Genomic DNA, 131917 nt, shown 5'->3' with positions numbered 1-131917 from the left:
ATGGAAAAACACACAGATAGAAGGAGAAAAAGTTGACCAAGTAAGACATACAACAAAGCAGGACAGGGAGATCAATGAAAAGACAGAGACAAGGGACTCCCCTGGTGGTCCAGTGGTTAAGATTCCGTGCTTCCAATGCAGGAGGTACGGGTTTGATCCCTGGTCAGGGAACTGAAATCCCACATGCTGTGAAGCATGGCCAAAAAATAAAAAAAGAAAGCCACATTTACAAATATGAGATAGCAAGTGGTAGAATATTATTGCTGGTCATGTAATGTCCCAGTTCCATGACGGAGGATATCAGGGATGAAGATGAAGGTCTTTATGTAACTGACTCTAGCTATCAAACAGAGACCACAGTAGGATGATTCCTTGTTACACATAAGGACTGTGGACTTAAGCCTTCCATGTGATTGGCTTTGACCCCTAATAAGGTAACCATTCTTGCTCCCACATGCTTGCCCCCCATAACCAAAGGGAAGAGACCCTGCTGGTTACCAAGAACGTGAAGTTCTAGGTCCAGAAGGCCCACAAGATCCAAGGTGACCCTGCTATCTTTGGGTTTTACTTCCTCTATTATATTTTCACATTCAAAAATAAAATATGGATAAACAGTGCTTAGGAAAAAATTTTTAAAGACAGAAAGAAGGAAAAAAGGAGTCTGATCCACACAGAACTCATAAAAAATTACAAAACAAGTATTTACTGACGCAAAGATTAATAAATGAAAATTGGATTAATAAAGACCTCTTTCATTTTATATTTGAAGTGGAAAAATGTTAAGCACTTAATTGCATTTTCCCCCTTGAGGCAATGCAAGGTGGACCCTGCTGTCTTTGGACTGAAGAATTTATCAGCTATGAGATAGTTTGGTCTAAATATTACTTACAAAAATGAAATCACCCCAAACAATAAAATATCCAATATTGGAGGGACAACTTACAAGATGTTATATTTTTACACTTTAGATCTTAAACTTCCCAACAAAACAGCAAGATTGATATTTGCATCACCATCTTAGAAATGACAAAACTAAGGCTCAAAGAGGTAAGGTGATTCTCCCAAAGACATTTAAATTTACTTCCCAAGTCAAGTACTTATTTCCTTATATCATGCTGCAAGAGACGTAAGGCACGCTGTTCGGACCTCCTCTTCTGGGAGTGTGTGTTTTTGTTCCTCGAGCTGATTTAAACTCAGCAGGAATGTCTTAATTATTACAAACCAGGGAAGCAAGAAATTGCCAGGTTCTAAAGCTTCACCAGCCAGCGAGAAGCATTTCAAACAGGCGAGGGGGCAGCTACTTAGAAAACCACTGAGCTGCTGACACTGTCAGAATTTCCAGGCCTGTGAGTTACAGAGGAAAAGAGCACAAATCTATTGGCAATCAGCCAATGGTTCTATCTGCCCTCCTAGCGCTAGATTTGCAGAACTCCGTGCCCTTGACTGATGGAAGCCCTGCAGAATACCTTCTACGTATCATTATTTTGGAACTTGAGAGGACTACAGAAAGAGTCAGAGGGTTCTTTCTCAAGCGAAGTTTCCAGATACCACAGAAAACAAACGCCCAGATGCGGGGATTTCCTATTTAAAAAGTGTAGTGTGTAGCCTAGCTGAGGCTCAGTGGAATAGACTTGTTTTCACAAGTTTGCTTTGAAATCAGCCTCGCATGAATGGAAACCAAGATGAGAGAGCCTACAGAAGACCTGGTCATTATCCTTCTGTGTTTCTGCAGCAAAGGCTGCACTCTTCTGCAAACCACGTGAGCAGGCCTTTGAAGGAGAGCCCTCACTTTGCAGAAGATGAAAAAAAAAATCAGCCGTCCTTTGCCAAGTTATCTGCATTATCAGTGATAAGCCAGAAATGAAGATTTCACAGCTTTATTTCATCACAATTCTAAAAATAAGTCACAGTGAAATGTAAGCTCTGAAAAATACATTATGAGGCCACCCTCTCACAGCCATGTGCTTTTAACCTGGAGACAAGGGAGGGAAACGGAAGGCCAAGATGTCCAGGATCTTGGAGCAGGAAAGGACCCAAAGATGATTGGCCCCCATTTCCTCATTTATTGAGACCTGGGCATAAAGATGCAGGTGACTTTCTGGTGTTAGAACTCAAATTCCGAAATTCCAGTTCTGAGTTCCATCCACTTTGCCAGGTTCTCTCTTTCTTTGTGGGGGGCTTTGTAGCAGAGGGACTCCCTGTGGATCCACAGGACTGGACAACTGACTCTGCATCTGCTCAGGGCAAGCCCTCCACGAATCCCGGGTTTTATCAGGTGGGTGAGGTAGGGATGGGGTGGTGACAAGTCTCAGAGAGACATCCAACACAGAAACGTTTTCTGAAGACCATGACCTTCCACGCAATCTTGCACAAGGTGGTAAATAGAAAAGGCCGTAAAAACAAGTCTTTATTTGTTACAGTAGTGCTTCTGTTTTATGTTTTGGTTTTTTGGGCCACAAAGCATGTGGGATATAAGCTCCCCAACCATTGAAACAGCACCCCCTGCATTGGAAGGCAAAGTCTTAACCAGTGGACCGCCAGAGAAGTCCAAGAAAGGCCCTTCTGAAGTAGCATTTTGGCTGTAAGGACCTTGATCTGTGGGCACAAGAAAACACTTCCTTGCAGCGTTATTACACACTCCTTTCCGGAGTCTTAGATCTCTAACCCTCACTGTCCCATGTGGAAGGTATGCCTGTGCCCTGGGGTCTGAGTGACTCCCTCTCCACGCAGGTGGATGGCAAAAGGGGCGTTTTGCAAAACAGCCAGCCCTGAGGACCCTCCTCCCGGCTACACCCCTCTCCTCATAGCCTTCACTATGACCCCACCCTGCAGCTGCAATAGTGAAGTGCTTTGGGACCATCTGGGGTCCCCTTATAAGCCCTCCTGTCTGTAGGCACCTCCAGCAACCTTGACGTGTAAATGCAGAGTTCTGGTTTATCTTCCTTGGGAGGCCTGGTACTTTAAACCCAAATTCAGAAAATCGGTCTGTGAGTTTATTCTGAGTCCCAACTCAGACTTGGCTGTTGGCAACCATGTTCCCAAGTTGTAGGAGCTCTTGGTCAGATTTGCTTTAGGATTAGGGTGACAGTTGCGTGACAGCAGGATGGGCAGTGTTGGGGTGCTATTTCGCAAGTTTCCCTTGGTTCAAAGGATAAAGAACCTGTGGATGGTGAGAAAATGCTTGGACTTGCAGGATTCCATCAAAAGAAAGGGTTAAACCAAAAGCCTCCCTTCATCAAGTATTCTGAGTCCCTCACTTGGTTTGTGATGTGAATGAAGAAACGGATGCTTGGAAAGTTTACTACAAAAAACCACAGACTCACAATCTCTGGGTCAGTCCATGATTTCCTCTTGAGAGAGGAGAGCTTTCCAGTTCGACCAGGATGAATAGATCTGATTACACTTGTTGTTGCAAGTGTTCACGTCTCTTGTTCTTAGTCCTGTGATTTTCTAGGTCAATAATATGACATCCCAAACTGTGAATAAAAGCCAGCTTTTAAAAAATGGGATTGAATGCCTATGGCTTAATATACCCTATTCTACTGAATTATGGCTATTGAGTTCCATCTGAGAGAATGAGAAAAGTCAGAAGTGATTTTTGTTCTTTGCAGGCTGAATACATGGCAAATTATTGACCAGATCTCAGTCACGACTTTGCAAGATTAACTTGGTCTTAAGGTCTGAAATGGAAGGAAATGGTCCAATGATTAGAAGTTAACTCTGTCCTGTTATTTCTTCGGGGTGGGGGAGAGAAAGCTAGACTCCAGGGCCCCAGTAATGAGGCAAAAGCAAGAGGCTATAAATACTTGGGCTGACAGAGCAGCAGATGGTTGGGTTGGATGGGGATGGTGGGGAGGGAAATGTGCTAAGTAGGATTGGCATATGTTTCCTCAAGTCTTTGACCTGCTTGTTACTCTAAAGACGTTATTAAAGTCTTGAAATATAGATGGAAAGTTGTGACAGCGAAGGAAAGTTGGAAAAGAAAAGGGGGGGAGAAAAGAAAGATTCCCCGAGGCATGAGATTCTCTCTCCCCTAAGTGATTGATTTGTATTATAAGTAATTGTTTTATCCATCTTGAAAGATGTCAAAGCACCACCCCCCAGTTTCCCCTCCCCCTCCCCGGGTCATCATCCCAGTGGCACTAGATTGCAAAGCAGAAAATCGGGAGAGCAGTTGGGCTGTAGACCTGCCTGAGGGCTGGTGCACAGCTGGTTTGCGCCCATAGGAATTTCCTGTTGACTGTTGCCTTGGGACCCTCCACGGGGTATCGTTAAGCAGCTCTGCCCTGTGGGTGAGAATGGCCCTTTAGTTCTGAGCCCTTTATTCAGTGAAGTAATTCAGTTCCAAAGTGTGATACCAGTTCTGCTCATGTTAGACCAAGACTTGGGTTTCTGTTTGTCTCAAGTCAGTGTTTCCTTTGACTGAGACGTTACCAATTGACCTTTTTTGTTTGTTTTTATTTTATATGGAAGCATAGCTGATGAACAATATTGTGTTAGTTTCCATAACAATGTTGTGCTATGACTTATTCTTTTTTAAGAGTTTTTTTCATGTGGACCATTTTTAAAGTCTTACTGAATTTGTTACAATGTTTCTTCTGTTTTATGTTTTGGTGTTCTGGCCATAAAGCATGTGGGATCTTGGCTCTCTGACCAGGGATCAAACCCACCTCCCCTGCTTTGTAAGGCAATGTTTTAACCCCTGGACTGCCAGGGAAGTCCCCTATAATTTATCCTTGGTTCATTACATTGTCAAGTCTCTGAGGGCAGGACCTCCTCTTCCCTGCATGGAGCATCAGGCTTCTGGCTCAGGGCAGAAGATGCTCCTTCATCGTCCAACCACATTGTTTGTAAAAGTCTCACTAGATGACACATTCTCTGATGGCACAAGTCACGTCTTCTCTTGTAAGGCTCCAGGGCAGCTGGCAAGGCTCGCTGTGCTCACATCCCACTAAATGTGGAATCGGATCATCTGTGGGGCATGAGGCATTCCCTGCTCTCCACCAGGGAAGAGAGGATGGAAGATGGGCAGTGCTGGATTCACCTGTACCTGCCCAGTATACCAGGCCCAGGGTGCAGAGGGTCAGACTGTGAAGCCCGTGTCCATCTCTCTGTAAGGCGCAGGTGGAGGAACCCTAACACCTGTACTCATGAGCCCGAGGCTGTGTGGAAATAAGAAGCCCACATCTCCTGAGCAGAGTCTCGGGGCCTGTGGGGCAGGTCAGGGTCCTCGGAGTCCGCAGGGTGCCAAAGACAGGAGTGAGGCAGTATAGGGACCCCGAGGAGTGATGAGATCCCCGTCTTCCTTCTCCAGGCCACTTGCCCCCACCCTGGAGGTTTGGTCCTACCTAGAAGAGCTGAGCTTTGGACCGGCTGCAGGATAAGAGAGCAACAGAGGATGAGACGGTTGGATAGCATCACCAACTCAGTGGACACGAATCTGAGCAAACTCTGGGAGATAATGAAGGACAGGGAAGCCTGGCGTGCTGCAGTCCATGGGGTTGCAGTCGGAAGCAACTTAGCAACTGAACAACTGGAGTGTTGCTTTCGATATAAAGTGGGCATCTGAAGCCCCACTAGCAACACCCCAGGCCTCCTGTTGGTAGCCTTTGGGTGCTGAAGATCTGTGTCTTCCTTTCGTGTTTGTTTGTCATAGCCTTAGATTTCGTGGTGGTGTAAGGATCTCAGAGAAGGTCAACCAGTAAAATCTGGCAATAAGAGAAGTTTGAGCTGCAAAATAGAAAATATAAGTACAAAAATATCTTGAAACAAAAATAAAAACATACACTGAAATTTACCATACTGAGTGAATTTAAAGCAATTTTGTGCTAAGTCACTCAGTTGTGTCCGACATTTTATGACCCATTGGGCTGTAGCCCACCAGGCTTCTCTGTCCATGGGGATTCTCAAGGCAAGAATACTGGAGTGGGTGGTCATTTCCTCCTCCAGAGAATCTTCTCTACCCAGGAATCAAACCGTATCTCCTGCGTCTCCTGCATTACAGGCAGATTCTTTACCTGCTGAGCCATCAGGGAAGTCTTGTGTGTATATTTACGTATGTATATATATGTGTATGTGTATATATACCAGGAAATTAACTCTTGCATTTCTTCATGTTTTTCTATTCTGCAGTAATGACATAAATTAGCACAATTATCATAGTATGTTAACATTTAAGTTTTCTCTTATTAGATGCCATTCATTTATTTATGAATTTTTAATAAGTTTGGTAGAGAATAGTGAACAAGACTGAGCTGGACTCCATTCTCAAAACCTGCTTAAAGGATGCTGCTAATATAAAAACGTATTTGAAATGGTTATCTCTTCAGACACCATGTCCAACAATTAAAAGCAAATGGTTTTCCCTCCTCTCCATTGTTGGCTGGGTGTTCAGCATGTCCCCAGACTGTTCAATACAATGTCTTGTTTCTTACTGCTGATAAATACACCTCTTTTTAAATATCATGTTGTTAGAACCTTAGAGATCTCCACCATCAACAATGTAACTTGTTTTTTTCCCCCACTAGCCAGGGCCCAGATCAATAAAGTAAAAGCATAATGACTTTCCCTGCTTTATTTTAGTAGGTTATCTGATACTATTTGCTTTCTTAGTCTTAGTCAATATTGTTGTCTCCTGGGAGGCAGAGATGCTATCTGTTCACTCCACCCATTTTTCCACCATCCTAATAAGAAGCCAGACAGGACAATGGATACAGAATCGTGCTGGTAATTTTTTAAGTGATTCTCAAGCAAATGAGAGCTCAGCCTACTTTCTATCCTTTTCGTTTCCTTTGCTAAGACTGTGAGCCATGGTGGCCACGCCTTTCACCTTGAGTCCCTTTAAAGATCAAGGTTCAGGACTCTGTTTTGCAATAGGGCAGCGCGGCCACACGGCTCAGCGGAGGCGCTGTGCACATCACTGACCTCTCAGCAGCTCATTTCAGAGCTCAGGCACGACTGTGCTGCCTTACCCAACAGGAGGGAAGAAAGTCATCTCCTGCCCACAGTCCTGTTTTCTCAGGCTGTAGGGAGTTTAGAACACTGTGGGGGCACCTCTCCTCTCCTTTCTTTTCTTAAAGTGTTTATTTATTTGGCTGTGCTGAGCCTTAGTTGAGGCATGTGAGATCTAGTTCCCTGATCAGGAATCGAACCCAGGCCCCCTGCATTGGGAGCTGGGAATCTTAGCCTCTGGCCACCAGGTAAGTCCTTCCCTCCTTGTTTCTTTTTTTTTTTTAGTTCCTATTTTTTTGTAATTCTATTTTATTTAACTTTACAATATTGTATTGGTTTTGCCATATATCAAAATGAATCTGCCACAGGTATACATGTGTTCCCCATCCTGAACCCTCCTCCCTCCTCCCTCCCCATACCATCCCTCTGGGTCGTCCCAGTGCACCAGCCCCAAGCATCCAGTATCGTGCATCGAACCTGGACTGGCGACTCGTTTCATATATGATATTATACATATTTCAATGCCATTCTCCCAAATCATCCCACCCTCTCCCTCTCCCACAGAGTCCAAAATACTGTTCTATACATTCTTCTCCTCCCTTCTGAGTGCTTTTATGGTTCCTTTCAAATGATTAACACCCTCAAAGACAAGATTTGGAGATGCCTGTTATGATTAAGAAAATGAGATTCTACACAGAATAATTATCTTCAGAGCCTCGGGCTTTTAAGCTTAATTCTGCCTCAAAGGAGCCACATTTGTGGGGCTATTTCTCCTTCCAAACTGAACTTTCATATCAATTGTGACCATGGTACCCAAGAGAACTGGTCAATAATTCCTCATCTAAAACGTGAAAAATTACTCGCCAAGAAGCATCAGAGTATTTTTGTATACATTCACCTCATGCTGTAACTGTAGTACTTGTCTGGGCTCTCATTTTGTCTATGGGTAAAGTATGTTCAAGCTGGATTTGGAAAAGGGAGAGGAACCAGAGATCAAAATGCCAACATCCACTGGATCATCGAAAAAGCAAAAGAGTTCCAGGAAAACATCTACTTCTGCTTTATTGACTACACCAAAGCCTTTGACTGTGTGGATCACAACAAACTAGGAAATTCTTCAAGAGATGGGAATACCAGACCACCTGACCTGCCTCTTGAGAGACCTGTATGCAGGTCAAGAAGCAACAGTTAGAACTCGATTAGTTCCAAAATGGGAAAGGAGTACGTCAAGGCTGTATATTGTCACTGTGCTTATTTAATTTATATCCAGAGTACATCATGAGAAACACTGGGCTGGGTGAAGCACAAGCTGGAATCAAGATTGCCAGGAGAAACATCAATAACCTCAGATATACAGATGACACCACCCTTATGGCAGAAAGCGAAGAAGAACTAAAGAGCCTCTTGATGAAAGTGAAGAGGAGAGTGAAAAAGTTGGATTAAAACTCAACATTCAGAAAACTAAGATCACGGCATCTGGTCCCATCACTTCATGGCAAATAGATGGGGAAACAGTGGAAACAGTGAGAGACTTAATTTTGGGGGGCTCCAAAATTCCTGTAGATGATGACTGTAGCCATGAAATTAAAAGACGCTTGGTCCTAGGAAGAAAAGCTATGACCAACCTAGAAAGCATATTTAAAAGCAGAGACATTACTTTGCCAACAAAGGTCCGTTTAGTCAAAGCTATGGTTTTTCCAGTAGTCAGATATGGATATGAGAGTTGGACCATAAAGAAAGCTGAACGCCAAAGAATTGATGCTTTTGAACTGTGGTGTTGGAAAAGACTCTTGAGAGTCCCTTGGACTGCAAGGAGATCCAACCTGTCAATCCTAAAGGAAATCAGTCCTGAATGTTCATTGGAAGGACTGATGCTGAAGCTGAAATTCCAATACTTTGGCCACCTGATGGGAAGAACTGACTCATTGGAAAAGACCCTAATGCTGGGAAAGATTGAAGGCAGGAGGAGAAGGGGACGACAGAGGATAAGATGGTTGGATGGCATCACCAACTCTATGGACATGAGTTTGAGTAAGCCCCGGAAGTTGGTAATGGGCAGGGAAGCCTACAGTCCATGGGGTCACAAAGAGTTGGACATAACTGAGCTACTGAACTGAGCTTAGGCACAAAGCAATGAAGGGTTTTTTCAACTTTTATTGAAGTATAGTTTCTTTTCCATTATATAACATGTTATTACAAGCTATTGAGTATAGTTCCCTGTGCTACACAGTAGGACCTTGTTGGTTATCTATTTTAAATATAGTAGTCTGTATCTATTAATCCCAAACTCCTAATTTGTCCCTCCCCCCATCTTTTCCCCTTTGGTAACTGTAAGTTTGTTTTCTATATCTGTGAGTCTATTTCTGTTTAGTAAGTTATTTGCATCATATTTTTGATTCCACATATATGTTATATCATATGTTGTTCGCCTTTCTGTTTCTGACTTACTTAGTCTGACCATCTCTGGGTGGATCCATGTTGCTGCAAATGGCATTATTTCATTCTTTTTTTATAGCTGAGCAGTATTCCTCTGTACCATCCGTAGGCTCACAAAGAGTCGGAGATGGCCGAAGCTACATTGAGATGGCTGAAGCTACATTGTAATTTGTAACAGGGGAAAATATATAGGCTGAGGAGATTTGTAAGGAAAAAAGTGGGAGTCACCAGTAAACTGTAGCTCTTCAAACTTTATATTTCATGCCTTTCCTACGTGGGGAGTGTTACCCCTTGATTTGTCTCATATAAGGGATGAAGAGGGTCATTTTCTGAAGTTCCATTTTTTTTTTAAGCAATAGTGGTTCCAAATTTTCAAGCTGATTTTTCTAAAACATTGAGCATAAAGTGTTAAATTCAAAGCTGCTTGGTTTTCTCTTCAATGTTTATGAGATACATACTCCATTCATTTGTTCTGCTTCAAACATCAAATTATTTTATCCACTCAAAGATGAAAATTTTGCACACAAGTCCTAGAATAAATATATTGCATTAAATGCATTTTGCTTTGCATGAAACCTTACCACTCTTTATTTGTAATCAACTCCTGATATATTTTAAACAACAGAATGAAATATGAATTCCTTTGCTGTCTTCTTTCTGGATATTTCTAGATGAGCATTTTGTAACCTGGAGAGAATGGACTCCACTTAAGGAGCTTTCCCTTCATATATATATATATATATATATACACATATATATACATACATAGTATATATAATATATATAGTATAATATTATATATATATATTCCCTTCATATATATATAACATATATAGTATATATAATATATATAGTATAATATAATATATATATACTATTATATATAGTATATATAATAGTATAAAATGGTTCTAAATCCTCTGAATAGTGTTAAAAAGACTCCGTGTGTCTGTCTATGAAACTGAAAAAGTGAAAGTGTTAGTCACTCTTTGTGACCTCATGGACTGTATCCCCCAGGCTCTTCTATCTATGGAATTCTCCAGGCGAGAATACCGGAGTGGGCAGTCTTTCCCTTCTCCAGGGGATCTTCCCAACCCAGGAATCGAATCCAGGTCTCCTGCATTGCAGGCAGATTCTTTACTGTCTGAGCCATGTCTGTCTATACTTGTAACTTTTGTTAACCTGTGGGAAAATATCAGAGTTTTCATCTCATTATTAAAAGGAAGCCAGAATTCCAAAAGGATAAGAGTCACTGCGCTAAATATTAATTTAAAAGATTTGACTTGTTGACAATATAAGAGTTTGTTTGTTTTTCCACTTTCTTAGCTGATAGTAGCTAGATGACTTGAATTAAACTAAGGCCTTCATTTGAAATAGTGAGCACCCAGGTTTTTAAAATACTCAAATTTCTGAACTGTCACCTTTGTAGATCAAAACCTCTACCAGTCTGATGTACACACTGCTATATTTTAAATGGACAATCACCTACTATATAGCACAGGGGACTCTGCTCAATGTTATGTGGCAGCCTGGATGGGAGGGGAGTTTGGGGGAGAATGGATATGTGTATATGTATGTACGGCTGAGTCCCTTTGCTGTCCACCTGAAACTATCACATTTTTTGTTATTTGGCTATACCCCAGTATAAAATAAAAAGTTAAAAAAATTTTTTCTACCAGTCTGGGGAGATGGAGACATCAACCTACCTGCTCTCCTCCTGAACATCTCTTTGTGACTCCTTCGGTACAGAATTAACATGCTACATTTATTGGTCTTAAGAAAATCCTTTTGTGAAATGAATTTACACATAATCATGAATATCCTGGGGCCTGCAATCTTTTAAAAATTGCTTCTCTTTGGGGAAGGTGATTATAGGTCTCTTTTTTCTCTCTTTACCGAGCAAATAAAAGATGTTATAAACCCTCTTTTTTGCTCTACAGTTAAGCTACCAAATCAGGTGGACCTGGTGCCACTTTACACCACCTTTTCCTCCCCTTTTCCTCCTTTTTCCCTTTCTGTTCACCAGTTTTGAATCTTGACTGAGATTAAGTGTATAAAATGTCTCCAGGAAAAATACTGGCAGAAATTGAATAAATACAGAGATTGAGTACATCTGACCTGTAGAAAATAAGGCAAATTATAGTATATGCTGAAAAGTTTCCTTTTGTCTCCCCCATCTGCAAAATGAATCACATTACTATAGCTGCAGTAGTCACTGAATCATACCCAATTAAATGGACTCCAGCTGCGCACGGCAATCTAAAGTAACAAATCCACAGGAAAAAAATCAAGGTCTTCTTGTAGTGGTAGAAACTTCAATCCTGTTTAATTAATGTATTTACTGGTCACCTCCTGAATGACCAATACTGGGGGAACATTTTGGCCAATCCTACAGTTTGGTGGTTCCTCAAAATATCAAAAATAGAACTACCACATGACCCTGCAAACCTATTTCCAGATATAGAGCCAAAAGAATTGAAAGCAATGTCTTCTTTTTCCTGATTCTCTTGCTAATTTTTTTTGATTGAAGTAGAGCTGATGTACAATGTTCTGTTCATTTCTGCTGTACAGCAAAGTAATTCATTTATGAATATATTTTCATTTATGAATTTATAAATTCATTTATGAATATATATTCTTTTTAATATTCTTTTCGATAAGGCTTATCACAGGATATTGAGTATGAAAACACAGTCTTGAACAGATATTTGTACACATTATCCAGGCAATAGATGGAAGCAACCCAGATGTCTGTCAACAGATAAATGGGTGGACAAAACGTGGTTTATCCATACCATGGAATATGATTCAGTCTTAGAAAGGAAAGAAGATCTGATACCTCTTACAACACAGATGAATCTTGAAATAAGTGAAATAAGACAGTGACAAGAACACAAAAACAAATGCTGCATGCTTCCGTTCACATGCAGTTCCTAGCGCATCACCAATTCAATGGACATGAACTTGGCAAACTCCGGGAGATAGCGAAGGACAGGGAAGCCTGATCTGCTGCAGTCCATGGGGTCACAAAGAGTCAGACATGACTTGGTGATTGAAAACAACAACAGCAGAGTCAGCTTCAGAGACTGAAAGTACCATGGTGGTGGCCAGGGGCTGGGGAGGAGGATGAGGAGTTGTGTTTCAACGGGGAAGAGTTTCAGTTTTGCAAGGTGATAGCCTTCTTGAGAAGGATGGTGGTGATGACTGTACAACATGATGAATGTACTTATTGCCGCTGAAGTGTACACTCAAAAAAGGTTAAGATGGCAAATTTCCCGTTATGTCCATTTTACCACCATAAAAAACAACTGAAAGGAAAAAAAAAGGTCTGGCCTAAAATGACTAATGTTGCCTGAAGCCCCACCGAGCAGAAGCACCCCCTTCCCGCCCCCCCGCCCCGCCCCTCCCCCCCCCTCCCCCGTGCAGTCTCTCGGAGTCTGATTCCTGGACCAAGTAGCTCATCAGATGCCCTGGGAAGCAGTTAATTATTTCCCTTTGATACTGGCTTTTTCATCTTAATACAGCAGTTTTACGGTCTCTGATAATTACTGTGTCTTGATAACTCTTTTTAATCTAATGAGGTGTGGCCAGCTCTGCTTCACAAGGCGATGCGTCATTACCTTCTGTGTCATGCTGTGCCCTCCATCACTGCATCGCCAGTCAGGTGCTAACCGGCCACTTGCCATTGGCAGATCACTCAGCACTGGTGCTTAATCGCCTTCCAGGACCACTTACAAACCTGTATTTTATCCCACCCACAAACCAGGTTGAGGGAACCTCTCAGACAAATCCTTTTTCCACTAACCAGACAATAAGATCTTTAGGGGAGCTCCTGGGCTTCCCTGGTGGCTCAGACAGTAAAGAATCTGCCTGCAGTGCAGGAGACCCAGGTTCAATCCCTAGGTTGGGAAGATCCCCTGGAGAAGGGATTGGCTACCCACTCCAGTATTCTTGCCTGGAATATCCCATGGACGGAGGAGCCTGGTAGGCTGCAGTCCATGGGGTTTCGAAGAGTCGGACACGACTGAGCGACTTCCCTTTCACTTTTCACTTTCATGCATTGGAGAAGGAAATGGAAACCCACTCCAGTGTTCTTGCCTGGAAAGTTTCATGGACAGAGGAGCCTGGCGGGCTATAGTCCATTGGATCGAAAAGAGTCGGACATGACTGAGTGACTAACACTTTCAACTTTATCATGCTCTGCTCCCAGGAAGTATAATGTTTTATCTCAAAAGCCTCCGAAGGGTATTCCCTGGCAGTCAAGTGGTTAGGATTCTGTGCTCTCACTGCTGAGGGTGAGGAGCTCAGTGCCTGGACTAGGAACTAAGATCCCACTAGCTCTGAGGCGTGGCCAAAAAAAAGAAAAGCCCCTGAAAGTAACAGGGAGAAGTCTTGCTGAGCTGGTGCCGAGTGACTTCAGGCAAACCCTTTAACCTCTCTAATTCCTTATCCCGAACAACATACTGCTGTGGGTTGTCTCCAAAACTACATGAGTTCATTGGTACACATGTTGCCAAGCCACATCAGCCTGGAAGAAAAAAGTAAGATAGCTCCCTTCAGTCTACTTTTGAAATGAGTCAGGGCATAAATTCATAGAGTCGAGGTGCTATCAAAATCTACTTCTTTAGGTTGCCTTTCAGCCCCAGACCAAGCTTCCACTGTTATCACTGTCAAATCATCTGGGGGTGAGAAAGTGGGCCTTGGGGCTCTGTTTATTTTATTCTCTTTGGAGCTCATTCCGAGTCTGCTTCTATAAATGAACTTCAGAGGCAACATCTCAGGCAAGACTTTCCATCTTGTCAGGGTTATTTCTGTGATTTGGAAATGAATCTCAGACACACACCTTGAATAGAAGGTCGATTTTCATCCGGGCACATGGATTTCTCTTATTTTCGGGAAGACACAAAAATCAAGTCATTGGTCACAGGTATTTTCCAAGTTATGGTCTTAGGAATTTGATCAGTTTATAATGTCAATAAAAACATGATGAACTCTGCTTCTGTGCTTCCAAGTCTGTAAAGACCACTGCACTGTTACTTTCAAAAATCCTTTCTTAGACCAAAGGAGAGACCACAGGGTCTGTGTCAGGAGCGTGGACCCTTTCTCTGCTCTCCAGCCTCCCACGTCCCCCGTGGTAATGATGGAGAAGGTTAGAATTGGCTGTTTCCTAGTTTTGTAACAAGTGGATTAAAGTCTACTGGAGCTATTCACGTCACCTTACTGAGACAACGGGCTGTACTGTGAGTCCTCGTCTTTTATGGAGAGAAGTTGTACCTATAAATGATCTGAAGAATATAACTGTACCTCAGAGAAATGAAATGGGAAATCTATTCACAGTGAAAAAAATACAGCCATGAGTGTCATCTTCTGCCACGAGAGAAAATACATCATCCTTTCTTCCTCTTTGTTGGTTGTAGTTCAGTCGCTAAGCCGCATCCGACTTGTTTCGAACCCATGGACGGCAGCACTCCAGGCTTCCCTGTCCTTCACCATCTCCCAGAGCCTGCTCAAATTCATATCCATTGAGTTAGTGATGCCATCCAACCATCTCATCCTCTGTCACCCCTTTCTTCTCCTGCCTTCAATCTTTCCCAGCTTCAGGGTCTTTTCCAATGAGTTGGCTCTTTGCATCAGGTGGCTAAAGGAGTACAGCTTCAACTTCAGCATCATTCCTTCCAATAAATATTCAGGGTTCATTTATTTTTGGATTGACTGGTTTGATCTCCTTGCAGTCCAAGTAACTCTCAAGAATCTTCTCCAACACCACAGTTCAAAAGTATCAGTTCTTTGGTGCTCAACCTTCTTTATGATCCAACTCGCACATCCATACACGACTGCTGGAAAAACCATAGCTTTGACTATATGGACCTTTGTTGGCAAAGTGATGTCTCTGCTTTTTAATACACTGTCTAGGTTTGTCATAAATTTTCTTCTAAGGAGCAAGCATCTTTTAATTTCATGGCTGCGGTCACCATCAGCAGTGATCTTGGAGCCAAAGAAAATAGTCTGTCGCTACTTCCTCCTCTTATACTACATTTTTCCTTGGAGTCAGGGAGCCTCATGACAATCATCCACTAGATGGCCCCATCCGTCTGTTTATCCAACAGCCTGCAGCCCTTCCAGGGGTTGAATCCAGTTTTGAGACTAGAAAGCTAGAGGGCAAGATTTCCTTAGAAACACTGTATTTATTAAAAAGTAAATTAAATAAAGATCACTTTGACTATAAAGTGCCTATGAAGGTCCCAGTCTCCTAGTTGCAAGGCTCAGTGTGCTAAGCAACCGATGTGAGGGGATTTTGTAACAAAGCCCAGACAATGCAAATGGACAGAAGGCACCAAGGAGGGGAAAGTGCGTGGGACATGGGACACTCTCTCTCATATTCAATAAATACTGCAGTTGCCTGGAAAGCGCGGCCTAGTGTTTACTTCCCCTGACTGCCCACGAGGCCTGCAGGGTTGGGTTCCCATGCTGGGTGAGAGCAGTGACTCCTCCTGTGAGCCTGTCCTCATCTGGAAGTCATCAAGCCACGTTGAGAAACATTTTATGTCTTGCCTGTGAACGGCGCTCACGTTTCCAGGTCTTTCGCTGGGTTTGAGCTCCGAGGGCACGTTGGCATGTGGAACAGACATTTCCATGCAGGGGTGTCTTGGCAGCTCCAACAGCAGGCTGAGCTGGGCCTTCTGTCCGGTCCCTGCCTTGACCTTGGGTGCCCGGCTCTTGCCTCGAGTCTCTTTTGCTTCCTTCTGTCCCCTTCTCTAATTAGGCTCTGGTTTTTCTGTGACCAAGGACCAGAACAGTCTGCTACTTAATTTCTCTTTTTTTTCTTTTCAAAGTTTCATCTCACAGTTTTTTTAAAAATTTATTTTTAATTGAAGGATAATTGCTTTACAATGTGGGTTTGATTTCTGCCTAAAAGTTTGTTATTAAAATAATGATCTGATTATTCCAGATTCACAAAGAACCAGACTTGTCCTTGGCGGGCTGTGATTACCTCTGAGCTCAGGACCACCTCTCCACCTGGAGGTGGGGGCGGGGGTCCCCAAGGTGGGGAGGGGGGCTCCCTGCTACTGGACCACCGGGCTGATGAGATGCGGGGCGACAGCTCTGCCCAGACCACCCTGTGGTGCGTCCACTTGCATTAACATCAACATTACGACCCGTCACCTCTTAGCTTCTCAGGAAGGCTCCTGGGACACGTTTGGGGAAGAATTCGGACAAACAGGCCGCTGCCCCCGTCCTGTTCAGACTCACAGCGTTAGTCTGCTGCCTGGGGCTCCCTTCTCTGCTCCCCACCTTCCTCCATCCGAGGTGCCTTTACCGTATTTGTTATTTGTTGGGCAGACTTGGTCCAAGCTGTCTAAACGCACTCATCCAGGGTGCTTTCCAAAACTGATTTAATTTTTGAAGTTGAAGGAGGAGGAAGGGTGTGGGGAGGTGGGGTGAGATTTCTACCCTCTGTGGCATCATTGGAAGAGTTGACAGTGTCCATTTTATTTAACCAAAGAGGTGAAAAAGAGACAGGGAGAGAGAGAGATGATTGATATTAATAGATCAGGGAGGATCCCTGCAGGAGGGCATGGCACCCCACCGAAGTATTCTTGCCTGGAGAATCCCACGGACAGGAGAGCCTGAGGGGCTACAATCCACAGGGTCGAAAAAGAGTAGGAAACAAGTGAGCACACAAACACAGCAGATTAGATGGATGGATGGACGGACTATGGACACAGAGATCAGTAGAGAGATGATAGATACGACTGGTGGGTGGATAGATAAGCGGAAGACGGTTGCTGCTGCTAAGCTGCTAATTCGCCTTAGTCGTGTCCAACTCTGTGCGATCCCATAGACGGCAGCCCACCAGGCTCCTCCGTCCCTGGGATTCTCCAGGCAAGAACACTTGAGTGGGTTGCCATCTCCTTCTCCAATGCATGAAAGTGAAAGGTGAAAGTGAAGTCACTCAGTCGTGTCCGATTCTTAGCGACCCCATGGACTGCAGCCTACCAGGCTCCTCCGTCCATGGGATTTTCCAAGCAAGAGTACTGGAGTCGGGTGCCATTGCCTTCTCCGGGAAGACGGTTCGACAGATTTTATACTTCAGTTTACTTTACCTTATTACAAAGGTAATCCAAAGGAAAGGCACATGTAATTTTTTAATTGACATCATAGAGAAATCCTATTTGCATATTTTTGGTGAAGTGAGATGTGGATCCTCCTCTGGTTTGGGATGCCCTGGCTGGATACTGCAGGAACACGTCAGAGTTGGGACAGCTGTGAGCTCCGTCCACAGAGAAGGTGGGCAGCGTTGGGGGAGCAGGAGGGCCTTTCTCTGCAGCAACAAAGCCGAGTAAGAATTCAGAAGCACAAGAATAAACACAGCGCTTATCCTGCCTGGAAATGGCTGAGATCTTGGGGCACTTCCTCGGGGTGCGGAGCTGGTGTGGTCCTGTGAGCACTGTTCTCTGACCCAAGCATGCTCTGCAGGGTGAACTCTTGGAGGAAGACAGGCTACTTTGATGGGAGGGCATAACTGATCGTGTTTTGGCCCTTCCATCCATAAATTAAAATATTCAACTTGAGGTCACAGTAGAAAATGCTCTTGTCTTCTCTAGAGGTCTTAGATATATAGTCAGTGACTTATGCAACCCTCAAGTCTGCCTAAGTGCCCTGAAGAAGCCACTTTAAAAATGAGAATGATTAATTAAGACCAGGTCCATCTAGCGCTTCTGCTTTTAAAAAAGATTCCACCAAACAACAGCTTTGTTGTTTTATGGACCGCTGTACATACAATGGGCTCGCTTGATTACAATGCCACATGCTTCAAATATTTTTGCTGAAACTGATCAGGCCCCAGGGGGACCCTCAGTGCCCGGGGAGGTTTATGCAAATGCCCCTCGGGGGAGATGTGGAGATGGCTTCAAAGGTTTAGGTCTCGTGATTGATAGCAATAAGAAAAAAGACTTCATACAGTTACAGGGTAGGCTCAGGTCTCTCTTTTTCATATCCTTGTTTACAACTTTTCCCATGTTATGAATCTGAAAATATTGTGGTGGAATTCTGATTTTTCTTCTGCCTTCACTTCTAGTGGAACACTTTAAGGAACCAAAGGATGAAAGACACTCTTGGAGATTCTGGTCTGATCTGACCACTTTTAATGTCTATCTAAAGAACGTGGAAGCTCCCAGTGCCCAGAGAGTTTTCCCTAGTGTTAACTTGTCATCATGCTGCTTTTTTCTCCTGGATATTCCAAACAGGACCCATTTGGGGGTATTTTTTCTCAGTTTATATAATAACCTCCTGCACAAAATATGTTGTTATTCCTTTTACCTACCACACATGAGAGTCAAATGAGATAAACCTAAACATTTACCCAAAAAGCATAAAATGACTTCAGAAATACATTTGACTTTCTTTAACTTCAGCTTATTTCAAAAACGCCATGGGTTTGGGTATATGGATGTTTTCTGGATTTCTTGTTTATCCAACTGATTAGTCTGAGGATGTTTCTTAAAGTCTCCATAATTTCCTCCTTATGAAAAAATCAAGTGGATGACTTATGGTCAGAGTTATTGTGAACATAAATAAAATATTAATGCTGTCACTTAATTCTTTCATTGAAGTAATTGGGGCAAACATTATAATGTATAAAGAACTGTAAATATTTGTATTTCATGTCCATCTCATTCATTTCTAAAATTCACCCACGTGAATAGCGTAGAAGTAAATACATTTGCAAAGTACAGAGAAACAGTACAGAGTAGACTATAATCATACAATAAATGGTAATGCATAAAGAAACCTGTTCCTCTGTTCTGTGAAACATGAAAACAAATAATAGGAGCCTTTTTCATGTACCTCACCAACATCTCCCTGTGACATCTTGTAGAACAAGACCCTAATCTCTGTGCCCATACAGGGTGCTCTAAAATGTGCCATTGTCTTTGCAACCGTAATTAACTGGATTTTGTCTACAAATAAATATGCATAACGCACGTAATCATCACAAATTGCTGCACACCTGAAATGGGCTCTGGTTGGCAATGAGCCATGCTGAGTGACTCTAGGATGGACATTCAGTTTTTCTGAGCCAATCAGGGCACTTTTTCAGCAGGAAAACCTGATGTCATGGTGATGAGCGTCTCCTTTTCTTCCATCCTCGTTTCTTCTACTGATAGCATTTCATATTCAATGAACACGTCTTTGGGAAAACAGCTCAATTCATTTTTACTGGATAGGCTGCATCGCATTTTGCCTCTGATCTACGACAGTGGGTTGGTCAGTTTCTTTGAAAACTGTTGGAGAGACGGTGGTTGTCAGAAATGAGACAGGGTAGCACAGCAGCCCTTGATTGGACTGATCACTGCCTGGTGTCTATCACTGCCCACGAGACCCTGTGCTGGGGCCGGAGCCGAACAGACGTTCTTTAGTCTCTGCCCTTGGCTGACGGATTTCTGAGAAACACAGACAGCTGGATCTCCTGCCGTGTTGGACGCAAGCTCCCCTCCTTTTCTGTTTGTCCCTAAGCGTATCACTGGCTTGGCCCTCTCTCTTTTTAAGTGCATTCATTCATTCGCTTGTTTCTTTCGACACATCTCTGCCTAGTCTCTACCACGTGCAGGCACTGCGCCGGGGCCTGGGAATAGAAAAGAAAGAAAGAAAGTGAAGTCACTCAGTCGTGGCCGACTCTTTGCGACCCCATGGACAGTAGCCTGCACCAGGCTCCTCTGTCCGCAGGATTTTCTAGGCAAGAGCACTGGAGTGGGTTGCCATAGAACAAGCTGCAATGCCCTCTCTGATTCCTGTTGGTGGAGCTCACACCTCATCAGGGAAGAACAATGTCCAGCAAAGAATCATCCACAAGGGCAGAGACCAAGCTTCTGTCCCCTGGAAAGGGTGGTGTTTGTGTTTTTTAGCCAAAGAACTGTGGGAAAAAACAGGATCATTTCAATAAAATGGGATTGCCATAGCAGAACTGGCCGTGGATATAAAGCCTTGGATTTTTTTTTTAGGCCAGTGAAAGGAAAGCCGTGTTTCCCACCTATGGGCCTTTCGTGATGGTCAGCGCCTACAGAGTGGGCTTTAGCACCTCCTGTTTCCTTTCCTTTCCTCTTTGCTTAATTACCCAGTAAATTTTGTCTTAGGGGCCACTGTGGGAATGCAACTCATAGGGGCTAGAGTGAAATTAGTGTCCTGGCTAGTGGGATATCAGGATTATTCCTACTGACGTTTGGAGAACACAATGAGAAACAGAAGAAATCCAGCTCAGGAGGGTTTAGTCCCTGCAACAGAGAAAGAGACACTGGGGTCAGCTTGCTCTTTGCTCAGAGCTTCTTTTCTCTCCTACTGTGGGTCTTCACAGAAAGTTCTCTGTGGGATCCCTGAGACTCCAGTGTCCCATTAACAGCAGGAGTTTGGAGAGTTTCCACATTGGACAGGGTTCCCTGGCAAAGAACAAAGTATGCTCTGGTGAGTTTAAGCAGAGGATTTATCACTAGGTTACATGACTCCCAGCATCCTCAATGGGACTGAAGAAATTGAAGAAGTTCTAGGCTGAACTGACATTGAAGAAACTCCAGGAACTTCTCCCAAAGTCACAGTGCAGAAATGACCACCGAGGCACTGCAGGGCTGTCATCATCAGAAAGCCACCTGCCATCTCGGCGGGGAGTCCGCGAGTTCAGCTCTGTCCACCATAGCACGAGGCGTGTGTTGCACCCTGCTCTCCCCCTACGTCAGCCTGGTCCTTCTTTGTGATAAGATTTGCACTAAAAGAGACGAATCTACTTTTAATTTTACTCCGTATGACGGGAGCACTTTTTAGACAGCATTTCCAGCTTTATCCCTGACCGGAGCTTGGCTAATTTGTGGTCGTCTCCCTGAGCTCAATGGATACCCACTCAGACTTTGTCACACTGGTTCAACTGGCTGTGAAAGTGGCCTTCTAGAAAGTTATAAAGACTTGGGAAAATGCCACACCACCTCCCCTGCCTTTCTGAAAGCTTGTGTACCCTCTCAATCACCGACAGACCCCTGCACAGACTTGCTTCGTGATAAGCTGATGCCCCCGTGTGTGCATGTACCTCTCAGCTACATGCACGCACTGTGGCACCTCTTACACTGAGGAACACAGAGCGGGCATGCAACAACTGGTCCTTGGCTAGATTATACATTTATTAGCTCACTCCAAAGTTGGTCTCCATGGGCTACACACGACATGGAAGAAAACCGCAGCCCCATGACCTATTGAAAAATGTGACATCTCGTCTGAGTGCTGGGTTGTTCTTCAAAGAAAGAAAACAAATGTCAAATTTGTCTTCTAGCTTCTCTGATTTTCGTGTTGTCCTGGCTTTGTACTTTGGGGGCTGGGAAGTCTGATGTTTCACGACTGCTTAGAATTAAGCATGAAAAGCGCTAGGCGTGTAATTCTGGGGGTGGTAGAAAGAAGCTGGGAGGGGTCAGAATTAATGGAATCTGGGGGCGGGTTGAGGGGGGCAGCGCTCCTCACTGACTCCCTTTGTGCAGGAGGAGACCAGATGGCGAGAGGGTGGAAGAAATGACTACTTCAAGTTGCTCCCAAAACTGGGAGTGGGTGGGATTCGAGTCACTGTCAGGTCACGTGCACGCTGGTTGGACTTGGGGAAGTCAGTGACGGTGAGCCTCGGCATTCTAAAGAGCCTTCTCCTTAGAAGTTTAAAATTCTTCCAGCAACATCCTCCAGCTCCACCTGAGGCCAAGCCTATGAACTTTCACAAGTAATTTCCAAGGACTTATTGAGGCTTAGTTTTTTCTACCAATGGGAGGCTATGCATCATTCTTAATCTGAAAGCCCAAGGGGAGAGAATTTATGTTTGTTCTCCTCCCATCTCTTTGCTTAATAACCCTGCTCCCAGCTGTCTTCAGTAACATTCTTGGCAGAGGGGCAGGCAGGACCGCCCTCCTTGGGACCCGGAGGGTGTGTCCTGGTTAGAAGTGAGATGTGTCTGTTTCTCCCATGATAGGCACCCTGGAGGCAAGAAGTTGGGGGTGGGGCGCGTCTCAAATGAGTTGTATAGCAATGGAGTGATCACGCTACTTACCCAACAGTGGATCGTCCACAATTCAGCTCTTTCTGGCTTGGAATATCCTGCGTTGCTTTTGTGTTGGTCGGTTCACTGTCCCGATCACTTGTTTAATCAGGACAAGTATTTGTCTAATTCCACAATGTCTCTGTATTGCCTGAAGCACATGCCAGTTTGCAGCAGGGAAATTTGTCCTGGAAGCACATTAGGTTCACAGATGATGCAAGTTTATACCAACTATCTATTCATGGATAGCATTTTTTTTTTTTTTTTTTTTGCATCCTTAGTTGACAATTATCAGCTATGTGATTGATTAAACAGTGAGAAACTGTTTATGCTAGTAGGCTAGACAACCATTTCACTCCCTCTATATTTTTTAAAGCAAATATTGAAGTTCACTTTTGAGGATAACACCTGAGTGCTGAGACAGTTGCTCTCTTGGGAGAGACCCACATGGCGTGTCCTACGACCCTGTGCAAATAGTGTGTGCGTGGGTAGCTGGTGGTGAGCACTCAATAAGACCATATAGAAAGAACAGGATGAAAGTCTGACATAAATTCTCCCCCTTGTGTAAGGATAAAACTGTATATTATATTCAGATGCAGGCTGAACTGAATCAAGTCTTATTTCTTTGTGGCCCATGATTATCTCTGTAGATACGGCCCTTGGGGTTGCAGTTGTTCATCATCCAAAGGCCATGGAGACTTAATTCCTCCCTAAAATAAGATTGATTCTGAATATGGCTGGTCCTCTGCCCTCCTGTCTTAGACACACATCCTGCCGGCCACGGAGGCAGGCGTGGAGGATGCTGTCCATTCCGTTACCATGACACCAGGCAGTGTTTCCATAACACAGTCTTCCTGCTTTCTGGGCAAGCCGATTTGGATGGTTTTCCCTGCATGATGCTAGTCAGGCTGGAGATGGCTCAAGGGCCCTTGGGGATTGCTATGCTGAGCTTTGTGTGTGAAAGTTTAACTCCGGCTCAAGCCAGGCTTGTACAGAAGCACAGGCTCAAGATCGAAAGGAGACGATCATGGAGAAAGACATGGGGTTGAACGGAAGGTATTGAATGCATTGACTCTCTCCCTTCTTTCCTTTTCTTTGTGGGGAGGGCTGAGTGTCTCAGCTGCAGGGGTTGCATGTCCATGAGATCCAGGCAGCTGCAGAGAGCAGGGTGAGAAAACAAAAGATGAGAAGCAGGCAGGGAGCTGATGACTAGACGGCAGGCAATGGCTAACTTCCACAGCTCAAGGTTTGAGGCTTTTCTACCAAAGAACAAAAAAGATTTCAGGAACATAATTTGTTCTTTAATTTTATTACTGTTTCTATTCATTTAATTGGGGGATAATTGCTTTACAGTGTTGTGTTAACGCCTGCTGTACAGCCACAGGAATCAGCTATATGTATACATATATCCCCTCCGGCTTGAGCCTCCCTCCCACCCACCCTGATCTCACTTCTCTAGGTCATCACAGGGCACCAAGCTGTCCCACTAGCTATGTTTTACACAGGGAGGTATAAGGGGACGTAATCCAAACTCAAGTTTAAGGAGAGCTTTCTGTTTCTTGGCAATGGCAAAACACCGCCATCTGAGGCTTGTCTATGTCACTGAAAAGAGGATTCCTCCTGTCGTAATTGGAGCATGGCGAGGCAGCTTGGAATCTGCATGTGGGCTCCGACCTTACTTAAATCACCAGTTTTATCAGAGTAGCAAGTATCCAGGCAACAAAACTCACTAACTGCATTTACTCAGAACCAGAAACAACATTGCCTTGGGCTGAGAGGGGTCTTCCTGCTGGTGACTCAGCAGACCAAGGGGCATCTGTGAAGACAGGTCACCCCGCGGCCACTTCCACCGCTGCTCTCACGGGCTGTGCTTAGTCGCTCAGCCTGTCCGCCAGGCTCCTCTGTCCATGGGATTCTCCAGGCCAGAATACTGAGTGGGTTGCCATGCCCTCCTCCAGGGGATCTTCCCGACCCAGGGATCAAACCCAGGTCTCCCGCATTGCAGGTGGATTCTTTACCACCTGAGCCACCAGGGACAGGCACCCCCTTCTCAGGCTGTTTTTGAGGAGCCTCCATACTGTTTTTCGTAGAGGCTATACCATATTGCCACACAACTCTGGGAGTTGGTGATGGACAGGGAGGCCTGGCGTGCTGCGATTCATGGGGTCGCAAAGAGTCGGACACGACTGAGCGACTGATCTGATCTGATACCATATTGCGTTCCCACTGTGTGTGAGCGTCCAAATCCTCCGCACCCCTGCCAACACTTGCTTTTTGTTGTGGTGGGGGTTGTTGTTTTGATAATAGCCATCCCAGTAGGTGTGAGACAGTCTCTCACTGTGGTTCTGTTTAAGATACTTTTTTAATTTGGATCCTTTTCTAAAGTCTTTAATGAATTTGTTGCGATACTGCTTCTGTTTTATGTTTTGGTTTTTTGGCTGTGAGGCTTTTGGGATCTTATAGCTCCCTGACCAGGGAACAAACCCACACCCCCTGCATCGGAAGGCAAAGTCTTAACCACGGGACCGCCAGGAAGTCCCTGGATTTGCAACCATGTATGATGGACATGTTTTTGTCCTTTTGACATGGTGGCTTATTCCTGTGCCTTCACGATATGTTTTGATAACCTGCAAATCCAATTCAGAAGAAATAGATTGTGAACATTCCCATTTTTCACAATAGTTTTTGAGATAAAATTCAATATCTTGATACCAAAGGGCCAAGTCAGTAACTATTATCAGCAGTAAGTATTCTCCTACTTTCCTGAAAGTCTGAGCCCTCTGTCACCCCACTGCTCACTTCAGGGCCTTCAACGCTGAGATCCTACAAATAAAGAGTTTTGCATTTCAGTCGCCATGTCGCCTTTTATTGATTGAGGAAGGTTTATAAAGCTTAAAGGAAATCAGCCCTGAATATTCACTGGAAGGCCTGATGCTGAAGCTGAAGCTCCAATACTTTGACCATCTGATGAGAAGAGCCAGCCCTTTGGAAAAGACCCTGATGCCAGGAAAAGTTGAAGGCAAGAGGAGAAGGGGGCGACAGACAATGAGATGGTTGGATGGCATCACTGATTCAATGGACACGAGTTTGAGCAAGCTCTGGGAGATGGTGAAGGATAGGAAAGCCTGGTGTGCTGCAGTCCATGGGGTTGCAAAGAGTCGGTCTTAACTTAGTAACTGAGCAACAACAAGAATAAAGCTTAGCGGAGTGCTGTTGGTAATTCATAAAGTCCACCCACTCATTGCACTAAAGACTTCATTTGTGCAAAATAAGTCTTTCTTCCTTGGTTTAGCATGATCTCAATTGCTTTTTAAGGATTGTTGGTGAAACTGGAGAGAAAGTTCCAGTGCCAGATTCCATTTCACTTAAGCAAAGAAAATCAGATTAAAATAATGAATGACACTCCAGGAACTGTGAGGCTTCCTGGGGCAGCGAGTGACTGTCCATAGGGTCTTAGCCTGAGACCCCCTCTGTGGCATAAATAGGGATGCATTTCATCTCAGCTAAGCGTCAGGAAATATGCTTTTAATTATCACTTAAGATGTAACCTGTCAGAGGTCTTAGTATCACTTGTTTTTAATGAGAATTGATTTTCAGATTGCATTACCCCGAAAGCCAAGGATAATGGAAACCCCTGGTTCTTTCCTGAGACCTTTAGTCACCACATGTTCCTCTGTCGATCTCGCCGGCATCGCCAGCCCCTAGACATCTGATCTGCCCACACGGGGCCCGGGCAGAGGGGCCAGCTTGTTAGCCTTAAAGTGATTCTGATGAATGAGATTCTACAAAGCTGAGCCTGGCTCACGAGTCTTGCTGCAAAGTGAGTGAGCCCCAGGGAAAACTAAAGAGGGGTTGAATTTTTCACTGTGGTCCACAGGCTGGCCTCGCTGATGCAAGATGCTGGGCAGAAATCATGTATTGATGGGGAACTTGTTCGTCTGAGTGAGGCCCACCTCTGCATAGACCTTCCCACTGGTATCCTAACCTTTTCTGAAATGGCTGAGCAAGCCCTGAAAGGCACACCAGGAGGATGTGCAGAAAGGCAGCAAGAGGAAGGACGAGATACCTGGTTATCTGGTTCCCAAACCTAAGTCATGCCCATACCATCTACCACCGTCCTGTTTTTCTTGCCATAAACTGGTACTGTCTTAACAATGATTTATTTAATGTTTTCCCTTAAGTTGACTCAGAAAACTTTATGGACTTAATTTGCGAAGAACATCAACATTGAAAACAGATTAGTCTTCCGCGTTTGGCAATAGAACTTTTTCAGCTACAAAAGGATATTATTGCCTGCTGTTGGTTTTCCTTGTGATGGTTGCTTGTGATTTCTTTGTTAACATGGATATTTGAGAGGTGTTAATGGCAGCGTAATGTGATCTAGTTCCTTCTCTTTTTCATTGTCAGAATCAAAAAGATTGGAAGAGAATCGGATGGGGAGTAACTTTCTCACCCTTCAACACTGCATTATTGCTTTATGTGTATAAGACCTAAAAGAATGGCGGCATGTGTCCGTCTGTTTGGGAAATGATGGTAGAATGCATTCATGATTATGTGCAGATCAGGTGGGAAGATGATGCGGAGGGAAACTGGAGGAAGGGCGGAAGAAAGGAGACAAAAAAAAAGCAAAAGCAAGCAGGCTCTGGCTTCTTTCCACTAATGGAGAAACATAGTAATGAAAAGAAAAATGATCAGATTTAACATCAGTCTTACCCACAGTCTCTCTGTGTTCTTTCACTCAATCCATGTGTATTAATCACCTCCCACATACCGTAAGTCACCGTGCCGTGTACTCTGGAGCCATGAGGACAAAACCCGGTGTCATGCGGGATTCAGTTCCACAGAAAACAGGTGCGTGCAGAGCTGTGGCAGCTACTAGGAAGCCACCTGCCTCAGATTCTGGGGACCAGCAACAGCAACGGGGAGAAGGAGGTCCCTGGCATGTCGCCCTGATGGAGTATTCTAACATCGAGGGGAAGAGAAAGTAATCCCAGCCAAACCAGAGCATTTGGGAAAATAGAACGCAATGCCACGGCCGCTTAGGCCTCCTGACTTTCTGGGTCAGTGGGAAGGTATTGTTCCTGCTGCGCTGTGGTTTGCTGACTGTAGAAGGGGGAATATCGGTGTTGAACACCAGGTGGCACTGGCCATTAAATTTCCAAAGCTCAGAAGCAGTGATGGCTCAGTCATCTGCAGAGACGTTAGATGGACTTAGAAACTGTCATACAGAATGAAATAAGAAGACAAAAACAAATTCGTATATTAGCACATAGAGTCGGACACGACTGAGCGACTGAACTGAACTGAATGGAAACTAAAAAAATGGCATAGATGAACCTATTTGCAAAGCAGAAATAGAGACACAGAGAACAAACGAATGGACAACAACAGGGGAGGGGTGGGATGAACTGGGAGACTGGGATGACACATATTGGTTATTGTTCAGTAGCTCAGTCGTGTCCGACTCTTTGCGAACCCATGAACAGCATCACACCAGGCCTCCCTGTCCATCACCAACTCCTGGAGTTCACTCAAACTCACGTCCCTTGAGTCGGTGATGCCATCCATCCATCTCATCCTCTGTCATCCCCTTCTCCTCCTGCCTTCAATCTTTTCCAGCATCAGGTTCTTGTCCAATGAGTCAACTCTTTGCATCAGGTGGCCAAAGTATTGGAGGTTCAGCTTCAGCATCAGTCCTTCCAATGAACACCCAGGACTGATCTCCTTCAGAATGGACTGGTTGGATCTCCTTGCAGTCCAAGGGACTCTCAAGAGTCTTCTCCAACACCACAACTCAAAAGCTCAATTCTTCAGCGTTCAGTCTTTTGACAACATGTGGTCCACTGGAGAAGGGAATGCCAAACCACTTCAGTATTCTTGCCTTGCGAACGCCATGAACAGTATGAAAAGGCAAAAAGGTATGACGCTACAGACACTATATATAAAATAGATAACTAATGAGAACATAGTGTATAACACAGGGAACTCTATTCGACACTTCGTGGTGATCTACATGGGAAGGACACCCAGAAAAGAGGGAATGTATAGGGCATATATGTGCACATATATTAATAGCTAATTCACGTCACTGAACAGCAGGAACTAACACAGTATTGTAAAGCAACTGTACTCCAATTTAAAACAGAAAAAGTTGAACTTAGGACTCACCAAAAGTTTTGCTGAACAGCCTGCCCAGTGTGATTCCCGCGGATGTCTCCTGGGTGGGTATTAGTGGCTCCCGTTGGGCTCATCCTGTCCTTCAGGTGACTCTCTCTGAGCCAGGCTTGCTGACCGTGGTGTCTGAGCAGGTGGCCACCAGCCTGGTTCTACTCTTCCTGGGCTGGACCAAGGTAAGAATTCGGGGGACATTCCTGGCAGTTCTGTGGGGGTGCTGTTCACAGGAGTGGCGAGGTCAGGAGCCAGGGTCAGGTTTCGGTCTGGCCAACTCTAGGCTGTTCAAGAACTGATGATAGTTGTCCAACCTGCCTCTCACACCTGAGCCATTTCTCTGGTCCTCCAGGGGAACAGAACCTGGCCCTCTGCTTGCATCTTAAAACAGCTTTGGCCAAACACTTATTGGGCAGAAAATAAACCTCAGCAGAGTCCCCTTGAGGCTGGGAGGATTTTACAGATTCATGACTTAGCTCTGTGATCTCCACTTGAAAAATTGAGAGTTGATTTCAAGCAACTGTCCCCAAAGTGTCCCTCCTCCCTTGGCCATATATAATTGTGTGTATGTGCTCAGTCATGTCCAATTATTTGCGACCCCATGAACTGTAGCCTGTAGCCAGGCTCCTCTGTCCATGGGGATTCTCCAGGCAAGGACACTGGAGTGGGTTGCCATGCCCTCCTCCAGGGGATCTTCCCAACCCAGGAATCAAACCGGAGTCTCCTGCATTCCAGGCTGACTCTTTACCATCTGAGCTACCAGGGAAGCCCATATAATTGTCAACCATATGCTAATAATGATTTTTCCATCATGTTTCCTAATAGTGAGGAAACACAAGTGGGTCTCCAGTGTTCAGGAGCTGCCCAAACTAAGTTCACAGCTCTGCGGGAAAAGCCAGGTCACCTTGATGCTCATTTCCTGGCTCTTGACCAAGGCTTGCTTAGAGTTCTGACCACTTCATAAGGTACTCCCCCAGGTGACTCAGTACTAGAGTCCAGTGCAAGAAACGAAGAAGATGAGGGTTTGATCCCTGGGGTGGGAAGATCCCTGGAGGAGGAAATGGCAACCCACTCCAATATTCTTACTTGGGAAATTCCACGGACAAAGGAGACTGGCGGGCTACAGTCCATGGGGTTGTAGAGTCAGATATGACTGAGCATGTACGCATCCCTCTTAACAAACAGGGTCAAACCTTAACAGTGTTGTCAGCTTGTAGAACTCTTAAAACATTAATTGCTGCACTAGTGGTATCCATCCAAGGTTAAGGAAATCTAGCGGACCCTGTGTCTAAGACCTGCCTAAAGGTTTTCTAGTTTTTGTGGACAAGACAGGAACCCAAGCTTCCTCATTCTTTCCTGAAGACTTTCTTCCCATGGTTAGTTGCCTAGAATGTGGTCTGATTACCTTTTCATTAATGGCATGGATCTAGGAATGTAGACACTAAGTTATAACAACATGCAATAGACTCAATTGTGTCTGCACAGATTTCCAGTGCTGAAGCCCTCACCTCCAGCCTCTGAAGTAAAAAAGGATTTCATGTCATGAGGCTGGAGCCTTGATTTAATTGGATTAATGCCCTAAAAAGGGTGACACCAGAGAGCTCTCTCTCGCTCTCTGTCCTTCATATGAAGACATAGCAAGGAGGTTGCAGTCTGCAAGCCAGGAAGTGGGTGTTCACTAGGGTCCAAATTGGCCAGCATCTAGATCTGGGAGCCCCAGCCTCCAGAACTGTGAGAAATAAGTGCCTGCTGGTTAAGCCCCTTAGTCTACTGTAGTTTGTAATGATGGCCAGAGCTGTCAAAGACACCATACAACAAAATCAGGAAGTCTCAGGGCTGCATATGAGAAATAAGCAGGGGTTTTGTGGAGGCATTACAACTATAAGAACAGGGACTTCCCTGGTGGCTCAGGGGTAAAGAATCCCACTCCAATATTCTTACCTGGGAAATCTCATGGACAGAGGAGCCTGGCAGGCTACAGTTCATGGGGTCTCAAAAGAATTGGACACAACTCAGCGACTAAATCACCAGCACCATAAGAACAAAACCGAGACAGATGTTCAGTGTCGTTGCTTATATGATAGAAAGGGTGAGGTCAGTGGCAAGTTCAGCGCAGGTAGCAGGGGTCCTATCCATTCCACTCTTGTCAGTTACAGCGTCAGAGGGGATTGGTTTCAGCCGCCGATTAGCAGACAAAGGGTCAGCTCAGTCCTGTTAACCGCACTCTTGTTTTCTCCGGCTGGCAGGAGTCGCCTTTTGAACAATGTGTGGGGATAAAGTGTCTGCCCTAGAATTCAGGGCAGGAGTGCAGTATTCACTCTCATCCTTGGAGAGGCGCCTTCTAACTCTCTGGCATATAGTCCAGGGCATTGCACACTTTTTACTCCCAGCAGAGCAGAAAGATAGAAACATGATGAGATTTCCCACATACCCTGCAAAGCCCAAGAGTCTCATGGCAACCAGGCAGGCTCATGGCATCAGAAGCCAAGTAAACAGGAAAAAAAAGATCACTTAGGAGACAGCTGGCCACTCCCTGTGTGTGTGTTAGTCCCTCAGTCATGTCCAACTCTTTGCGACCCCATGAACTGTAGCCTGCCAGGCTCCTCTGTCCATGGGATTCTCCAGTCAAGAACACTGGAGTGGATTGCCATTCCCTTCTCCAGAGGATCTTCCCAACCTAGGGATTGAACCCTGGTCTCCTGAATCACAGGCAGATTTTTTACCATTTGAGCTACAGAGAAGTCCTAACTGTCCTAAGGCCACTTCTTGGGTAAACCCAAGTCTTTCTTGTCTTATTTATAAAAACTAGTGTCAGAACCAGTATTCTAACTTTGTTGTCATTGTTCAGTCACTAAGTCGTGTCTGACATTTTGCAACCCCATGAACTGCAGCATGCCAGGCTCCCATGTCCTTCATTATCTCCCAGAGTTTGCTCAAATTCATGTTTATTGAGTCAGTGATGATATTCTAACCATTTCATCCTCTGTCGTCCCCTTGTCCTCCCACCCTCAATCTTTCCCAGTATCTGGGTCTTTTCCGATGAGTTGGTGCTTTGCATCAGGTGGCCAAAATATCGGAGCTTCAGCATCATAATTTCAAGGGGGGTTGCTTTGTAGAAAAATCCAGTTTCTTGGCTATTTATTGGATATGTAACTATCTTTTTTGAATATTTAGTATATGCCACCTACAGCCCCAGATTCTCTCTGTGCATCAGCTCCTTGACTCTTCTCAACCACTGGGAGGCAGTCACTAAGATCTCCATTTTACCCAGGAGGAAACTTTAGAGGATCTTTGTGGATCTTCCTGAGGCCACGTGGTCAGTTACAGCCCAGAGGTCTTTTGGTGTGCACTGATTGCTCTTCTCAATTTGTCACCTCGTCTTTCTTGAGGGTCAGAGAGACATTCATAGGAGAGGGACAGGATCCCTCCCACACTTTGTCACAACCAAAAAAATCCAATAATACAGGACTATGGAGACCCAATCCTTTTTCTCAGTTTTGGCTAAAGAGCCTGAATCTTACTTCAGATAATACACTTTCCTGTTGTTTACTGGCATGGCTTACCTAAAGTGTCAGAAGAGGTGTTTTATTCCTTCTAGATAAACTCCTGGGAAAAAATCTCTTTTGAAAGTATTTTCCCCTTAAAGGACCCCAAAAAGATTTTAAAAATCAAAAAGAAATGGATCCTTTGTGGTCTTATTTTCCAAGGTATTCTCTCTTCTTTTCTTTTTTTAACAGTGAATGTGTATTATTTTGCAATCAGATAACAGTTGTGCTTTGTTTGTAATTGAAAATGGAGGACTTCCAGCCCAAAGGCCAACGGGAGCACAGAGGGGCATTTTGCACTATGTCCTCTCAAATCTCTCCCCCATCCCACTCCTCCTCTTGGAGAACCTGTATCATGGCATGTTCCTTTCGATGCTCTTCCAGTGAGGAAGTTAATGCAATGTCTCCCAAAGAACAAAGCACTTTTACACGCATTATCTATTGCCAGCTACCCACAAGTGAAGCAAAGTCCTTCTCAACAGTTGGCAACTTTAATAAAAGACTAGAAAGCTGAATATATTTGCATTTATTTTATTTTGTTTATGGGCCATATCATGCAGCATGTAGGATCTTAGTTCCTTGACTAGGAATCTAACTTGTGCCCTCTGCACTGGAAGCTCGGAGTCTTAACCACTGGACAACCAGGGATGTCCCTTGCAATAATTTTAGAAGTAATTTTGGAGTGTTCTACTACTTATCTTACAAACCCACCTCAACCTAGTAACTTCCTCCTTCTTTGAAAAAAAAAAATGATGTAAAATTGTTGAAGCAATGGTATGAACAGTGGTCCATTTTGATTACTTTGAATTACAATAAATTCTGGTCATTTTAAAAAGGTTTCTGTCTTCAGGGTTTACCTTCTTGCCATGAGAGAGGCCAGTAAGTGTCCTGGGTGTGTAGATGGGAAAAGGAGGTGATGGACACAGCGCCTGCCTTGCATCAACACAGTCCATCCTTCGATCAGTCACATGATCCCTGGAGTGTGTCAACCTGAGCATGTCTTCAGGTAGGAAATTAAATATATGTGTGTATATATTTAATTTATATATATGCTGTATGGCTTATGTATAAACACTTTTGTGACATGAAACATGGGAGCAGATATAAAGGATGCATGTGGTGAATAGCAGGAGGAGAAGAAGAAGAGGTAGAAGAAGGAGGAAGAGGGAAGAAAAAAGGAGGGAAGAGAGAGGAATCAGTTGACCACATCCCACCCTACAGAGAAGCTAGGTATTTCTTTTTATAATTAAAACTAACATATTTTAGGCTCTGTATTCCATTTGTGCTTTTTCTCTTTGCTTCCTTCTTTTCAAGAATCTTTTCGTTGGTACCCAACCCTCTTGTTGGTACCGAAGGCTCCTGTCCTGAGGGACCTGGGCTACCTTTTCACCTGCAGATATTTGCCAGTGATTGGCTGAGCTAAACCCTGAGTCACAGACATCTAGGAGCCTGTGAGTCCCCGGGCCTCACCCCGTCCCCAGCCGGCTGTGCCGCTAACCAGGATCCAGTGCATCCTGGCGCCCGTCTGGGACGTCCCACAGTCGTGGCCTGGCCTTGATGCCCAGCCGGCCTCCCCTCTTTGGAGCCCCACAGGGTTTTGTTCTTCAGGTTGGAAAGTAAACCACTCAAGGCTGGTTTTTTTTTAATTGTGGTAAAGTACAGAGAACGTAACATTTACCATTTGGTTTGTATGTTATTCTTTTAACGTAGTTAGAGTCTCTTAGCCAACATTATTGAAAAGTTTTACATCCATGTCCACAAATGTTTTGTCTACAATTCTCTCACTGGGCAATTTGTCAGGTTTTTCTATCAATGTTGTGCTCACTATTTTTTTTTTAATTGCAGCAAAAACGACGCAGCCCTTTGGGTGACGATATTTGGTGAGGGGTCATCAGTTGTAACAAGTGTCCCGCTCTGGTGGGGGCGCTGATTGTGGGGGAGGCGATGGTATAGGGGGCAGCAAGTCTGTGGGGAATCCCTGAACCTTCTCTCCACTTGGCTGTGAACCTAAAATTGCTCTAAGTCTAGCCTATTAAAAAACACATGACATGAAATTGGCCACCTTAGTCACCTTTAAGTGTGCAGTTCCGCGCCGTTGAATACAGGTCAGTGTTTGATGCCTATCTCCAGGGCTTTCTGTACACACTAGGACACTCTGGACGCATTAAACAGCAGTCCCCGCCCCTCTTCCCCTTTCCCAGACCCCGGTAATCACCAAGCTACTTTCTCTTCCTATGATTTTATTTTCCATACGTCATATAAGTGGACTCTACAGTACTTGTCTTCTCGTGGCTGTTTTATTTCACTCGGCCTAAGGTCCTCAATGGCAACCCACTCCAGTACTCTTGCCTGGAAAATGCCATGGACGGAGGAGCTGGGTAGGTTGCAGTCCATGGGGTCGCTAAGAGTCAGATACGACTGAGCGACTTCCCTTTCACTTTTCACTTTCATGCACTGGAGAAGGAAATGGCAGCCCACTCCAGTGTTCTTGCCTGGAGAGTCCCAGGGACGGGGGAGCCTGGAGGGCTGCCGTCTATGGGTCGCACAGAGTCGGACACGACTGAAGCGACTTAGCAGCAGCAGCAGCAGGGTCCTCAAGGTTCATCCCTGTTGCAGCCAGTATCAGGATGTCCTTTTCAAAGGCTGAATCTTATTCTAGGAAATGGGCGGGCCACTCATCCATTCATCCATCAATGAACACTCTGGTGGCTGCCATCTCTGGTTTATTGTAAATAATGCTTTAGAGTACTAATATCTCTTCAAGTCTCTGTTTTGATCACTTTTTAGCACAAATTTTACTTTTCAGCAAATTTCAATTATATGATACAATGTTATCAACTATAGTCACCATTTTACACATTAGATCCTCAGACTTTATTCATCTTATAGCTGAAAATTTGTACCTTTACCCAACTTTCCCAATTTCCTGCCTCCAGCCCCCAGCTACCTCTGTCCCTGGCAACCACTTTTCTACTTTCTGTTTCTATGAAAACTTTTTTTTCAATTCCACATGTAAATAATACCATGCAGTATTTGTCTTTCTTTGCCTGGCTCATTTCACTTAGCTCTCCAGGTTTGACCATGTTGTTGCAAATACAAGATTTCCTTCTTGTTCAGGGCAGAAGAATAATCCTGTGTGTGTGTGTGTGTGTGTGAGTATCACATTTTATTTATCTACTCACAGCTACAAACCCAGAAGTGGGATTTCTGGATAACTTGGTAGGTCTTCTACATTTGCCCATTTTTAAATGTATAATTCAGTGGTATTAGGTACAGTCACCTTGTTGTGCATGGATACTGAAGACTTGGGGATCAAGCACACAAGTACTGGTTTTACCCAGCAGGGCGGCCGCCCCATCTCCAGGCCTAGAAAAAGAACCCTGGGGTGTTTCTTAGGCGGGCTTCTCACTGGCCTCCCTTCCAGCCTCTGGTCACCTACTGTGGTTCCAGCGCAGCCCTTCTGGACTCCGGCCCTTCTGCTCCCCCTCCAGCAGGGTCCTTCCTGGCCATGCGCTCTCCCCACACCCCCACCAGCCCCGCAGACCCCATTTGTCACCAGACCAGCGCTGAGCAGCCTGACCTGAGCACAGTCAGCCTCTCGCTGCCCCTCTGGAAGTGCAGAAAGCCCCTCCCTGGACCCCCAGCAGCCTGCCTCGCCCATCCCTCCGGCTGTCTGCTCTCCCTGTGATGCTAAAGTTTCCGGGCCAGGCGGGGAGCAGGCGGGGGTGGGGAAAGTGCCCGGGGTTTATCAGGGTTCATCTGACTGTCTCACAGCAGGCGCCGCGCTGCCAGCATCCGTGCGACTTGGGTTTCAACCGTTTGCTCCGCTGGACACCTCGCCGCCCCCTCGTCTCCGCGCATAATAAGCCTCATTCTTTCCACAGCAGCGGCCCCCGGGACCTCCCGCGCGGGGACCCCGGCTCTGCGGGACCTGCTCGAGGCTCTTCTCGCCTTTCTGCAGTCAGTTCAGCGGAAACCCGAGCCGTCGGGCAGGGGAGCCCAGCCTGGCTCCTGCTGGGGGTGAGAACGCCGCCGGGCCTCCCAGACTCTGTGGCCAAGGGCGGGTCGGCGGTTCTCAGCTTCCACCGTGACCCCAGAAGCAAGAAAGAACAGGCTCCCCTCTCTTGACCTTGCAGAGAGGGCTTGGGAACCTTTAGTCTAAATGTGAAAGTCCCACGGAGGAAAGGAGTTGCAGAGCTGGTGGGAAAACACAATTCTAAGTATTTTTCTTTGTTTGTTTTTGTTTTTTTTCTTTGATATTTTTATTTATTCAATTTATTTTTAGCCAGTTATGACATTAGCAAGGAGATCAAACCAGTCCGTCCTAAAGGAAATCAACCCTGAATATTCACTGGAAGGACTGATGCTGAAGCTGAAGCTCCAATAGTTGGGCCACCTGATGCGAAGATCCAACTCATTGGAAAAGGCCCTGATGCTGGGAAGGATTGAAGGCAGGAGGAGAAGGGGGCAACAGAGGATGAGATGGTTGGATGGCATCAGTGAGTCAGTGGACATGAGTTTGAGCAAGCTCTGGGAGGTAGTGAAGGACAGGGAAGCTTGGCGTGCTGCAGTTCATGGGGTGGCAGAGTCGGAGATGACTTAGCGACTGAACAACAACTTAACATTGTAGATAAAAGAGAATACAACAAAAGGGTCTGTAAGTACAATTTGACATTCAAAATCCTTAATATCCATTATTTATCAGTCTCTTCAATGCCCCCCCCCCCCCCCCAGCCCACAGCAGGGGTTTGTCATACTGGCGCATCTTGGCTCAATATTAACTCCGACTAATAGTAACTGCTGTTAACCAGAAAAATGAAAGACTTTTCATAATATAAAAATTGGATTTTGTGATTCAAAACTTATATTGTCTCCTTTGAGCATCAGTAGTTATATTTGATACTTTTTTTTCTCTAGAATTAAGCACTGCTCCCTCAAAGGGACCGGCAGTTGGGAGCAGACCAGGGTAGGGAGGGTCATTTAAGGACCCGTCCTGGATGAATCAGGGTGAAATCAGAGCACCAGGCACTCAGGCTTGACTGGAGTTTGACACTTGCACGTGACTGCAAGCGGCCTTCTGCTTTGAAGAGCTTTAGTAAAACATTAACCTAGAAGTGAGCTTCTTTTTTTTTGGAGAGGGGGAGGGAAACAGATTTCATATTTTAGCTTTCCTATTTGATCACGTGCTCAGAAGTGCCCTTGACTCCAAAGATGTTAAACATGAAGGTGTGTGATCTGTAGGCTTATTCTGTACAGGCTATTGATCCACTTGGTTTTTAATTGCATGTATGTTAGACAGATTTCTATGTGAATATACATGACATAATACATCACTCGTTTCATTAATAACAGCTGTAAACTGAGGTATTAATTAATATGCCCTTGGTGGCTGTTTTCTTTTTTTAGGTCTTTTTTTTTTCCCCAATGTGGACCATTTTAAAAGTCTGTATTGAATTTCTTACAGTATTGCTTGTTTTATGTTTTGGTTTTTGGCCTCGAGGCATGTGGGATCTTAGCTTCCCGACCAGGGATTGAACCCGTACCCCCTGCACTGAAAAGCAAAGTCTCAAGCCACTGAAAGTCCTCTGATGGTCCTTTGCTGCTGCTGCTACTGCTAAGTTGCTTCAGTCGTGTCCGACTCTGCGCAACCCATAGATGGCAGCCCACCAGGCTCCCCCGTCCGTGGGACTCTCCAGGCAAGAACACTGGAGTGGGTTGCCATTTCCTTCTCCAATGCATGAAAGTGAAAAGTGAAAGTGAAGTCGCTCAGTAGTGTCCGACTCTTTGCGACCCCATGGACTGAAGCCTACCAGGCTCCTCCGTCCATGATGGTTCTTTAGTAGTATCTAAAGAAAAGATGGCCAGTTCTTAGTATCTATTGTTATTAGTAACAATAGATATTGTTACTAATAATCTATTGTACTATGTATTATCTATTGTTACTAATTATCTATTGTTATTAGTAACAATATATTGTTACTAATTATCTATTGTTTCTTAGTATCTTTATTGTTATTAGAAAGCGGTAACATCCTGTACATGCAACTTCGAATTTCTGTGAATGCTGCTGCTGCTGCTAAGTCGCATTACTCGTGTCCAACTCTGTGCGACCCCATAGATGACAGCCCACCAGGCTCCCCCGTCCCTGGGATTCTCCAGGCAAGAACACTGGAGTGGGTTGCCATTTCCTTAAATTCATAAAAGTAAAATGAAAGAAAAATCTAGCTGTTGTGACCTGTCAAGAGGCTTTTGGTTCTCTAATGAGTGGCAAGTTGCAGCCACACTTCTCCAGCCTTTCCCCACTCGTCCTCTGGACTCTAGGACGGAGGTGCCCGTAGCAGAAACAGCTATGGGTGACGATGGGCACGGGCAAGCGGATCAGGCAGTGGCGATAGGACCTAAATGCCCTCATGGGTCTCAGGCCGTGTGGTGGGGGTGGGGGGGAGTAACCCAGGCAACGGGCAGAGAAGCAAGAGGGGGCGAGGTGGAAAGAGAAGCCAGCGCTTGCCAGCAGGACCTGCGGAGAGCCTCATCCAATTGTTCATGGCCCACGTGATCCGCCTGATGAAGGATGTGCACGTGAGGTTGGGCAGGGACCTGGGAGACTTCCTTCCCAGGTCTTTGACCTCCGGGCCGGGGGAGTACTCCCAGGAGAGCACCTCCCACAGTCCACTTCTCCAGCCACAGACTCTGATCTGAGTCTGTGTCGGCTCTTTGGTTTCTTCCTCTCTGCGTGTCAGCCTTGCTTATCGCCTCTGTGGGCATGCCGCTGAGTGTCTGACAGAGAAAAGGGAGGTTCCCAGTGCTTCCACCGCCTCAGCCTGAGTCTCTCTCCACCAGGCTCATTAATCACGTCAAGGGCTGCATTGTCTGCGCCTCTCCCAAGGAAGACGAGTGACATTTAACAGCCACCAGATGTATACATGAGTCCTGTCTCCATTTCTGTCAATTTAAGTGGCTGGGGGGTGGGGCGGGACCCCCTCTCCAGAGGGCTCTCCTCGCCCCAACTCCCCAGATGTGTGTCTATGACCTTCGCACAGAGGGCAATTTGTTTCAGGGAGCTACTTGACTGCGAGATATTTTCTAAGATGTCGTTTCTAAAGAACAGAGAGAAAGATGAACTTGGAGCAACTCTGTATCTCCAGCCCATATAATTCCCAGCCCACTTCAAGCCCAGACCGGCGGCAAAAGCCGTGAAAAGCCCTTTCCATGAAAGGGACACCGGCTTTTAGAGAGAAAAAGCAATCTTGAAACCAGTGCATTCAGAGACATGTAGAAGAGCCCCCCTTCCCCAGCCTTACTTCTTGCCCTGTGATGCTCAGCCGATACACACAGGTGGGATCCTGCTCCCGTGGTCCAGCGTCCTGGCAGTCTGTGGAAGCTGCTCCCGATTGGTCCAGAGCATCTCAGGATCATGAGAAGAGCAGAGTTCCTGCATCCAGACTAAGCCCAGATATTAGCGCTGTGATGAGGGCTGGTCAGGCCATCTCCCTGAAATTTTAGTTCCTTTACACAATTTATTTCCTTGCCTTTATAATGTTTTTATTATGAATGTTATTGTATAAAATACTCCTAGACGTTTCCCCCTTCTTTCCTCACCTGTTCTGTACAACCCAGATCGAATGCCAGCACCTCTTCTACCCAGGTGTCTTCTTTTTAAAACCCCTTCCCACCCGCATTTTTTCCCTGAATCTTTTAAGGGCAGACTGCTGCCTGTGTTTGTAACTAATTACATACAAAGTTATCTCTAGGGCAGGCTAGGGAGGGCCCTCTGTCCCCTCCATATGGTTAGCGCCCACTTCCATGAGTCCAACGAATGAATAAGTGAATGTACTTGCTTTGAAGCATTTTCTCTTCTGGGAAATTTTCAGGAACAATTTAAAGTGTTATTGTCTTTCAATAATATACACAATTTTATCCTATATTTTCATCACAAGGTCTTAAAGTCTTATTAAATTTTCTAGGCCAGGCCAATGAAGAGATCAAAAGGATAAATAGTTACTTCCAACTTAGGAGAACATTTAGTTTATAGAATATTCCTAGAATCCTGCCTTTTCCAAAAGCAAATACACTAGGTTGGAGCTGAGCCTTCAGACATACTGTTTCTGCTTTCCCCTGGAAAGTTTGTTTCCTTTATAACATTCCGTAACAGGTAGATGGGTTATGTTATCTTCAGGAGGAAGGATCCTAGCGCCTGAGAAGACTTTGGGCAGGAAATGTCCCAGATGGAGCAGTGTGTGTCTACCATACAGACATTTATTCACACTCAAGTTATCTGCAATGCTGTATTTTCTACATCACCCCATACATTTCAAACAAAGTGTATTCATTTCAAAAAATCATACACATTTAGGATGCATTTTGTACTTATACTACAATGAAGTGACTTAATTGATGCATTGATAAACTTAGGACCTGCGATTTTCATCTTTTTATATGTAGACATTCCCAGTGAGCAATCAGGACATGGATTCTTCTCTTACACAAACACAGCTGTTGTTTTGAAAAAATAATATGGTTAACAGAGAATTTTCAGGAAGAACTCTGTGTCAATAAAAATAAATGTTGAATTGGTCTAGGAAATGTACCAAAGACACACACACACACACACACACACACACGCACACATGAACACACATAGACCTTTCCACCTTTATTTGCAACAATCAAAATTTTAAAATATTGTGCCAGAACTTCTTCCCGTCCTTCCAAATCTCAAATCTCTCTAATATATATACAGACACTTTGAATATGGCTTCCTTGATGGCCCAGTTGGTAAAGAATCTGCCTGCAATGCAGATGTGGGTTCAATCTCTGGGTTGGGAAGCTCCCTTGGAGGAGGAAATGGCAACCCACTCAAGTATTCTTGCCTGGGAAATCCCATGGACGGAGGAGCCTGGTGAGCTACAGTCCATCATGTTGAAAAGAGTCAGATAAGACTTAGTGACTAAACCACCAACCACTTTGAACATGGAAAGTTTGTTTTTACTCCTGAATTTGAGCTGATGCCAGAATAACAGAAGGGAAGTGTTCTCAATTTCCACGTCAGGTCAGATGCTGAGACCAAGAAGTGAGACTGTGAACGGGGAGTGGGGACTATAAAGGACCAGTATGGGGACTTGCCTGGTGGTCCTGGGGTTAGGACTCTGCACGTCCACTGCAGGGCCACTGCAAAGGGTCTGATTGCTGGTCAGAGAAAGCCACATGGCTTGGCCAAAAAACAGAAAAAAAAATTAAAAAGGACCAGTATGACCTTGGGGAACATCCACAGGTTGGTAGGAGGAAAGACAAGTAGCAAAGGAGACTAGGAAGAAATTCTAATCAGCTAAGAGAAACAATGGGATCTAACATTTTAAAAAAGAGGAAGAGGTCGACATGGTCACATGGTAGAGTCTGGAGATACCCATCACAGGAACTGGACATCAGAAGCAGTAACGTGACATGTAAGACAAGGTTTAATGAATGTGGTGAAGACAGAAGTTAAATTTGATGACAAGCAACAGACTGCTGCTGCTGCTGCTAAGTCGCTTCAGTCGTGTCCAAATCTGTGCGACCCCAGAGATGGCAGCCCACCAGGCTCCCCCGTCCCTTGGATTCTCCAGGCAAGAACACTGGAGTGGGTTGCCATTTCCTTCTCTGATGCATGAAAGTGAAAAGTGAAAGGGAACTCCAGGAGGTGTAAAAGAGGGTTCAGGACTTCCCAGTGGTCCAGTGGTTAAGACCTCGTCTTCCAACACAGGGGTGCAGGTTGGATCCCTGGTCGGAGGGCTAAGATCCCACATGCCTCGTGGCCAAAAAACCAAAACACAAAACAGAAGTAATATTGTAACAAATTTAAAAAAAATCTTAATAAAAGAGGATTCAAACACTGACCTCTAGCACAAGCTTGACAGTGAAATAAGAGACCAGCAGGAAGCCCCGCGGAGCCCGGCCAGCGACAAGCACTGGAGGAGACTTCTGGAAGGGTGCCCAAGAGGGAAGAGCCTCTGGGAGTAAGAGTCTAGAGATTCTAGAAAGACAAGGAGTCACTGAGACAAGCGCGCGGAGGGAGCGAGAAGAATGGAGCCCAGAAGAAGGCGGACCATTACACGGGGAGATGGAGATGTGATGAGACACAGCAATAACGGAGGGAGCACCCGATACAGTTTCCTTGGCATAAAAGGGGGCAAATTTCTGTGGAGAACTGTGGAGTGAGGAAGTCTAGAAAGCTGAAGCAGAACACAGGCGCCATGGAGGCCGATGCGCTTCAAGGAAAACAGATTAAGTTTTGCTAAAGGCCAGCAGGAACCGGCTGGTTGAAGGGACCTATGGCAGAACTCTGTGATTTCCCGGTGCATCGATACCTGGGGCCACAAGTGAAGGATGCGGGGCTGGAGACAGACCCAGTCGGGTTGCAGGGAGAGAGGAGTCTGCAGGTTCACCCAGCATCATCCACCATGGGGTCTCAGTAACCCCCGAATCTACAGGGCACCGGTCAAAACTGACTGAAACTGAACGGAGTATGAAGATGACTTCAGGTCATAAGCTGTCCCCAGCTGCTTAACATTACAGAAAAGATATTTCCTGTGGGAGCCTCTGAATATGCACTTCTTCCTTGCAGCTGAATACACTCCATCTTTGGAATGTTTTCCCCACCTCCTTCCTCCCTTCACAACTGGGCCTCTGCAGAGTTCTCTGGCAGGATTTCCAAGCCGTCAGAAGATAAAGATTATGGGATCTGAGCATGTTACCTTGTTCAGTCCCTTCATTAGAGACGAAGCCGGAGCCAAAGCCGGGAGAGGTTGATTTCATGCGCTTGAGATAAGGAGTTGGCTGGTTTTCTGTTTAACACAGCCTCCCAGTGATGTCTCACTCCTTCGGTAGGTCTGCTCTGGTTCTGATTCAGAATCTAACATCTAAGCAAGATCTGGCAGGACCTCAGGAACTGGAGGTAGCAATGCCAGAACCACAATCGACAAATGCCCTGAGCCAGTGTTAGAAGTACTGAGCAAGGTGATGGGCAATTTGGGCAGGCGAATGACCCAAGAAGGCGATAAAAGGGTTGGGATGCCCACACCCCTGGAAGGTAAGGGACTGACGCTTAAGGCACTTCTCTATGAATTTGACTGTTTTATAAAAGGTCAGAGATGGCTGATATACATTGGCTGTTCCATATAGCAGGTTGCCCTGTTTCCACATGATTCTTCCAGCGTCAAGTCACTTGCTCGATTTACATATATTTCTATGGAATTCAGAAATTCTTACAAACAGTGTGGTTAGAATCAACAAGTTTTATTCTCTCTAGTCATTTCCCCTCAAAACAAATACACCAGGGTGTTGTTTGTTTTTAGATGTTATAATTTTACAAATTTTTTGTGGAAGGAAAATGCTTCTTGAAGGTGAACTAGCTCGTGCCCTACTTGTTATTTCAAACTGAACAGAATAAATATTTAAAGTCACAATTCTAAGTGTTTGCTTAGCTGTGTTGTTTTATTTGCTGTTTACTTTAGTTGGATCATGCATGAATGGTTCCAAGAGTCCTGTGGATTTAGTAATAACATTGTTTGTATACATTCAGGGCAGCTTGAAAGAAAGAAAAGGAATTCGCATCTTAAATGAGTCAGCGTCTCAGTCAGCTCAGGTTGCTCTATCAAGAACACCATAGGGGCTTCCCTAGTGGTTGAAGATCCACCTGCCAATGCAGGTGACACGGTCCGATCCCCGAGCTGGGAAGATCCCACATGCCTCAGAGCAACGAAGCCCATGCACCGCAACTACTGAGCCTGTGCTCTAGAGCTCCCAAGCTGCAGCTACTGAAGCCCACACGCCCCAGACCCTGTGCTCCGCAACAAGAGAAACTACCACGGTGAGAAGCCCGCACACCACAGTGAAGGGAGACCCCGCTTGCCACAACTAGAGAAAGCCTGCTCGCAGCAATGAAGAACATGCACAGCCAAAAATAAACAAATACATCTTAAAAAAAAAAAGAAAGAATGCCATAGACAATGTGGCTTAGACAACTGACATTTATTTCTCCCAATTTTGGAGGCTGGGAAATCCAAGATCAAGGTGCCAGCTGACTCGGTGTCTGATGAGAGCCCAGTTCTTGATTTTAGAAGGTGTTCCTTCTAGTGCTCACAGGGTGGAGAACAGAAAAATCATCTCATGTCTCACTAATCCCGTCACAAAGGGCTTCCCTGGTGGCTCTGGTAAAAAATCTGTCTTCAATGCAAGAGACTCAGGTTCGATCCCTGGCCCGGGAAGATCCCCTGGAGAAGGAAATGGCAACCCACTCCAGTACCCTTGGCTGGAGAATCCCATGGACAGAGGAGCCTGGTGGGCTACAGTCCATGGGATCACAAGGGTCGGGCGCAACTGAGCGACTAAACCACCAGCCACCAATCCCATCACAAGGGCCCCGTCCTCCCGCCCTCCAGCATCCCCCCTTCCTTCCCCAGCGCCCCACCTCCTAGTGCCATCACCCTGGGGTTTGATTTAGGCTTCAGCATATGAATTTGGAGGGACACAGACTTTCTGCCCATAGCATTCAGCACAGTCAAGATTCAAATGTAAAGAAAATGAAACCTGTCCCTAGTCCACCTGCGGGGACACATGATTCAACTAAGGATCTAATGTTTCATCTGATAGAAACAGAGATGATCTCTCCCATTCCAGAGACCAGCACTAATGCTCCCTAGGGTGATGGAGGTTCAGGAAGGGTTGTCCTCCTGACACATATGCCCTGGATCCTAAACTAGTAAACCAGCGAAAAGGCAAACAGAAGAAAAAGCATCTAATGAGTACAGAACTTCAGTCCGTTTTATTCAGGGAATGTGAAACTACATCTACTACTACTACTAAGTCACTTCAGTCGTGTCCGACTCTGTGCGACCCCAGGGACTGCAGCCTACCAGGCTTCTCCATCCATGAGATTCTCCAGGCAAGAACACTGGAGTGGGTTGCCATTTCCTTCTCCAATGCAAGTGGAAACTGAAAGTGAAGTCACTCAGTCGTGTTCGACTCTTAGCGACCCCATGGACTGCAGCCTACCAGGCTCCTCCGTCCATGGGATTTTGCGGGCAACAGTACTGGAGACCCTTAAAGACAACACATGGAGATGCCTCTCTTTTTCAGATGAGGGTGGGGATTAGGAACCCAGGGGTGGATACTTTCTAGAGAGCCCAGCCTAGCAACAGTTAGGACTCATGGACATTAGTGATGTCGTAACTTGAGGTTTAAACCCTCATTATCACAACAGACTTCTCAAGCTCATTGAACTGCTCATTGAGTATCCCTGACCCCAACTTATTTTTACATGCTCAAGGACAATAAATGATTGTCCAGACAACGATATTGTGTCAAAGCTAATGAATGCATTCTGGAGACTCAGCCTGGTCCTGCTCTAGGTCTTGTATGATGTGGGGGAAACCGCCCACCTGCCTCCATGTCCCCCCCAGAACAGAATCCCTCCTTGCCACTGCATTTACAGTAAGTCCTCTACATACAGACCTGCAAGTTGTGAGCTTGTGTGCCTTCAAAGATTCACACGTGCTTCTGTATGCCAGCTGTACTACTGTGCTTTTCAAGGTACTATTCTGTAAGATTAAAAATGTCTCATTTCTTTAAAAATTAGTTTTAAAATTAATTTTATTGGAGTATAGTTGCTTTATTTTTTGTGTTGGTTTTTTATGTATTATTTGCATGAAAAGCATTATAAATCTATTACAGTACAGTCCTATACAGCCGACTGTGTAGGTTGGGTACCTGGGCTAACTTTGTCGGACTCACCTGGACTGATGAACAAACTGGACTTACAAATGCCCTCTCAGGATGGAACTCGTTTGTACATAGGGGGCTTAAGTTTATTTGAAAAGATCTTGCTCTTCACGACACACCTGACCAACAGAAAATATGACATTTTTTCAATCAAGTTTAAAAGAAAAAAAAACCTGAAGTATGACTTTGGTGTGGAGTTGGGGGCCCATAAATCTCATAGTCTCTGGCTGAAACAGAAAATGTCCTGGTACATACTTTTTGCAAAAAAAAAAAAAAGATATACAATGGAAGAGAAGAAAGAAAAGTGGGATATGTCTAAAGTAAAAATGTTAAAATGAAAGTTTAACCTAATACTTTTACAAAATGGATTTTTTTTTCCCCCTGAATAGGAGAGTAAGGGAGGGGCGTCTCATTGTAGTAGCTAGTCCTGAAGGAATAGCTTCTCGTCTTGTCTGCAGCTGAGGCCACGCCTGGAACACAGAGCCTGGAACACAACCCTGGGGCCACAGGGTCGTCTGCCCAGCTGGGGCTGAGGTCTACAGAACAGGAAGGACCCTGCAGAGCCTGCCCAGGCCCCTGCTGGCCCGCCTCCTGCTCCTTCTCTCCCTCTGAAATATGGAATCAGCTGTCGGCAGCCTGGACTGGTGCGCTCACACCGCGGGCACGACAATAGGCAGCTGAGTTGAGTCAAAAATAACAGCTGCCTGCTCTGGTCTGGTGGGTTCCCAGAGTGGAGAGGCACGGAGACTCTGAGACACAACCGACCACCGCCCCCAGCCCCCAGCCCCCGGCTCAGCCCGGCACTACATTCACCTCCTGCAGTCGCCTGGTCCACAGAAACACGGGCAGGTCAATTTGCTGCTCACATGTTTCCCACGGGAGGGCCAAGATGATAAACAATTTTCTTAACTCTGATTTCTCTCCAAGTGCTTCCGGCTTCCACATGGCACGGAAGTTCTAGAGTCACTCCCTCCTGGACGGGACCTCCATGAAACCAGCACAAAAGCCTTTATTCTATTCAGTCTGCCATTAAGATATTCCATTTCTCTGACCCAAGTCTTTCCTCCCTCGCTGTTGGCTGGCAGGCCCTCTGTGTCCATGTGTGCTCCAACTGCTGTGAGGGTCAGACTTACAGGATGACCTCTGTGGTCCAGAGAAGACCAAGCAGAGCACACGCTGGGGGCAAGAAAAGAGATCCCAAGACCACTACCCACCTCCCAGCCCCTTGATGTCGCAGCAGGCTTCACAGCTCCCCTGAGGAGGGTGACGTCACTGACTTCTGAGATCACCCCCGACCCCTGATTGTAACCTGTCCTGACAGAATCAGATCTGTCCCCAGCCCCTCGCTCATACTGACTTCCAGCCTCTCGGTCTGGGATGTGGGCCCCTTAGATCTGTAAGTCCATCGTCCATACTTCCTGCTGAGAGTTTGATCCCTGTAGGTCGGCTCTGTGCTGATCCAATCCCTCCCCCTCCCAGTTCTGCCGGAGCCTGCCTCATCACCTCCTGGGGACCTCGAGCGAACCAGGCTGGAAGCAGGACCAGGCTGGAAGAGCCAAGTGGAAGATTCATCATGCAGCTGGCCGGCACTCCAGCTCCGAGACGGGCCAGTGAAATACTCCCACGTGGGCCGCGCTGTGTATTATCAGCTTTCCGGAATAAATAGAATCTCACCAGCAAAAGACAAGGGGTTTACAGAGCCTGTTAGAGGAATGTTGGTATCTGGAATGCAGCGTTTCTATTTTGAATTGATTTTTTTTAAATGAAAACAAATTTTCAAGGGCAAGACATCACGGCAGAAGAAAATCCTCTGCTAAAGCCAGGTCAAGTGGTTTACAATGATCCGGTCTGCGTGCTGTGTGCAATACCAGGGGGTGGTGAGGCCAGGGAAAGGCTCCCCTGAGGCAGAGGTTGGCCACATGTCTGGAGGACGCAGCCAGGCTAGGAGGAGAGATCCCTAAGCATTAGTATGAGGCGCAGAGAAGAGTGCCCAAACTTGGCCATTTCCACAAAGAAAACAGACCAGACCTTCCTTCATCAGTCACCTTAGGGTCAGCGGTGAGATGGACAAGCCAGCTGGGACAAGATAGAGACTTGCTTTTAGCTGTGACTGGTCCCTTGGTGCCACCATCTTTCACTACTGGAGATGAGGGAGGGGGAGGAGAGGGGGAAAATCCCATCCTCCCTTCAAGGTCCTGACCCCACTCTCATTTCAAGCAGATGGCAGACCTCCCCGCCACTAGGGCTGAGGTCAGGGTGCTGGCTACCAGCCAAGAACCAGACCACGGGGTCCCCTGCCATGCACTCCTGCGTCACGGCTGCTGCTGTCAGAGTCCCCGGGAGAGGCCCGGGCCGAAGGCGGTCTCGGAGTCGAAAGGATGGGCCGCCAGGTAGCCCTTGTACTCCCCGTCGATCAGGCCGGCAGCGTTGTTCCGGGCAAACCAGCAGTCCACCTGCTCCTCCCCGTTGTAGATCCTCCTCTGCTTCCAGACCACCGGGACCTGGCGACCTTTCACCTCAAGGACGGCCTCAGACCTCTCTCCTGCCTCGGGAACCGGAGGATGGGCAGGGCTCTTGCTGAGCCCTATGAGTCTGGCCTCCTGGTTCAGGAATTGACCTGAGAGGGCACAAAAGACATCAGGTCTAGGTCAAGCGCAAGCAATGCGGTTGAACAACATCTAATTTTGATTTGGGGGCTGGTGACCGACATATGCCCAGGTGTGACCCAGAGGAAGGAGATTATGACATCATTGTCAAGGTGATGCCTGCGATCCTGGGCTGGACCCCCCCAGAGGCACCTGCACCAGTGTCCGGAGGGATGTAGGGAGGAGAGACCTGAGGCTCATCTCAGCCTCCACTTCTGGGAGCCAACACAGGAAAGATGCCCCGCCTGCAAACAGATTCCCGGGGGGCGGGGGGCATCCCTGGTGGTCTAGCAGCTAAGACTCCGCGCTCCCAATGCAGGGAGCCTGGGGTCGATCCCTGGTCAGGGAACTAGATCCCAAATGCTGCCATTAAGACCTGGTGCAGCTAAATAAATATTTAAATAAACAAAACCAGGGGCTTCCCTGGTGGCTCAGTGGTAAAGAATCCGCCTGCCGATGCAGGAGACATTGGTTTAATCCCGGATCCAGGAAGATCCCACATACCTCGGACCAAGTAAGCCTGTGCTCCACAACTATTGAGGCTGTGCTCTAAAGCCCGGGAGCCGCAACTCCCGTAGCCCACTCTCCCTACAGCCTGTGCTCGGCCACAAGGGAAACCATTGCAATCAGAAGCCTGAGCACTGCAACTAGTGAGTAGCCCCTGCTCACTGTAACTAGAGAAAAGCCCAAGCAGCAACGAAGACCCAACGCAGCCAAAAATAAACATTTAAAAATTATAAAATAAAAACACAGATACCCAGTCTCCTACTGAGGCAGGAGGACAAGATGGGGGTGAACAAATAGAGAAGGAGGGTCCAGTCTTCCCCGCCCTCCTCCCGCCTGGGGACCTCGTCTGTGCGTGCACTTAGTGGGTGTGGGAAGCAGTGTCAGAATTCTCCAGGTTAAGCTAGGACATCACAAAGGCCGAGGGACCCGAGCTCTGCGTCCATGAGAGGAGCTCACACTTGGCAGGCAGGCTGCACTGAGACATCCAGCTCGAGCGCCAGGAAATCCTGCTTTCTAAACCCAGCCCTGGCAGCGGCTCCCTCCTTACTTGTGGGCAAAGGGCCCACATGAAATGGCACATGGTGGGAAGCCAGGCAGAGCGGGCCCACCGGGTGCTGGGCCGTGGGCTGCCCTGTGTTTGCATGGTCTCCCGGAGAGTAAAGAACCAGAGAAGGATGAAGAGAAGGATGCCCCATTTCTTTGCTCCTTTTCCCTGAAGGTGCGTAAAAATTAGTAAAGTTCATTCCTACTCTACAAAGTAGTCATGAAGCAAGAAATGCACTTTTCACACTAATTTGAAGAGATACGTGCACCCCAAAGTTCACAGCAGTACTATTTACAACTGCCAAGATAGAGAAGCAACCTGAGTGTCCATCACCTGATGAATGGATAAAGAAGATGTATATATAATAGAATGGGGTGTATATACAATGGAATACTACTCAGCCATGAAAAAGAATGAAATTTTGCCATTTGCGGCAACTCTGTCCATGGAATTCTCCAGGTGAGACTACTGGAGTGGGAAGCCACTGCCTTCTTCAGGGGATCTTCCCAATCCAGGGACTGAACCTGGGTCTCCTGCATTGCAGGCAGATTCTTTACTGTCTGAGCCACCAGGCAAGTCACAAAAAAACTGTTAAAAAAAAAAAAAAAGAGAGAGAAAGAAATAGGCTTTTCATAAGCTACATAAAGACCACATTCCTGGACTTCCCTAGTGCTCCAGCGGTTAAAAATCCTCCTGCCAACGCAGGCGACACGGGTTTGATCCATGGTCTGGGAAGATCCCACACGCCTCGGTGCAACCAAGTCCATGTGCGACAACTACTGAAGCCCACGTGCCCAGGGCCCGTGCTCCACGGCGAGGGAAGTCACCACAGTGAGAAGCCTGAGCAACGCCGCAACTGGAGAGCAGCGTCCGCTTGCCACTAGAGAAAAGCCCAAAGACCCAGCACAGCCAAAATATAAATTTAAAAAGGAGACCACATTTCTGTGGAATTTCTCAGCCAAGTCAAGGCGTGGACAGCATCAGGTTCACCTTGGGAAACCGAACTGTGACGGGCATGGGAATCAGCCACCTACCTAACAGGCCATGGCAGTTGCTGGAGAGGCCTTGGCCGTTGGCGATGTAGAAGCCCAGGTGGTTGCGCTGGTAAGGGGCTGGCTTTTTGTAGAGGTGGAGGAGGACGACAAAGGCCACGGTGCCCTGGATGCTGACGGTGACACTGGCATTGGCAGACACGGACACCTCCAGCCCCCGGCGCCCCACAACCGCGCTCTGGTTGCAGGGGAGGACCAGTCTGTCCCCACCATCCACGATGACCCTGCTGGGTGTGATCTCCAGGTAAGATCTCTCCGGCTTGTTGACGAGGATGGTGATGGTACGGAAGTACGTGCGCTGTTTCTTGTGGCCGTTTGGAGGAGCAGGGGCCCCAATCAACTCTCCGTTCACCGTCACACCTCAAAGGCAGAGGGGAAGAGAGCAGCGGTTAGACAAACTGCCCCCACTGCCACATGAAGGGATCTCGTTAGAATTTCCTTCTCCTGTGTTTCTAGAACCAAGAACTTCTGCTCTCATGCAGGGACCACTCAGTGCGTAGTGAATGAATGAACACATGCATGAAGGTGTAACTGATTTTTGACCAATGTCCTGGGTAGAAGAAGCTGATGTAAAATATACACACTACTATATATAAAACAGATAATCAACAAGGACCTATTGCAGAGCACAGGGACAGGGAACTCTGCTCAATAATCTGTAATGACCTATATGGGAAACAGAAGCCCAAAGTAGGCTAGGCACCAAAGAATTGATGCTTTTGAACTGTGGTGCTGGAGAAGACTCTTGAGAGTCCCTTGGACTGCAAGGAGATCCAACCAGTCAAACAGAAAGCAGATCAACCCTGAATATTCATCAGAAGGACTGCTACTAAAGCTGAAGCTCCAATACTTTGGCCACCTGATGGGAAGAGCTGACTCATTGGAAAAGGCCCTGATGCTGGGAAAGATTGAGGGCAGGAGGAGAAGGGGATGACAGAGGATGAGATGGTTGGATGGCGTTACCAACTCAGTGAATATGAGTTTGAGCAAGCTCTGGGAGATAATGAAGGACAGGCACGACTTAGTGACTGAACAACAACATATGGGAAAAGCATCTAAAAGAGAAAAAGAGTGGATATATGTATATGTAGAACTGATTCATGTTGCTGTACACTTGAAACTAAAACAGCATTGTAAATCAACTATACTCTGATAAAAATTTAAAAGTGAAAAAAAAGTTAAAAAATAGAAAATAAAAGGGGGTTGACATGTTTGTCCGCTTTTGTTCCAAAAACTCTCATGTGGCCCTGACACAGTATTTCTGATCCACTAGTTTCCACTACTCCTGATTTGAAGACCCCGGGACACCATGAGCAGTGGGGTAAAATGCAAAGATTCGGTTCAGTTCAGTCACTCAGTCGTGTCCGACTCTTTGCGACTGCATGGACTGCAGCACGCCAGGCCTCCCTGTCCATCACCAACTCCCAGAGTTTACTCAAACTCATGTTCATTGAGTCAGTGATGCCATCCAACCATCTCATCCTCTGTCGTCCCCTTCTCCTCCTGCCCTCAATCTTTCCCAGCATCAGGGTCTTTTCAAATGAGTCGGCTCTTCCCATCAGGTGGCCAAAGTATTGGAGTTTCAGCTTCAGCATCAGTCCTTCCAATGAATATTCAGGACTCAATTCCTTTAGGATGGACTGGTTTGATCTCCTTGCCGTCCAAGGGACTCTCAAGAGTCTTCTCCAACACCACAGTTCAAAAGCATCAATTCTTTGGTGCTCAGCTTTCTTTATAGTCCAATTCTCGCATCCATACATGGCTACTGGAAAAACCATAGCTTTGACTAGACAGACCTTTGTTGGCAAAATAATGTCTCTGCTTTTTAATATACTGTCTTGGTTGGTCGTAGCTTTTCTTCCAAGGAGCAAGCGTCTTTTAATTTCATGGCCACAGTCACCAGCTGTGGTGATTTGGGAGCCCCCAAACAAAGTTTGTCACTGTTTCCACTGTTTCCCCATGTATTTGCCATGAAGTGATGGGACCAGATGCCATGACACCATGAGGAGTGGGGTAAAATGCAAATATTAGGATTTATTTATTTCTAGTCCACAAACGCAAGATCTTCTACTTTCTAGGCAGAACTCACCAGAGTCCGCATGATCAGAGACCAGCCTCAGGATGTGCCCAGGTTCTCCATCGATGTTGAAACAGACCGTGAGGTTGCTCAAGGGGAAATCCACGACAAAGTGGGGGTCTCCATCCGCTGCCAGGCCAGGGCAAGAACGGGAGAGAAAAAGAAGAGACATTTATTGGGCACCTTCCCTGTGTAAGCACTCTTTTCGTATTTTCTCTTGTGTTGTTGACTTACTCCGTGTCAACACGAGGAAGATGCCTGGGAGATGAAGCGATGCAGCGGTTACACAGGTAGCTTGTGGAAAGTAAATATTTGAATGCAGGTCCCCTAAATTCAAATCCAACGCTCCTGTGATGACACTGCAGTCAACTGAGCTGCAGGGGTAAGCGGGGCCTCAGCCTACACCCCTACGACGACTGAGTCCACATTCTTCAATTCCCTCTGTGGCTGCTCCTAACCCCTTCTGTCACGCTTAGGCCAGCCTAGTTAAGTGATGTGGATAAGAACTTCCTGTCCTGTCTCTGGAGAGCCACGGCCCTAGAGACGTTCCCAGCGCCAGTCGGACACAGCCCTTGCGTGAGTGGCAATGACTGAGACCAGTTTAGAGCTGGAGACAAGTGAAGGACACAGTCAGCAGGAGGCCAGTCAGCAGTGACCATGGCAACTCCTCCTCTGGGTCCCACTGACTTTACTGCTCTCAAAATTCTGTCCGCAGATAAGACCACAAAGCTTGGCTGGCCCCTGCTCCTCGCCTGTTCCCTCATTTTCACCTCTGCTAAAGACGGACGGTCTTGCCTCTCACTGTACAAACTATTTCCCAAGAGTCTACATCAGTTCTCTTTTCCCACAAGAGTGGAGGGTTCGTTTCTCTCTCTACACCAAACACAACATGTTTCCGAATTCCCCTCTACTTCATGTGTACACACGTATGCATGTACAGGACTGAGTTTCCTGTATACGTATATATTCCACCATTCGTATATGGTGAGGGGTGGTGGACCAGGAGTTCAGTGTTTTCAAGCTATGAGCCAGTTAAGGGTCTTGGAGGAGCTGCTGAGAAACCCCTTCTGTTCCCAGCCTGACTTAGAGGGGCCTCTGAAAGAATCTGGTTGATCTCACTGTAAACTGCCTTAAGCATCGAGTGAAGGACAATGTAATAAAGACATACAAGGTACTGGTCTTCTGTAGATGAGAAGATGACAACCAGTGGAGATAAAAGTGCATACTTTTGGTGCTCTGTGGGCACACATATAACTACGTGACGATTCTCTGAGAGTGTCTTGTGCTCATACCACATCATTTGTACTCAAATCTTCCAAATTCCTTTACAAGGGAAGATGTTGCTTGCTCCAAAAGAGGAGAGGAGAGGTCTGGAAGTCATTACTCTGCTCAGTATCCAAGAGGAAAGTTTTCTTGCATTCCATAACGCGTGTGTGCTCAAAGGAATGACACCCTACCCACCGGGGACAATGTGTTTCCTCTACCCAGAGCTAATCTCCAGACTCCCTGGCTCTGCGAACCCGCATGCCCAGTACATCAGCAGCAGGGCAATAAGGAAGGCTTACAAAGGCAGATGTGTACATTTGAAGAATAAAACCCAGCCAGTGGGTCATTATTCCATCCAGATTTTTATTGTAATCCCAGAAAGCTGGCCAAGGGAAATTTTATGGTATCGTTATCTGCTCTTTCCTTCTAAAGCCAAGGATTATGAAAATAATAGAATAATAATGTTTAAAAAGTGTGCACTGTGGCAGATAACTGTAACACCAGAAGCTGGAAGCGAGCATACTTCAGATCTCTAAAAACAAATGTCTTTTCAACTCAGTCATAATGAACGCGTGCCTCTGTCCAATCCATCCTTCTACCAGGGCTCCTGCTAGGGTCCTAAGGACTGTGTTATCTGTGGAGTTTAGGTGATGGTGTAATGACAATCGGGATTTTGAGAACTGCCCCCAGGCTGCAGACTTGACCTATAAATATAGGTCCTCACATCTTGTTCTATGAGGTGATCTAACTGGCTTCAGGGAATTCCTGGTCATCTTAGTCCTAAATATCTCAACTCTCAATCACACACAAGCTTATTCTTTCCTTTACCTGATGTTTTGGAGATTTTAATCCTTGGGTTGTATGGTTTCTTGACAGCAGGTCCTAGAGAGGAGAAAGAAGAGACCCACCATTGTTATTTATTAAAGAGGAGGAAGTGAGAGGTATAGAGAGTTGAGATGAGTCAAATACAGCTTTCACATACATTTGTGACCATTTAAAAACATTGGTTTTACAGGAGGAGCTTGGCCTCCCAACACAGAGGGAAGGTGTAACATAAGGAGGGGAAACTATTTTATTTCTTTATAAATTAAATAATATTCTTCTTGCCTGTGATTTCTGTGCATATGATAGGAAAAAAATGCAGAAAATATTCTATAGTTATGGGGGAAGGGGAAAGTAGAATTGTTTAATGAGGACAGAGTTTTAGATTTGCAAGATGAAAAAGTTCTGGAGATCTGTCTCACAATGATGTGAATATACTGGACACTACTGAGCTGTACACTTAAAAATGGTTACAATGTAGAGGCCAGAATGGGGGGTGCCAAGAGGGAGGGGGTCGGGGGAGGGATGGTGGGAGGTTGTAAAAGCAAATGTAAGCTTTTACAAATAAAATGGAAAAGCAACAAGGCCCTACCGAATAGCACAGAGAACTATATTCAATATCCTATAATAAACCATCACGGAAAAGACTAAAAATAAAGAATGTATATGTGCGACTGAACTGGATTGAACTATGTATAACCGAATCACTTTGCTGTTCAGCAGAAAGCAACCCCACATTGTAAATCAAATACACTTCAATTTAAAAAAAGAATGGAAAAATGGTTATGATGGTAACTTTTATTTAACTTTTTTTTTTTTTTTTATAAAATAGCACTTTACAACAACCAAAAGGATATAAAAATGTAAAAGAAAAAGATATCATGGCAATCCAGGTCTAGAGCCATGAGTGTAAACACAATTCACAAAGCAGCAGCAAAAATAAATATTAAAAAATAACCCAAAAGTAAATTACTTTCTGTCAATAAAATAAAATTAATATCTTGTTTCAAGCTGTCTGTATTAACAAGATTATGCTCCTCTGATGCTTGTGTTTCATTGATCTTTGCACCCAGAAAATGAAGATCACAGTATCTGAATGTTTCTAAGTGCTCCCTTCTCTAACTGACCCCTCATAAGCAGGACATGGGCTGAATCAGGTCAACCACACGGGAGAAATGACATCTCAGTCTGGATGCCTGCTTTGGGAGCCTTAAACTGTCACGGACACTCAAAAAAAATCTTAAAATTAAAAAATCATCAGAGCTTTAAACAAAAGGAGGAAATTGTCTGAGTACTAACTGATGCTTCAGGAAAATTTTACATCTAACGAGCCTTTTGCTCAATCAGTTGGTTATTCCTCATATGTGTTCTTGGCTCTCTGAGTCCTGTGTCGTTTATGAGTTTGCTATCTCCCGAAGCTGCAGAAATTTGAGTTACTAACATCAAATCAAGATGTTACTCAAACCCATTTTCCCTGGATGTGGCACAGATCTTGAGGCATGAACTCACAGCACCATGCAACTTACTTATTCATCCTTTTCACCAGAATGAATATTGTTCTAGGTTTGCCAAGACAAGCTCCACTCTTTCTAAAAACGCAATGTAGCATTTTTCACCTCTACATCAGGCTCTGCACTTTTCGATAAATTTCTAGTTCTGCACTCCTCATGGGAGAGGGTATCTAACATGTGTAGAACACTCATTCTGTACTTAAGATGCTGCACATTAATCCTTGCAACAGCCCTTCAGGAAAGACACCACTATCTACATTTTACAGGTGAGAGAACAGAAGCTCAGAGAAGTTCAGAAGCCTGCCCCAGGCCACAACTGGCAAGGAGGAGCCACGAGCTGAAATGGTCTGGATCCTAAGGTTGTGCTCTCTCCACGACGCCCAGGTGATTCTCAGAGTTTAGAATCTGAGGATCGCGCGAGGCCGGGTTCACGTCAGTTCCCTCACCTCAGGACATGTGAACCTGGCAGGAAGCTAATAAAAACGTCACATATGAAAAGAGTGCTGTTTTCCACAAGCAGATATTACTGAAATATAACCCTTTGCTTTGGTTGAATTACTTTTCCTGCCGTTTTCCCATTCTTTTTTTTTTTGGCTGCACCTCGAGGCATGTTGGAATCTTAGTTTCCTGATCAGGGATTGAACCTGTGCTCTTCGCATGGAAAGCGGATTTTTAATCACTGGAGCACCAGGGAAGTCCCTCTCGTTCTTGTTTCTACTAATTTCCCCTGAAAAATGGCACTGGGACAGATAATAAAAAATTTCTGTTTCAACTCTGGATTCTCTTATACAGAAGAACTTAATTTCTCCTGTATAATTTAAATAATATCTATAATAAAATAAAATTTCATTTATTTCATTGTAAACAAAATCATTAAAATTTTAAAAATACAATTTTAATAAAAACATGAGAAGTAACATTCATAAAATATACAAGACACGGGCTATGATAAACCTAGACAACGTATTAAAAAGCAGACTTCACTTTGTTGAAAAAGGTCTGTATAGTCAAAGCTATTGTTTTTCCAGTAGTCATGTATAGGTGAGAGAGTTGGACCATAAAGAAGGCTGAGCGCCAAAGAATTGATGCTTTCAAATTGTGGTGTTGGAGAAGACTCTTGAGAGTCCCCTGGACAGCAAAGAGATCAAACCAGTCAATCCTAAAGGAAATCAACCCTGAACATTCATTGGAAGGACTGATGCTGAAGCTCCAATACTTTGGCCACCTGATAAGAAGAGCTGACTCATTGGAAAAGACCCTGATGCTGGGAAAGATTGAGGGCAGGAGGAGAAGGGGTGGCAGAGGATGAGATGGTTGGCTGGCATCACCGGCTCAATGAACATGAGTTTGAGCAAACTCTGGAAGATAGTGAAGGACAGGGAAGCCTGGCATGCTGCAGTCTATGGGCTCACAAAGAGCTGGGCACAACTGAGTGACTAAACAATAAAATACAATATATAGTAAAATTTCATTTTATTTTACCTATAAAATTTTATCATATAACTTATTTTTATCTATATAAAATCAAGCATATGCATCAAATTACATAACTGAAGTATTTAAAAATATAGAAAGGTGGGCTTCCCTGGTGGTCCCCTGGATAAAAATTAGACTTGAAATGCAGGGGAAACCGCTTTGAGCCCTGATTGGGAAGGATCCCCCAGGCCGTGGAGCAACTAAGTTCATGTGCTAAACTCCTGAGCCTGTGCTCCAGAGCCCAGGAGCCACAACTACTGAGCCCACGTGTGGCAAGTACTGAAGGCTGTGTGCCCTAGAGCCTGTGCTCCCCAAGAGAAACCACTGCAAACAAGCCTGCACGCTGCAGCTGGAGAGGAGCCCCCACTCTCCCCAACTAGAGAAAACCCACGTGCAGCAATGGTTTTCTGGGAAAACCCAGAAGAAGTTGTGGTGGGAAGACCCACCACAGCCCAAAAAATAAAATAAATAAAATCTTTTAAAAATATATAGAAAGGCACTTAAAAATGAATATTTGTTTACTTGTCTGTTCCTTCCTGTAGGCACTCAATATTGATGATTTATCGATAGACTGACTTTACCTTCTTGAACTCTATAGTGATCCACGGTTTATAACAACACACACACAAGCTAATCCACTGTTGGCTAGGAGCTGCAGGAATAGAACATTGTTTATAAAAATTACGACACAAGAAAATAAAAGAGATGACCTTGGCCTGAAAAAGCAGCCAGAAAGGGCCATGCGGGTCCCCACACTGAGCCCCATATGCGCTCACCTGGCTGCAGGTGTGTGCCCCGCAGGCTCTGCATCACCGTTTCGGGTCCAGTGGCCATGGACGTGCTGGACATGCCGTAAGCGGCCTCTGGGGCCTCTGTCCGCGGTGCTGACTTTAGTGTCATGGATGTGAAAGGGATGAGGAAGTGGTGGTTCACGGCCAGAGCCTGGGCCTCCTGCCTCAGCCGCTCCCTTTCTGGCTCCTCGATGCTCTGCAGCCAGGCACTCAGCAGCTCCTTCAGGGTCAGGTAGCTCCAGAGACGTTCCAGGTGGTTGGGCTCCTCCTGGCCGCGCCCCCTGGGCCTGGGGCTCTGCGGGACGTCGATCCCCACCTTCCGGGGCTCCACGGGCACGTCCTCCTTGAGCACCACAAACTTCTTACTGTTGCTGGCCGTGACCTCCACGTGCAGCCGGTCCATTGCCCTGTCCACCAGCTTCCCTGCGATTACGATCTCTGAGCCGTTGAAATAGTTGGGGAACAGTGTCCTGGTGGCACGCTCCACCAAGCTGGGAGGATAATCCACGCGGATGTCGGAGAGGAGTGGGGTCCTGATCTCATCGTAGAACCTGGAGAGGAGGAATGGAGGGGGAGAATCAGGGACTGCCCAGGCGGCAAGCAGGACAGGGCTTAGAGGAAACCATGGGCTGTTGGGGAGGCAGTTCTGATCTTAGAAGCAGCCAAGTCCAACATTCCACCCAGAACATTTCAGACAGGAGGCCATGCAGCAGAGGCTTGAATACCACTGGTGATGGGGAACTCACTACTCCACAAGCTCCCTCGTCTCTTGTCCACTGCTCTGAGGAGGACCAGGGAGCTTCTGGCAGTAAATCACAATTTTCCTTTCTGCAAGTTCCACCCACTGGTCTCCGTTTTGCTTCTGGAGTAACACAGTGTGAATGAGGGTAATCCACCTTCAGTATTTAGATGCTGGAAGACACTGACCTTCAGACGGGTATAGACACTGCTGCATATTCCGTGAATATGCATACTCCTTACCTAGCCTAATCCATCTTAACAAGTCTCCACAGAATATAATTTTAAGAATCCCTAACAGTCCTGCCAATACGTCACGTGGTTTTTCTCATTAAATTCTATCATCCGGCCAGAATCCTCCTGTCACAGGAGAGAAGGCTGAGGCACAGAGGGTCTTAAGGCCTGAAGTCATGAGGCAGGGCCAGAATGTGAACCCAGATCAGCCTGATTTTAAGACGCATAGATCAGATTTGGGGTCCAGCCTCACGTCCAGGCCTCCCACTGAGCCTACCCCTGCCCTCCCCTCGCCCTGAGGACACAGGCAGACCACGGACCCGATGAGCTGGGCGCGGGCGTCGTGGTCTTCGTGGACTCGCCGCGTGAGCCCGCAGTTCTCCAGGGACAGCTTCTCCAGCAGCTTGAAGTCCACGTCGGCCCCGATGCCCACGGTGAAGATGCAGACCCGGCCCCGGGCGGCCTCCCGGGTATTGTTGAGGATCTTGAGGGTGTGGGTCTCCCCGACGGTGGGCTTCCCGTCCGTCAGGAAGACCACGAGGGACACGCTTCGGTCCTCGATGTCGTTGTGGGCCACGTAGTCGTTGAGCAGCTGGATGCCCCTCTGCAGGGCCCCGTTGATGTCCGTGCCTACGGGACACAGAACACGATGCTGGAGGCTCGCTGCCTCCCTCACCTGGACATATCTTCACACCCCTCCCATGCACCTGCAGGGCTGACAGGTGGGGAGAGCAGCCCCCTGCACTCACTCCAGGCCACACAGGCAGCCTAGAAACTCCGCAGATGCACAGGAAAGGTGCAGAGTTATATAACCTCGTCCTGAAGGTGTCTGATGGGCGTCCCAGGTGGCTCAGTGGGTAAAGAATCCGCCTGCACACTCTTTATAATAGCCGGGACACGGAAGCAACCTAGATGTCCATCAGCAGACAAATGGATAAGAAAGCTGTGGTACATATACACCATGGAATATTACTCAGCCATTAAAAAGAATGCATTTGAATCAGTTCTAATGAGGTGGATGAAACTGGAGCCTATTATACAGAGTGAAGTAAATCAGAAAGAAAAATACCAAGACAGTATATTAACGCATATATATGGAATTTAGAAAGATGGTAACGATGACCCTATACATGAAACAGCAAAAGAGACACAGATGTAAAGAACAGACTTTTGGACTCTGTGGGAGAAAGCGAGGGTGGGATGATTTGAGAGAGTGGCACTGAAACATGTATATTATAATATGTGAAACAGATCGCCAGTCCAGGTTCGATGCATGAGACAGGGTGCTCAGGGCCGGTGCACTGAGATTACCCTGACGGGTGGGACGGGGAGGGAGGTGGGAGGGGGGTTCAGGATGGGGAACACATGTACACCCATGGCTGATTCATGTCGGTGTATGGCAAAACCACTACAATACTGTAGAGTAATTAGCCTCCAATTAAAATTAAAAAAAAAAAAAAGAATCTGCCTGCAATGCAGGAGACATGGGTTTGATCCCTGATTCAGGAAGATCCCCTAAAGGAGGAAACGGCAACCCACTCCAGTATTCTTGCCTGGAGAACTCCATGGAAAGAGGAGCCTGGTGGGCTACAGTCCACGGGGTCACAGAGCAGGACAAAGACTGAGTGACTGAGCACACATGAGGGTCTCTGATGGTGCCTCAGCTTAGGGGTCTCCATTCCCTTAGCATGGCCGACCTGCACCTCTTTCGGAGAATTGCTTTGCAAAGGCAGGAGGGTGTTGGGTGCAGGGACTTGGAGAAAGAATACACCCCAAAGGGAAGCAGGGAGCACCGAGTGTGGAGGTGGGAATGTGGAGACCTTCGTGGGGATGTCACGTATGGCCTGGGGCTGGAGGACGAGGATTAGAGAACTCACTCATTTTTTTCTTATTGCTGGCATCGCCTTTCTGGCTTCCTGCCTCTTCAGGGTCTCCCCTGTCCACAAGGACCCCACCAAGTGAAGGCTGTCCAGTTTATGCCTCCCACCACCGCTGCCATTTCTAATTCAGACATGCTTGTCACTAGCAGCTCTGATTAAAGTCAGGGGACACTGCCTGCAGCGGGTGCTGGACAGGTTTTTTGCTTGGGGTAAGGTGAGATGGATGGCGTGTGGAAGTTAAATCTCCCAGCCAACACGAAGCTCTAGATCCTAAGAGTTTCGTTCAACTCTGTTGCAGCTGCTCTATTATTACCAAGAAAAGTCGAGAGTTCTGATAGCAGACATGAACACCCATTTCTTTTTTCTGACCCCAGGGGTTAGTTTTTTAAGTGGTCTTCTTGACAGACCAAATATTTCACTCATTTTCAGTACACAGTTAATGATTTTTAGTAAATGTATAAAGCTGTGTACCCATTACCACCATCCTGTCACCTGACTGGCGTGCTTTTTAATCTGCCTGCAAAATCTACCGTATTTGATTGAACCAGAAAATTTCCCCCATTGCTTCACATCCTCCAGAATTTCTGGCTGAAAATATAGATGTCTGTGACTGTGCAAATGCATCACTAATTCGTTCTAAGATGCACACATGGTCCACACGTAAGGGAAACTTACAGCTGAGACAGCACGCAGCACTTCTCTGGGTTCGGCCGCTTGCCTCTCTGGATGCCTCACCTAGCTTCATTGCCTCTGAAGGTGTGCACGTGGACCAGAAGGCAGGTGTTTATTTCCTCTTTGATCCAGAACTTAAGCGATGATGCCAAATCTCTCATTGCACTTTAAAGCCAGGGACAGCCCCAGGCAAAGGATGTGCTTAGCTTTTCTCACGCCAGGCACAGCAGGGCTTGGCATCGAATCTCTGTTAAGCTGAGGCATCTCCTGCACACTTAACAGCGGGGGTGGGCAGCAGGGGCTGGGCCTTCCCCGGTGGCCCAGAGGCTAAGACTCCAGCTCCCGAGGCAGGAGGCCCGCTTTAATCTCTGGTTGGTGAACTAGATCCCACGCCAACACCAAGAGTTGGCATACCACAACTAAACGATGCCTCGTGATGCAAGTAAGTCCTGGTGCAGCCAAATAAAAACAAAAAGTGAAAAAACAACAGGAGAGTTCCCATGGAGCCGCCCCAACCATCCCACTGAGAGCTCCCCCAGGGATATTAAAGGGCCACAGTGCACCAGCAAGAGGGACTATTTGGGTAAAAATGGCCATGTGTGTGTGTGCTTAGTCACTCAGTCGTGTCCAGCTCTTTGCAAAACCTGCCAGACTGTCCATGGGGATTCTCCAGGCAGGAATGCTGGAGTGGGCTGCCATGCTCTCCTCGGGGGGATCTTCCCAACCCAGGGATCGAACTCAGGTCTCCCACATTGCAGGTGGATCCTTTACCAGCTGAGCTACCAGGGAAGCCCCAAAATGGCCATATCTGACAGCTAGAGACGACCTCCTGTGTGAGGCCACTGTTGTAAGTACTTTAAATATTTTAACTCATCCTAAAAAAAGTCCATTATCCTCATTTTACAGATGAAGAAAAGGAGGTAGAGAGAGATTAAATGCCTCATAGCTGGTGGGGCTGGATTTAAATCCAGGCAGTCTGGCTTCAGAATCCATGCTCATCTCCTGATGAGGAGAGGACAGTAATTTTCTGTTCATCTGCAGAGGGTTGGGTCAATGAAATGCTGAGACAAAAAAAAAAAAGGAAACCAGTGTGGTTTCTAAGGTTTAGATTCCAAAAGGGCATAACACGCATTACCTGTTTTCTAAAGCTTTATCCTGCTCCCCCCAGCACACAAATAGCATTCTAATAGTAAGCAGCATCTTTAAATAAACTCCTTTTAATGCATATTCTTTAAGTGGGTGCTGTATGTCAGGAGCTATGCCAAGTTGTTGCTCAGTCGCTAAGTCGTGTCCAGCTCCTTGCAATCCCAGGGACTGCAGCATGCCAGGCTTCCCTGTCCTTCACCATCTCCTGGTGACTCCTCAGACTCATGTCCTTTGAGTCAGTGATGCCATGCACCATATGATCCTGTCGTCCCCTTCTCCTCCCGCCTTCAATCTTTCCCAGCATCAGGGTCTTTTCCATTGAGTTGGCTCCAGGAACTACAGGCTAAACAAAGATTAAGGGAAGTCTTTTTCCTCAGAGACTTCCCAACTTCCTTCCAAGGATCATCACTAAAATATTAACTCTAAACTTTCATTTCTCGCTTCAACCAGTAAAACAATTTCTAGATCACACTGTTGTGGAAACTGGTAGGAAATCCCATTGTATCCATAAATCAAAATTCCATTCACACAAGATCAAGTTCCAAACAAAGTTCATTTGGGAAACCAGAGCTTTGCCTTGGAGGGAAAATAACCAACATGAGTGATGAGAAACTCAGACAGAAGAGGATGGACAGAACTGGGTGTTTTCTGTCTCCAGATCTCGAAAGCAGATCACCTGAATCCCCGAGGAGACAGTGTCTCTACGGGCCTCTAGGAAGGATGGTAAAGGTCCAGTCAACATGCCAATACTGAGCTTCGGCCAGGCGCCCACTGTCCTCAGGACGAGTTGACAGTGGGAGTAAGATCTGGGCCCAGGGTTGACGGCACTGACAGCCAGCACAGGTGGTAACACGCTGTCCTGAGTCTCAGATCATCTCAGAGCTCTTTCTGGCCTTTCCCCTCACCTGCGCCCTTACCTTGGCACCGCCCCCAGGCGAGGCTGCAAAGGCTCCACTGCCTTTCCACCTAGAGCATCTCCCAGGTCACCGTAGTCCAGGAGGACCGACAGCTCAGGGGGGCGGCTCCATCTGCTGCCTTAAGGTTCTCACACTCAAGCACACAAAGCACTGAATCAGCCACTTGGCTTTCACTCCTGGCCCCGAAAATCGGTTTACAAAATGAGCTGCATTGTTTGGGATCCGTGAGATAAAACAGGAAAGGCTCCAAAACCTATCAGGTATTTCCCCCGTAACTTATTTGACCATCTTAGTTCGGTGCCCAGAAAAGGAGAAGCAAGCTCCTGGGGAAAGTGCTCACCTGTTATCTCCTTTCCTGTGATCAGCGTCAACTTTCAAATCCCTGTATCATGTCTCAGCAAACAGGCAAAGCAGGACGTACTTACCTCCGCTCGGCGACATGTGGTGGATGTAGACTTTGCCATCTCTGATGCTATTGGGAGTAACTGACACCAAATGGTCCTTCCACACTTTGATCCGGTTGGAAAACCCAACGATATTGAAATGGTCCTGGGGTCGCAGGTCATGCAGAATTGTGAAAAGGGCATCCTTGGTCTAGGCAAACACAAAAGCAAGGCCAGTCATGTCCCATTGCATGAGTCTACACATCCCCTGGCTTGGAAACTGCACGCTGGGGACAATCCCAGGGTTATAATGGAGTGCCTGCTCTGTAAAGGGACTTGGATAAATGTCAAGGAACTTTATCACCTCGGTTCAGTTCAGTTCAGTCCTCAGTCATGTCCGACTCTTTGCGACCCCATGAATCGCAGCACGCCAGGCCTCCCTGTCCATCACCAACTCCCGGAGTTCACTCAGACTCACGTCCATCGAGTCAGTGATGCCATCCAGCCATCTCATCCTCTGTCGTCCCCTTCTCCTCCTGCCCCCAATCCCTCCCAGCATCAGAGTCTTTTCCAGTGAGTCAACTCTTCGCATGAGGTGGCCAAAGTACTGGAGTTTCAGCTTTAGCATCATTCCTTCCAAAGAAATCCCAGGGCTGATGTCCTTCAGAATGGACTGGTTGGATCTCCTTGCAGTCCAGTGGCTCAGTGGGAAAGAATTTGCCTGCAGTGCAGGAGATTTGAGTTTGATCCCTGGATTGGGAAGATCTCCTGGAGGAAGAAATGGCAACCCACTCCAGTATTCTTGCCTCGAGAATCCCATGGACAGAGGAGCCTGGCGGGCTACGATTCATTGGGTCACAAATGAGTCGGCCAAGACTGAGCAACTAAACAACAACGTGTTTTACAACTTTATATAAAACACGAATGTTTTTCATATACGAAATGTCCTGTCTGCTCTGATCCACATACATCAAGCCCTAAGCCTCTGGAACTTCACGACTGCTGTTCTCGAGACCTGGGGTGTTCTTCCCTGCTGCCTTATGCCCCTGTTTCATCTGACAAGTCCTTAGTCATTCTTCAAAACCCAGCTAATGCGCTATATTCTGTTTTGAAACATTTTCTGGCTCCTCTAAAGAGAGTGGACCTTCTGTCCTCTAGGCTAGCAGTGCCCTCAACGTACTTATAGAGTAAGTGCGTCCCCGTTTCGACTATAGTCCACTCCATGTCTCTTTCCCTTCCTCCAGTGAAGGCAGGTTCCATCTATTATTTTTTTTGGTTGTGCTGGGTCTTCGTTGAGGCACTTGGGCTTTCTACAGTTGAGGAGCAAGGACCTGGTTGCCCTGAAGCACGTGGGATCCCAGTTCCCTGAACAGGGATTGAACATGTGCCCCCTGCATTGGCAGGTGGACTCTTACCCACTGGACCACCAGGGACGTCCCTCCATCTAGTTTCTTATCACCCAGGGCAGAGAACTCCTGACACACCCTAGAGAGAAGTTCAGAAGATGAAAGAACACAAGGACGATTCGTGAATGACAGAGGAAGGGTGCGAATCAGAACTACCGCTGGATTTTAAGAGAGAACGAAGCACCGTGGGCTGCAGTGACGTGAGAAGGCGTTTCAGAGAACAGAGGGGATCTGAGGAAGAGGCCCGAAGGACCTGGGTAACTTGAAATACAAGGGAGGACATCCTGGAAAGAAGCCAAGAAGGTCATATGTTACCACATGTAACATAGATCGCCAGTGGGAATTTGTTGTATCCAACACAGGGAACCCAAAGCCAGTCCCCTGGGACAATCAAGAGGGGTGGGATGGGATGGGAGGTGGGCTCTAGAGGGAGGGGACATGCCTCTGGCCTATCCATGTGGATGCACAGCAGAAACCATCACAATATTGCAGTCACCCTCCGATCAAAAACAAAATACAATTTAAATAAATATTTAAAAAACATTACACTGCACACCTTAAACCTACAGTGCTGTATATCAACTGTACCTCAGTACAACTCGGGGGAAAGCAAGTGACAAAAAAAAAGACACAACAGCCCCCTTCTCTGAGATCCTCTTTCACGTGGCACACACACACTTTTCTGGCACTCATGACATGGCAGTGTCGTCATTTCTTCCAGCCCTTGCCCTTGCGAGGACCTCTGCATCTGCCGTTCCCTTGATGGATGCTCTGTCCCACAGTAGGCGTGCCTGCTGCCCCCTCCTCGTCCTTCCGTCCTGGGTTCACTCGCTCCTCTGTCCTTTCAAGCCGGCACCCCGACCCCTGCCTTCCCAGCGTCGATAGAGAGAATGTGATGACATATTTGTGCATTCACTGGACGGTCCAACTCAGCCCCACGTCTCTGAAAAAGCTCTGCAGGAGTTTTTTCTGTTCTGTCACTCTTGGGTCATACCCAGCTAAGCCTGCCCGCGTGGCAGATTCTTGAAACAGGCTTGCAGATAAAAGTGAGTGCTGGGAAGACTGTCCATCTGTGACACCAGACTCCTCAAAACAGCTGCCCCCTTGTTTCCTCCCTGCCCTCCCAACACAACAGTTGGCACATTGTGGGCTGTCAGTAAATAGCTGCTGAATGAGTAATTGAGAGAAAAAGAGGGAGAGAGAGGGGGAGAATTCTACTGAGTGAACACAAAGGGAGGAGGGGAGACACAGCCCCCATCCCTGAGAAGCTAAGACGGAACACTGAGAAGGGTGATGTACAGGAAACACAGCTGAAGGACGGACAGCATTAAAGCAAGAATGAATAGATCAGATCGAGACAATAAACAGATGTAGGTGGAGGGCCCTGAGCGCGTCGCTGACGGAACTCCAGGAAGCTGGCCCCACCTTGACCCCTCACCCTTCCAGCCGCTCAGAGCCAGCACGACCCCAGTGTGAGCAAAGATGGGCTCAGCATCGTTCCCCATCCGAGAGGCTGGACCTCTGGGAAGCCTGAAGGTCCACAGCTGGGTGGTGACAGACAGGACCCGCAAGCCGAGGCAGTCCCTGGGACGGTACAGTTGGGGGCCCGCTGCTAAGGCAGCCACTAGGATATGTTCCCGCTGCTGGGGCTCAGAGCTGGCAGGGCCCCCCAGGGTGCAGGCTGGGGCCTGGGGAATCTCCTCAGAAGGCTGCTGTTTGTTTAGTGGCTGGCATCCCTAGGGATCCTTAAATAGCGAGCTCAAGCCCTCAAGAGGGGCTGGCCTGGCTTCTTGGCTGCTGTTTTCCCGCATCGTAAAGGATTCTCTGCTTTAGGAGCAGTCCTTAAGTCTCTCCACCCTCCTCCCCTGAGCTCAGCAATGAAGGGCTTCTGATGACCTTGTAAGGGCACAGCTCTGACTTGTCCTCAGGAACACTGGGGCAGGCAGACCTGCTGGCTCCCGGGAGTTCCACTTTCAGTTGCCTCGGGACCTTTGCGCTGGTCTCTGCGTCCTTATTCCAAGGGGCGGGGGCGGACACTGCGTGGAGCCACCACCACTCATTAACCCTTCCTGAGCTCCGACCGGCAAGGTCTGGGGTGCTCTGCGTTCTGCAGAAGGCTGAACAGGCAGGAGGAAGGTGGTTGCCCAGATAGAAGAGGGAATGTGAGGTGGCTTCAGCTGGTGTTTCTGCACCCTGTGTTTATATGCTGAAGACAGACAGAAACCTGGGCAGGCTTTTCCCAAGAGTATACCCTAGAGACCAAGGTAAGCATATTCTAGAAAGATCAGAAAGGAAAGGAAAGTGAAGTTGCTCAGTCGTGTCCGACTCTTTGCGACCCCATAGACTGTAGCCTATCAGGCTCCTCCGTCCATGGGATTTTCCAGGCAAGAATGCTGGAGTGGATTGCCATTTCCTTCTCCAGGGGATGTTCCCGATCCAGAAATCGAACCTGGGTCTCCTGCATTGCAGGCAGACGCTTTACCATCTGAGCCACCAGGGAAGCCTCAAGAATGATCAGAGGAAGCCCAGAAAGAATGGATGGTGCAAAGCTGGTTCAAAGGCCTGAGCTACCCTGGAGGCACTGACTGGTCATATCCACTCCTTGGTGACCCCAAAGGGCACTCGGCAAACACCAGCCTCTACACGTCACCAGAAGGGCTCCTTACGATGTTCCAAGTTGTGTCTGAACTGAAGGGAGATACGAAAGGCACACAAATACAATGGAGAGAGGAAAAGGAAATACTTCTCATTATTCAGACAGTAAAGAAGCACCCTGGCCTGCACGAAGCATTCAGACAAGATTCCCTTTAATCTGAGCCTCGTAGAAACAAAGAGAATCGGGATGACTGGCTCCTTGAAACAGCTCGCTAGTGAGGAATCCTTCTGCTTGTAGGTATGTCCCTCGGGTTGAAAGGAGGGGGGAAAGTATTTCCTCTGAAAACAATGTCTTAGAAGTTAATTCCAGCTCTGCCTCTGGTTTATTATTAAGTAAGCCTTTTCATCTCTGTCCACTTAAGTTCTTTTAGGAGCAAGGAGAATGTAAATAAATAAAAAGGAGCTCTCGGTTTCAGATTCTCTGTTCATCCAACTTGGCTGGCGATGGTCCCTCTTGGTCTAGTGGGTCTTCAGGAAAAGGAACTGTGCAACCTTCCCTGGCGGTGTCTGTCAGGAAAGGGGCAGGGCTGGGCCCCGGGATGTGCAGCCCCTTTTACACGCTTACTGTCTCCCTGTTAGGGCTGCTCCCAGGGCGGGGAGTTTCTGGGAACTGCTCTGTCTGGCGGGCTCAGAGCCCCTGTGTTAAGCCAGCCTAGAGACAAGATGGACCTTCCTTTCCCTTCCCTACAAAACTGAGCCCGAGCAGCTGCAGGCTCTTGGCTCAGCCCTCGAGGGGGTGAGTGTTCCAGCTACACACGTTTTGAATCACTCACTCTGAGACGTTCCCCAAGGAGAGAAGACCATTAGGGTGACCCATCAGTGGAGCCCATGGAAAACCCAGCTGCCCACCCACTCCATCGGGGTACCCGCTGACTCTCTTCAAATCTTTCTGTGTCCCTGCCGAACCACCCACACCAGGAACCAAATCTGACACAAAAGGTTTTTGTACCCCAGTCCCTGGGTGGTTACGAGCCCATGACATCATAGAGGAAATCCAAGGTCAAGGGTCTTAGACACCAGATATGCCAAGCTTTCAGCAGAACGGCCCTGCTGTGCTCCGAAGCAGTCCTCTCGCTCACCCCATTCTAAAATGTTTGCTGAGGAGCTGACATTTTCCCTTTCCACACATTCCTTCTGGATGAACCCAAGAGAAAATCCTCTGTGAGTCTTCTCATCAAAAGCAAAAGAAAGCTAAGAACTTCTAAAAGTCTGGCTCGAGCCACGACAGAGAATTGTGCTCAACAGAGAAGTACCCTAGAACCCCCTAAGTTTCTGAGAGGTAATACCGGGAAGGGGAATACACCCATCGGCAACTGGACACAAGTGGGCCTTCTCCCTTCGCAGGTGGGTGGAGATAAGGGACCCAGGTGGGGACCAGAAAGAGATGTGTGACTGTCCTCCTGTGCAGTGCAGTCCCTCTTGTGGCCAGCAGGGGGAGCGCTCCATCCCCCAGGACTGGCAATGGAGTCCCGCTACTGGAAGGACAGACAAGAGTCAGTGATCCCATCAAAGTTTGCAATGTCAGGCCCTCCCTGCAACCTCAAACTACCTGTCTAAGCCGTCACTGAGAAGGATGGAGATGTCCAGCACCTCGGCGTCTCTCTGCACCCTCCACAGACATCCACCCACGTCACCCTGCAGTCACCGTCACGGCTAAAACCAGGGCAGCCATGCTGAGCCAGCCAGTTGCTGCGGGGCCCTGGGCACCGATGACGCTTCAGTGGGAGTATTCCAAGACTGGCATTTCAAGGGCACAAGCATGCATTCCATAAAAGGCAGTGTAACCGTACTTGGACATGCTACAGGCCTTTCAATGGTTTGGAGTTTTTTGAAATCATATCCAGACTGACCCACCAAGTAATTTTTTTTAAATCCCATCTTTACCAGCAAGGCAATAAATTGAGTGAGAAAGACCATTTCTCCATAATATATTCGTGTCCATATCATTATGTGTTCCAGAAAAATCTAGCAACAGATTGGTTTCAGAGAAGAACCTCAAACATTAAAAAACATCACCCTAGTGATGACAAAGTAAGCACAGTCCAAGAGGTTATAAGGACTCATAAAGGAAAACACTGATTACACAAAGCCTGGTGCCCTGCTGTCGCCTGTGTCGTGACTCCCAAAGTGAAACACATTATATAATTTACATTAAAAATAAAAAGTGAAACCTGTAATACAAGAAACATAAAACGTCAAAAGGTGCCTATGTCCAATACAAGGAACTGGTTGAAAAAAACAAAAACTATTGTTCTACTGGCCAAAGTATTCTTTTTAGAGAAAGAGCAGAAATTCAGAAGCTTTCTTTGCATCATTGGAAAATTGGGGCTAGAAGTCATCAGATCTTCCAATATTTTAAAACAGTTTGCATGCACCCTTATGGAAGAAAGCGAAGAACTAAAGAGCCTCTTGATGAAAGTGAAAGAGGAGAGTGAAAAAGCTGACTTAAAACTCAACATTCAAAAAACTAAGATTGTGGTATCCCGTCCCATCACTTCCTGGCAAATTGGGGAAACAATGGAAACCGTAACAGATTTTATTTTGGGGGGCTCCCAAATCACTGTAGATTGTGACTGCAGCCATGAAATTAAAAGACACTTGCTTCATGAAAGAAAAGTTATGACCAACCTAGACAGCATATTAAAAATCAGAGACATTACTTTGCCAACAAAGGTCCATCTAGTCAAAGCTATGGTTTTTCCAGTAGTCATTTATGAACGTGAGAGTTGGACTATAAAGAAAGCTGAGTGCCAAAGAATTGATGCTTTTGAACTGTGGTGTTGAAGACTCTTGAGAGTCCCTTGGACTGCAAGGAGATCAAACCAGTCCATCCTAAAGGAAATCAGTCCTGAATATTCATTGGAAGGACTGATGCTGAAGCTGAAACTTCAATACTTTGGCTACCTGATGCGACAAACTGACTCCTTAGAGAAGACCCTAATGCTGGGAAAGATTGATGATGGGAGGAGAAGGGGAAGACAGAGGATGAGATGATTGGATTGCTGGATGTCCACCGACTCTATGGACATGAGTTTGAACAGGCTCTGGGAGTTGGTGATGGACAGGGAAGCCTGGCATGCAAAGAGTCAGACACAACTGAGCGACTGTGAAATGAACTGGGCATGTGTGTGTGTGCTAAGTTGCTTCAGTTGTGTCCAACTGTTTGTGATCCCATGGACTGTAACCTACCAGGCTCCTCTGTCCATGGGATTCTTCAGGCAAGAACACTGGAGTGTGTTGCCATTTCCTTCTCCAATGCAAGAAAGTGAAAAGTGAAAGTGAAGTCGCTCAGTAGTGTCCGACTCTTAGTGACCCCATGGACTGCTGCCTACCAGGCTCCTCTGTCCATGGGATTTTCCAGGCAAGGGTACTGGAGTGGGGTGCCATTGCCTTCTCCGTTAGGACTGGTTCTAAAAGAGAATAATTTCTAACTAAATTCTGGCTAAATAAAAAAGTCTGAATATATTTAGATGTTACATTATCTTTTGCAATATAAACATAACTATACTTTATTAGTCTGTGTTTGGATTAATGTTATTCTAACTTGAGAAGCAAAGTCTCTCTCATATGAAGGCTCTGGTTATTGTTACAATCCATCACCAAATGTTTTGACTTTGCTCTGACAAATGTACCAAGTATTTACCTAATAATGTCATGGTACATGTTTGTAAAAAGTTCTTTGCCAACAATATTTCTTTGATTCTTTATCATGTATTAAGGACATCGATTTCTCTTGCTTGATGTAGAAATAACTCAAGACTTGAAAGAGATGATATTTTCCACTTCTCTTCACATGGGAGGTTTGCAGTTATCAGGATCTGCTCACAAGGCTGATGCCAAATCTCTTATTCTGGGAAAGAACTTAGTCTCACCACCTGCATCCAGGTGGTCATGGGCTACAGATAGTCATCCCCAGGTGCGGCTTCCTGCGCAGTCAGTGGACAAGAGGATGCTGATCAAGACAAGGTTCCCCCAGGCCACGGACCCTTGCAGCTGGTGTGCTTCGCCCGCGTGCTCACACGCTGCTGCCTGACAGCATGGAGCTTGGTCCCCAGTGCTGTCCAGGGTCTGAAATCTACATCGCCTAACTGCATGCCTGGATTCTGGAGCCCTGCCCGTTTCAGTCTACAGATTTTTGGGGTATCTGACTCTCTTACCGCCCCTCGCCCCATTCAACTTTCCCTTATATGTGAGTTCTCGTGACTCCTGTGTTCCTGGCAGAGGTCCACCTAGGCTACTCATTGCAAACCCCCAGGGATGTGCCTTGACGAACATAAAGGACAAGACACAAAGATTTGGGGAGGCTCTGAACGAGCCACGGTCAGAGTGAAACAATGGAATGGTTACGGAAGAACAACACACGGCACTTCAGCATGGGAGGATCATACATACAGGGAAAGAGAGGGGCTTCCTTGGCAGTCTGGAGGCTAGGGGTCCACCTCTAACCTGCTTATTATAAAAATATTAAAAATATATTCTCCTGCTTTCACTGCAGGAGACACAGGTTCGTTACCTACTAAGATCCCGCATGCTGAAGGGTGGCCAAAACAAGAATGTTCTCGGTCTCCCTTCTTGCCCCATCCATTGAATTAATTTTGGAAAGACTCACTCACTCTCCCCTCCCCTAGGAAGCCCTGGTTGCCCCTGTTCCACCCTGAGAAATCTGACCAGCACCCCGGTTACTCTGTGACCGGATCCTACATTCACATCTATCCCAGGGAGCACCTTGCATACAGTTTTCTCCATGACTTTTTCTTTTTCTCTGGACCGCTTGGGAAAAAAAGGCTCTGTCTTGTTCATCTTTGCATCCCCCCGCCTTGTACCTCTCCCACAGTACATAATCAACGTGATGTTCAACTTTGGAGAATTGAAGTCTGGAGTCAAAGCCAGGATGCCAGCCTGGGGGAGCGTGGGGTCCTAAGCAAGAGAGCGAGGTGGCTGTTACGTCAGGCCCAGGCAGCTCTTAGGAACTGCACCCTCTTTGCAGCTTCCAGCAGCCACCAAACAGATGCAATCCAACAATAACAACACTCGCAGGCACTCTGATAACCACTTCCACATTTCTCATCTCATTCAATCCTCTTTGACCGACAGAGGTTATCTCATTTTGACTTGTAGCATATACTTCTAGCCCTTTACAGAGAAAGTTGGCTGATGGCAATGCCCACTGGAGAAACTTACGGGCAAGGTCAGGACACCAGGAAGGGCAAGTAAGGCTCTTGGTTACGGGATGACCATGCTTCCTGATGCCGTCTGCCAGGCCTGCACTCTGAACAGACAATGCAAGAGAACTCAAAGCTCTGTATTGTTCCTTTTTCCTTCCCACGATAACCACACAGTACCTTCATTTAGAGATCCTCAAAACTTATTTTTATTTTTAATTGCGCTGGGTTCGCTGCTGTGCGTGGGCTTTCTCTAGTTGCAGGCAGAGGGGGCTACTCTCTACTTGAGATGCACAGGCTTCTCACTGCTATGGCTTCTCTTGTTGCAGAGCACAGGCTCTAGAGGTTGGCTCGATAGTTGTGGCTCATGGGCTTAGTTGCTCCACAAATGTGGGTTCTTCCCCAACCAGGGATTGAACCCATGTCCCTTACATTGGCAGGCAGATTCTTTACCACTGAGCCACCAGGGAAGTGCCCCTCAAAAGTTTTTAAACATGACCTAATTTGGCTCAATCTTCACTGTTTCAACATTTTTAAAAAATGTGCTTAGTTGCTCAGTCTTGTCCAACTCTTTGTGATCCATGGACTGTAGCCTACCAGGCTCCTTTATCCATGGGGATTCTCCAAGTCAGAATACTGGAGTGGATAGCTGTTCCCTTCTCCAGGGGATCTTCCCAACCCAGGGATCGAACCCAGGTCTCCCGCATTGCAGGCAGATTCTTTACCAGCTGAGCCACCAGGGAAGCCCAAGAATATAGGAGTGGATAGCTGTTCCCTTCTCCAGGAGATCTTCCCAACCCAGGAATCGAACCAGGGTCTCCTACATTGCAGGTGGATTCTTTACCAGCTACCAGGGAAGCCCTTTTTAAAAATGGGTACCTCCAATTTTTTTTAACATTTTCTTTATGATTTTGTTGAAGAGCAAAATTTTTTTTTGAAACAAGAAGTCCAAGTTTTCATGAGTGGCCCAGGGTAAAAATATTTTGCCCTTTATCCATCATTTATTTTCTCATTTTTCTGAGTTTGAGCCAAAAGACACCAGATTTCCCCGCTGCCTTCTGTCCATGGCCCCAAGGCCCAGACTTCTGTTTTGCAATATATTTCTAAGTCACATGCTTGCTAGAGGTACTGTTTGGACAAGGGCAGCTCAGGGGATGAGAATAAATAGTATTTATAAACTGAAACAGTATTTCTAGCCAGCACCAATTAGCCGTCACTATAGCCAGGAGTCCACCAGCCACGGCCTAGGGGCCAAATCCAGGCTGCTCTCTGTTTTTAATAAGTGTTGTTTTATGGGAACAGGACACACCCATGTCTTTGCACGTTGCAGCAGCTGCCTTTGTGCTACAACAGCAGGGTTGAGTCATCACGACAGGCTGCAAAGCTTAACATTCACTGACCTGTCATTTTTTAGAAAATGTTTGCTGACCCCTGTCCTGGAAAACTGGAAAGAGGGAAGCTCGACACTGTGTTAGGAACTGAAGCTATGCTTTCAGAGGCAGGAGGATCCAAACCTTATATTGTCCATTTTTCATCTGCAAGACAGCCACACAGTGCCTGCTCCTGAGACTCTACAAGTTTCTTAGACGAGATCTCCTCTGGCGCGTGTGCTTGCCTCCCTCCTTTGTGCCGCCCCGCCTGCATTTGTGCAGGGAGTTCTCTCTTCCAACCGTGTCACTGGCGGTGCGCAGCATTCAAGAGATCTCCTCACTTGGCATAAGAACAGGTACTATAGGGACTTCCCTGGTGGTCCAGTGGCTACGACTCTGTGCTCCCAATGCAGGGGGCTCGAGTTTGATCCCTGGTCAGGGAACTAGACCCCACAGGCCTCAACTAAGAGTTCACATACTGCAACTAAAGATCCCATGTGCCACAACTAAGATTCAGCACAGCCAAATCAACAAATAAAAGCAACAGGTTCTATAAATAAAATAATCAATAAGGACAGGGAACTACACTCAGTATTTTGTAATAACCTTAAAGGCAAAAGAATCTGAGGAAAAATAAATATATATGTGTATATGTGTATTTGTACATGCACGTGTGCTCAGTAGCTCAGTCATGTCCAACTCTTTGCAACCCCATGGGTTGTAGTTCACCAGGCTCCTCTGTCCATGGGATTCTCCAGGCAAGAATACTGGAGTGGGTTGCCATTCCCTTCTCCAGTGTATGTGTGGGTGTAACTGAATTACTTTGCTGTACACCTGAAACTAACACAACATTGCAAATGAACTATAATTTATAAAAAGAAGAAAGGAAGAGAACAGGTAAAGCTTAAAAGCTTGAGAGCTGGTCTGAGGTTATATCTGATGATGCAGTGAAGAATGTTTGGTGAAGAGCTTCAGAGTGGGGTGGACTGAGCTCGACTCCAAACTTTTCTACTTGAAACTTGATGTATTTTGGTGCACTATTATCACTGCAGATAGTGACTGCAGCCATGAAATTAAAAGACACTTACTTCTTGGAAGGAAAGTTATGACCAACCTAGACAGCATATTCAAAAGCAGAGACATTACTTTGCTAACAAAGGTCCGTCTAGTCAGGGCTATGGCTTTTCCTGTGGTCATGTATGGATGTGAGAGTTGGACTGTGAAGAAAGCTGAGCGCCGAAGAATTGATGCCTCTGAACTGCGGTGTTGGAGAAGACTCTTGAGAGTCCCTTGGACTGCAAGGAGATCCAACCAGTCCATTCTGAAGGAGATCAGTCCTGGGATTTCTTTGGAGGGAATGATGCTGAAGCTGAAACTCCAGTACTTTGGCCACCTCATGTGAAGAGTTGACTCATTGGAAAAGACTCTGATGCTGGGAGGGATTGGGGGCAGGAGGAGAAGGGGAAGGCAGAGGATGAGATGGCTGGATGGCATCACTGACTCGATGGATGTGAGTCTGAGTGAACTCCAGGAGTTTGTGATGGACAGGAAGGCTTGGAGTGCTGCAATTCATGGGGTCGCAAAGAGTCGGACACGACTGAGTGACTGAACTGAACTGATTATCACCTTCCTGCCCCTCATCATCTCATCTATGAAGCAGGGATAACCATGACTATTCCGCTGGCTGGCAGCTGAAATGAACAGATTTGTATGCAAAATCCTTAGAGTGCTGGGTAAGTGCTGGTCACTCAGGGGCTAAAGCTACGCCTTTAAAAAGTTACAGTTCATAATTTATGGGCTCGTGGGTTTTTCGGCAAAAATCATTACCAGGTACAGTGCTAGGAGCTGGAAATGTGTACTTTAATGATCAAAACCAAGATGGTTCCCAAATTCATGGAGCTCATGGACTACTTGCCTGTAAGGTTACACATAAAATGTTCAAACAGCACTTGGAAGCCCAATTTTGCACAGAGAAGAAGAAAGTGAGGTTTTGGAGGGTGAAGTAAGCCCATGAAGGAAGTGCAAATGAAATTCAGATGCTGGTTCTCCAATCCACTAGCTCACATTTGCCCTCATTTTACTTTGAGAATCACAGATAAGAAACACTGTGCTTGTCCTGGGAGTTCGGGGTTGGTAGATGCAGACTATTACATTGAGAAGGGATAAACAACACGGTCCTACTGTGTAGCACAGGGAGCTATCATCAATATCCTGTGATAAACCATGATGGAAAAGAGTATAAGAAACGTCTACATGTGTATAACTGAGTTGCTTTGCGGTAGAGCAGAGATCGGCACAACATTGTAAACCAACTATGCTTCAATAAAAAAAGAACCCCTATGCTTGTTCTTTACCCTCAAAACTGTTGACTACATTAAGCAGAAAAAGGATGACAAGCTTCCAAAGCCACACTGGAGTCGAGGATTGGCACAGAATGGCACCGATTACGGGAATAAACCTGGGAACAGGTCCGCCGAAAGTTGCATCGTGAAAGACATCTGGAAACTGATCTATTAGCCACTGCTTGTTCACCAAGGCGGGTCCCTTAGCCAACGGCAAATGTGAGGGCAAAAGTGATAGAAATTATACTGAACGTCCCAAGTGCTCAGTTCCGTCCGCCTCTTTGCAACCCTGTGGACTGTAGCCCACCAGGCTCCTCTGTCCATGGGATTTCCCAGGCAAGAATACTGGAGTGGGTTGTCATTTCCTACCCCAGGGGATCTTCCCAATCCAGCGATTGAAGCTGCATCTCTTGTGTCTCCTGTATTACAGGTGGATTCTTTACCTGCTGAGCCAGGTAAAGATTAGGGGAAATTATATAGATTAGGGGAAAGAAAGGAAAGAATGTATAGACCTTGTCAATGGAAACTGTATTTAATAGACATCTATTAGCTGTAAGAAATTTCAATAACCTCAGATATGCAGATGATACCCCCCCTCCTCAATGGCAGAAAACAAAGAAGAAATAAAGTGCCTCTTGATGAATGTGAAAGAGGAGAGTGAAAAAGTTAGCTTAAAACTCAACATTCAAAAAACTAAGGTCATGGCATCCGGTTCCATCACTTCATGGCAAATAGATGGGGAAAAAAAGGAAACAGTGACAGATTTTATTTTCTTGGGCTGATGGTAACTGAAGCCATGAAATTAAAAGACACTTGTTCCTTGGAAGAAAACCTATGACAAACCTGGGCAGCGTATTAAAAAGCAGAGACATCACTTAAAGGTCCATCTAGTCAAAGCTATGGTTTTCCAGTACTCATGTATGGATGTGAGAGTTAGACCATAAAGAAGGCTGAGCGCCAAAAAATTGATGCTTTCAAATTGTAGCACTGGAGAAGACTCTTGAGAGTCCCTTGGACTCAAGATCAAACCAGTCAGTCCTAAAGGAAATCAACCCTGAATATTCATTGGAAGGACTGATTCTGAAGGTGAAGTTTCAATACTTTGGTCACCTGATGCAAAGAACTGAGTCACTGGAAAAGACCCTGATGCTGGGAAAGATTGAAGGCGGGAGGAGAAGGGGATGACAGGATGAGACGGTTGGATGGCATCACCCACTCGATGGACATGAGTTTGAGCAAGCTCTGGGAGTGGGTGATGGACAGGGAGGCCTGGTGTGCTGCAGCCCATGGGGTCACAGAGAGTCAGAAGTGACTGAGAGACTGAACAACGAGCCTTCAAACTCCCAAGCACACGTATGTTTGCTTGTGTCAGTGTCTTTAGCAGGCAACTAGAAAGAATCAAAAAAGATTTACCCTGCTCACCGTTTTTTTGTTTCTCTTCAGACCTCCTGTCTCACTAAGTTTTACAAACTCAAGCTGGGAGGCAGAAACCCTGCCTGACTCAGCAGAAGAGCACGTGGAGAGAACATGGAGCTGACCCCGGCATCGACGGCTGCAGTGTATGCTGAAGCTGCCCCCAGGCTGGTGAAGTCCTGGCTTCTAGGCTCACACTCCTACCAGGATCAGGACAGAACCGGAAGATGCCAAATGCACACAGCTTTGGTTGCTCCAGGTTACTGATAGACCCTTGAGTAAGAACACATTTTCAGGGGACTTCCCAGATAGTCCAGTGGTAAAGAATCTGCCTTCCATTGTAGGGGACGCTGGTTCAATCCCTGTTCGGGGAACTAAGATCCCACATGCCATGGGGCAACTAACCAAGACCTGATGCAACCAAATAAATTTTTTTAAAAATTGAAAAAAAAAAAGAACACATTTTCAACTCAAATGATCCTTACAATTCCTTACAGATCAATTGTTCAAGTACTTAATCAGTAGCAACTATGTGCCTGAGATTGTGATAATTACAGTGAAACATCTCAGGCCCATCAAAGATGAAGGGAGCCAAGAACATTTGGATAAGAATGCAAGAAAGACGCTTCATGGTCTTCACAGCATTCAAGGGACCCATTCCAAATGTCTGGTGTTGCCAAGCCTGTAGACACATCACGAAAGCCCTTTGCTTGGGGCAAATTTTCCTCTTCCAGGGAATGTGATAGTGTGTACAGACTCCACTCAGAGCCAGCTAAGCTGCTCACTCAGGGCTGTGGCCTTAGAGAAGCTGAGAGCTGCTCAAAGACTCAATGGTTTTCAAAACCACTTAAGGTAGCCACAGGCTTTAGAAATTTCCTGGAGGCTTCTGACATGTGTTTGCTGGTCTAGGGTGGTTCTCCCTGGAAAGAGGCCATGCTGTGGTTTAAAAGCCAGCAAGAGTGCAGGCCAGATGCTCAGTGCCTCGCAAGGAATGGAGTTTCCTACCCCAGAATGAAGCCCCACTGCAGTGTTCTTGCCTGGAAAATGCCATGGACAGAGGAGCCTGGTAGGCTACAGTCCCCTGGGTCGCAGAGTCAGACACAGCTTAGTGACTAAACAACGACGAATCCAAGAACGAAGTGGGAGGGGAGGATAACAAACAGGGTGACATCTATCCTTGCTCTGCTCTTGGCAAGGAAATCCCTCCTCCTGAGATGCAGCCTCTGCCATGGAGTCTTGAAACATCAAGGCATTGACCTTGTAGGCACCTGCACGCCGTTGACTGCCCACGAGGATATTGCTTCATCACTGTGTTACTCGCTCTGAGACTCCACAGTATCTTGGTTTGATTCATGGCCTTCAGGGTCAGACCTGGCTTGAAAGCCTGGACCTGCCATGTACTAGCTGTGTTATCTGCCCCTGCAAAGCCCCAGTCTCTCCATCAGTAAAATGGGGATGACAACCAAATTATTATAAAGATAAAACATCCCTTAATTCAACAATCCATGTAATACCCTTAGTGAAATGCCTCAGCATACTGAAGATGCTCTAGGGACTTCCCTGGTGGTTCAGTGGAGAAGCATCTGCCTGCCAGTGCAGGGGACACAGCTGTGGTCCCTGCTCCGGGAAGACAGAACATGCTGCAGAGCAATGAAGACCACGGGCCCCAACTGCTGAGCCTGTGCTCTGTAACAAGAGAAGCTGCTGCAATGAGAAGCCCACACACCACAACAAAGAGCAGCCTCCATCACCGCATCTAGAAAAAACCCGAGCATAGCAACGAAGACCCAGCACAGGCAAAAAAAAAAAAAAAAATAGGAGACGAAGGAGTTGGCAGGCTGACTACAAGAATGCAATGCTGAAGAATGACGAAAATCTGGCTTAGAGAGTATCCTCCACTAATGCCAGTTAGAAATTATACTTATCTATCCTTCAAAAAAAAAAAAAAAAAAAGGGCTAAAGCAAATCCTTGCATCAGATTTTGGAATGTAGTTTTCACTATATTGCTGCTGCTAAGTCATTTCAGTCGTGCCTGACTCTATGCAGCCCCATAGATGGCAGCCCACCAGGCTCCTCCATCCCTGGGATTTTCTAGGCAAGAACACTGGAGTGGGGTGTCATTGCCTTCTTCATTCACTATATTGGGGTGGGGCAAAATCAGACATCATGGAAAAAAGATCAGTATGTTATAGTGGGAATTCCTTGATGGTCCAGTGGTTAAGACTCTGGGCTTCCAATTCAGGGGACCCAGGTTCAATCTGCGTCTGGAGAACTAAGATCTGAACAACCATGCAGCACATTGAAACAAAGTGCATATATATACATATATGAGACGTTAAAAAATGTGTAAACTAAATATTTATATAGAAATGGCCAAAGTAACTACAAACTGATAACTGAGAGAAAATATTTGCAAGGGTTTACGAGCTAAGATCAAGTTCAGTTCTATGTAGAGGGGCACTTAAAGGGGAAAACTGGGGGGACAGAGGGTCTGTAGGAGGTATGAGATGCTGTTTTACTCATCAGACCACATATTTATTGTTAATTGATAAAAACGGATAATGAATTGAGAAAGAAAATCTAAGAGGCCTAATTTTTTGTTGACCATTGAGATATTTGTTGGTATGGCAACCTGCAGTGCTTTCTGTTTTCCACTCTGTAAGTTGGAAATATAAATGCAAATTTATGACATTTCTGATATCAGAGTAAGACAAGGCATAGCCTTTTCCTGTGGTTTGTGAAAAAAAATGTAAATGGCTGCATTCAGGTGATAACTTAATTTTTCAGCATAGACCACATGTCCCCTTAATGTCTCCCATCCCTAGAATGTTAAGATTCTTCCTAAGTACTGTGAGAATATGAGTCCTGAATTGTGCTGTGCTGTACTTAGTCACTCAGTCATGTCCAACTCTTTGTGACCCCATGGACTGTAGCCCGCCAGGCTCCTCTGTCCATGGGGATTCTCCAGGTAAGAATACTGGAGTGGGTTGTCATGCCCTCCTCGAGGGGATCTTCCCAACCCAGGGATCGAACCCAGGTCTTCCACATTGCAGGTGGATTCTTTTACTGTCTGAGCCATCAGGAAAGCCCAAGAATACTGGAGTGGGTATACCGCCTATCCCTTCTCCAAGGGATCTTCCCGACCCAGGAATCAAACCAGGGTCTCCTTCATTGCAGGAGGATTCTTTACCAGCTAAGCTACCAGGGAGTCCTGAATTATTGAGATACAGGTCTTTGGTTCTAATCATAGGCCAAGGGGCTGCCAATGACTTTATTTTGTTATTCTCAATGGACACCATCACTGAACAGAATTATTCCATCCACAATGGTGCTATTCAGTGGCCTCCTCATTGTATTCTTATCTCACTCGCATTATCCCCCAGTTCCCTTTATTTCAAGGTGTTTCTGCAGCCCTCTGCTCTCCTAAAACCCCCGTGCTGAAATGACAGTTCATGTCAGTGGCTTCCCTGAACCTGTTCAGGAATGTTCCCCACAGGCAGGGACAGATGAATGGTAAAGCAGACATTTCGCGTCAGTTGAATCCTGTTCACCGAGAACATCGCTGTCCTGGACGAACGTGAAAGAGGAAAAAGAAGCCTGGACTCACCTGGCGGAGTTTGGTTCCCACCATGGAGGCACTGCTGTCAAGCACAAACACCACGTTCTTAGGTAAAGGCGGAAGGTCTTTGGGGGCAAAATAGTGCACAAAATAGCCGTCTAGAACCTGGTGGAGGGAAGAGAAAGCAAAACGGATAGTGCCCAGGTTAGGTAGCAAAACAAACCAAAATGGAGATTCCACGGAACGTCTAAAAGTCAAAGACAGCATGAAACAGAGTCTCGGGCCAGACGCCAGAGCAAAAGCATCCATGGTCCTGATTCCTCCAACTACTTGCTAATTTAATTTGGATAAGGGTAAAATCATTCCTTAAAAATATATCGATTACACTGACTCAACTTAAATCATTCATCTCTTCTCGACCCTTGTCACTCAAGAATCCTGCTTCCTGCATGATCTGTTTTTTTCCTAAGCATCTTTCATGTTCCGACATAAAGATTGCCTGCATGCTGGATGCACGTTAATACATTTTGATAATCCTACCCTGTCTCTGGACAAATATGACTTACAGGAAACTGAGTCATGGGCCAGTTTCTCTAAATTAAAAAGACAGACTAAGTTCTAATTTCATCTAAAGCACCTCAGGGAAAATTAGGTTATAGGTTTCATTTGCCTCCAGATTACTGAAGCAGGAAATAGATATCCCCAGCCTCTAGCAAGAGAACATCCCTGGTGGACTCGGAGACACATTTGGTGTTAAAACAGATTTCCTAAGACTCGGTAGTTCTCACTCTCTCAGGTGAGTACTGAAATCCCTCATTCTGGGTCTAACTAAAAGTGTCATGGAACTAATGAGAAACAGCAACAACAAACCCATTACCTGGATGTCCCCAATGCTCTGTTCCCTATTGACATCATATCTAACGATGAAATCTCCCAAAATGCCATTCTGGGCGATCTTGGCTTGCTGGACCACACTAGGCTTAAAAACAACTTTGGCAAAAGTTTCATTTTGGTTGATAACAGTAGAAGGAGGTGGCCCAGAATCATCTGTAGGCAAGATAGAAACATAATGAATAACTGAACCTATAACTTTTTCTGAAAAGAAACAAGATCTATTTTGCATGGACACAGAAAGTTAGCCTTTATTTCAGGTCTGCATTTCAGATGAACTCCCAAAACTTTGTACTGATAATATATCTCAATGCATGAGATATGTTAACTTGCATTTCATCTCTATGTCTTCTTCTAAATCCTTTCTTACAAGAGTTTTAAAAACACACAAAAGGAGAGAAAATAGTAAAGTGAACTCTCATGGAACCATCATCCGACCCAACAATTATCAACATTTCACCAGTTTTATTTTATCTGTTTTTATGGATCCTCTCACCATTTGTTTTTAATCCTTTGGATGTACCACATGGCATGTGGGATCTTAGTTCCCTGACCAGGGATGGAACCTGCGCCCCCTGTATTGGCAACACAGAGTCTTAAGTCAGTGGACTACCAGGGAAATCTCCCTCTCACCATTTTTTTGCTAGAATTTTAAAACAAATATGAGGCATCATGCTTCAGCCATAAATGCTTCTTTGTGCGTGAGTGCATTTGTGAAGCACAAAAATACTTCAGCCGTGTCTGACTCTTTGTGACCCAATGGACTATAGCCCACCAGGCTCCTCTGTCCATGGGATTCTCCAGGCAAGAATACTGGAGCGGGTTGCCATTTCCTCCTCCAGGGGGTCTTCCTGACCCAGCGACTGAACCCACATCTCTTAAGTCTCCTGCATTGGCAGATGGGTTCTTTACCAAGAGGGCCACCTGGGAAGCCCCAAATACTTCTTTATGTATCTCTACAAGAACTTTTTTCAGCGTAACCACAAAACTGGTATCAAATGTAACAAAGTTAATGCTTTGTGCTTTAATATCATCAGATACTCAGCTTGTATTTAAAGTTTCCTGATTCTCTGGAAAATGTCCTAGAATGGCAGCTTTGTTTGACTCAGGATCGTAAGAAAGTCCCTACATCACATTTGACTGATATTTCTGAAATCTCTCTTAATCCACAAATGTCCTCTCTCTACCCTTTTACTAGTGCTACACACACATCTTGTAAAACGCCGGTTCTGTCTTCCGTGGAGCTTCTCACGTTCTGTACGTCATGACGGTTTTTCTGTCCTGTCTTTTGGTCCCCTGCTCTCCTGGTCCCCAACTCTGGCTTGAACGTAGTGTCACAGGGAGCAGAAAACGTGCCAATGCCCAGGCCAAGAGCTCATTTAACTGTTCTGGGACACAGTCAGGGTGTCGGGTCTTTCCAATTCCCCCCGTGATCTAATGCTCAGTCAAGCTTGAGGCTCACAGCTCAGTCCCCTGCATCTCCTTGTGTTCGGAGGGTAGAGCTGGAGGCTCGTTAGATTCAGGTTCAGTGCTGTGGACAAGAACACTCCTGGTGACGCTGAGTCCTTACTTCTTTACCACATCAGGTAGTACGCAATATTGAGTTGTCCGCTTTTAGTTTCAGTAAGAGCGCTGGACGGTTCTGATCGCCCATGATGAAATTCCTCATCAGTCTTTCCCTTAACAGATTTATCAGTCACCGATGATGTTTGTTCAGTGTTTCATCAGAGTCGCAAAACGGCGGTTTCTGATTCTCTCATTCCTTCCATACGCAATTCTTCCATAAGGGGTGCTTTTCCTCCATCAATCATTTGGCGCTCATTACGTGCTGCTTGTCCAGAAGGTTTATGACTCTTTTAAAAAAACACTGCCCAAAGCCTTCCCCAGCACGAAACTTAGGATGTAAATTAAAATTCCAGAAAGAGGAAGAGATAAATGATTTTTTTCTGTGATTTAAGAAAAACGAGTGAGATGATATACTAAGTAAAGAACAATCTCGTTTTCCTCCTAACTTTCATTTCTTTCAGTAAGACACACTATGGAGAATTATTTCACAGACTACCCACCTTTGTAAATCCAATCAAAACTGTGTCTATATGTTGAGCAACTAGCTTTTTGAGATTTGCATGCATTATGAAGAATAGGAAAATGAGGAATTCCTAAACATCAGTATGTGGAGACTTTTAATCCAGATACTGAATCAAAGGCTGGCTTGAAATTGCTGCAAAGCATCAGATTCTCTTTTTAAGTCTATTCAAGTTGATACCATGGAGTAAGCTGACCAACAATTTTCCATCCTTAATTAGCAAAACAAAAAAGGAAATGAGGCATCATTTGCCCATGGTAATTTGTGTCTAAGAATAAACTTCCTTCTGCTAAGGACTTATTAGACAAAAGTCAAAGGAACTTTAAACATTTCCTTCACCAAAAGAGACAATTAATTTTAAGACACCATTTAGGTGTAACCTTACCAGGAACCACAAGGCAGAACTGATTCTTCTATTTTTAATACTTACCAAGGGCAGGAATTTCAGGACTGACCAGAGAGGTAGTAAACAGGGAAGTCTGTTCTTGCAGAAAGTCAGTTGTAGGTAAGAGAATACTTCCAACAGAACTGCTCATGAGAAAAAGGTGCTGGGAAACTCTCCAGGGGACCATGAAGAGTACCAGCCTGTGTTCTCTGGAGTCGTCTCTCACGGATGATTACTGGTCAGGCACCAAGAGTGAGAGGTATGAAAATACCCTAGCTAAGCACTTGAGATCACAGGAGGGTCACACGGACCTGCACTTGATACCGGGTCCACCTGTTCTCTATGAGATTTGGGGCAGGTTACTGAGCCCTAGTTATCTCATCGGTACAATGGATTTGTGGTCTACCAAACTCACTCTTGACATGGTGGTGATGTGATGTACTTAGCACCATTCTGATTCATGGGGAACAGTCATGCTTGCTAACATTATCACCAACCATAAACTGGTACAAAATCGAAGTGCCAGTGAATAGACGTGAACAGACATGAAATAATACATCGTGTCACACTTGGGACACTCTATGCAAGGAAGAGGAAAGGACAACTGCTACTGGCAACACGGTTGAATCAGAGTCATTTTGAGTGAAAACATAAGATACAGAAGAAAGTATTCACTATTCCCACTTACACGAAGCTCAGGAGCAGGCAAAACTCACAGCGGTCGAAAGAGCATACTGGGGCCTCTCTCCGCGGGTGGGAGCCTTGCCAACCCCTCCCTCAGGGACCGTCGCAGCCAGCCAGCCCCTGCTTCTTGGTGACCCAAAGGCCATGATCAAGAATGCTGACATGTCAGAGGAGATGCGACAGGACTCGGAGGACTTGCTACTCAGGCACTGGAGACATATAATATGCAGAAGGGCATCGCGGCCCATATCAAGAAGGAGTGTGGCAAGAAGCACACCCCCACCTGGCACTGCATCGTGGGGAGGAACGAGTTATGTGACACGTGACACCGAACACTTCACTTCTACCCGGGCCAAGTGGCCGTTCTGTTCAAATCTGGTTAAAAGCATGGACTGTACCACACACCCAGTGGTCCATCCAAAAACCGGGACTGCAGCCTCAACTCCAAATTCCAGAGACTGAAGTCTTCAGCCCTGCCTAAGGGAACCCCTCCATCTCTGACCCTTTATTGTGTTCTGTACCGGGCATTCTCTGTACTAGTGTGCTGGGATTATAAAGCAATGGGCAGAACAGCTTACATCTATTTCATGCCTGTCTGCCCCATAGTTTTTCTTTTCAAAATCCATTCCTTGAAAGAAATAAATCTGTTGGAGGAAAAAAAAAAAAAAGGAAGTGCATACTGGTTCCTTTGGGGAGGGTAAACACTGACTGGGAAAGAGGATAAGGGGACCTTGTGGGGTGCTGAAAATACTCTACGTGTTGACTTGAAAGTAACTGCTAGGTGTGTGTGTGTATATATATGTGTATATATATATGTGTGTGTGTGTGTGTGTGTGTGTGTGTGTGTGTGTGTGTATATGTAAAACTTCCTTAAGCTACATACATAAGGTTTATACACTTTATTCTATGCATACCCCAATTTTTTAAAAAAAATTTAAACTTGCTGAAAGTTGCATAGCACAAGAGACTGAATAGTAACTCCCAGGATGGAACATAGTATTATTTGTCAAGTGGACCTCTGCCTTAGGGTAAATCTTTTTGTGTGGCCGTTTATACACTCAGGGTAATACTTGGTGGCATTACACAGTGTACTAGCTGGCAGAACGAGGACCAGGGAAACATTTCCTTGTGCAGCGTCCCTAAGTGTGCATGCTCAGTTGTGTCCGATTTTGTGACCCCACGGACTGTAGCCACCAGGCTCCTCAGTCCATGGAATTTTTCAGGCAACTCACTGGAGTGAGTTGCCATTTTCTTCTCTGGGGAATTGGACTGAGTCCAACTCCAGTGAGTTGCTATTTTCTTCTCCGGGGAATCTTTCTGACGTAGGGATCTGAACCCAGGTCTCCTGCACTGCAGGCAGTCTGCTGCTTGGCAGGCAGATTCTTTACCAACTGAGCCACCAGGGAAGCCCTCCGCATCCCTCAGCTCTAAGAAAGATGTCCTGTTGGCAGAGGCAGTTTCACAACTCGTCTCTCTAGCAGTGCTCCAGCAAACCCTAGATGAGTTCATCATCTGCCAGGTGATACAGACCAGCTCTACTGTGGTTTTGGACCAGCAGCCATCACCTGGGAACTTGCTAGAAATACAAGTTCTTGGGCTCGTCCCAGAAACCCTGCAGGTGGGACCCAGGGATCCGTATTTTCACAAGGCTTCCCAAGTGATTCTGGCTCCTGCACAGACAATGGTGGTGTGCCTTTGACGTATGTGAGTGGGTGGCACTGGATTCTCTCTAACCTTCAAAGTTGACACAAATGAGATTTTATTCTCTTTACACTGTGAAGGGGAACAAACCAATCAATTGTAAAGGAAATCAACCCTGAATGTTCACTGGAAGGACTGATGCTGAAGCTGAAGCTCCAATACTTTGGCCACCTGATGCAAAGAGCCAACTCATTAGAAAAGATCCTGATGCTGGAAACACTGAAGGCAGAAGAAGGGGGCGATAGAGGATGAGATAGTTAGATGGTACCAATGACTCGATGCACATGAGTTTGAGCAAGCTCCAGGAGATGGTGAAGGACAGGGAAGCCTGGCACGCACAGTCCATGGGGTGGCAAAGAGTCGGACACGACTGAGTGACTGAACAACAACACTGTCAGGATGTACCTACCATTTCATGTTCCAAGTCTTTCTTGTTGAAATGGTCTTTACAATTACCCTGAATTAATACCATTCATAGTTGAATGAAAGCACCAAGGATTAAAAAGTATAATTTCTCTCTTCATAATCAATTTGACTAGCCTCTTTGATATAAGCCATGAGAAAGGATAGTGTATTATTATTTTAGTTTCCTACTGACCTCTGATGTTTGCTAGTGCGTGATGAAAATTCATGAGATTCCTATAAATGGGCTTCTTTTATGTGCTCAAAGAGTGGGTTGATCCCCAACCGGGTTATTCACCAAGAAGCCCAGTTCCTGAGGTTGACCTCCACCCACTAAGTATCAGACAGTCAATGTGACCCAAAGAATTTTCCACTACCTATCAAAAAAAAATATAAAGGCCCACTGGGAAAAATTCCAGAGAAGTATTTGTAGAACATAAAATCCTCTTTTTATTAGAGAGAGAAAAAAATCAATGAGGCTGCCCTAATGACTGACCAAGATCGAAAAGCAGAATAATACTATTTAGCTTTTCTTCCGCGTGAACAGGGGTCCTGCTGCCTGCCACAAAATCGGAAGCACAATGAGCTAATTTATTAGCAGGGCCCTCAGCAATCATGGGATGTGTCCTAAACATAATGAAGAGTGCAAGGGAACAGGTTGGGAGCAGACCAAGAGAATGAGAACCTGACCCACTTTTCTCATGAGAACCCACATATCCTGGCTTGCCCTTCTTCATACCCACTTGGTCAGGGCTAGCAGTGAACTTCGTGATTACTTTGAATGGGAGGAAGCTGTGTCTTCTCATGCCATCTCCCTGTTTTCAGCCAAGCAAGAGTGATCTCCTGCAAGGTGACCTTCACGGGCACAGGACTGCCTCTAGGGCAGCCCCTGAAGATGCACCAACTGGTCTGTCTCCACCCACTCTGTCCTGCTTCTCAGGTCATCAGCATCCCCACAAGGCCTTCTTCCTGTCTGAAGTCCCATATTTTTTAACTGGAAAATATGTGTTTTTTAGAACCCATACAATATCAAGGGAAGTGGGCTCCAGGGTTTGATAGACTCAAAAGACTGATTTATCATCTCTGAGCCTTAGTTCCACATCTTTCAAATCCACATCATAGAATCATGGTCAGAATTAAATGACATCACATCTAAAAGGAACTAAGGATGGTGCTGTTGCTAAGTCGTGTCAGATTCTTTGCGACCCCCTGGACTGTAGCCTGCCAGGGGGTTTCTGTCCATGGGGTTTCCCAGGCAAATACTGGAGCCAGTTGCCATTCTCTTCTCCACAGGATCTTCCTGACTCAAAGATCGAACCCGTGGCTCCTGCATTGCAGGTGAATTCTTTACTGTCTGAGCCACTAAGGAAATCCCACCAGACACACAATGAATGCTCAATACATACTAGCCCCCAGCCTCTTTCCCTCAAGAAGCACTTTGTTATTCTGTCTAGGATGAAAGGCAACTCACAAGAAAAAAAAGACATTTTGGTAACATATAGTTTACATTTTCCAATAGCAGGTTTCTCTATACCACTGAAAACTTAGTAAAAAAAATATTCATTATTGGGAGGAAAAAAAGGCACATCATGTGGAACATTCATAACACGGAATTCAACAATGTCTGGCTTTGTTGGTAAAGAATCTGCCTGCAATGTAGGAGACCCTGGGTTCGATTCCTGGGTTGGAAAGATCCCCTGGAGAAGGGATAGGCTACCCACTCCAGTATTCTTGGGCTTCCCTTGTGGCTCAGCTGGTAAAGAATCTGCCTGCAATGTGGGAGACCTTGGTTTGACCCCTGGGTTGGAAAGATCCCCTAGAGAAGGGAAAGGCTGCCCACTCCAGTATTCTGGCCTGGAAAATTCCATGGACACATACACGACTGAGCGACTTTCACTTTCACTTCACATATAGGGAATAACCTTTATAAAGGTTGTGGAGGCAGTGGTTTCTCAAGAGTTCCCTGAAATTACATACAGAATTTGGCATGAAACGGTACATGTATACCTTTTTCGGGACAGATGTCTATAGCTTTCACCAGATTCTCCAAGGAGCCCTCTTAAGGTACAGAACCACACATACAAGTGGTATGAAGTATTCCTGTTCTTGGGACTTCCCTGGCGGCCCAGTGATGAAGACTCCCAACGCATGGGACCTGGGGTTCGAGTCCTGGTCGGGGAACTGGATCCCACATGCCACAGCCAAGAGTCTGAGAGCTGCAGCTAAAGATTCCATGCGGCACGACTAAGACCCAGCACAGCCACATAAACAAATAATTTTTAAAAACTCCTATTTTCCCCACTGATTCTATCTTGTACTGATAAGACATTGTTTATTTTGCATAAAGGGTGAAAAGAACAGGATGTTATTTACAGACAAACATTCCCCTCCTAGACGACCACATGGGGGGAAAGGAAAGCCAGTTGCTATGTACAGTGTCTAAAGGTGTACAGCAAAGAACCACAGTCAAGGGCATCAGTTGAATGCTACTCCCCTTTCGGTCAACTGATGGGGGATTTCCTGGCCTCTGTTTCCTGTGGGCCTTGGGTTCGCCCACTGTCAGGGAAAAGCAGCCAACACCCGGGGATTTTACAAAAGCATTTCCAAACACCTCATTTCCCCTTGGAAAAGAGGTCAAACTGCCTGTGTTTGTTTATGTCACCTGCTCACCTGGGCTCCAGTGGGGAGATTTCTTCAACAGAGGGAATGAAGAATTGGGCAACTACCCTCCTTCATCAAAAAAAGACAAATTCAGGCCAATCGGCAGAGTGTTAACAGAAAAGGTGATGGGGATATAATTACGCCATGGTGACTAAGGTTAATAATACAGTAGTGCTCTTGCCTGGAGAATCCCAGGGACGGGGGAGCCTGATGGGCTGCCGTCTCTGGGGTCGCACAGAGTCGGACACGACTGAAGCGACTTAGCAGCAGCAGCAGCAGCAGCAGCAAGGAAGCCAATCTTAAAAGTTCTCATCTCACACATACACACAAATTCTGTAACTGTGAGGGATGTCACCTAGGTTTACTGTGATCATCATTTTGCATCATATATAAATATCAAATCAGACATAGAAAACAAATTTATGGTTACCAAAGAGGAACGGGGAGAGGGATAAATCAGGCTTTTGAGATTAACATATATACTATAAAATGGGGTGTCTCCGACGGCTCAACAGTAAAGAATTTGCTTGCAATGCAGGAGATGCGAGTTTGATCCCTGGTTCAGGAAGCTTCCCCTGGAGGAGGAAATAGCAACCCACTCCAGTATTCTTGCCTGGAAAATCCCACAGACAGAGGAGCCTGGCCGGTACAGTCCACAGGGTTGCAAAAGAGTTAAATGCGACTTAATGACTAAATAGCAACAATATATATAAAATAATAATCAAAAAGGATCTCTGCTTAATATTCGGTAATAAACTATATGGAAAAGAATCTGGAAAAGAAGGTTCCGTGCATGCTAAGTCACTTCAGTTATGTCCGACTCTTTGTGACCCCATGGACCATAGCCTGCCAGGCTCCTCTGTCCACAGCAAGGATACTAGAATGGGTTGCCATGTCCTCCTCCAGGAGATCTTCCCGACTCGGGGATCAGACCCATATCTCCTATGGTTCCTGCATGACAGGTGGATTCTTTACCAGTGAGCCACTGGGGAAGTCCCTGAAAAAGAACAGATACGTGTATACGTAAACTGAATCACTTCGTCGTACACCTGAAACTAACGCAGCGTTGCAAATCAAATGCATGTCAATTAAAGAAAAACACTTTTGTGAATTTTTAAAAACTGCCCACTCTAAGTTCTTCAAGGGCCATGACAAGGGCCGTGGACATCGTAGCACAGAGCAGGAACACGGTGAGGACTCACTGTGAGCTCTTGGAACGTTTAACGTGGACACGGCTCAACAGGTCAGCACATACTCGGGCAGGTGGACGGAGGGGCCCTTCAAGAGGACCATCTTGAAAGTGTTTTGATGGGTGTGGCAGTGCTCTAGTCAAATCATGGCACATGCTTCCACCTCTGGTTTCAGTCACACCTGTGGCAGACAGTTCCATTTGCCCGGACAACATCCCACCTCGTATAGCAAACTAACACAGCAGGGAAAAGGAAGAAGCAGAGTGAGGCATCCTGAAGAAGAGGAGGATGCTTACAAGTATTAAGTGAAAGAGAAGGTCACCCTCCCGGGTGGCTCCGAGCCATCCTGTTCACAGCTGACCCCCACCCAGCTACAGCCGATGACCAGACGAGATAGCGTGGGTCCTCCTATTAGCATTAAAAACAAAACAAAACAGACCCGACTTGGAGCCAAATGATTCATACATCAGTGATTTCTGCACCGAACAATGTTGGAAACCCTCACGTAACAGCCAGATTGCTTCCTGGCAAAGGTACAGAGGCCAAGCGGGGCCATACCCTTCCAGCTGCAGCCTGGAGACTGGATCCCGGGGAGGGACACACGGCAGCAGGGAACCGGAGCTGGGGGTGAACCGTTAGTCACAATGCAGGCTTTAATAGCGCAGGGTGGCCAGATTTAGCAAAGAAAAAGAATGCCCTATCACATCTGAATTTCAGATACACCACCAGTGACTTTCTAGGATAAGCATGTCTCAGATACTGCATGGGACACGTTGTTTACTTGGAGTTTCAAATTTAAACCCAGCATCCCCTCTTTTATCTGGCAATTCTGGAAACAAGTCTTCTGGAACCAAACTCTGCCTCCGAATCCCTCCTTCACAACAGAATAAGAGCCATACCCAAGATCTGGAGAACTTAACCAACTTAAACCAGGCAGGGGGTGACAGAGGATGAGGTGGTTGGATGGCATCACTGACTCAAGGAACATGAGTCTGAGCAATCTCCAAGAAGTAGTAAAGGACAGAGAAGCTTGGCATGCTATATACAGTCAGTCCATGGGGTCACAAAGAGTCGGACACAACTTAGCAACTGAGCAACAACAAACCAGGAAGGTGTTGAAAACCCAATCGCATCTTCATTGCTGACAGTTATTTATTCTTAAATTCTTTTAACAAATACTTACTGAGCACCCATTCTATGGCAGGCAGCATGCTAGTTGCCTCCATTACAATCCCGAGAGCCATTACAGCAAATGGCAGGGTCAGGAGGTTACCAGACCAAGCAAAGGAAAAGAAAAATATGATTTTTAAACAGATTCAACCAACTCCTCACTGGTGTCTACGGATACACAAGACACTGTAGATACACACAAGTCTAGCCGGCAGTCAAAGGTGACTTGAGCTTGCAGGACTCAAGACTAGTCATTAATTTATCCTCAAAGACCCCCGCAGAGTCAACAATCTCATCTTCCAACATCAAAGGTAATGAAACTGTGTTTCTAGTGCTTCTCTTCTTTCTAATGAAGCTTTCTTGGTTCTTAGGATTATTTTATGGGAACCTGACCTAGGAGTGATACAATTAAAAAGCACGCTGTAGGCTGAGTTCCTGGGCAGGTAAAGGGTAATGAGCACACATTCCTTGCAGAGCACTTGGTGGGGGCGGGGGCGGGGCGAGGGGGGGGTGGCGCGGGTATGGGTTCTAAAAACCTAAAGCATAATTTTTTTTTTCCAGAAAAGATACAAGTTAACTTACATACAAACCAGAAATACACCCACAGACATGGAAAACAAATTTAGGGTTACCAAAGGGGGGAAGGTGGGGTAAGGGAAGAAATAAATTAGGAGTTTGGGATTAACATATACTACTACATATGGGCTTCCCTGGTGGCTCAGACAGTAAAAAATTTGCCAGCAATACAGGAGACCCCAGTTTGATCCCTGGGCCAGGGAGATCTCCTGGAGAAGGGAATGGCAACCCATTCCAGTGTTATCTCCTGGAGAATTCAATGGACAGAGAAGCCTGGCTAGCTAAAGTCCATGGGGTCGCAAAGAGTCAGACACGAGTGAGTGGCTAAGCACAGACAGTACATAAGGGGAAAGGATCTGAAGAAATAGATACACGTGTACCTATAACTGAATCGCTTTGTTGTACACCTGAAAGTGACACGACACTGTAAATTAACTATACTTCAACTTTTAAAATGGTTAAAGATAAATGAATAAAACAATTCATCTAAAAAAAGCTGCTTCTATGGGTCAGGATCCTAATAGAGTTCATGTCCATACATTCTGCTGGGAGGTCCAAAGTAAGGCTCCTAACATTTACCAACTGTCAAAACCACCTGGGGTACTTTGAAAAATGCAGCTGTCTGAAAAGAGAGACAGAAAGTGGATTAGTGTTTGCCTGGGGCTGAGGCTGGAACAGGGAGTGACTGCAAAGACGCACAAACAGCTTTTCGGGGTGATAGGAATGTTCTAAACTTGGATTGGGCTGATGGTTGCGCAACTTTGCAAGTGTACAAAAATTACTGAGTTAGAAGACTTAAAATGAGTAAATGTTATGCTATGCAAACTTAGCCTCAATAAAACTGCTTTTTTAAAAAAAGCAAAGAACAGGACTTCCCTGGTAGTCCAGTGGTTAAGAATTTGCCTGCCAATGCAGGGAACAAAGGTTCAATCCCTGGTTTGGGAAGATCCCACATGCCCCGGAACGACTAAGCCGGTGAGCCACAGCTACTGAAGCCCGCATGCCTAAAGCCCGTGCTCCACAGCAGGAGAAGCCACAGCAACGAGAAACCCGGACACCCCCACTAGGGAGCAGACCCCATCCACCGCAACTAGAGACAGCCAGACGCAGCAATGAAGATCTAGCAAAGCCAAAAGTAAATAAATAAAATTTTTAAAAAGAAATGAGCAAAGAATATAAAGGATAAACTATGCAAGTCACAGAGCCATATCTGTTTAATGGTAGGAAAAATTTTGAGCATTATTCTTGAGCATTACAAATAAATAAATTAAAAGCACTCATAAAATTTTCAGTTTCTCATGGAATAGACTCAGAATATCACACCTCAAAATACAGTTATCAAGGCCTTAACCTGGGTAAATTCTAATTCAAGTGTTTGAATGAGGACTCAGTCATCTGTTTTTTTTTTTAACCTCTCCAGATGACTCTAGGGTATAGCCAGGTTTGAGCATCACTGATATAAAGCCAAAGGAGATGAAAAAGGCCCTTAGGTACCTTATTTCTAATATTGTTTATCTCATTTTATTTTACTCCGAGCCATCAGGGATCTGATCATAAAAGAAAATTTTATGGCCCCAACCAGTTTTTTGTTTTGCTTTTTTTTTTTTTTTGAATCATGGAAAGGGCAATAGGTGCCACAGGACCACAAGAAGTTTGAGATTTTAACCTAGAGAGTGAAGTAACCAGCTTTAAACCAATCACATAGATGGAATATTTATCCAGGTTATAACTTAAGATCGTCAGACATCCAGGGATGCTCCAGAAAAGAATGAATTTCAAATACTCTTGTTCCATTGAGCCCCCAAATCATCAAGTCACTGAGGGAGAAGGAAGCAGGGTGAAGGAAGAGAGAGGGAGTGTGGTCTTGCACTGAACACCAATTTGTAACCTGTTAGAGTTTGAACCACACACACAAGTTAACTGTTTTAATAATCCAGAAAGTAGAATGCTTTGACTTGCAAATTACGTCTCACAGCATTGGCTTTCACATTGAGACAAAGTTCATTCATTTATGGTTCAATAGCCATGGGCTGAACACATCAGACAAGGAAACTGAGGCAAAAGTAGGTTCCACAGCTTTTAGGCTTTCTCTTCTTTTTATGGACCTAGGGGGAGACATGGAATCTGAACTCACACCCTAAGTATTTTACAAAAGCTCCCAGGGAGGGCTGTCCTAGAAGTCTGGTGTGCACAAGCCGAGTCTAGTAGCTAGCACACAGTCATTCTTATCTAGAACTGCTTCCCTAACAATATCAGAGGGTCCAGTGGATAGAGATTTGCTCAGAGAACATCCAGAAGTCTGACCTCAGCGGCCCACACTGGCTCCAGTCCACATTCACACGCTCGCAGCCCACGTCCGGGTCTCAGTTCTATTCTAGCTGCATCTCTGCCCGGGTGCTTTTGGAACACATGCAACAACATCCAGGCACAATCACAGCATCCTGTGCCTCTGGCTCCTTCCTGCAGCGGCTGTTTTGCAGGAACAGCAGCAGCTGAGCTCTGGACCGGACTGAAGAGCAAAAAGGGCCCCAGTCCACCGCACCTGGCCCAGGGAACGGCCCGTGAGATCTCTCGCTCTGCAAGGCCAGATATCTGGTCTGGTGCAAAGAGCCAGGAAAACAATTTTCTTAAAAATAAACAAATTCCCAGGAGATCAATGGTCTGGAAACATTCCTCAGAGATTCCCACAGGCCCTGCTGATAAGCAGTGAGCAACTTTACAAACAACCATCAGGATTCAGACCTAGCCCTTACAGGATGACCCACACACCACCACACAGACACATCTTGGAAGAGTCATGGTGGTTCTGAACCCGGCAGGGCACACAGGCACTTCATTTCTAGAGCAGGATAACCATCCTTCCCATGTGGGATAATTTCCTGATAAATTATGATTAGGAAAAAATGAAATTTTAAAACATTCTTTGTTATTAGTTTAGGTGTGTATTTTTTTCGTTTCTTTTTTCCCTTTTCTTCTCTACTTTGCAGACACCTAATCAGCTATCTACTCTTTAAAAGGCATAGTGTTTGATACCGTACGGAGGGGCTTTCCTGGTGGTTTACTGGCTAAGACTCCATGCTCCCAACATAGGCGGTCTCGGTTCCATCCCTGGTCAGGGAACTAAGATCCCACATGCCACAATTAAGACTGGATGAAGCTAAATAAATAAATGATAATTTTTTTTAAAAAAACTAATACAAGATGACAAAGGTTAATCTGACAAAGTCTTGTTTCCAAATCATTCATGATCTAATAGGAGAGATAACGATTTGGAGAGGAAAAACTGAATAGAAGGTAATTGTAATAATGATGATGATTAAGATTTTACTTGGCATGAAAGCTTCTCAATGACCCTGAGAGACGGTTATAATCCCTATTTACAGATGTGTAAGCTGATCTCACAGGGCCCAAGTCATTTTTTTCAAGGATATTAACTCTTAACTGATCACAAATCCATTAACCCTACCTATAGTGACCTCAATGATCTAAGAATGATGTCTTTTATCTCATATCATTTCTGAATGTCAGGTCTCTTGACAATATCTTTAACTTTTGATGAGATCTGGACGGACTGCAAACTCAGTGCTTGGAGTTAACTTCTAACAAAGACCTGCATCCACGCTCCAGTCTTTGAGAGCAAACTACCTCTCTCATCCAGAGTCGTTCACTGAACTGCATGCTGGGGGCGCAACCAGGTTCCATTCCATTTACTCTTCCCACTAACAGCTCCAGGTCTTCACTATTTTCCCCTCAAGTAAGATTAACAACATTCTCTTATTCCTCATGTCAAGGCATTTCTCTCGTCTCCTTGCAAACTCATCCCTAAATATTCTCGTACGAGAAGGCTTCTTGGGCGACTCTGCACCCTCCTTGCAGTCACAGGGGTTGAATTCAGGTTCTGCATTTTCTGCGATCTCTTATCACTCAGCCTTTCCCTGACCTCAGGGTCACAGGTACCCCAAAGCCTTGTCATTTTAACCCTGGTGCAATTTGGGGGGCACATCTGTATCGTTATCCAACTTGACGTTAGACCTTACAGATATATTTAGGATAAGGCCGAATGCAAGTGAATATTAAATATAAACTATTAGTTGATGTTAATATAGCAATTAAATTAGATTGAATTTTTCATGATCATCTCAGCAAAGAGTGCTACTTAAAAAATTAAAATATAAGGGGACTTCCTTGGTGGTCCAGTGGTTAAGAACCCGCCTGCCAACCCAGAGGACATGGGTTCAATGCCTGGACCCGGAATGAAGATTCTACATTCTCTGGGGCAACTAAACCTCAAGGAGCAACTACTGAAGTCCGCTCACCCTAGAGTTTACCATCTACAAGAGAAATCCAAGTACCACAACTACATAGAGCCCACACGAAGCAATGAAGACCTAGCACAGTCCAAAATTAATCAATTAGTTAACTTTAAAAAAATTAAAATCTGAGAAAAACTCAAATTAAGTGATCCTGCTGATGAACACAAATGTCTGCGTCTAAATCAAATTTCCAGTACATATCTTTCTCTATTTTTAGAAAGAATATAGCACATTAGTTAGATGTTTCTGTTAATGTTAAATGTTTGTTTTGATAACACAGTATTTAAAAATAAGGTAAAATAAAACAGTATTAGAAAATGACCCCATCATCCCTCATCCATAAATGATTATTTTATATGACTTCCTAGTCTTTGGTCAACTTCTCAGTTACGATATTTAACATTAAAGCGTACATACAAATGTGTCTCTTTTTTCTTTATCATATGACGAATTGTTTTTACAACCCCAATTTACTAATCACATCCATGTACTTGAATATTTAGGATGAAGGAGTGCTTTTGCTACTACAAACATTATCAAACACATCCGTATATATAACCATCCCAACATTTTAGATGCCTCACCAAGGGTGGAGTCCCAGAAGCGACACAAGAGTGAGAGATGATGAGAACATTGTAAAGTCTCCTGATAGAGCACGGCTTTAACAAAAGGCATTGCTGGGACTTTACTGGTGGTCCAATGGTAAAGTGTCTGCCTGGTCAGGGAACTAAGACCCCACATGCCTCGGGACAACTAGAGTCTGTGCCACAGCAAAAGATCCCCTGAACTGTAATCCAGACCCAATGCAGCCAAATAAATAAATTTTCTTTAAAAATGCACAGGGCACTGTCTTTGCTTGGCTGTTGTCCTTCAGATCCTCGCTTCACCTTGGGCCTGGACGGCAGGGGCGCCATCGGCTTTAACACCGGGACACCTGAACACACCTGCCGGCACCTCTCACCTGGCCCCCGGCCGCTGCCCCTCTGCCGGCTATTCTGCAGCCCCAGCACCTCCAGCTCCGCGATGCCTGGCCTCTCCAGCACGGTCACCTCCACCGTCAGCCGCCCCACCAGCTGCTGGGGTCGCACGCTGACCACGTGCTCGTACTTCCCCAGCCGTCTCTGCAGGAGCTCCTCGTAACTCAGGAGGAAGGCAGCCTTGTCCTTGCTGGGAAGCACCGCAGAAGCTCTGAATGTCTCCGTCCCCTTCTCCCTGGAAGGAAGAGAAAAGGCGATGGGGGATCGGAGAAAGCCAGGCACCCTAAAGTCCAAGATGGTCCCAGCCAAGCGCTCTCAGTGAGAACCCTCAGCATTCCCTACCAACAAGCCACCAGCCACTGCAGCCATCCCCACGATGCACCCTGAAGGGCTTCAGGATGGAGGGAAATAGGAGCCTGACCTATAGTTAGTTATAGGTTATACTTAGAGGTAGCTAAGGTACATACCTAAGGACTCATTTCAAAGAGCCCAGACTCTTGCACCTTCCCATACACAGAAAAGCACTAAAACCATTCACCTGAGACATCTGGATTTTTTTCTGATTAGTAGGAATGTTCTGATATTCAACTACATTTATTTTTTCAGTAGAACCTCCTCCATATCCTAGTCCTCCCTTACTTCTCTGGAACAGTCCCTCAGAGCTACCTGAGAGATGGTCTCCAGGGCTATGGTCCTCAAAAATGCCCCCAAGAAAACATAATCCTCGACTTCCAGGTTGCGCGTAACTTTTTCAGTCGATATTATAAAGAAAAACTAGAATTTAGCTTTGGGAAGAGAAGCAAACGCCTGCACTAAAGGAACGTTATACAGGTTCGAGGAATCCTGAAGAGCAGAGAGTTCAAAGACCACGGAAACCTTCTACTTCTTTCTCCCTGACGCAGACCCGAGGGGGCAAAGGGGAAGACGACTGACACAGGTGACCCCAAGGAAAAACACACAGGGCCCTCCCCGGTGGTCCAGTGGTTAATACTCCGCACTGCCAACGCAGGGCTGCCAGTTTGATCCCTGGTCTGGGAACAGAGATCCCACATACCAGACGAGGCGTGGCCAAAATAAATTAATGAATAAAGTAACATTTTTTTAAAAAAAGGAAAGCAGATACATGCTGTGATCCAACTGAACAGAACTGTGGCATGATTCTGAACAATTTGTGAAATGTAAAAAAAATTAATAATAATCCTCATAAAGCCCACACTATTTTCTCTAGATCCTGTGATCGTTTTTCTTCAAAAGGAAGAGATACTTTTTTCAACTGGGCTAGCAGAGAAGGAAACAAATCTCAGTATACTAGGTGGCTCTGCAGTTAATGTTATTTACAGTCATTCAAAGTGAATTGACTTATTGGTCTTCAATGTTTGGATTCAGTTTATAGACAAAGAATTCAAATACCATGACAGATCAGAATTTAAATATTGATAATTCTGACAAAGCAAAAGTAAATGATTAAGTAGGAAAAGAAAAGGGTGACATGCAGGAGAGAGAATACTACCATTGAAGATATCAGGGCTCATCTAGGATGGTATAACTCTGCTTATACTGAAGAAGAAAAAGAAATAATACAAAAATTTGGAATGCAGAGAGGAAGTGGGAGTATTATAAATCTGCTGAATCCTCTTTCTTCACAGCAGAGAATCAATAATCAATATCTGATTTTTATCAAGAAATTTTTTAAAAAGCAAGACTATAGTCAAAGTTATGGTTTTTCCAATAGTCATGTACAGATGTGAGAGTTGGACCATAAAGAAGGCTGAGTGCTGAAGAATTGATGCTTTCAAATTGTGGTGATGGGGAAGAGTCTTGAGAGTCCCTCAGAGAGTAGGGAGATCAAAACAGACAATACTAAAGGAAATACTCATTGAAAAGACTTTTATGCTGAAGATAAAGCTCCAATACTTTGGTCACCTGATGAGAAGAGCTGACTCACTGGAAAAGACCCTGATGCTGGCAAAGATTGAGGGCAAGAGGAGAAGGGGGCAGCAGAGGATGAGATGGTTGAATGGCACCACCGACTCAATGAACATGAGTCTGAGCAAAGTCTGGGAGATAGTGAAGGACAGGGAAGCTTGGTGTGCTGAAGTTCATGGGGTCGCAAAGAGTTGGACATGACTTAAGTGACTGAACAAGAACAACAATCATAATATTTAGAATAAGGGAAGTAACTACCATAAAACTACAGAAATATCAGAAGTGGATCTTTCTAGGGCATGAGAACTGGGGGATGGGGGTGAGTGGGTTTTTGATCATAAACCCTCAGCTACTATATTGTTAACCAGTTATATTATATATTCTTAATATGGTAAAAATAAAAAGATAAATCCTTGAAACAGGGTGAAAACAAGATGAGAAGTCGAAGAGGTAGAAAACTTGACACTTGGCTGTAGTGGACTTTTAATTCTTGAATTCAATGGTACTTACCCATTATCTTCTATGGTTTTATTCCTCTTCTCTTTTACCTTATCACCATTTCTCTTTTCTCTCTCTGTAATTTCTCCCTGATACACCTTGTCTCCAATAAGCCTGAAACACAAGAGACAGCTGTGTTGACTTAAGAGAACGAACTTATGGATGTCGGGGGGAGGGATGGGAAGAGGAATAGTTGAGTTTGGAGGGGACATGTACATGCTGCTGTATTTAAACTGGAGAACCAACAAGGACCTAGTGTATAGCACAGCGGACTCTGCTCAATGTTATGTCGCAGCCTGGAAGGGAGGAGAGTTTGGGGGAGAATGGATACTTGTATATGTATGGCTGAGTCCCTTCACTGTTCTCCTGAAACTATCACAGCATTGTTTATCGGCTATACCGCAATACAAAGTAAAATCTTTAATTGAAAAGAAAAAAAGAGAGACAGCTGTGCTGCCAGCTTGCCAAGACAAACTCAAGCATGGAGCTCATAACCATGACAACCCTAGAAAATATTTTTGTTTGCCTCCTGGATATGCACTGAGAATGCATTCCAGACTAGGGCACTACCCTTGCATCACTCATTTCGTTCGAGGGCAAATTTCAACAGGTCCATGTGTTAAGAGCCAACCCATGGTGTCTCTGATTCTCCAGGAGGGACACAGAAGACCTGCTCAAACAAACTTCCAAGAAGATGCACCAACTAGAATCCTGCCCAGACCTAAAATTAAACCCATACACCTATTTTGCATCTCTTTACCTCTTAGTTCAGGTGAAAAGAAGAAATATATGGTGTCTAGTTATCAAAGGTTTATCATGCTGGCTGGTCCTTCAGATGTCAGCTTCAAAACTGACTCCTCTGAGCCACCTCTCCAACTCCCCGACCTAAAAGAGCCCCCTCAATCCTACCTGTCATCTCTATAGCACTCACTACTGTCTGAAGGCAATCTCATTATTCATCTGTTTGCTTATTTGTTTCTCCCCAGAGGAATTTCTAGAGCAGAACAACACTCATCTTTTTCAAAGAAGTAGACCAATCACCCAAGTGTGCCTGGCCCGGGGTGGGGAGACATTTGTTGGAGAGAAAGAAAGAGGAAATGAAGGGGACGAAAGAAGAGATAATAAAAAGGAGGCAGGGGGAAATGGGGATGGAAAGAAGAAGGCAGAGTGGAGGGAATCAACCTTCTTTCCCATGGACAGTCCTTTGGGTTGAGAATTTATATATTCTCAGGGTCAAAGGCTGTGGTCCTCACAGCATCTCAGGCTCCCCCTGACCACTCTACAGAGAAATCTTCATTCCAGGGTTCACCTACGCAGTGAAGTTAGTGATGAAAGCTGCAGCTGGAATCTGCATCTGAAACGTGACTTCCTGGTCCTCAGAGCCTCTGTTGAGCATCCTACAGGCAACTGTGGTGAAGGCATAACGGGAGATGATGGTAGACTTCACTGAAAACTCCGTCATCAAGGGTTTCGTTTTCTGTTGGAATCAAAACACACAGTATGCTGTGCACTTGAAAGAATCACAACACTGTAAATCAGCTATACTTCAATTTTTAAAAAACACAGTATTTTCCACACACATAGCCCACAAAAGCATGATTCAACCATTTGGGGGTAGGGATGGTCTTTTTTTTCTGTAAGAGAAAATCATCTTCAATTTGGGAGTCCTTGAACTTGTGATTGATTTCTTTCTTTGTCTTGTCCTGAGTTCCTGTGATTTCCCCCTTCACTTGTAAGAAAACCACAGCTGAACAAGCACACGACAGAGAAACAACCCGCTTAGCCCAGCTTTAAGAAATGAACCCAGTAGGACGGATAAATTAGAGACTGGGATTAACATATACATGAAAATGAAAGTGAAAGTTGCTCAGCTATGTCCGACTCTGCGAACCCATGAACTATACAGTCCATGGAACTCTCCAGGCCAGCATACTGAAGTGGGCAGCCTTTCCCTTCTTCAGGGGGACCTTCCCAACCCAGGGATTGGATCCAGGTCTCCCGCATTGCAGGCGGATTCTTTACCAGCTGAGCCACCAGGGAAACCCAACATATACACACTACTATGTATAAAATAGGGATTCCCAGGAGGCACTAGTGGTAAGGAACCTGCTGGCCGACGCAGGAGACCTGGGTTCGATCCTGGGGTCGGGAAGATTTTCTCAGAGGAGGGCATGCAACCCACTCCAGTATTTTTGCCTAGAGAATTCCATGGACAGAGGAGCCTGAAGGGCTACAGTCCATGGGGTCACAAAGAGTCGGACACGACTGAGCGCCTTAGCACACACACACATGCGTAAAACAGATAATCAACAAGGACCTACCGTAGAGTACAGGGAACTCTACTCAATACTCTCTAATAATCTATATGGGAAAAGAATCTGAGAAAGAACGGATATATGCATGTATGTAACTGAACCACTTTGCTGTACACCTGTAACTAACACAACATGGTAAATCTACTTCAAAAAACACTTTTTTAACTGTAAAAAAAAAAAAAAACAGACACATGCAAGTTTTCCAATTTAACAGAGTTAACTTTGCTTAAAGAATTTAATACATTATTGGGATTTTATAAATATGTGAAGCACATAACACTTTTATAAATTTTTAGATCACATTTCTAGGATCACTGAACTGATCACAAGATCACAGCATGCCTAAAGAAATTCTCATACTTCCAAATTAATTTCAATATCCACTTAGAGAAATGATACTGTGGGGTTTTTCCGTTCAGATGACAATCCCACTATTATACAATGAAATCAACACTGAGCTCAAGAAAGTATTTGGGGAATTGGAACCCCCAAAAAGGAAAGTGTATGCTAATTACATTTATCCCTAAAGCTTCTGATAAAGGGCAGTGGCTAGAAAGTGCAAATTTAAAGGCTGGTTAAAATTATTCACTGATCTCTGTGCATCCATAATACGTGTATATGCTTCTATCTCTTTGTATTATAATTTCAGCAAAGTGTCTTCATCACAAGCATTGAGCCAAGCCAGAGTAGGGGCGGGGTTGAAGGCAGAGTTTTGGAGACTATTCATCCGGTGGCTGAACTTAAAGTAGAAAAAAAAAATTAACTGCATTTGAAAGATTTTCACCTAAAAAGAAAAGAAGTTCTCTCATTTGGTCTGAGAAGGAATTATTTCAAAACAATGGTTCTCAAGATATGGTCCACAGATCAGCAACAACAGTATTACCCAGAAACTTTTGTTAAAAATGCAGAAACTTTAACACATATATGTGGAATCTATAAAAATGGTACTGATGACCTATCTGCAGGGCAGGAATGGAGATGCAGACACAGAGAAGGGACTTGTGGACACAGTGGGTAAAGGGGAAGGTGGGATGAACTGAGAGATTAGCATTGACCTATATACTGTACCGGGCTTCCCTGGTGGCTCAGCTGTAAAGAATCTGCCTGCCAATGCAGGAGACCCAGGAGAAGCAAGTTTGATCCCTGGGTTGGGAAGATCCCTTGGAGGAGGAAATGGCAGTCGACTCCAGTATTCTTGCCTGGAGAATCCCCATGGACAGAAGAGCCCGGTGGGCTACAGTCCATAGGGTCCCAAAGAGTCGGACACGACTGAAGCGACTTAGCCTGCACATTTACACTACCACGCGTGAAACAGACAGCTAGTGGGAGCTGCTGAATAGCACACGATGCTCAGCTTGGTGCTCTGTGATGAGAAGAGGGGTGGGCCGGGAGGGTCGGAGGGAGTCTCAAGAGGGAGGGGATATATGTATACATACAGCTGATTCACGTTCTTGTACAGCAGAAACTAACACTGTAAAGCAATTATCCTCTGATTAAAATATAAAAAATTTTAGAAGAAATGTAGTTTCTCGGACTCCACCCCAAACTCACAGAGCAAGAATCTCAGGGGCCAGGCCAGCAATCTATGTTTCAACATGCACTCTAAGGGACTCTGATGTTTGAGAAACACTTTTTAAAATTAATATTGCTAGATGACACTTCATGTATTTCTGCTATAGTTTTATAATATCTCTAAATTGAGAGGGCTTCCCAGGTGGCTCGGTAGTAAAGAAACTGCCTGTCAAGAATGAGACATGGGTTCAACCACTGGGTCGAGAAGATGCCCTGGAGAAGGAAATGGCAACCCACTCCAGTAGTCTTGCCTGGGAAATCCCGTGGACGGAGGAGCCTGGTGGGCTATAGGCCATGGGGTTGCAAAGAGTTGGACACAACCTAGCAACTAAACAACAATATAAATTGAGAGGGCTTGAATAAATCACCAAAATTATGTCTTCTTTTGAGATCCAAGAATATAAAGCAAAGCCAAAAGTAAGGAATAAAGCTTTGGATTTTAAGAAATTATTCCTGAAATCAGGAATAACTGATGACAAAATATTCTTTATGTACATCTGGTCTCTTTAGGACAAAATCTGCTGCATGACGCCACGGTGTCTGGAGAGAAATTGATACAACAGTAAAAACTGCACACCCTCTTCGTCTCTTTAGATGTTTGAGTTTACAACCCTGCTTTAGTTGGGAGTTGCCCTTGAGCTGCATTTAGATATTGGGTTAATTATTCCAAACTCTACGCTCTGTCTCATCATGACACATTTTACTGGTTTTGTTTTGGGAACTAGACTTCTGCATATTAGAAACACCCCTGAAATGAAGAAGTTATAGTGTAAGCTGCAAAGACAAATATGAAGAAAAAAAGAAGAAACTCAAGTCCAATCCCATCACTTAACCAATGTAAGATCAGGATAGGGTACTTGCCTCCAGTCACACAGGGGGAGCTAAGAAATCCAGAGTAAAAAGAAATGAGCTATCAAGCCATAAAAAGACACAGAAGAACCATAAATGCATAGTCCTAAATGAGAGAAGTCCATATGAAAAGGCTACGTACTGTATGACTCCAACCCTATAACGTTCTGGAGATGGCAAAAGTACAACTATTGCAGGGAGGCGCAGTCTGTGAACACTCGAGTCCAGGATTTCTAGCGCAGTGAAGATACTCAATTTTGTTGTTGTTGTTCAGTTGCTACGTCATGTCCCAACTCTTTGTGACCCCGTGGATTAGAGCCCACCAGTCTCCTCTGTCCATGGAACTCTCCAGGCAAGAATACTGGAATGGGGAGCCACTCCCTTCTCCAGGGAATCTTCCCAAGCCAGGGATCGAACCCTGGTCTCCTTCATTGCAGGTGGATTCTTTACCATCTGAGTCACCAGGGAATCTCAAATTCATGTCCATTGAGTCAGTGATGCTATATAACCATCTCATTCTCTACGGCCCCCTTCTCCTCTGATATGATAATGATGGATGCATGCTAAGTCGTTTAAGCTGTGTCCGACTCTGTTCGACCCTATGGACTGTAGACCACCAGTCTCCTCTGTCCATGGGATACTCCAGGCAAGAATACCAGAGAGGGTTGCCGTGCCCTCCTCCAGGGGATCTTCCCAACCCAGGGATCGAACCTACATCTCCCTCGTCTCCTGCACTGGCAGGTGGGTTCTTTACCACTAGGGCCACTTGGGAAGCTCCAATAATGATGGATATATGTCATTGAACACTTGCTCAATCCCATAGAATGTACACCACCAAGAGTGAACCCTGAGGTAAACTATAAACTTTGAGTGATTATGATGGGCCAATACAGGTTCATCTTGGTTAAAAATGTCCCATTCTAGAGAATGATGTTGACGATAGCAGAGGTGATGCCTGTGTCAGGGTAGGAGTATATAGGAAATCTGCACTTTTCTCTCAACTTTGGTTTAAACCTGAAACTGCTCTAAAAAATAAAGTCAAAGTCTTAACGATACTTTAAACAAAACCCAGTGTAAGAATCGGGAGTCCCTAACTTCTAATCCTGCCTCTTCTGTTAAAGGATTGCAGAAGCTGGCCGCTCAAGGCTTTCACAGCGGTCACTGTTAGACAGCCAGTAAAATACAAAACTGCCAAAACATCGTAAATACAACGCTGATTTAAAAGTTACCTGTGAACCTCAGAGTTATCATCCCATCAGATCATGAGCACTCCAGACAGGGCAGGGACCTGAATGCCTTCTGCACTGGTGTCATCTTCTGACATTCCCCCCCACCCATTTTTTTCTTATCAATTATCACTTCTTTACACAAAAGTTGAGTACTAGCATAGAAAAAACCCTTGTTAAGTTTACGTCTTTGATAAGCAGAGGACAGTTCTAGCATTCCGAACAAAGCTGAGCTTCTTTTGTAGAAGGTCTCTGCCCTGTACTGTTTCTGATGTAATGAAAGATCGGCTACACTCGGTACCCTTGAGACTTATCTTTGATGTCACACTGATTTGTTCTCATTTATGAGATAATGATCAGTTAGAATTTCACTGCAACTAAAATGTGACAAAGCACAGTTCATGGCTCATGGCCCCAAGAGATGAGCTGAAAAAAGTTTCAAGAAACTATTTTAGTGTTTCTGCGCCTGCCTTGTTACTGGTTTCCCATAGGAGGCTGTGTTATTGACACGAATACCCCTTGTCTGGCCGTGATGGCACTGTCTGCTGAAAATCCATTAACATCAATTATGCACTCCTGTATCCCCATCCCCGAAAGCTTTCCCTGCCCCTCTTGGACTGCAAACACGTGGAAAAGAGGGCTCGTGACCTTTTTCTTTTTTTTTCATGCACAGCTCTCAGCATGGAGTCAAAATCAAAACCAATTACAAAACTGAATTTTCTGAATCTCGAACAATTAAAGAAAAATATAAATCCCCCCAACAGGAAATGGTAAGAAGTAGTATTTGGTTAAGTGCAACTCTACATTCTAGGATGGATCGGGAAGAAATATTAACATACAATCTGTTCTCTCAAGGCGCGGGGCGGGGGCGGGGGAGGGGGGTGGGGGGAGGAAGAAAGCGCAAAAAAATAGGAAGAAACACAGGAAGATACAAGGAGGCATATGTATTTATTTATTGGCTAGAAGACTTTCCACAGTCCAGAAGGAAGAGAAAAACGGTGAAGACCGTAGGAGTAAGAAAAAGCTTTTTAAAGAGATATAGAATTTGTATGGAGTGAAAGAGAACAAAAAGAAATTCTAGAAATGTAAAAGACGTAGAAACAAGAGTAAACCAGAGCCCATTCCTGGCATAAGAATAGAGCGGTTTAGTTAGAGAGGAGGGCGCGTGGGGTGAAGAATATTGGCCAGGTACATAAAATTGTGAGGGGTGAACCACCCCAAAGACAAGCACAGAACCTGGAATGGCAGAGGTTTACAAAAATGTGTCGTAGAAGAAAGGATATAAAACAGTGGCCTCAACCTCTGCCAAAGCACAGTGCTTAAAAATCCAACATGCTTTCCATACTTGTATTCGACTCAGTATTTTGTTTAGGGATGTGGGCAGAAACCAAGCCTTCCTGTGACATAATCATTTCTTCATTATTTTTTCCTACAAAAGCTAAACAGATGGAAAAGTGTTTTGAGGCAGGGAGGGTCTTAATTAGTCAGGGATCAGAGGTTTCCGTGTGACTCATGTGAGCCGTTTAAGATCAAGCCACACAGAAGACATCCCAAATCACCCACGATGCCATTGGAAAGGTGACCGGGAGTGTCTGCCACGGGCAGTGCCAGAAGCCAGGCCGCTTCCCAGAGGATTATCCTCCTGCTGTTTTATTCTGGGCTAACAATTCTTCCTCAACCACTAGAATAAATCATCTCAGAGGTGGAAGAGAACCTCAGAAACCACCTCATCCTCTCCCCTCACTTGATGGAGCTTGGCAGTTGGCTGGTTCCAAGTCCAGAGAGGAAACTGAAGTTGCTCAGCCGTTTTTGACTCTTTTCGACCCTGTGGACTGTAGCCTGCCAGGCTCCTCTGTCCATGGAATTCTCCAGGCAAGAATACTGGAGTGGGTTGCCATTTCCTTCTCCAGGGGATCTTCCCAGCCCAGGGATTGAATCTGGGTCTCCCGCATTGCAGGCAGACTCTTTACCATCTGAGCCACCAGGGAATCCCCAAGTCCAGAGATCTTAACTATTAATAAACCTCAATGCTGCTGCTTCTTTTTTTTTAATGCTTCTTCTTATCTAGAAAAAGTTCATGCTGCTATTACATGAAGCAGAAGACCTCCAGACACGGCACCTCCCTGAGGACTGTATTTACCACCTTGGGGAAATAATTTCCCCTCTGTAGACAGAGGATGTCATCAGCTCTGAATTGCCTATTTGCAGTAATACATTCTATGGCGTGATATTTCATTTTATTTAGAGACGAAACACAACAGGCAATTATCACCTTTGTTCAGAAAAAAAAAAATTCTATAATCTCTTAAGATAAACCATGATGGAACTCCTTTGGCGGTCTGGTGGTTAAGACTCTGACCTTCCGGTGCAGGGGACGAGGTTTCAGTCCCTGATCGGGGACTAAGATTCTGCATGCCCACGTGAGTCGTTTAAAAACATAAATGACTCACTCATGTTTTTGTGGCCAAAAAATAAAAAAAAAAAATTTTAAAGATGAACCAAGATGGCCAGTGTTGGGAGTAGGGAGACAGATACATACATTACTAGCTCTCAGCGAAGTAAAAGTGCCAGAACCATGCTACCTGCTCAATTGACTGTATTTTCTTCTTTTCTATATCCCTTTTTTTTTAACACCAAGAAAAATAGTAATGTTTTAATACTTAGAAATACTACAGAAAAATTAAATTACTGAAAACTGGGATTGTAGTCAGCACACAAATATTAGTATATAGGTCACTTTTATAGATTATAAAGTGCTTGTTACTACATTTTATTAGCTGTGTATACTGACATAGTTGCTGTTGTTGTTTAGCCACTAAGTTGTGTCTTACTCTTTGCGACCCCGTGGACTATAGCCCACTAGGCTCCTCTGTCCATGGGATTCTCCAGGCAAGAATACTGGAGTGGGTTGCCATCTCCTTCTCCAAGGGAGCTTGTTGGCCCAGGGATCAAATCCACATCGCCTGCATTGCAGGCAGATTCTTACCACTTGGCCATCAGGGAAGCCCTATATTGACATTACCTTCTAAAGAAAAAAAGTGAATGTTTAGGCTGAGTGTAATTTTAAAGATTAATAAGACAAGGACTTCCCTGGTGGTCCAGTGGTTAAGAATTCGCCTTTCAACGCAGGGGATGTGGGTTCAATCCCTGGTCAGGGAACTAAGATCCCACATGCCTAGGGGCAACTGAGCCTGTGCACTGCAATGAAAAATCCCAGGTGCCAACACAGCCAAATAAATAAATATTTTTTAAAAAACTTAATACAATAGAAGAGGTAGGGGTTTCTGCTGAGTATGTTATGAGTTATGCTGGTGGCAGTAGGGGTGGGGTGGGTCTGTTGTATGTCCTTTCCATTTGTCTTCTGGGGTAGCAGTAGGGATTGTGTGCCTGATTCACAGGACATCAATTTTACGTTGTTATAGTATTTTCTATATTCCTGATGCTCCGGCATTTGGGGATTTGATCTTGGAGAGGTTACTCCGCCCCTCCCAGGGTCAGCTGATTCCTGGAGATAGCAAACGTTGCCCTGTGAGCACAGCTTCAAGATACAACCAATCAGTAACAGCACCACCCCCATCCCAGCCACCTACTTTGCCAAGCCCTTGCACACCAGCCGATATTCCCCCTGTGCCAAATCACCCCATGGCCAGATGCTGTAGCCCAGAGATTGCCAAAATTATTTCAGCTACCCAGTCCTACAGTCCATGGGGTCACAAAGAGTTGGACACAATGAGTGACTAAACCAGCACCCAGTCCTACGGTTACTCGGCACCCCTAACCTGACTCATCAATTCCTTCCTGCAAAAACCCCAATAAAGGCTCCTGGCCATGCTCTCCCCTCTGACCCTGCTGCCCCAAGTGACCTGGTGCTTCTCCACGTGGCCCTGCATGCCACTCGTCCCTGGGGACCTGTGAATGTAAACCTCCTCCTTCCTGATGGTCATTTCTGTGTCTGCGTGTCTCACCACATCCGCTCAAAACAAATCTTTGCTGCAAATTTTAGAATCTCTGCTACAAAGGGGATGCCAAGACATGAATCTGCCATTGGGAGGTTAAAGTATGACAGCGAATTATTCTAGGAAAACCAGGCCAGTAGTTGCGAAGCACCAAGGAGACTCCAACAAAAAGATACTCCTGCTTTTCAAAAGGTAAACACTGTTGGTATCTGTGATAGCAGAGCGCTTCCTTAAAAGGGTATCTAATTAATTCAGAATAAAATCAAAGCATGTCCCAGGGTGGGGGGGGTGGGGGGGCGGGTCCATGAGCTGGCAGTGATAGGACATTCCCAGCTGTTGCCACCACATCCTCTTCATTAATCAGAGTAGAGAACGTTCAGATTAGTGTGGCACAGCTAGAACGTGAAATACAAGGGAACTTTGGGTAAACTAAGGCTACAGAGCCAGGCAGGAGCCAGATCACGGAGCGGGGGTTGGGTGGGGGGTGGGCTTAGACGTCTTTATAGTTAATCCTACACATGATACAAAGTCACTGATTTTTTTGCTTTCATTTTAGTCACTAAGTCATGTCCAACTGTTTTGCGACCCTATGGCCTGTAGCCTGCCAGGTTCTTCTGTCCGTGGAATTTTCCAGGCAGGAATACTGGAGTGGGTTGCCATTTCCTCTTCCAGGGGATGTTCCTGACCCAGGGGATCAAACCCAAGTTCCCTGCATTGGCAGGCGGCTTCTTTACCCCTGAGCCGCCAGGGAAGCCACAAAGCCACTGAAGACGTTTGTAAAAGAGAGTGATGCACCAGACCCATGCTGGAAAGATCATTCTGGTACTGTCTGGATGGGTAAATGAAGTCAACATTAACAAACTTATATGATACTTGTTAAAGAGAGGCTTTCAACATTCCTAGATTTCTAGAGAAAAATCTGAGAGATTATATGAAAGTCAAAGGGTCAAGAAAATCTTTGTAACTACGAATGAAAATAAGAAAAGATAAACTTATTTATTACTCAGGAACTTAAAGCCTTTATAACGACAAATATTTCATAAACAAAGTTAATAGACAAATGACAGATTTAGGGAAGAACTCTTCCAATTCAGAATACAGAGTATCCAAACACACGGAGATCGCCCACGTACTGACAAGTGTGTGCGTGCATGCCAAGTCATTTCAGTCATGTCCGACTCTGCGACTCTGTAGACTGTAGCCTGCTAGGCTCCTTCCTCTGTCCACAGGATTTCTCAGGCAAGAATATTGGAATGGGTTGCCATGCCCTCCTCCAGGGAATCTTCCCGACCCGGGATCAAACCTATTTCTCTTTGTCTCCTGCCTTGGCAGATGGGTTCTTTACCACTAACGCCACTTGGGAAGCCCATACTGACAATCAGGACATAAAAATCACAAAAGAGGGCTTCTCTGGTGGGTTAGCCATAAAGAATCCGCCTACCAATGCAGGAGACACGGGTTCTACTCCTGGGCATGAAGATCCCTTGGAGAAGGAAATGGCAACCCATTCCAGTATTCTTACCTAGGAAATCCCATGGACAGAGGAGCCTTGTGGGCTACAGTGCAGGCAGTTGCAAAGAATCGGATGTGACTTAGGGACTAAGCAATAAGAAAAATTTGAAAAGAAATCACGGTAGAAAAATGGCTGCAGGACCTGAAAAACAATTCATGGAAGAACGACTCTGTATGGAGAAAAATCCAAACTCATACGTCAGGGGAGTACACGCTGAAGGACTGATATCACTTTGTATTTCAGAGACTGACAAATCAAAGAGAGTAATTCTATTGTTGCTGGCGGAAATGTGCATGTTCGTCATTGCTGATAGAAATGGAATTAAGACAAAGTACTAGGAGTATTCAAAAACTAGTCTGACTACATCTACCAAATTTTTAAAAATGTATGTACATTTTGATCCAGCAACCCTCCTATTGAAAATCTTGGCCACAGAATTAAAAGCATCTACTTACGACAAAAAGCAAAAAGGTTCTTGCAGCAGCATTTACAGAGGCCAAAAAAATTGAAACCATACTGAAAGCTCGAGAGTAGAATGCTTGATAAGCTATGGTGTGCCAATGACATGGTATATTTTTCATCATTAGAAGAAGGGACAGATCTAGGCCAGCTGAGGCAGTGCTGAGTGAGAATAAGAAGAAACAAATGCATTCAGGTGAGAAGGCAGTTGGGTGTATTAGTGATGAGCACAAACTCAGAAGCCAGGCTGTTGGGACTCAAAACTCATGTTCGATCACCTCTTATGGAAAGTGTAATCCTGGATAAGTGACTCTGTTTTCTTGTCTGTAAAATGTGTCTGTATTTGGCTGAGCTAGGACATAAGAGATACTCAGGACAACACCTGGCCTGTGGTCAGCATGCAGGGAACAGCAGCTGTATTTACACGGTCTGATAGCAAATATGAAAAATCTCAAAATATATACAAGGGTCCCCATCTTCCTCTGCTGTTTTTTTTTTCTCAGTGGTACTTATCTTCTCCATTCCTAACACATTTAACCATTTATTTATAGACTTTGCCTATCTCTGCCCTCTTTAGAATTCAAGCTCTATGAAAGATAGTGTCTTTTGCCTGTTTGTCCATTGCTGGATTCCCAATGCCTTGAACAGTGCTGGGCAGACAGTGAGGACTCAACAAAATCCTTGAATGAATGAATATGTGCATCTATGTCTTTCTTGGAGCAAGGGCTCCTCCCTGTTTTATGAATTTTTACTGAAGAATTGATGCTTTTGAACTGTGGTGTTGGAGAAGACTCTTGAGACTCCCTTGGACTGCAAGGAGATCTGACCAGTCAATCCTAAAGGAAATCAGTCCTGAATATTCATTGGAAGAACTGATGCTGAAGCTCTAATACTTTGGCCACCTGATGTAAAGACCTGACTCATTTGAAAAGATCCTGATGCTAGGAAAGATGGAAGGCAGGAGGAGAAGGGGACGACAGAGGATGAGATGGTTGGATGGCATCACCAACTTGATGGACATGAGTTTGAGCAAGTTCCGGGAGTTGGTGATGGACAGGGAAGCCTGGCGTGCTGTAGTCCATGGGGTTGCAGAGTCAGACGTGACTGAGCGACTGAGCTGAATGGAAGTATGGTTGATTCACAATGATGTGCTAGTTTCTGCTGTTATATACATACATATATCCACTCTTTTTTAGATGCTATTCCCATATAGGTCATTATAGAGTATTGAGTTCCCTGTGCTCAAAAAGGCAGCAGTCTCCAACCTTTTTGGCACCAGGAACCCATTTCATGGTAGACAATTCTTCCATGGACCAGGAGGCTGAGGGATGGTTTCAGGATGATTCAAGTGCATTATATTTATTGTGCACTTTATTTCTATTATTATTGTATCGGCTCCACCTCAGATCATCAGACATTAGATCCTAGAGGTTGGCGACCCCCTCAGTATTCAGCACCCCTCTTGTGGTCAAACCAACCAGGTACCAGGTGTGTAGGTGTCGCCTGGCCCCCCATTTATGTTCACATATTGAAGGAGTCTTTGGGCCTAGAAAAGAAAACAACAGTCTCAAAGGCCCTTGCTGAATCATCTAACTTTGGAGAAAACAAAACCGAACTTTAGGTTCCGCCCTGAGGCTCCAAGCCAGTTGTATCTATCAGGGACTTACCACCCTCTGTCCAGAAACCTTCCACCTCCTACACCTGCCCAGAAGACTTATCACCCCTGCCCAACTACAAATGCCATCTCAACTAAAGAATACCCAAAACATCCCACCTGACTAATGTTTTCCTTATCGCTTCCCCAAACCTCCCTATAAATATGGAGCCTCCCTGATCTCTCTGGGCGCTCAGCCTGGTTGTTAGGCTGACTGTCGCCCCTCCTTGCCTGAATAAAGGTAACCTACTTGCGTTGAGGTCGTCTCTCCTTCTTTTCTGCCTCAGCCCGAACTATACCTTACACATATGTCTGCCTATGATTATGTGAACATGCAGAGAAACAGAAAAAGACTGAGGGTAATAAATTTGGGGAGGCAGGATTGGGAGGATGGGGGTGGGCAGGGAAAAGGAAGCCATGCAGAAAATGATGAGAATACAAAGTCCCAGTCCAAATAAAGGTGGGAATGATTTTGACATTGGTCATGAGCAATTCAGCAGGAATTCAGACACCAGCCAGGAGCAGGGAGTAAACAGCTTGGGCTTATGGCTTATCCCTGAGGGTGTGCAGAGGATTCCGTATCCTCAGAGCCTGAAGACGTGTCCCCACACTTGGATACATCACTGTACACACCGTGGGAAGGAAGGACTGAGGTCATTTCAAATAAACACTTAGAATCCTGAACGTCTTCCCAAGTTCCATCTGGGAGCCTGCATCATACACTGAGAGCCTGGCCCAACCTCCATCACACAAAGCTTCAGTCTACAAATGGGAATACTCTGCTTTCACTGTTTATTTCCTAACACCATCTTTATTTCTTGTGTAAGAACATTATTAAAAAAAAGGAAAGGTTCACTTAGCTGTTAGCTTTTTTCTAAGAAGGTCTTTGAAAATTTCATGCTTTGTCCTTATACTTTTACCGGAATAATCAGGTCTCTTTTCAGAAAAACATCCACTTAAAGAAAAAGTTTATCAAAGAAAGGTTTATAAAAGCTACACTGGGGACTTCGTGGTGGTCAACGGGATAAGACTCCATGCTTCCAATGCAAGGGGTGAGGGTTCAATCCCTGGTCAGAGAACTAGGATCCCCCATGTTATGAAGCCAAAAAAAAAAAAAAAGAACATGACAATATCATCATAATAAAGATTTTTTAAAAAGCTATGCTGTTTCACGTTCAATTTCTTCTACATGCAACTGTAAGGTTTGGAGTAGCTGCGAGCATAGCTGTTACCTGGTTCCAAATCCACAGACTCGTGAGGGGTACAGACTTTTAAGAGAATTTATGTGAATATACATACCAGCCTTTGCAACAGCCTGACTTGTCTTGGGATCCTGAGTCCAACCTAGAAGGAAGAAAGACGTGAAATACGATTGTGAGATCATTCTCATGTGAGTTAGTTAAACGAAGAGGGTTAAGGCCCATGAAGGCACACGAAGGATTATCCACCACCTGAGAAGCAGTTTTGACTTTGAACCAGGAAGCACCCAGAACAAGATTAGAATTCATGCTTCTCAGACCTGGCTGGCTGCTTAACCCACAATATCACACCACCTTCTCATCTGAGGGTTCTTATATCTGTTAGGGGAGCAGATGAAATGATCAGAACAGAGTTCACTAGAATATCTGTATTCAGAGACTTCCCTGGCCATCCAGTGGGCAAGACTTCACCTTCCAATGCAGGGAGCTGGGGTTCAATCCCGGGTCGGGGAGCTGGGTTCCATATGCCTTGCAGCCAAAAAAGCAAAACATAAATCAGAAACAATACTGTAAAAAATTCAACAAAGGCCTGAAAAACGGTCCACATCAAAAGAAAAATCTTTTAAAAAAAAAGAGTATTTGTATTTGGTTTCCATTTATTTTTGGCTTGAAAATCAACTCTTTGCTGTTGTGTCTGTTACAATGAGTAAACATGTCCGCTTGCCTCTGATGGGTTCATTCATTCCGCTCAAAACCCCAGGAAGTTCTGCAGGCAAAACTGAACTTGCCTTGAACTTTCTTACTGTGTTTTTTCTGGATGATTTGCTATACTTTCCCACAGGCACAGGAGGGGCATGGGGAGGTGATAGCATCCTTAGTTTAAAAATTCACCTAATAATTAACCAGCCCCTCCGGACTCATGTAGAAGTCCTAGCTGGTTGCCAACCATTTCTCAAGATAAATCACTGTTTAAAGAACAGAAGTGTGGACTCCACTGCTGTGAGTAATAAGTTGCCGTTCCTGGAGGGCAGTATGACAATGTCGATCCAAACCTTGGAAAATATGCTTAGACTTTACACAAACCTTTTTAAACAGCTTCGTAAGGTATAACTTACAAACAATAAAAGTTGCTCTTTTAACGTGCACAATTCAATTTTTTTAAATATATTCACAGAGCTGGGCAAACCATCACCACAATCAATTTAGAACATTTTTATCCCCAAAGAAACCCTGCTTTACCTGTCATTTCCCAACCCCAGCCTTTCCCTGGTCCTAGGTACCAGTTAATCTACTTTGTCTCTATGTATTTAGTCATCCTGGGCATTTCGTATAAATGGAATCATACAATATGTGGTCATTTTTTATTGGCCCTTTCCACTTAGCATAATCTTGTAGATTTATTAGCACTTCATTCTTTTTTACGTCTGAATAATAGTCTATTGTGTGCATACATCACATTGTGTTTATCCACTTCCCAGTTGTCCGACTCTACGGTTATTTCCACCTTTTGGCTATTATTTATACTGTGGAACTTGCGTGGATATTCACATAGATGTCTGTGTTTTTATTTCCTTTATAAGTGGAATTCCTGGGTCATATTGTAAATTTAACTTTTGGGAAATAGATACACCAGTTTGCAAAGTAGCTAGCTGTAATATTTTATATTCCCACCAGTATGCAGGTCTTTTAATTTAGAAATCCTACTTTCAGAAAAGTTATCAATTGGGAGGGAGGGGAATATCAATACCAAAAAAAATGAAAGCATGAAAAGACTTCTTTGCAACTTTTAAAACAATTGTTGATCCTTGGAAAGAGCCTAACATATCCTTTAAAAGTGGTTTGGTTAAATGTATTATGATACAGTGATTAATCAGAATACAGCTATTACAAATAATGGTATGGACCTATATTTATTGACATCAAATGTTAGTTTTACCTGACTTCTGAGCTGTTCACTAAATATTTCTCTAGCTGTCTGCTGGAAGGATTGCACTTCCTGGCCCTTGGTGGGAAGACAGAGCCACATGACTGGTTCTAGCCAATAACTTATGAATGTAAGTGGCCTCTGTCACTTCTCCACCAAGGACTCGATGGAAGGTATGAGATTCTCCAGAACTGCCTTTTCTCACCTGCACAGTAAGTAGTAACATTTGAGAGGTTGCTGTTCCATCAAGCCTAAGGTCACACTTGCTCCACTGACACCCCAAGATGGATGTCATACAAGCAAGAAACAAACGTTCGTCTAATTTATGGTTGCCAGGTAGTGGGGAGAAGGATGGAGAGAAGGGATGGTTAGAGCCTTTGGGATGGATATGTACACACTGCTGTATTTAAAATGGAGAACCAACAAGGACCTACTGTATAGCACAGGGGACTCTGCTCAATGTCATGTGGCAGCCTGGATGGGAGGGGGATCTTGGGGAGGATGGATACCTGTATATGCATGGCTGCGTCCCTTTGCTGTCCACCTGAAACTACTACAACATTGTTCATCGGCCATGCTGCTGCTGCTAAGTCGCTTCAGTCGTGTCTGACTCTGTGCGACCCCATAGACAGCAGCCCACCAGGCTCCCCCGTCCCTGGGATTCTCCAGGCAAGAACACTGGAGTGGGTTGCCATTTCCTTCTCCAATGCATGAAAGTGAAAAGTCAAAGTGAAGTCGCTCAGTCATGTCTGACTCTTCGAGATCCCATGGACTGCAGCCTACCGGGCTCCTCCGTCCATGGGATTTTCCAGGCCAAGAGTACTGGAGTGGGGTGCCATTGCCTTCTCCGTAATCGGCTATACTCCAATACAAAACAAAAAGTTTTTAAAAAAAGAAATAAATGTTTGTCATTTAAATCATTGCAGTTTGGGGGTTCTTACCCCAGTTCAGCCTGGCCTGGCCTCACTGATACAGTCAGACACACTTTGAATGATTAAATCAGGTAACAAAATGCTGTCATTAACGATCTCATTTTTTAAGTATAAGTGTCTGTATGTGTAGAATGCATCCAAATTTTAATGGCAATTACCTCTGGATGTCTGAATTTTTTTTCTTTAAACCCTTCTGTAGTACCTTAGTTTTGTATCACTTGCAAATAGAAAAAACAATAAAGCTATTTCCATTCTGTAAACTAAAAAACTGGTTTAATCATGATCCTCTTCTGATCCCTTCTGAAAATAGATATGTGCTACTGTAAATTACAATTGTAAGCCATCGTAGAGTCTCCTATGCTACAGAACGTGGAATAGGAAGAATTAGTAAAGGATTTCAGTTGACATATGCTCTGACGCCAAATGAGAACCTGTCACTAGGAGGCCGCTGGCTTCTATTTCTAAAATGAGGTGGAATGATATGAATGGTCCAAAAGAAACTAGAATCAGTGTCCTGGGCAAGGTCTCCACCAGTTCTGCAGGTTCATCTCAGGCCTCTCCCTTCCTAAAATTGTGGAATCGGCTGGGGACCACTTAAAATAACTAACCATGGTCAGAAGGGAAGCCTGGCCCTGCTCAGGTATTATGTTCTCTGGTTGATCTAAAGTATTCTCTTTGAAGTCTCCTCCTTTGAAGAATAGGTTTTCCAAGAAAATAAACAAGTATTCAGGAGAACAAGAGAAGTTGGTTTTTCATTTTTGAGGTGGCTATCTGATAGCTCAGGGGATCACCATGGCAACACTCGAGTCCAGATTTAGACATGGACCAAACCAGAATCAAAACTTCCTGGTACACAGAGACTCCTGGTGCCAGCTAGGATTAGAAGTGGAAATGACACTCATGTCATCTTCATTGTTTTTAGTTAGGAATTCCTGACCCCTTTTATTGTTTGAGAGCTTTCCTGTTCCCCTATAAGAACCTGGAAGTGGGGGTTAAGGACAGGTAACCGAATCCAGCTTAAAGTCAAGGAGTGTTCTGAATAATAAATAACCTCAGAGCATGGGCCCCAAAGATGGCTCAGATAAGACTTTCTACTCCTTCCAGGCTGAGCTTACTTCTCCAGCGCCAGAACAGATGTCCAGACCACAGTATTTAATAACAAGTATCAGCCACAATCTTTGCCATGAAGGACCGACCATACTACCTAAATTCAAAGAAAATACACTCAGGGAAACTTACCAGATAAGGTAATTTTTATAAGTTACAAAGACAATGGGGGAAAAAAGAAGAGTTCACTACACTCTCAAGTGACCACAAGAGGCTCTACGATGGAGGGATGGCTTGAAGTTGGTGTGTAGGATGTTGGTTGGAGTGGAATAAAGGGGGAAGACAAATTTAAAGAGAATCAGGTTCAACATGAGAACCATGCTGAGAAATCATTCATTATCTGCCTCTTCAACTCACATGGACCAAGCAGCATTTACTACCAGAACGTGCATGGGTGGCTGAAGACTGCCTTTGCACCAAGAATGTAGCAATAACCCCATCAGAGCTGGGGGACTGGAATCCCCATCTATCCCACCATCAGACGGTCCAACCACAGGTGAAAAACAACTTAATGTTCATCATCTGGATAAAAGAGATGGTATTTTCCCCCCAGGATCAATCACAGGGTTGGATCAGGATCAGGAAGGAAGAGAAAGCATTCCAGAAAGTCCACAGATGGGGAAGAGCGTGGGAAGGGAGGAGAGGAGTGAGGGGTATTTGAAATACGAACAATACACACATTCCCTTTAGGGATGGGTGCTTTCATGACCTGGGTCCACTGAACAAGAGACAGAAAGGCCAGATTCAAGCCCTCATTCCTTCCGAGCTCTGCCACCAGCTCTGTCGCTCTAGGTTCCATCACAGAGCCAGGAGTGGCTGCATTGAGGCCAGTCTCAGCCACGCACCATCAAATGGCTGAAGACATGAGCTCCTAGTGGGCTCTGTGCCAGGAATTTATCTACCATTGGCCTGCATCTCCTGAGGACATTCTGAAGCCAAGACCAGGAACCTCAGCTGCCTCAGAGACCTGGCCAGGACCTGACACTGATCCCAGGGTAACAGGCTGGACAGCACGGGAGACACTACCCATCACCTGGGCTCAGGACAGTTAGTCTTCGAAGAGCCCCATTCCGGGAATTCTCTATCACCGGCACAAAAGTTTTCTTTGGGAGAAATGGGGCTGCATGTTGTTCAGCTACGTGCCACGCACCATGTGCGCTGCCCATAACCTCAGCAATGGAAGAAGAAACTTCATCTGGGGTTGGGTTGGGGGTTGGGTGGGCTGAAATTTCAAACAATTTCCAGGCATCCGGGATAACAATAACAAAACCCAAACCAACCAGCCTTAGGTGAATCACCCTGTTGCTTTCAATCTGTGAGAAACAAGGGACATGGACCTGGCTTGTGGGAAGATAATGAAGAGGTCGCGGACCCTCCCAGCAGGAAAAAAAAAAAAAGCTCAGGTCTCCATCCAATGGCTCCATCTTCCTAAACCGATCATCTGTTCCTTAGATACTGAAAGCTTCGAGGGGACTTCCCCGGTGGTCCAGGGGTTAAGACCTCCAATGCAGGAGGTGTGGGTTCAATCCCTGGTTGGGGAGCTGAGATCCCACGTGCCTCATTGCCAAAAAACCAAAACGTAAAACAGAAGCAATATGGTAATAAAGTCAATAAAAACTTAAAAAGAGAAAGCTTGCAGGACTTCCAGCTGGACCTCTGACAGCATGTGGGCAGGGCTCCTTTACATTAGAGCATCCAGGACTTTGGGAGAGTGTGTGTTAGGAACACAAGGTCACACAGGACTCATTGCTCAGCTTTTAGGACTCCCCGCTCTTCTCCCCAGTCCCACCCCCAGAGAAACCAGACACGGCTAGTTCAGAAGTGAGCCAATCTCTGGAATCTCTCCCACAATATCCTTCTTCCCCATCCAGCCTTACAACTCCACTGAAACAATCACAGCCATGCACATAAAGGAGATATGATTGAGTGGTCTGGGGCTCACAAGATCTTGCCTTGACTTTATTTTTCAAAGAATTAAAAAAAAAATTGTCTTGATTTTCTGTGTTTTTCCAAATGCAAAGCGGTAGATTACAAAAGTTAAAAGTGCAGAAATGCTCAGTTCAGGGACTTACAAACAGATCACCGCAATGAATGTGTTACCCGAAGCAGAGGCTCAACACTATCTGTGTGCCAGGAGATAAAAGTTAAAGTCGTCCTTAAACAGACCACATCGAGTTGTAAATATGAAAGTGCTGCAGTCTTTGGAGGAGTCACTGAGAGCCGAGCTTGGCATTCAGGGCACTTGGGTTCTAATTCAGGCTCTGAAATATCCCCTTGGGCGCATCACTCCCCCTGGGGGGATTTCCAAGGTTCTCCTGGAGAGGAAGCTTGCTGAGGCTTTCCTTGCAGTGGTAAAGATTCAACCAGGCTGTTCATAAATAATAAAAATGGCTCATGAGACCTGAGTGTTACTATATATATAAGTGCTTTACCTGACAGAGTGGGTTGATTATTTTTTATTTAGTAGTTTATTATTACTTAGAAGCTGATGAAAGGTAAGCGTCAGGATCCCTCACTTGCACAGTCCCTTAACAATGATGATACTGGGCTTCCTTAGTGGCTCAGTGGAGAAGGCAATGGCACCCCACTCCAGTACTCTTGCCTGGAAAATCCCATGGACGGAGGAGCCTGGTAGGCTGCACTCCATGGGGTCGTGAAAAGTCAGACACGACTGAGCAACTTCACTTTGACTTCTCACTTTCATGCATTGGAGAAGGCAATGGCAACCCACTCCAGTGTTCTTGCCTGGAGAATCCCAGGGACGGGGGAGCCTGGTGGCCTGCTGTCTATGGAGTCACACAGAGTTGGACACGACTGATGCGACTTAGCAGCAGCAGCAGCAGCAGCAGTGGCTCATTAGCAAAGAATCTGCCTGCCAGTGCAGGAGACACGGGTTCGATCCCTGGTCTAGGAAAATCCCACGTGCCACAGGGCAACTAAGCCAGTTCGCTACTACTACTGAGCCTGTTCTCTGGAGCCCATGCTCTGCAGCAAGAGAAGCCACTGCAGTGAGAAGCCCTCACACCAAACTAGAGAAAAGCCTGAGCAGCAATGAAGACCCATAAATAAATAAATTACAAAAAAAAAAAAGTCTGAGAAAAAACGATTCTAAAATTATGTTGCTTGTCAGAATGTGTCATTTGTTGTGATTTATCATTCTAAACAACTGTTCAAGGTCACTCAAAGCCGGTACACTGGGACAACCCTGAGGGACGGGATGGGGAGGGAGGTGGGAGGGGCGTTCAGGATGGGGGACAGATGTACACCCATGGCTGCTTCATGTCAGTGGATGGCAAAACCACTACAATATTGTAAAGTAATTAGCCTCCAATTAAAATTAATTAATTAATTAAAAATAAATAACTGTTCATTTTAGCACAGAATTTTGTCGAGAAGGCTTTGCCAATTATGTAAACTTGATTCCCCTCTCAAAAATTTAGATCCACCCCTGCCTATGAGGTAGGAACCATTAACAATGCTATCTTGCAGATGATGAAACAGACCCAGAGATGTTAAGTTACTTGCCCAAGTACACACAGCCAGTAGGCAGCGGGATCCAGATTTGAACCCAAGCAGCCTGGTTCCACTTGGAATGTTGTTAACTATATACTTTATTACTTCTTATAATTTTTACATAGAGCTCCTAGAAAACTCTCCGTAACACTCAATACCTGGTAGCTACTATTACTCTGTAAATTAAAAACTGTTTTTGCAATAATGGGAATGCAGCCCCATCCTTATTTAAATAAAGCATATCAATTTGAAAGAAGATGGATTTTATACAAGACATTTGCTTTTTTAAAAAAATGTAGCTAATTTTATTTTAAAAAATTATTTATGGTTGCGCTGGGTCTTCATTGCCGCACAAGCTTTTTTCTCTAGTTTCAGCAAGCAGGGGCGACTCTAGTTGCGGTACGCAGGCTTCTCATTGTGTTGGCTTCGCTGGTGGTAGAGCATGGGCTCTAGGGAGTGCGGGCTTCACTAGTTCCAGAACATGGGCTCAGTAGTTGTAACTTTCAGGCTGTAGAGCACAGGCTCAACAGTTGTGGCCCAAAGCATGTGGGATCTTCCCGGATCAGGGGTGGAACCCTCATCTCCTGCACTGGCAGGTGGATTCTTTACCACTGAGTCACCAGGGAAGACCAAGACTTGCTTTTTAATATTAATTTCCTGAAAGATGCTTTCAAAGCTGTATCAGTCTCAATGTGGTCCATGCATTGCCCGCATCAGGACCATCGGGGTCCCATCCAAACCTAGTGGATGGACACTGATGGGAGTAAGGCTCAGGAATCTGAATCTTAAAGAGCCCCTGAGTGTCCTTCTGCAAGATGAAGTTTGAAAACCACTGCAGATAATGGGTTTATTACACTATGGGTAATACTGTTTATAGATGAGGCATGGGGGAAGAAGCATCTTGAATCTAGCATATATTAGTAATATTTTCAGTTAAAGATAAGTAATAGGAATTACAATACAGGCTAACAGGCAAATTCAGGTACATTAAAATTCACAAGTTCACTGACATCTAAAAATTGTTTGTGCTCAGTTGCTCAGTCATGTCTGACTCTGCGATCCCATGGACTGTAGCTCAACAGGCTCTTCTGTCCATGGGACTCCTCAGGCAAGAATACTGGAGTGGGTTGCCATTCCTACCATTTCTTACTCCAGGGGATCTTCCCAATTCAGGGATCGAACCCGAGTCTCCTGCATCTCCTACTTTGGCAGGCAGATTCTTTACCATCGAGCCACCTGGAAAGCTCTGACAGCTGTTCACCAAATACCACATGTGTAATTAAAATATGACAAATGCACTTGTCTATATGAAACACCAACAGAGTCAGGGATATAGAGAATAGACTGATGGTTGCCAAGGAGGAGGGGGGTGGGAGAGGGTTGGATTGGGAGTTTGGGGTTAGCAGATGCGAACTATTAGCTATAGAATGTATATACAACGGGTCTTACTGCATAGCACAGGGATTGTATTCAATACCCTGTAACAAACCATAATGGAAAAGAATATGGAAGAAGAATATGGGATTTCCTTGGCAGTCCAGAGGTTAAGACTGTGTTGCCAATGCAGGCGGTGTGGGTTCGATCCCCTGGTTGGGGAGCTAGGATCCTTGTGGTGTGGCCAAAAGATTAAAAAAAAAAAAAAAGTAAAATACAAATAAGTCACAGTACAGTGACCCAATCAAATTAAAGAATGTACATATATATAACTGAATCACTTTGCTATACAGCAGAAACTAATACAACTACAACTGTATTGTAATTCAACTACAATAAAAACAAATTTTAAAAAATGGTTCACATATAATTTTGAAGGCCATAATGATTGAGACCACAGCATTAACTGCATTGCCAGGCACTGTTCAAAGCACATTAATTACTCTTCAAAATCCTTTAATTAAGTAATCTAGTCACCCCCATCCTCGAGATGGGTAAATAGAGGCTCGATGTGAATTAGGGCTTCCCAGGTGGCGTTAGTGATAAAGAAACTGCCTGACAATGCAGGAGACACAGGTTCGATCCCTGGTTTGGAGAGCATGGCAACTCACTCCACTATGCAAACCTGAAGAAGCCCACGGACTGAGAAGCCTGGTGGTTTACGAACCATAGGGTCGCAGAGTCAGACATGACCGAAGTGACTTAGCACTCACACAGATGTGAACTAACGCTCCAGTAAGCACAGAGACAGGGTTCGAACCCAGAAGTCTGGTTCTGGAGGCTGTGCTCTCAAGTCCTACATCTTATACACATAATTTTTTTTTTTTTAAGAGGATAGGGATAAGAAGGTAAAATCACAAATTTTCACAAAAACTTTTATATTCAGAGTTTTCTCCTGATTTAGTCATTTTCCAGAAGAATAAACGGTGCCTTGGGCTGACGACAGCATGAAATCACTAACATGGGCCAAACCAATGTTCTTACAAGCAGGAAAGTTCCGTGTTAAGCCTACTTGGACTTGCAGATGTCAGAGCTTTAATCCCTCCTCTTAGCTCATAAACAGAATCTTTGTTTCAGTGCTTCCCACATCTTCTCCCTCCGCCCCGACATCTTCTCCCTCCGCCCCGTAAAAAGTTTTCGGATCTTTACCCTAGATTCCTTCCCTCAGCACTTCAGCTGCCCAAGCCTAACAGCGGGCTCCAACATCAAGTGCTGACCATCCCCAGCACTTTTGATGTACTACCTACCCAACCCTCATAACTCTGTTCTTTCCCACTTTGTACAAAATTGGAGACTGAAGCACTCAGGACTATGCTCAGCATTACGGAGCTGAAAAGCGCCTGAATCAGGAATTGAGCCCTGGTAGCCGGCATCAAGTCCCTGTCCGTAACCAAAACATCTGCCATTTCATATACCACAGTATACGAGGTCCTTTACACAAACTAGCAGCTGGATCCTGTAGTATGCTCAGGAGGAGGTGTGTGCCCTGCTGTAAGGGACAGGAAAAGAAGGCATAGAGAGGCACAGAGGAGCTTGTCCAGGCCACACAGCTGTAAAGGGCAAAGGAGAGACCAGCCTTGCTCTCTGTATGCCAAGCTTGCACATTCCTCCTCCACCACACAGCCTCCTGGAATTTTTATGGGTTATTCCTCATGGCAGTCCTACAAGAGAAGAATCGTTCCATTTTGTAGATAAGCACATCCTTAAGGCAGAGTTGACGTGAAAGTAACCATGGGATGTTTAGGCAGATTCTGTTTTCCAGATCTGCCTTCAAACCAAGGCACTGGGAAAGGGGTCTTATCTCTTCTTCTCATCCTGCAAAAGCATGCTTTCAGCTAAACAATTTAAATACATGTGTGCAAACAGCACCAGAAGATGCAGAAATGCACCGTCTACGTTTATCAGGACAGAGCCCTTTCTCCCTATAAGGTCTATGCACTGATATTTGTGCGAACCTGTTCTATATTCTTTCAAGAGCATTCCTATCCATCAGACATTGTATTGAGAGTTCATATTCGCAGGTTTCATTCACTTGTGAGGTTAAGCCATTTAAAAAATCCTGGCAGATACACAGAGTATTAACCAGGGGAACTGAGACCCTTTGGTTCTTCGTCCTCCGCCCATCATTTGGCCATCTTTAAGCTACTAAAGCAATAAGATATGAAAACTGTGTTCTCCCGGTTTTCAGATGAGAAAAGTGGAAGCTTCCACGAGTTTAGAACATTTCCTAGACGTGCTCTCTCTCTGGAACAACTGGAAACCAACAGCAACCTGCCAACACTCTACCCCACAGGCGCATCTGAAAGAACCTTGCAGTTAACTTAGGGTTCTGGTTCAGAAATGAACAAAACCAGCAGAAACCCGCGCAGGTAACAGGAGCCGAAGAGGTTTGGTTCCGCAGGACTTTAAAGTGCAGACACAATTCTGCAAGAAACTTCGTCATCCAGACTCTCTCCTCGAGGGAACAGTAGATGGGGAAGCTCCCAAGCAGAAGACCAGGGACGGAGAGAAGAAGAGGGGACGATGTGCCAGGACATGGGGGTGATCCCACCCTCCCTCGCGTCCAGTAGCCTGTCCCGCAGCCACGCGCCCGAAGGCGGCGGTGGGAAGAGACTGAAGCCGGCGCCCGGGGCCCACCCGGGGCCCCCTAGAACTCCACTTACTTGATCCGATGTGTCCTCCCAGCTCCTCGCCTCTTCCAGCAACCCGGCGCAGAGCGGCAGCGCAAAGCACAGCCCGAGCAGCGGGAGCATGGTGAGGCTGGGCGGCTGCACCAAGACGCTGCGGGACGCGCGGTTACAGCGCGGGACTCAGGGCTGCGCTCCGAACTGCAGACGCGCGCGGCCCCGCCTCGCGCCCCGCCCCGCCCCCTGAGCCCTCCGGCCACGCCCCTGAGCCCTCCGGCCACGCCCCCACGCCTATTCGGGTCCCGCCCCTGCACCTTCCGGCCCCGCCCCCTGAACCCTCCGGCCGCCCCTTAGCCCCTTCTGTCCCGCCCCCACGCCTATTCGGTCCCGCCCCTTCTGGCCCCGCCCCTTAGCCCCTCCGGCCCCTGCGCCCCTCCTGCCCTGCCCCCGGCGTCCTGTCGCGGCTCCTCACCCCTCGCGGCTTCAGACTCTTCACTCCCGCGAGGCCAGCGCTGGGTCCGCTGCATCCACGCCGGGTGTCCCCAGCCCAGAGCGCACGGTTCGCCCCCCATCGCTCTTCGCCTTCCCACCAGGACCTTCAGCAACCCCACTCCTGCCCCGCCCCTCCCTCGCCTTCTCCAACCAGCTCTGCGGGCACCTGCCACCACCTGCATGCCCCTCTCCCGCTCCTTCGTGAACTCGCGCCATTCTTGTCGCAGGAGGACACGGTAAGGGCCAACCTGACCCTCCATGTACAGTCCGCCCCCTTCACCTGCTATACAGACCTCGCTCCCGCGCCGCATGTATACCGCCCGCCCACTTCCAATATATACCACCTCCCACCTGCTACATGCACCAGCACCATTCCCACACCTGCCACCTGAAAGCATCAGGAGACCTTCTTCTGGGAAAATAGTGCGTTCCCCTTGACATCCAGCACTGATGCTTACAAGCCCAGTTGAGGGAATGCTAAGTGGTCTAACGCAGAAAGTACCAGCAATGTGGTCCCCTTTTATATGGCTCTGGCATAAGGGAACAGAAAGGAGGAAGTTAGAGTTGGCACCACGTCGTAGTACTTCTGATTTTTTTGGTTATTAATCATAAAAATGAATGTCACTGTTATCATAGTTACAGACTATTGGTCATGTTTCTGTCCTGTCATAGGAAGAATTTTTAATAATCTGCCAACCATTCACCCACTGGCCTTTTAGAGTCTGGGATCCATCTTTGTACCTGGCAGATACACAGTGATCTGGATCTGCTTGTTTCCAAAAGGCAATTACCTCAAAGACACTTAAAAAATTTTTTTTGTTGTGATACTGCTGCTGCTAAGTTGCTTCAGTTGTGTCCGACTCTGTGCGACCCCATAGACGGCAACCCACCAGGCTTCCCCGTCCCTGGGATTCTCCAGGCAAGAACACTGGAGTGGGTTGCCATTTCCTTCTCCAATGCATGAAAGTGAAAAGTGAAAGTGAAGTCGCTCAGTCGTGTCCGACTCTTAGTGACCCCATGGACTGCAGCCCACCAGGCTCCTCCGTCCATGGGATTTTCCAGGCAAGAGTACTGGAGTGGGGTGCCGTTGCCTTCTCCTTGTCATGATAAAAATCACATAAAATAAAAAGTACTATTTTAACTTTACCCTATTTACCTGTACAGTTGGGTGACACTAAGTACGTTCATATTATCATGCAACTTTTACCATCATGCATCTTCTGAATTTTTCACCTTAAGACATTTTTTATGTCTCTGTAAAAATTCCTTCTAAATCAATACACTGAGTAATAAGTTGGCATCCATCTCAGTGGCCAAAAACAGGGAAATGGTCAACTCAAAAGACAGAACATCCATCCTGTGGAATATTACACAGCTGTTAAATAACAATCATTAAGTGCATGGAAACAGGAAAAACGTTTACAGCGTAATTTAAAGGAAAAATCAGATCATATAACCATATCAAAAGTATGAGTTTAATTAGGTAAAAATACATAAGAGTGGTCATTAGAACTAGGGAAGAATGAAAACAGTGGGTGTGTTAGCTTATGGCAGTATCTCTTTTTAAAATATTTTGTTTTCTCTTGTTGAAATGTTGATTTTTGTTAAGCAAAGACATTAAGGGGCTGGGAGAGTGTTGTTTTGGTGAAATAAATGGAAAGAAATCATTGTCATTAGCAATTAAACATGTAATAGCCTGTACGCGGGCTAATTAAAAAAACATGCCTCCACCATGGAGTGACAGTAGCTGATCCAACAAGGCTTCCACAACAGAAGCACCGGTAAGGGCGAGCTTTGAAGTAATCAGAGGGTTTTTATTCTTAGTTCTTTACTAACCGTGAATTACAGATGCATCCTGGGCACACTTAGAAACGTCACAGCATGCCAAGTATGTGCAGTCCCCTCCTCATTTGAAAACTAAGGGGGAGAAAAATAATAGAAGAAAATAAAAAAGAGGAGAGCCCCAAATCTTCTGGAATTTTGCCCCCACCACCTCCTTGCCTCCAAAAGGAAATGCCTGCTTAAAAACTGAAAGTTGAATTTGGACAAAACTGGTTTATTTGAAAGTAAACATTAACAGCTACTGTTATTTCAATCTGTCAATCCTCCAGCAACACTGGGGACCTCGTCTTGGTCTTTCTCTTCCCCCCTCTCCTACTCAGCTCTTGTTTTGTTTGACCTTGTATCTGCCCTTTGTCCCGTTGTGTCCCAACTGGTTTCTGCAGAGGTCAAGTCATCCAGGGAAATGAGTTTTCTTTTCTCCATCTGCTAGGACTCTGCAATTCTGCTCTAGGTGGTGGTGCTGGTTGATTGTTACATTTGTTTTATGGCACCTTTGACCTAAGGGATCAGAACTTCCTTGAGGGCCCCAAGTTTTCTTCCACAAATTGTAACATTGTGCTCAATGCATGCCTAGCCTTTAAGGACCATTTGATGAATAGAATTAGGGGATAAGAGGCCTGGTGGGGCAGGGAGCTAGCTGTGCCGGAGGAAGACTGCTGGGCTGTATTCTAAACTTGGTCCCTTTCTAGCTACGCAACTTGAGAGTTTCTGAACTTCCCAGTATTTACAGAACTTCCTAAGCTTCTGAGTGACATCAGAATGTCTGTGTGACCAAGAGGAGATGGTCTTTAAACCTAGGGAGGTGTCATACAAATAAAACCCAGTGAAGGTTTCCAAAACTCTCCCTAAGCATAGGTGATTATTAGCCTTATCAGTCAGGATGAATAAATTAATGATCCCCCTTCAAAGGAGCCGAGGTATCCCCACACATATGTCCTTTGATGCCAGGCGTTACTGGTTTTACTGTGTGAAACCACCGAGCTCAAAGAACCTCAAAGCTGGAAAAGACCTAAAACCCAGTCCCAATTTTTCCAGTGAGACCTGTAAGGGGTTTGCAGGGCCCATTCTCTAGTTAGACACAGAGCTCCAGTCAGGACCCATGTGTTCACAGACAGGGTCTGGATGCAGGGCTCAGCAACAAGGGTGTCTTAGTACAAGAGTGAAGAAGATCTGCTGGTCAGGGAGGCCCCTGTGCCAGCTCTTGCCAGGAAGTGGCTCCGTGCGTGACTAAAGGATGGGGCAAGGGATCCAGGATTTTAGAATCAGGCTCATTGGAGTTAGGAGCTTTTCCCTGGTCCCCCACGTGAGACCACCAGTGGATGGGCCTGGCCAGCGTAGCCAGGGCAGAGAGACTGAAGAGGGA

The 131917-nt window shown here is 45.5% G+C and overlaps 1 protein-coding gene and 1 long non-coding RNA gene across 2 annotated transcripts; one reads left to right on the top strand and one right to left on the bottom strand.

Moving 5' to 3' along the window:
• Window positions 1-23357: 23357 nt before the first annotated feature.
• Window positions 23358-34597, top strand: LOC109567988 (uncharacterized). Its single transcript, XR_002182159.2, has 3 exons — window positions 23358-23500; window positions 33008-33163; window positions 33259-34597. It is a non-coding gene; the product is annotated as an uncharacterized lncRNA (long non-coding RNA).
• Window positions 34598-44144: 9547 nt separating this feature from the next.
• ITIH5 (inter-alpha-trypsin inhibitor heavy chain 5) lies at window positions 44145-128437 on the bottom strand. The gene is made up of 14 exons (XM_070800759.1): window positions 128257-128437; window positions 116784-116828; window positions 103254-103417; window positions 101953-102054; window positions 99501-99751; window positions 83358-83527; window positions 82529-82645; window positions 64616-64784; window positions 59896-60205; window positions 58589-59154; window positions 54832-54885; window positions 52750-52866; window positions 50643-51020; window positions 44145-48529 (listed from the first exon to the last, which is right to left on the bottom strand). The coding sequence occupies exons 1-14, from the start codon at window positions 128344-128346 to the stop codon at window positions 48240-48242; spliced, it is 2823 nt and encodes a 940-aa protein (XP_070656860.1). The 5' UTR covers window positions 128347-128437; the 3' UTR covers window positions 44145-48239.
• Window positions 128438-131917: the final 3480 nt, after the last annotated feature.

Source organism: Bos indicus, chromosome 13 (assembly GCF_029378745.1).
Source record: "Bos indicus isolate NIAB-ARS_2022 breed Sahiwal x Tharparkar chromosome 13, NIAB-ARS_B.indTharparkar_mat_pri_1.0, whole genome shotgun sequence".
In the NCBI taxonomy this organism is placed as follows: Eukaryota; Metazoa; Chordata; class Mammalia; order Artiodactyla; family Bovidae; genus Bos; species Bos indicus.
This window is presented reverse-complemented; position numbering and strand designations above follow the sequence as displayed.

What these genes read in the sequence shown, in the direction of transcription:
- ITIH5 (XM_070800759.1), bottom strand. Translation starts at nt 128,346, where the DNA reads ATGCTCCCGCTGCTCGGGCTGTGCTTTGCGCTGCCGCTCTGCGCCGGG. An exon ending in TTCATCACTAACTTCACTGC is followed by an intron (nt 102,055 to 103,253) that starts GTAGGTGAACCC and finishes CTTGTGTTTCAG; the next exon opens with GCTTATTGGAGACAAGGTGT. An exon ending in TGGGAACCAAACTCCGCCAG is followed by an intron (nt 64,785 to 82,528) that starts GTGAGTCCAGGC and finishes GTGTTTGCCTAG; the next exon opens with ACCAAGGATGCCCTTTTCAC.